A 144,179-nucleotide genomic window follows, 5' to 3' on the forward strand; every position below is an offset into this window, starting at 1 on the left:
AGATAAACAATAGGGGTATTTTGTTTGCTTGGATGGGCCATCACTGGCAGGATGGGAGGTGGAGCTGGGCAAAGCCACACTTACAAGTCAATAGGTTTTGCCCCACCTTCACACAAAGGACTTCACAGTACCTTATTGTTCATGCAGTCAGGCTGGAGCCAAGGAAGGCGGGAAACTCCAAGCACTTTAAAGGGAATTCTCTAGAAATGTCTCCTAATTCAAAAAAGGTACCAGGTATAACATAGGACCCACAGACACACTGTTTAGTTCAGTTTCTGGACCTCTGGAAGGACTATCAGCGGGGGCCTGTTGTGTACTTCAGAGCACTGCTTTGCTGCACCTGGAAGGAATGCTCTGCTGCCTGAAGCCTGCCTTGAACCCTCAGAGGTCTGACCTGCTGCTTGAGCCTTGTTCCACTTCTTGAACCCAGGACTACCAGAGTGACTCTAAGGTCTAGTTGGCTGGCCTCATGATCAGAGCCTCAGGGACAGAAAAGGCTCCAACCAACTTGAACCTGCAAACTTTGGACTTATACATTTTTGGGCTAAAACCTGCTCTCAGAACAAAGAGCAGACCAACACCAACCTCCTTGATATCCACCCAAGGTGCCTCACCAGTCAGCATTCCTTTGTGACTGCTCCCGCTACATTCTTCTCCGCAGCAGCAAATCCTATTCAGTGGTCCTTTGCAAAAGGAGTATCTGGCCTTGTGGAGCCCTCGCCGGCTACATCATGCAGTCTCTATCTTGTGGAGATTTTTGACTTCCCAAAAAAAGACTAAGGGGCCGATTATGATGCTGTCCGGAAAGGCCCAGGATGGGATTCGGATTTGGCAAATCTGATTCGGAAGCTATGATTCTGACCGAATCGGACACATTTCCGGATGACCAATTACAATGAAAGGAAACCGTTCGGGTTGTCCGAATCGGTTCCGAATGCCATTCAGACAGTCCGAGTTGCTCAAGGCTGAATCCTACAGATCAATGGACATGGTTGCTGAACGAGCGATTACAAGAAACGGCTGTAGGAATTTACCTTTGGGGGCCCATAGTAGGCCCCCTTCACCCGTAGACCTCCGGTTGTGGCCCGTGGGGGGGCCCAAGGAACCCCTCTTATCAACCATGCACAGTGTGGCAGGTACCATGGGGTGCCCATCACAGGGTGCATGGTTTTCCCAAACCATCCCTTTTTTCAATGGAAGCCTGTGTTCTCGTTCAGAACACATGCTCCCATTGAAGTCAATGCAAATCCAACCGAACAATGTACGTAAGCATTGTAATCAATTGTTCTGACTCGCAGAACCTGAGTCGGTCGAAGTGATTCCAAAACTGATTCGGTCGGAAGAGTTTCTGGACGGCATTGTAATCAACCCCTATGTCTGAACATGGAAATCTTCACTGCGACATAAACCAGCAGCTCTCTGATGATGAAACCTCCTCCTCGGTCAGCGCCTGCAGCCTTGCCTGCTGAACTTTACCTTCTGAAGACATTTTTTGCTGAAATTTCTTCTCAATTTGAAGGTAAGCGCAGATAGGGGCAAACCACTTCTTGTATCTGAACCAAGCTCCATTGAGGTCACCATTTTTTTCTAATTTGCACCTGTCCACAATACTAGATATCCCCGTTTGGCACTTTGATCTTTTAGGCACTAGCTTTGACTCTGAACTTTAAAAATTCATAACCCTGGTTTGACTTCTTGAATTTGTGTTGTTTTGGTGCCAAATAAATTAAAACAATTGACTCTTTATTTCTAAATTTGCCTGGGATTTTTCTTGTGTTGTGCTATCAATGTATTACTATTTGTGTACTGCATAAATACTTTACACATTACCTTCAAAATTAAGCCTGTACTATCAATGCATTACTATTTGTGTACTGCATAAATAATTTACACATTGCCTCCAAGGCAGTGTGGCTCAATGATTAGAGTGGCTGATCCTGATGCAGAGGTCTAGCCCGGGACCAGGGTTCAATTCCCCACCTCGCTGGGTCTTGGGCTCAAAAATTCCACGGACATGATAATTCTTGCCTTGGTCCCTATTCCAATCATGGAGTCCCACTCTGCAACTCTGGGCAATAGCTTGCTTAATCTCCACAACGGCCCTCACAACACTAAGGATGCCTGGCCTCCACCTTGGGGGTGCCCAGGAGTGGACATCTCACAGGGAAAGCCAGGATGGGTTCCACAGCAGTATTCGTACAAGCACCTTGAGACCCTTGCGGGTGAGTAGTGTGCTATACAAGTATCAATTTACATTTACAAGTTAAGTCAGACTGCATTGGTGCCAGCTACCAGAGAGTTAAGCACAAGTTAATTTACTGACTTTTTGTGGTCCACCCTTACAAGTATTGTGGTTGTTACTTGAGAAGGGCTCAGTCCCTCTCAATCAACAACCCAATTTCTCACATGTAGATAGTGATGAAAACACACAGCAGTGTATGAATAATGTTAATTTTGATCACTACTACTTTACCAAACCAGAACATGTGTCTTTATTATTTTTTGTGAGATCCTCATGCATCTCATTTAGGTGTTGGTGGATATTTACTTGTTGTGCGTCTCATATAGAATTCATTATTCTCACAACCAGAAAAGTGAATCCAAATTGTTTATTAGATATCTAACATTACAATAGAATACAACACTAATAGAATGTGATCACTTTCTATTACACACCAGGTAAGATTCAGAGTTGGTTGTATCAAATGGGGGGGGAGGCGAATATTTGTATTCTCAATCTCCTCTGTAGGCCAGATGCCTCTATTTACCACATGCCCCAAGCTGAAAATGGTTTGACAAAGTGCCTACTGAGTTGTGTCGCTCAACAAGTGGTTGTTTGCTCCAGTCCAGTCTTGACTTCCGGAGGGTAAAGTGTCTTTTTGAACAATCTATGGTAGTAGTCCAAAACACTATAATCATGTATGAGTGAAGTTCCACACCTATGTAGGATAGTGAGGAAGACTATATCTTCTTATGAATTATCCTCTCAATTCAGATAATTATTATATTCACCACTGAGGAATCAGCAATGCTTACATAGCTAATCTGTAGTAGCTATGTCAGCAACAACTCAATATACGTCAACCTGATTTCTAATACTGATACTTGTTAAAGCCTATTCCTCTTATGCACATATGGCTCCCTGGCAGATGAGAAAATGTGAAGGTGTACTGCTCAGCTCAAAGAGTGTGGACATATTCAAATAGTTTAGTAGAACATTGGGTTTTGAAGGCCCTAACTCTGAGTGGCCTCTTATTTCTGATAGGGAAGTTTTTCAATTTCATATCGAAATTTCAGCTGCTGAAGAGAGTTGAAGTCTCTGTGTGAAATTTCAGTGAACAATTAGGATATACCTGGGAGATGGAACATCAATTTCCCGTTCCTCCTGTAATTCATAATTTCTTAGTGGACCCTCAGAGTCCAACTCCAATGGAGTTGATTCTAATTCAGCCACAGGGGATTCAGGCAAAGCAGATCTTTGTGACATTTCCTTCTGTGTATTTACAGAATTATCTTTCACAACCTACGTTGATTCCTTGTCATTTTTATTGCTATTTTAAAATTATATATAGAAAGGTTGTTTTCTATGTTAAAGCAGCATAACGTGCAAAATAAATATAGACATGTTTTAGATAAATTACTTTTTGATATCCTAGATGTTTCAAAGTTGAATTGTGTCTTTCATCCATGTGGTTAGTTACATATAAGGCCACATCCTGGTTCTTCTTTCTTTCTTTCCAGTCAGAATCATCAACACACAGAGGTGGCTACTGTAGTTTCATGAAACTATGTGTGCTAGGACCCTTGTGGTTCTGGGCGTACTCAATAGAGGAAGTACGCAGCTTACTGAAAGGTGTTAAGGTGTGGTTAGTAACAGTTATGACATAATCAAAGAACAGAGTGAGATTGTATGCAGAGGAATAAAGACGTACAACCCAGAGCTCCATGTGTGGGATGCTACAGCTATCTGAGCAGTCTATCCATAAAAACTAATTTGTTGCCTAGAGTTCGGAAATTATTTTAATGTATTCAAGCTTCTGCTAATTATATAGTAATCTTTCAAAGAACTCTTCTCTATATTCTATATAAAGTTATTGGCTGAAAAATTACCAATGAAAAACCTCTCTCAATATATATGCACTAATAGGTTCAGAGACTGAAAGCAAAGCTGTACATAAGCAGAGAGGATTCTTTTTCATTGATCTCGCAGAGAGACTAATGGCCGAATTTAGAGTAGAACGATAAAGAAGAACAGCACCAAGATTCTTCATTAAGTCTGTCAGACGTGGCGGCATAAAAGCTTCTCAATTGGGGTTACTGGCCTGCCTTAATATTTGGCAGAGTTAACTGCGTGAATGACCACCATGGAAAAGGTAGCACATTTTCTCTGAAAGTTTAATATGGTGTCCTTAACATTCTGGGGAAATTAAAGGTGTGTTAGAATTGACCATATAGTGCTTTTTGGGGGATACATTTGCAGTTCCCACATTAAGGGTCCGAATCCGATTTCGGCTGGAAGGGCTCCGAACGATGGTCGGAGCCCTTCCGACCGAATCGGAATGTGTCGGGCGGATTCCTTTCCGACCGAGCCATTCCGATGGGCTTGGTCGGAAAGGAATCCGACTCGGATTTCTGGATGGCTGACGACAGGCTTGGAGAGCCCGTCCGCCTTCCGGTAATCCCTCAGTACTCCCCCGGCCGCCTCTTTACGACAGAAGGCCGGTCTTTCTGGCACGAAAAGGCAGTCGGAAATTGTCTTTGGGGACGGGTGCGAGGCTGCCGAATGGTGGCTTATGGGCACCTATGGTGCCCCTCTGTGGATCCCTGCACCCGGTGGCAGGCACCTATGGGTGCCGGCCACAGGGTGCAGGTATGAACTGCACCCTTGCTTGTCACAATGCAAGCATGCATTCTGCTCGGAATGCATGCTCCCATTGTGAAGTATTCGAGTGTGACTGAACCATGTTCGGTCGCATCGTACTTCCAGGGCCGTAACCGATAACAGCAGGTCGGTCGGTTATGGCTCCTGACTGATGTAGGACGGACCTGAGTCCAAAAGTTTGTAACAACCTCAAACTCCATATTAGGGATCCTCCTCCTGTCTTGAATTTTGCAAGAAGCTGAAGACCTGGTTTTTAGAATAAGTCCCTCTGAGGCCGGCCTCATACACCTGGCAAAGAGCCAGGAAACCCTCACGGGTGATAGTGGGCTGTAAAAAAAAATATTACATAACAACATAATTTGACAATACTGTAACAGAATTGTGATGCCTTGCCTTGAGTTGTGTATGTATATATATATATTTATATATATATATATATATATATATATTATCTACTGGCGGTCGCCAGTAGATAGTTATAGTTAGGACCGTGTTTCCATAGGAAATCTGCAACATTCTATTTGCAATAACTTTGGCGCCGGTCGACGAATCCTCGCGAAATTTTCAAAACTAATGGGGCGCTACGCTCCGCTCCTACCCTGAAAGTCTCGGGGGGATTCGTTAAGCGGGGGCTGAGAAAAAAGGGGGGTCCCAAAACGCGTTTTCCCCATGCATTTTCCCATAGGACCTTTAGTCCGAGCTACAGCCCGAACGGCTGAACAGAATTACTTGAAATTTGGCAGAGAGGTAGTCCTCAGGTCAAGGATGTGCCTTTTGTAGGTCTGGTGTAAATCTGTTCAGTAGGTCCTGAGAAAATAGCATTTAAATCAATATATATATCTGTAAGCGCGCTCCGTGCGCTTACCGTAAGCTTACCGTACGCGTACGGTGCCGTGCGCGAGCTCAATTCTGATTGGTGGTTACATGACTGTAAACATTCGAATCGGTCGAAATCAGGAAGTGTCGGCCGCCATTTTCTGTCTCTCGCACTGAGAAACAAAGGTGGGGAACTTGAAAAGGGGGCAACGAAGAGAGTTGCAGACCCCCCTAGTGTTTGTCAGGGGGTCCAAGAAGGACCCAAAAGTACGAAAAATACATTTAATAATTTTTTTTAAAAATCGCGGCGTGCGCGTACAGTAAGCTTACCGTACGCGCACGGCAAAAAAAAAAAAAAAAATAAATAAAGAAGTAACAATCACATTTATTAAATAAATTAAAGGAGCCACAAGGGCGACCGCAATCCACAATGTGTCATTTGAGATGTCATCATTGATGTGATGAGTGATGTCACTGACCATGTCATGAGTGATGTAATATGTGACGTCATCAGCAGTTTATTGTGGGCGCGCAAGTTATAGTTACCTGATCTAACTATAACGTGGAATTTCATTGGTTTTTTACGAGTGAAATGTACAGCTAACTATAACTTGTGTGAAACCTATGGTTTTTTAAGTGAATTTGCAAGGTTTTTTAAATGCTAATTCCTAACTCTAACGTGTGTGAAACCTATGGTTTTTTCAGTGAATTTGTACGGTTTTTTAAATGCTAAGTTATCTATTTATTGTTAATTTCGCGCTGTGGGCACTCAGTGCGCTTCGCGCTCCGAGCGCCCACCTTGCACATTTCGTACCGTGCACGCCACGCCATTTTTAACAAAATATCAATTGTTTTTTTCTCCCTTGGGGGTCCTTAGATTTATATATTAAACGTGATTGTTAATTTTTTGTTTTTTTTTATTTTTTTTACCGTACGCGTACGGTAAGCTTACCGTACGCGCAAGCCCCGATTTTTAAAAAAAATTATTACATTTATTTTTCATACTTTTTGGTCCTTTGTGAACCCCCTGACGAACGCTAGGGGGTCTGCAACTCTCTTCGTTGCCCCCTTTTCATGTTATCAACCTTTGTTTTTCAGTGCGAGAGACAGAAAATGGCGGCCGATACTTCCTGGTTTCGACCGATTTGAATGTTTACTTTGATCTAACAACCAATCAGAATCGCGCTCGCGCACGTCACCGTACGCGTACGGTAAGCTTACCGTAAGCGCAAGGAGCGCGCTTACAGATATATATATTGATTTAAATGCTATTTTCTCAGAAACTACTGAACAGATTTACACCAGACCTACAAAAGGCACTTCCTTGACCTGTGGACTACCTCTCTGCCAAATTACAAGTAATTCTGTTCAGCCGTTCGGGCTGTAGCTGTGTCTAAAGGTCCTATGGAAAAATGCATGGGGAAAACGCGTTTTGGGACCCCCCTTTTTTCTCAGCCCCTGCTTGACGAATCACCCCGAGACTTTCAGGGTAGGAGCGGAGCGTAGCGCCCCATTAGTTTTGAAAATTTCGCGAAGATTCGTCGACCGGCGTCAAAGTTATTCCAAATAGAATGTTGCGGATTTCCTATGGAAACAGGGTCCTAACTGTAACTATCTACTGGCGACCGCCAGTAGATAATATATATATATATATATATATATACATATATATATATATATATATATCATCATCATCAAGGTAACTTTATTCAGTTTCAGAGAAATAAACCCCATAAAAGTACATAAAATCAACTATACATTTTGTAGTTACCATAGCCCAATTACATACACATGATAATCTCTTCAGTTAATTAAATTATTAAAAGGAGTAAAAATTAAGAATACCATCCTTAAAATCAGTCTAAAACAACACTAAAAGGAAATTCATTATTAATTCTAAATAATGTGAATCAATTACAGATATCAATATCGTTTTCGGATAGCAATTACCACCTTAATACAATTGGAAGCCCCAATACATATGTCTGATGTGGCCAAAGAATACAATAGATTAAAACCTTCAATATAAGAGCTTGGCCTAGAGCTTTTTAAAATTGGGACTAAAAATCTGCTCCTAGGCTCCTTATATAGGGTGCTAAAAAGCATAAGGTGCTTTGAACTGCCAAATTGTCGCAGGGGCAGGGCACCAGGTTGTCTGTCCAATCAGCTTGTGTCGGAAAAGCTAATAAAAAATGCATGGTCAATAGCCGTAATCTTGTTAGGTAAAAGCGAGTCTGAATATTTGAGGTAAACGTTTATTTATACATTTGAAATGCAAGAAATAATTTAAATGGTGGTTTAAGTAATCCATTGATGCAACTTTGTGCAAAAATGCTTGTGAACACCTATTGTTTGGCTGTTGTTGAAAGTGGAGGTTAACAAACTGTCCCTTGACTTCAATTCTGGCAATCCTGGGTAGAATGGGAGCAGATTCTGTATACTAGCGATCTTCAGATTTAAGAGCTGCACTTCAAATGTATATTGTGAGGAGGATATTTGAAATAGCCTTTTTAGGGTGACTGCCCACTGTGGAAGCATGTAATTGCAACAAACAATTTTCATAACAACTTCCTTTGTGCTTTATGGTTAAGTATCACACAATGGCTCTCTCTCTCATTATACACTACATAGAAAAAGCTTTACGTCCATCAACAGAGATCACTGGGCTCACACACAGGTGCTGCTGTGGTAAAGAGCAAAACATACCAGATTTTACAGAAAAGATATCTGTGTGTCAAAAATCAATACTGATGGGGATTAATGCTGGAAGACCTGATTTAGATCTTGGCGGGACTACTGACGTCCCTCTTTGGCGGCGATTCCAAGTATTCTGTTGAGGAGAAGGTATTCCGCCAGCCATATTTAAATGTGTGTTGTGTGACCACCACCCCAGCGGTCTTCCCTCCACGCTAACAGTAGTCCATCGCTGTCAAGCCGGTGGTTTTGTGCTGAGCCTATTTAGATGTTCCCACTGTACTGGCCGTGCCCTAGTGGTGGTTTGATGATGGAGTGAGTCCCTGGTGGAGTGGAGACTGCTAAGTACTACTTATTAATGTGTCAATACAAATATGTGTCTTGTTTGCATCCAAAACATATGTAGACAATGTGTTAGTGCCCTGTGTTGCATATTGCATGCCACACACACAATATACATACACTATTGAATCCACGCCCACAGGCACCACAAGCACACCAACCATACTTTTTTTTAAACGCCAATACAAGTGTGTTCAATTTAGGAAAATGAACACTGCTGTATTACACCTAAGAAAAATATTGCAAGTAAGAGCAATGCAAAAGATACACAAGGCTACAGCAATTGTTAACAGGTGAATCATAGTAGGACAAATGTGCAATAAGCTAATCTTAGATCCTGGTGACAATGGAGGTGTTGGAGCAGCAAAGGAGGTACCTGGATGATGGGGTACAAGAAGAAAGAGGAAATCAGGGAAAAGAGTAAGTTTTGACCTCATCTCCATTGATTTCACCAACTCTAAATAGGAGGTTTTTGGCTACAGTAGCCTTGATGGAAAGGCACATCAAAATTAGCTTGGCATAATCCTTGGCTGGACTACTTACGCTGACTGCTTCTGCCTATCATGCCGTCGATGCCAGTGACGATTTCTGGCTGAGGTCGTAGGTGGTGTTTTTTTGCCCATGAACCCGCCAACATCTAAATGGGGCTGGTGGACCATCAAGTTGACGGATGGTGAATCTGTTGAAAAATCGAGGGCAGGACCTTTACGCCCAAGATCTAAATCAGGCCCTATATTTAGAATGGGAGAAAGGCACATATGTGAAGTGCATCTGACTGCGAAAGGGGATGACCCAGTGGACATCACAGAGGGGCTGATAAAAGGCACCTGGCCATCATGTAAAGCTAAGTAAACAACCTATCAACACACAAGCACATTTTTATTGTCCTCTGAGAAATTTACCCCTCACAGTGAAGACAACCTCATTATTCAAGTGAATATGGAATAAAGTTACCTCAAAGTCTTTCAAATGTAATTTGAGTTGAAACAAATCTCATAAAAAAAATTGTAACAAACAAAAGATGACTACAATATTATTAATTATATTACAAAAGTAGAAATAATAGGTACATATATTTATTCTTATAGGTTAAGATGATGTTATTGCCTGTTAAAGTTTGACATCAGCGACTGTTTGTAAAATCTAAACTCAAGTAAGAATGGTTGTAGTGTAAAAACATATGAGCAAATTCATTGAATACGTGGAGACACAATTATAAATGGAATGTTCATATTTCATTATTAAGACTGCAAAAAATAACTATTATTCAAATGTAACATAAAAATAACCATTATAAGGGAAGCAGTGATAACACATTGAGGATGTTTTAACCATTTTATATTTTTATTATAATGTTCCTCAATCTAGTGAATTGACATCTTACTTGTTGTACCCATTTAACACAAACATTTAGTCAAATCTATTTGGATAAGACAAACTTCTCAACCAATTGGTTTCACCTACTACAGCCTTCAGTGGGATCATAAACCATTTCTTGAAAATCACCTTCATCTGTTAACGGCACCTCTGGATCAGCTTCCCATATTAAATTTGACTAGATGGAAATGTTATGCAGCACAGCTTAGATCTCAACGGTTTTGTACACCATTGGGGGACTGTATTGCTGTCTCCCTCGTGACATGGCCAAACATCTGAATGTTGATTTCACGATCCCAAATGCCCACTTAACTACATTTCAAATTTTTGCCAAAGACGCATTGAATCTCTTTTGCCCATCAGTCTACCTTTGAAAAAAAAGGAGTAATCATCCAGGGCTGAAGAATATATTACCTTATTTAAAATAAAAATAATAATGATCACATTCTTAAAAAATTGAACATAAACCAATTCAAAGAACAAAAACTATTAAAATGTTCAGAAATAAAAACTACAATCTGAAATACATTTAGTTTATAATAATTAAATCCAATCTCAAACAACAGTTATGGTTGTCTAAAAAAAAAAACAAATATGATTCTTAATAGAGGTAATGCACATAAAAGTCAGACATTTAATGATTCATTTAAATAAAATATGTAAAATAATCATTGCAGTGTACTGAGGATTTTTCACATTAAATAAAAAACTGACCTTTGTCAATGTAAGAAAAACATGTTTAAAACATTCAGAACTAAAAACATCTAATCTATCCATCCATTATGGTTTCACATAGGATATACACAAATAGAAAAATTGTTGTGGGAGGATTGACAGTTGTTGTTAATAACTACACTAACAAAATATAATTCACATGTTTAAGTAAATGAATACACAAACACAACACATGACCCTGCCTGACATTAGGCAATAAATGGGTGGAGCATGGACATTTTTGTTCGTCCGGCTATTGATTGTGACACTAAAACTGAAATATTAACAAATAAAATTAACAAATGAAATAATGGATTAACATATTAATTTAACACATCCCAACTGTTGAATCATAAAAGTACATATTTTACTTTTTATCATTGTTTCTTCCTGCTTGCAGTAGTTTTCCATTGAAGAGCGCACGAATAAAAATGAATAACTAGGATGACTTTAATTAAGGTATTTTGTATGCAAGATATCAACCCAAACATATTTTGAGCATAATGATGGCACCCTTGAATTTTAGGAAAACGTTGCCTGGATTTTTGCTAAGTAGCCACAAGCGCACCATCCCTGAAATAAGGGCCTGATTTCATTTTTGTCAGATGGCCCACCATTCAGCCATGGGGATGGAGTAAAGTACTCTATCCCTATGGCAGAGGGTCCGTCCAACAAATTTATAAAGCATTAGCAGGATCTGCCATCCCGGCGGTTCCTATCAATAACTATTGCTGTTTGATGCAGGGCTGCACCAGGATAATGCAACTCTGCACCCCAACGGGGTTTTCATTTTGTAAATAAAAAAAGTAATGCTCTTCTGGGAGCATTATTTGGTTTATACTGTCCCTCACCACCAGCTTTTGCATAGTGGTGATGAAGAGTAAAAACATGGTTACATGCATACCCATCCTGATTAGATGGGCGGACATGTATCCATCTCTCCGATGGCCTTTACTCCAGTGGGTCGTCTGAGAGGTTTTGCTATGGCGCCTACAGAATAGTCACCGCCGTAGCCAAACCTAAGATCCGCCTGCAATTAAATCTGTGGGTGGACCATTATATTGGTGGCGTGTATCCTCCATCACCCTTGCGATGGAGTATAAATCCCACCAAAATATAAATCAGCCCCTAAATTATAAAGGATATTTTGTAATTTTGGAGCCTTACTCTCTTGCACATTGTTCAAACACTGCACAGAAACCTAACATTCAGCATTGCTTGATTTAAAAGATTTTTTATAATCAGCGGAAGTAATTGAAAAATTATAAACAATATAAAACATTTACAAATAATGTAGAGAAATGTAGTAACATTTTAAAGTGACAATATTATTGAAATAAGTAAATAAATAAGTTTTGAAAATAAACAACAACATTCTTACCTATCAGGAGGGAGTTTCCATAAAAGCCATCCTGAAAACACTGTTTAATAATACCGTGTCATAATATGTATGAATCGTGCTCACTTCCAGGATACTTGGCTATTACATTTATAAATTTCACTTTACAATCAAAAATAGCCTGCACATTAATCGAATAGGTGTGCTTGAGATTACCAAAGATGTGTGCTTTTGCTTTAGGTAGCACCAGCTGAACATAGTGCAGTCAATAACTCTCAAACCATTAGAAAAATTTGCTATTTCAAAGAAACCATGCTTGGTCTTAAATTGATCTTGCCTTGTGTGGAAATATGGATTTTTCTGGTCAGTTATGTCCCCTATCTTGGACCCCAACGGTTTCATGTATAAATCACAAGTACATGTATGTTCCCTCCAGTTCCAGTTATGAAGACGCAAACACATGTGCGTCCACCGCCAACATGTCCTCTTTCAGATCCGCCATGAATGGGCTGGATATTCCATTCCTAAGTATGAAAGGCCACCGGCTTTATATGGTTCACTTATGCCATTTTTCAGTCCAGGCAAGTAGGCCCTGATTCTGCCATCAAGCTTTTCCTGCCTTCTGCCTCTGAAAGCTCCAGTCTGAGCTCGCATCTGTATCCATGAACTTTGTCCTACTCTCTGCGCAGCTAACGGTGCCTGACATCAGCCTGTTGCCTGCCAAAAACTGTATTTCACCTTCGAAATTATCTGCTCCGCTCCCTACCCGATGCATTCCTGTCTAGTAGTTTAAGTAAACATTCTTCCAGCTACCGAGCAAAAGGCCCGGCTTCTCTGTCTTTATGCAAGTGATTCATAGCCCTGTTACTATGGAAGATTCCTGCCCTCGCATCTAGTGTAGACACTTAGACGCTTGTACACGCACTAACAGTCAGTATAGTCAGTATAGAATAAGATTCTACTCTAAGAGACCTCTCTTTTGGATAACATAGTTCTCTAAACATAGGATGTTAGATATGATTTGGGATTAGGTTGACTTGACTCTCCAGACTTCTGTCGCCACATGTAGAGCTAAATGTCAAGTCCCCTTCACCCCCTAGTTGCACGTCAATCACACGTCATGCTGCTGCGCGCGCATTTCTGCCAAGTATTTCTGCTGACATTGCGAAATTCTTTCATGGAACCACCCTATTATGACATCATACCTGATGACGTTCTTTAGTTACGCCCAGTTACACCCACTTTTGCTACGCATGTATGTTTTATCTTTACTATCAATTGTTACGCCTCCTGCATTTGCTTCACTGTAATGCCTATTGTATAAAAATGATTACTTATCAATAAAGTACGGTCTTCACTTCCTGAACCTTCGTGGTGATGGAATATGGAGCTCATCGATTTAAATTGATTATGGAATAAAGCCTGTTCCGAACCTCTAATACCACGGATTCTGCCTCTTATTTTACTGAGCTATTGTTATAGATTTTCCGCATCAAATTAAGTCCCGGTAATTAAATTATTTACCACATAAATGGCGCCCGAACAGGGACACTTTCTCATCTCACGCGCCGGCGGTGCGTTGCAGGCCCGGTCTCCTGTCACAGCTGGATGGACAACAACGCGTACCCACAGGATTTCCTGTATCTCCCTCCTGCCGAGCGGGGGTAACTGAGGCTGCGATCAACACCCAGACGAGGCGGTGAGAAGTGCGAAGTATCCCGACCAGAGCCTAGCTGAGAGAGCAAGATCCGAGGTATACAGAGGCCCACCAGTTTCCGAAGTTTCCGAAGTTCCGAGTCGAGTCCAGTCCGGTTCAAGTTCAGTTCAGTTCCGAGGCCTTCCGTTCCGAGCTACCCGGTGAGTACCATTATCGGGGAGGCGTTCTGACGTGCACATAGGTTGTGCCGGTCAAGACGGGTTTGGGTACACAAATCCGGTCTGCACTGTTTCAGCAGTGTATCTGTACTGTTTAGCAGTATATCAAGTATGTCTAGTATATAATTCAGATTTACCTAGTTAGTATCGAGTATTATGCCTAGTGACTAGTTCTCTAATTGGCCATCATTGTCTATTTTATTCATTAAATGTTAAATGTTAGAATGTTTTAAATACGTTCTGTATATTGTGGTGTGAATGACTGTTCATTATTGTGTTTTATGGTATTAAACGTGTTCAAAATTAGGTATCAGATCAGATCAGTTCTCAATATGCCGCTCTTTTCGAAATTAAGACAGATCACAACTAGAAAAGGGGTACTCGAAGAAGCTGTTCCCATTCCTCCTAGGGACACTCCAGGGTACTTTATGTATCATAAACATGGCCTAGACGCCATATTATTTCTTGATTTATGGGTAGACTACACCAAGGAATTACCAGAAAGTCAGAGGTGGCCCGCAGCTGGGACCTGGGATGCAGATTGCATTATGAAAGTAGAGGAAGAATTATGGAAAAAGAAAGCTAGACAGTCACAGAAAGACGCCATTGAATTATGGCGTAAAGAATCGTATAGACGTACAGAAAAAGCACGTAGACAGGAAGAGAAGAGTAAGGAGAATTCAAATAAAGTTCGAGAAAGTGTATTAATTGAAGAAGGTACTCGAGTAAAGTCAGAACAAACAGACAGACAAAGAAATGCCCTTGTGAATGGTATGTATCCTCTTCTGGCCGAAGGACTACCTAAGGCTACCCCGGAGATACCAAGAGACTTGTCACCCCCATTGTTTCCGATAAAAGCACATCCCAAAGGGCATCCCAGAACCGCAGAAGATGTTTTTCTTTCCTCTTATTTAGACGACGCAGCTCCCGCGTATGCTAATGCTGCGCCACATAGACCGCCTGCCGAGGGGGTTCAACGCCAAGACCCTCCTCCGTCTGTACCTCTGCAACAGCAAACCCCGACACAAGTTCCGGCAAGCACATCTGTTTCTACATCCGCATCCACACCTATGGTTGCTATATCTCGTTCAACGAATCCTTTCACATCCAGCACCCCAGGTGGTGCTACCGGAGGTACATCAAGCATTTTTTCTACGCCACCCAGAACAAATAAACTTTCCTTTCAAGAATTAGCCCACCAACGTACGCCCAAACTGGTAACTCCCAACACGCTCAAGGAACTTCTAATAGACTGTAGATATGACCCTGTGCCCGGAAAAGGGGACGAAATGATGCTGGCATCATTACGTATCCGACGAGCTGCAATATATTTAGGGAAGCTACCAGGAATGACTGCACATTTAGAAAATATATATCATTTTGTTCAGTCAGGGCGAGACCCTGAGAGTATTAACAGAGCCATGGAGTACCAAAAGGTGGAAATACAGGGGGAACTGTTACGTTTCCTCATAAACTGTGTGATCAGAAATCAAGATCAACCAGGGGTAAATCCGGAAGAAATGCAGATTCTTACCACATGGGGTAAGAATATATCAGAGGGGAGACATGATAAACGATCATGCATAGTAGCTATGAGCCGAAAGATCCGCAAAGAAATAGAACGAATACACGAGGAAAGATTAGCAGTAGACGAACCAGAACAAACCGAGGACGAGGAAGAATTAGAACTGCCCACAGGACAGTTAGAAACCATGGCCTATGTAGGTAGAGGAAGATCTTGCAATAATACTAGATGCTTTACTGATCCGATATGTCCGATACGTCCAGATAATAACAGAAAATTCCAAACTCCTATAATAAATATAAGGTCCCCCGAACATTCATTCCAAGCCGCTGACAAATTACTCCGAGAACGAAGGGGTTATCATATACTCGATTCTATGGACGAACAAGAATTAGCCAGGTCAGCCGTTCACTGGGTTGATAGTCCTGGAAAATATGGTGATGATACACTAGCACATACGTTTTTGAACCTCGCCCCAGATGAACAGCGTTTAGCTGGTATCTATATGATTCAACAACTCCTTATATTATATAAAAGCCAACACTCCGATCCTGGTCCCTTACCTGATATATTGACTGAATTACTCACAAATAAATGGAGAGGTTCCGGTACTAAGTTAATTAGAGAAATACTAGAATATAGAAGGCAGTACATTCTTTTTGTATGTCCCGAACATGTCTCACTGCCCATCAAGGAAAGAACGACGTATTACATGGATAGACAGAATCCCTTACGCGAAGTGCACCCGATAAAAGGTGATGACAATGAGTTTAAACGTGTGTTTGTATACACACCCATATCTAAAATAGAACTATTAGAAATGAAGAAAGTGGTACCCAGTCATGATAAAGACCCAGCAGGTTTCCATCGTGAAATTAAAGATATGTTACTCATGGGAGAATATACCTACCCCGACATTATGACAATATTGAAGGTATTAATGCCTGCGGGCATTTACGAAAAACTCAAGGAAAAGGATTGGGAGGTGGGAGACCAGAAGATAGATTGGACAGCATTAGAAAACGAAGAAAAAGCTCGAGGTCCAGGTTCAGGGCTCGGGGACAAGATCAAAGCACTACCAGGTTTACTAGTACAGGTACTGCCACGTTTATTAACTACGAAAAAGGAAGACTGGGGTGCAATCTCAGCCTGTAAACAAAAATCAGATGAAGATACTAGTGATTTCTATTCCCGATTTGAGAAATGTTTTGGTATAAATAGTGGAATAAAAGCAAGTAGCGAGTCGTATCCACATCTGTTTGTGACAAAGTTAGTTGAAAATGCCTTGCCCCAAGTTAAGAATAGAGTATTGAAGTTCGAGAGTACCTGGCAAGGTAACACTCCGTCACAAATGTTACAAATGCTACAGTACCATCACAATAGAATTAGAGAAGAACAAGAACATGAACATAGACGCATGAAAGACACGAAAATGAAAATGCTAGTTTCCCAGACAGTTCCAGCTGACGGTCATAAGAAGGGTATGACACAGTCCAGTGTTTCAACAGGTCCTGTTAAAGGGACGTGCAACTATTGTAAACAGCCAGGTCATTATGTACACGATTGTCTAGTTTTAAAACATAATATTGCCATAGGTAACGCAAAAGAAAGACCACGACCAATTAGACAGGATCAGAATCAACAAGGAACTCCGCAGCATGCACAGTCCATGCCAGCTCCGCAACAGTCTATGCCAGCTCCACCACCGCAGCCTATTGCTGCCACACAAACAACGACCCGACAGATGTATCAGACCGCACAGTATGACTATCCTGATTATCAACGATACTCATGAAACAGCCTAGAGAGGGAAGTTGGCTTACCCCTTATTGAGGTCCCTGTAGATCAAGAAGGACCTTATGTACACAGTGAACTGTTAGGTCAAGATAGAAAATTCTTACTTGATACAGGGGCAAGCCGAACAACAATAAAACGTAGTGAAGTTCCAGGGGCACCCCTCTCAGGCACACAGAATATTTCCCTTGGCTTTTCAGGAAAACCTATCATTAACGAAGTAACACAGCCTCTTCCACTTACGATCGGTCCCTTGACACGAACTACAGATTTATTACTTACTAAATCATGTCCAGAAAACTTGTTAGGCATAAAAACTTTGAAAGCTCTAGGAGCTATTATATGTTGTTCTCCAGAAGGAGTAAGATTATTTTTACGTGATTTCAAAGGGCACTACGTGTCCCGAGACATGGATCACCGACTACAGACTTTACCGACACATTTATGGGCACAAGGCCCTACAGATGTTGGTTGCATGAACATTACACCATATCGAGTCACACTAAAGGCAGGAGTGGTACTTCCACGAATGCGACAATACAAGTTACCCCCAGATGCTGTAGTGGCTTTACTACAAATTATTGACGAGCTTATTACCCAAGGAGTGGTTGTGGAAACTGCCTCCAATGTATGTAATTCCCCGATAATTCCGATTCTTAAACGAACCGATCCAACAGCCCCGCCAGTATATCGATTGGTTATTGATCTGCGCGAATTAAATAAATGCATAGTACCACAATACCCCGTAGTCCCAGACATTTCTTCATTACTGACAGCCATTGATTCCGAAGCAACATTCTTTACTGTAATTGATCTCAAGAATGCCTTCTTCAGCGTCCCCATAGATCCGGAAAGCCAATACTTGTTCGGATTTAGTTTAAATGGACGAAGCTTTAAATTCACACGCGCACCTCAAGGATTTACAGAAAGCCCCAGCATTTATAGCCAAGCACTGAAACGAGAACTCGACAGTATCCACATGCCAGTCAACACTGCCCTGCTTCAATATGTCGATGATCTGCTGATCACCGCTAGAAGCGAACCTGAATGTGAGAAAGCCTCACTGACGGTATTACAATTTTTGGCCGAAAAGGGGCACAAGGTGTCCCCTTCTAAGCTGCAATTCTGTGTCCAGCGAGTTGTTTACCTTGGTCACTCGCTGTCCAAGGAGGGAAGGCAGCTTACACCAGATCGCATCCAGCTAATTGCAAATATGCCGATACCCAAGACACAAAAGGAGGTGCGGGCTTTCATAGGCCTCACTTCATGTTGTAGGCAGTGGATCCCTCAGTATGCATTTCTAGCAAAACCCCTCATTCAATTGACAACACAGGAGGCAGCCACATCGACTGTTCTCCCTTGGACTCAGGAACATACACAAGCTTTTGAAAACCTAAAGAAAGCCTTATGCCAAGCACCTGTTTTAGCAACACCATGTTACAATAAACAGTTTACACTCTTCGTTACAGAACGCGAAGGTACTGCCTTGTCAGTACTCACACAGGAACAAGCAGGATCACACAAACCATGTGCTTATTTTTCTAGTACATTAGATCCCGTAGCTCAGGCTTTGCCTGCGTGCCTGAAATCAGTGGCAGCAACAGCTTTAGCAATCAGACAAAGCGATGCCATAGTATTAGGACATCCATTGACAGTACAAGTACCACATGCAGTAGAGGTTCTCTTGAACCGCACACAAACACAACACTTGACTATAGCACGACTTACTGGTTACGAATTAACATTGTTTCAGCCACATATAGAAATCAGACGTTGTAGTACATTGAATCCTGCCACACTGTTACCTGTAAATGGAACAGACCCACTAGCACATGATTGTATTGAAGTTATCACTATCACGACGAAACCCAGACAAGATTTGACAGACGTCCCATTGTCAGACCCAGACCTGACGTTGTATGTAGATGGTTCATGTATGAGAACAGGTACAGGAGAGCTAGTGGCCGCTTACGCAGTCACAACAAACACTGAAATCATTGAAACAAATTGCATAAATACCTTGTCCGCTCAAGCAGCAGAGCTCATCGCCCTGACACAAGCCTGTATTCAAGCCACAAATAAAAAAGTCAACATATACACTGATTCACGTTATGCATTCGGAGTTGTACATGATTTCGGCGTGCTGTGGCGAGAGAGAGGTTATTTAACTTCTCACGGTGCCCACATTCAGCACGGACCCCTTATTCATGCCTTATTAGATGCAATACATCTACCCACTGCAATATCAATTATGAAATGTAAAGCTCATACGAAAGTTACTGATATCATTTCTCAAGGCAATGATCTAGCTGACAGAACAGCTAAACAGACTGCTCAAACTCAAACATCCGACATGACAAAGACAATAGTCCCGACACCAACACATTGCATGATGGTTAAGGATCCCGCTCTTGACGTAATCGACATACAGACACATGCTACACCAGACGAAATAAAGAAATGGACTGAATTAGGAGGGATCCAAATGGATCAAGGATGGATGACGAAGGAAAAATCTGTGTGGTTCCTTCCTGATTCAATGGTCCAAGTCGTTATTAACACTGTACATAGTCCAGCACATCTAGGAGAAAAAGCTATGCTAGACAGCATTCAACACATTTGGTTCAACAAACATTTACGAGCAGCAGCTAAACAAAAAGTTTGTACCTGTATGATCTGTTGTCAGTTTAACCCAGGTAAAAGCATTCCCGTAGAACAGGGTGGATTTCAGCCTCCTGATCACCCTTTTGAAGTCCTCCAGATGGATTATATCCAGATGGAACGATGTCGAGGATTCAAATATGTTCTCGTAGTTGTCTGTGCTCTTTCCCGTTGGACAGAGGCATACCCGGTTTCAGATTACACTGCCCCGACTACTGCCAAACAGTTAGTTCGAGAATTCTTCCCACGGTACGGTTTACCACGTGTTGTCTACTCAGATAACGGCCAGCCGTTCTCATCCGAACTAATGAAACACGTTTCACTTTTGTTAGGCTATCAGTGGAAATTTCACTGTGTCCGACACCCCGAGGCAGCAGGTCTCGTGGAAAGACATAACCAGACCCTGAAAATTAGATTGTCCAAAATATGCAGAGAGAAAGGTGTCGACTGGGTAGTAGCCTTACCCGTTGCACTCTTTTACATGAGAATGGTAGCACACTCTCGAACAGGGCTATCCCCGTATGAGGTGATCTTCGGTAGACCACCAAATATGTGGGGGACGCCTATACCACGCAAAATAACTGATATTGACTGTAATATGCTGACAGATTACTTGGCTTCCTTGATGTCTGCACTACAATCTTGTCGTTCACAGGTAGCTGCAGCCTTTCCCGACAACACCGAGGTGAAACCCCATGACGTAATTCCAGGGGATTTAGTTCTAGTGAGGAACTTTGATCGGAAGTCTCAGCTGGATCCTAGGTGGAAGTCGCCTCAACTCGTATTGCTAACGACGAGGACAGCCGTAAAGATCGAAGGACGAAAAGGCTGGATACATTCAAGTCATATCAAGAAATTGCATGGACTACCGTCAGACGTAAACGACACACCTTGTGTGTCTTCCCCGATTGACTCTAAACTTCCTTTGGTTGAACTGAATACCCATGAACAATACAAACTAAAACTTAGGTCTAACAAGTCAGGCAATTTGATTGTTTAAGTCCTCTCCAAGGTGAAGCGGTCGAATTTGTCTCTGACATGTATCCCTTAGACCTGTATAGAGAAAGAAACAGAAGGATAAAGTTGAAACGACATGCGTACTGTAAATCACTGCGTAGTCATTGCACAGTGACGTTATTAATTTTGTTTTTCTTAAGTCTTTTAATAATTACTGCAAGTATATTGTTGCACACATATTATCCTATTTCTAGACATGTTTACAATATTACTGCTGAACATTCTTTTAGTGAATTACCTCCGCATGAATTGTCCTATAGATTTGCGCTGCGCAATAACACTTTTATTAGTATGTTACATCATTCCCATCAGGTTAGCAATGCTACAAATTGTTGGATATGTGGCCGACTCCCTCCCTATCAGAACTATAAAGGAATTCTACCTCTCTTTCCATACCCGTTCACACACAACGGCTCCTGTGGAGCATGGTTTAGTTTAATTAATTCCCTAGATTCGAATTCTGCAGTTTACCAGGATAACTGGGTATGGGGAAATCTGAACTTAGTTTTACTCAAAATCTGTCACCCCAACAAGGAGGGACTTCCCAAAAGAACAGGAACTGATCTAGAAAATGAAGTATATGGATTAGGTAATTTTACGCTCAATCTCATGATCCTGAATGTCGAATCCGAAGCTACTCCAATTTTGCCCGCCATGTCAGTATTTCCAGTTAAAGGTGAATTATGTGTAAGAAAGAATGGTTCCATACATATGGGCCATAGTAGATGCACCACTGTAATAGAATTTAGTGATCAAGGCAAGTCTACATTTAGAGCTTCCCGCCATTCCTACTTCATATGTGGTCAGACGGCATACATACGTTTGCCACTAGATTGGGATGGTACCTGCTACATCGGATTCCTTTTGCCACCTGTTTTCCTAGCTCCTCCTGATTATCCCAGAAATACTCATTTAGTACACAATAGAGAAAGGAGAGATCTCCCAATAGTCGATTACACTGAGACAGCATGGGAAAAATACACAGATTTCAATAAAGGTCTCTTTCCCTATATAGGTACAGTTACCAATAGTAAGCTGATACGTAGATTAACCAGAACCCTTGAAGCAGTAGTGAATGAAACTATTTCCGCCTTAGGCAATTTAACAGAAGAGCAGTCTGCTATGCGGATTGTTGTGCTTCAAAATCGTCTTGTCCTTGACGTCATCCTGGCCGATAGGGGCGGAGCTTGTAGGGTCATCGGATCAAGTTGTTGCATTTTCATACCAGAAAATTCGCCATCTGTATATAAAGCCATAACTCGCCTTCATAAGATTGTAAGCCAGATACACCAGAATCCAGGCACCTGGACTTGGTCCGGTTGGTTTTGGAGTGTATTATCTACCTTTGGATGGAAGGTCCTATCCTTCCTAGGTATTGGCTTCCTCATATTATTCAGTTGCTGTCTATGTCTACAATGTGGACCAGCGATCTGTGGTCTGTGTGCCACATCGTGTATTCCACCACCAAGATTTCATTCATCACGGAAGAAGAAAGAAGAACAAATGATGCTATATGAACAGATCGATGGATTAATGAAGATTGATATCTCTTGACGGGCAAGTAGGGGACAAGGAGGGAATGTGGAAATATGGATTTTTCTGGTCAGTTATGTCCCCTATCTTGGACCCCAACGGTTTCATGTATAAATCACAAGTACATGTATGTTCCCTCCAGTTCCAGTTATGAAGACGCAAACACATGTGCGTCCACCGCCAACATGTCCTCTTTCAGATCCGCCATGAATGGGCTGGATATTCCATTCCTAAGTATGAAAGGCCACCGGCTTTATATGGTTCACTTATGCCATTTTTCAGTCCAGGCAAGTAGGCCCTGATTCTGCCATCAAGCTTTTCCTGCCTTCTGCCTCTGAAAGCTCCAGTCTGAGCTCGCATCTGTATCCATGAACTTTGTCCTACTCTCTGCGCAGCTAACGGTGCCTGACATCAGCCTGTTGCCTGCCAAAAACTGTATTTCACCTTCGAAATTATCTGCTCCGCTCCCTACCCGATGCATTCCTGTCTAGTAGTTTAAGTAAACATTCTTCCAGCTACCGAGCAAAAGGCCCGGCTTCTCTGTCTTTATGCAAGTGATTCATAGCCCTGTTACTATGGAAGATTCCTGCCCTCGCATCTAGTGTAGACACTTAGACGCTTGTACACGCACTAACAGTCAGTATAGTCAGTATAGAATAAGATTCTACTCTAAGAGACCTCTCTTTTGGATAACATAGTTCTCTAAACATAGGATGTTAGATATGATTTGGGATTAGGTTGACTTGACTCTCCAGACTTCTGTCGCCACATGTAGAGCTAAATGTCAAGTCCCCTTCACCCCCTAGTTGCACGTCAATCACACGTCATGCTGCTGCGCGCGCATTTCTGCCAAGTATTTCTGCTGACATTGCGAAATTCTTTCATGGAACCACCCTATTATGACATCATACCTGATGACGTTCTTTAGTTACGCCCAGTTACACCCACTTTTGCTACGCATGTATGTTTTATCTTTACTATCAATTGTTACGCCTCCTGCATTTGCTTCACTGTAATGCCTATTGTATAAAAATGATTACTTATCAATAAAGTACGGTCTTCACTTCCTGAACCTTCGTGGTGATGGAATATGGAGCTCATCGATTTAAATTGATTATGGAATAAAGCCTGTTCCGAACCTCTAATACCACGGATTCTGCCTCTTATTTTACTGAGCTATTGTTATAGATTTTCCGCATCAAATTAAGTCCCGGTAATTAAATTATTTACCACACTTGAATTAGGAAAGTGAAGACGATGATGATTCATTGTCTTGATGGCATCAAGGACAGTTGGCAGAAAATTTGAATAAGCACCTTGTAAAATACCTGCTAACCTAGCGGAAGTACTCTGAAAGGATTCATATGCCAACACATTAAGTTCAGTCAATAATTTAAGATGTGGCAAGATGGCATTGGAATGAGCTGTTGGTGATTGCATACGTATAGCAATCTTCTGCAGTAACTCCAAGATGTTTTCCTTCTTCAAGCTATCTAACTGGATAACATCCTCCTCCCTCAGATCAATGACGGAAATTCTTTGTCAAAATATTCACTTCTTATTCCTTCTCTTTCACTGGCATTGATGTATACGATGGCTCACTCTGACAAAAATGAAGGCCTTGGCTAAATATTGCTTGCAAATGACATATAGGTCCTTTTTTCGTATATAAGGTGGTCATTGCATGTCTTCCTTGCGCCTGCGAGGGCCATCCATAGTGTGGGTGCCAAAGCTCAATATTCAAATGCACCTCAAAGTTTACCTCCGGTGATTCTACTTCAGTACCCTTGAACTTGCAAAAAGGGTCACCACCCTCCTTAATACAAGGTCCAACAAAATTGGTAGATTAATTAAATAACTGGGTTGACTCAATAACTGAGTTCAATATCAGGGGAAAAGTTAAAGGATTTTATTACAAACGTTTCAAATTAAGCATTACAGAGCAAAAGCAATATATATGACGTGAAGGCTGAGGTACAGAGTACATAGTCAGCTATCAGAATTATTGTGGCCCCAATAAGCAGATAAAATCATGAATTGCATCTTTAATGGGAAGAAAAGTCTCAAAAATATAACTGTGAGATTCCCGAAAATTACCAACAACATCTCTAGGAGAAAAGGGAAAGGCTCTAATCAAAAGAAGCACTGACAGCATTCCTAGTAGCAAAGGGAAAGTCTCTCTACCTTACCACCAAGGCGAAGGGGGTTTATGCACATTTTATGAACAGGTAATAAGTAAAAACTGCACATTCAGCATGGTATGACTAATTATAACACATATTGAGCAAATCAGAATTAAGATCATCACAAACAAACATATAATGCTAACTATTTCTAAGGAAAGGAAAACTACAGCAGCTTCTGTAACAACAGCGCAGTGCAGAGATGCACCACACAATATGACACATTTTCAAAGACCCATGCACTGGTGCATGCTAGCAGGTGCACATCGGAACTTTCAGTGGAAATGCCCTTGAGATTGATAAATTCAGTACACGAAGAAAGTTTCATTCAGAATACATACTCTGTAAGAAAAAATAATTCGTTATGTCACAGTTTCCTGTGCTTTGCGAAAACTGTGCGGAGAGAAGACACACAGGGGTACATTGATTGGGACGGTTAATGAACAGGAGCCTGAAGAACAGAACACCAAAACATCATTAATTTTAATAAAATTCTGTCCCTGCAAAAATGTGGCACAACTAAACTACATTATTGATCACATTCCTAAACACCTAATAGAAAGGCTCATATGGCAGAGAGTATTATATTTGAAAAGTAGGACGTTTCTTTCATGTTTCTAACCTGACAGTGGAAAACTTCTTACTTTTTTCTTCGCTGTCTCCTGTTGACTAACACCATGTTACCTTATTACATTTAATAAGTTCTAACTTAACATTGGAAGCAGATAGAAATACACTTTTTACACTCTAATGCCTCTTAAGGCACGGGGACGGGGCCATGTGCCTCCCTCCTATATTATTATTATTTGGCCCCAGGGGATGGAGCCCTGGAGCCCATTCAGGTTCAGGGAGGGGGCCACGTACCCTTCTTCCCTAAAACACCTATTTTTGGCCACAGGGATGGGGTCCCTGAAGTTTCTTAAGGCTTCTGTTTAGGAGCCACGTCCCCCCTCCCCCATGATTAGACTTTGGCCCTGGGGCTGGGGTTCCCGAGGCCCATTTGGGATCATGGAGGGGGGCACATGTCACCCCTCCACTATTATTACTGTATGGCTCCAGGGGATGGTGTCCCCATGGCCCATTTGAGCTTGGGGAGGGGTCATGCACCACCCTAATATAAATTCTTTTGGCCCCATGGATGGGATTCCCGGGGCAATAGTGGCTTGGGAAAGTGGGAACACGAGTGCCCCTCTCCTGTCACATGGCCCATGGGACATTGTCCTTTTCTCTAAGTTAGCATGTGCACGCTGCAGCTTGGCTGCTGCTTTGCGCACATTACTAAACATCTTTATTTTTGTAATAATTTCTATGGCTGTTTTCACATGAGAGCTCGTCCATGTGTTCACTCTCTGCAGGTTCCTGGGATTTTGACTGAACATTGTGAGCAAGGTCGAACAATAGTGCCCCTTGTTATTTTGTTCTGGCCAGGCCTTAGCGCTTAGACAAAACATAGCGATGCAGCTGTTGTTTGGACAACATACTTTGGTTTTATTAGAAAACACAAATAGGTAGCACACACTTGGGACAAGAGCGAGACAGCACTTATGAAGTAGATCTACCATCTATAGGCTATGGTATAGGGCCCGCGGACAAAGCCCAGGGATCTTCTAATATATAATAATACTGCTTCATAGCAAGGGGAGTGAGGTTAGGCGCTATTGTCTTTTCATGATGACATCTCCCTTCCTGATTTATGGACTAGCTGCTCTGCTGACTGTATTTGTACTATGCATTTTTCTACTTGTTGTGGCACGTATACTGCATGTTAGGGCACGTTAGTTGAAATAAATATTATAAACTGTTTCATGTCTCTGTCAGATCTTATTGTAGGCAAGTACAACAGTGTGAGCGAAAGGGTATGTCTTGCTACCGCAATTCCTGAGAGATTTGGGAGTGCTGTGTTCTGGGGAGTCTAATCATTTGTTTCCCTGTGAGTGAGAAGGAGAGCAAGTGAAACACTATAGCTAGTCAGTCCTGGGCTCATGAGTACTAAGGTGGTAGGATGACTAAGTCCATATACACCAAAGTCCTAATAATCCTGTGCATAGTTCTGTTATTGGGCAGAATACCTGCAACACCCCCTGTCAGGGAGCTGGCTGCCTCCTGGCTTGGGGACCTTGGAGGCCACATTCCCCATAGCGAAAAGCACATCTTTTAAGGGAGAAGGCATGTGGTCCCCCCTCCTGACCCCAAATAGGCATAGGGAACTCCATCCCTGGGCCAAAGTCTATTCATAGGGGAGGGGGGATGTTGCTCCTCCCCACAAGCCTTATATATGAATGAATGAAAAGACCATTTATTAAGCCCGATAGCTACCCTGAGGCGTCCTAGCACTACAGACAAAACGCGTGTAGCTGAACGGTTGGAGGTCATTCTGGTTTATTAAAAAGCAGGGTTTTTAAGTGTTTGCGGAAGGGGAATAATTTGGGCTCTGATCGCAGATGAAGGGGAAGGGAGTTCCAGAGCTTAGCCGAGTTATAGGAGAACGAACGGCCCCCACATAAGACTCTCTTAATCCTGGGCACCACAGCGTGGAAGGAAGATGCAGAGCTGTCTGTTTGGGTGGTAGGGGGTTATTAATGATTGATTGATGACAGCGCCCTTTTCCCAGAAAGCTCGGTGGGCAATGCACAGTGCCTTGAATTCGATTCTTTTCCTGATTGGGAGCCAATGGAGGCTCTTTAGCCCGGGTTTAACTGGGAGTCGACGGGGAATCTGAAGAAGGTATATATCCTCTGAAAATAACAAAGGTAAAAGTGGCATTATATTTAAGTTAAACTTTCAGTGACATGGTAATGTTTTGAACTAAAAAAATGTTGAAATCCACCAGTTATAGTTATCTCAAGTAACTATAACTCGTGCCCTAAGATAACTATAACTTACGCCTCCTCCATGAGCAGTTTTCTCATCAACAATTTAATTGCAAATGTTGCCGTGATTTTATCAATGATGTCATAGAAGCAGTATTGAGTGATGTAATGTCTGGGGTAATGCGCATTGTGAGAGAGTGAGTTATAGTTACCTTAGGGAACGAGTTGTCACTGAAATTAACTATAACTATAACAATACATTAACATTTGTTTTTTTCAGTAAATTTCCAGGTTGTTTTTGATATAAAATAATATTATGTTACCATACATAAAGTTAACCACCCGCTCTGACTCAGGTTGATGGGGAGGTCACCTTGCGTAAATCCAACAGCAATAATACGAATTCATTAGAACTCCTACAAATAATGTGGCAACCATTTATATCATTTTTACCGACAGCCTCAATATTTTGTTTACAGTTGTCATAGCTTACATTGATATTGTGTTTACTGATATTGACATTGTTATGCATTTCTCGATCATTGCGTACATTGACACTGTTTCTACTGTTAACGATATTGTAATGCGTGCATGGATTATGACATACATTGACATTGCATTTATGAGCACTGACATTGTTATGCAGGCATAGGTTATGGCATACACTGACTTTGCTTTTATTGGTATTGCTGTTGGTCGGCCTGCACACATCATGGTATACATCGAGATCGTATTCACCCATCCTAACATATATATATCCCTTATTTATTATGATTTTATTTTCCCTGTAGGCCCTGCCCCCTTTCACCACCACTCTGCAAATGTGCTTACTAGTGCACTGCTGGTTGTAGGTCCCTTTGGCTCCGAAGAGTCTTGGGGGCCAACAAGCACTCCACTAAGTCCCACACAGCAGGATTGCTGAGAGGTCTTCGGGGGCCATACCCGTGCATAATTATATTTAGCTCAGGTAACTATAACTGCTGAATTTCACTGGTTTTGTACAAGTGACATCTGAGCCTAACTATAAAGCTCCTGTAACGTTTGTTTTTTTCAGGGAATTTCTAAGGTTTCTTTAATTCTATTTACTAACTTAAGGATTCGTACCTGTGTTTTTTTGAGTGAATATATATACACTCCTGTGGTCATCACAAGCTGATTATTGAGCTCCTCCTGGTTATAACCAGGAAGAGCTCAGGAATCAGCTTGTGATGACTGCAGGAGTGTCAGCATGAGGACTTCGATAATCCGCTCCTGTGGTTGTTCTGTGAGTTATTGTGATCTTGCACATGAAGTGCCTGCTTGAGGAGTACCTACGAGGGGCACCTTGGAACACCTACTGATGCACTGCGAGCAGTACAGGGTATTGTGGGTTTCTATGCACTTTGTCGACGTTAACCTGCAACACTGTGAACATGACCACAGCATGCTGTCCTTTTAGTTTGGGTGCTTTTCCCATTTTGATACACCATTTGGAACTTAATGTGTAATTTTGGATTATGGCAAAGAATATAAGCATATTTAAGGTTACAAATTTCTTCAGATATTACTTATTCCTAAATATTATTGCATAGAAGTCTGACACTCCTATCCTAATGTATTTCTGGTGGCGGTTTCAGTTGGTATTTCAATCATTGTGATATTAACATTTGTAAACTATGAGGCATATGTACAAAGACGTGGTGGAGTGAGGAGTTAGCCGTCATGGCTTAATGTCTCACTCCACCACTTCAGAAATGCATGGCTGCACCATTTGTACAAGAATATGGTGCAGCCTTGCATTTCCCCCTGCGCTGGCACTACACTTAGCAGTGTAGCACCAACACAGTCACCCTTATAGTGCAAGGGTGTCTGCATGCAGGGGAAGAGTGTTTATGTGCAGGAAGGTCCCCCTTCCTGCACATAAACAATCTTGAAATGCTGTTTTGTCACTTTTATGTGTGATGCTTGATGCTGCACACATGGGAGTCACAAAATGTCTTTTTTTTAAAGATTGTTTATGTGCAGTAAGGATCATGTTCCTGTACATAAACATTCCAAGGCTTTTTACTTTTTCCATGTGTGCTGCACAAGGCAGCACAAGGCAGCACACATGGAAAAAGCAAAAACGAGGAAAAATAAAGCATTTCTCCTTGTTTCACCAAGTTGAGACCAGGTTTTTCCTGGTCTTAATTTTGGCGCTGCCTCCTATTTACGCCACCTTGTAAATAGGGGGCAGCGTCAAAATCAATAGGTGTTGTGGTGGAACACGCACCGCAACACCCACTGCCCACCCCCATGGCGTGAAAGGGGGCCTTATTTACAAGGCAGCCTTAAGTCATGTTAAGTGGCTTAATGCTGCCTTGTAAATAAGGCAAAGCTCCTATCGCCACGGGAATGTCAGAAAATGTGTAGTTCCCATAGTGATAGGGGCTTGCACATATGCCCCTATTTTTGCTTCACAGACCTTAAATACAAATAAATGGCATGAGTAGAAAGAGTATTTTTACAGCTGTATATACCTCATTGAGGATGATGGTTTGTCACAGGAAAATTATTTTGCATTCTTTGGGTTCTCAAGGGCTTAAGGTTTGTAACATTATTGAGAAAAAAACACACACAGCTTCTTAAACTAATGTGTTTTAAATGCGTTGGCTGATTTGGATGAATATTACTCTACATCTGTTTAGATTGAAGGATTTAATTTTTTAACAGAAAACAAGAAAGGTCAGGACCAATTGATGAATAATTTCAGGACTTAAGACATTTGCTATTACCTGGAACTCTGGGGCCTACATGATGAATTAATCGGGGACCAAATAATCAAGCATGATACTAATGAACATATTCAGGAAAAATAGTGGGTACAAGTAGTTACCATAGTTAAAAAGGTGGAGGTTTCTAACAAATAGTTCAAGGTCGCATTAGCAAGGTCAAGTGGCGGGTCAAAAGATATTTTTATCACAATGAAGCTGAAGAAAAAAAAGAATGTGCCTAATTACAAAGTCTTAACAGTAAATCTATGAGTCAGGAGAACAGTAAAAATAATAGGAAACATTGTTAAAAATGTGGAAGAAAGGATAACCTAGCTTCCAATATGAAATGCCCAGCCGTAAACAGAAATGTGGTATTAAGGGGCATTTTGCTAAAGTGTGCAAAAGATTTAACCATAGCAAGAAGGTTAACATTGTCGGGAGATTCAGATTTGGTTTCCGAATCAAACTGTTCTGATAAAGACAATTTGCGAAGGATAATGATTGCGTTTAAGGTGTCAACAAACTTGAAATTGGTGGAAAAGTTCATAGCCACACAAAGGAGTGAAGGAATAAATGGGTATGTGAAATAAAATCGGGAGGACTTGAAATATTAAAAATATTAATAGTAGCAGATTCAGAATCCCCTTATACCATTGTAGTTCAGAAGGTATGGGAGTATTATTTTGTGGAAATTATCGGAAGTCAATTGGTACCCTCTGATGTTTTGCCTTGCTGTTTTACTGGTGAACATTAAGTTTTGAGTTCAATGGGAAGAAAGCATTAGGAAAACTGTATGTTGCAGAGGAAGGGCCATTCATCTTAGGGTAGATTGATCAGAGAGCACTGGAGATAATTTTGGATCCAAATAGTACCTAAACAGGTGTAGGTGGTTGGAGAAAAGGAAAAAGATGGTACAGAATTTAAGAATGCTTTTCCTCAAGTTTTATTGGGGAAAATTGAGGCTCTGGTTGGGTTTTCACAAACAATTGTGCTAAGTGAAGATGAAGTACCCAACATACACAAGATAAGTGATGCAACGTGGATAGTAAGAAATTAGGTGAATCAAGTTATTGCCATTCCGACTAATGACAAAAATTGATTGTGTGTGTACCTTAGAAATTTCCATTACCACAAATTAGTAAAATGTCAGAATGCCCAGGGATATGCAATGGTTTTAATCTATTGATTTGTCAACTGCATATCACCAGATGAGGTTCCATAAAGAAAGGAAGAGTTTAACACCATTCATTAAGACCATGGGGTGTTATCATTATGTACACATGTCATATAGGCTTGCCTCAACGGCCACAGTTTCTCAGAAACAAATGTATAAACTTTTCAAGGATGTTGAGGCTATGATTTTCTCTCAAGCAGATCTTTTAAAAGCAGAATTTTCTAACTGCAAATTTGATGTCTAGTCTCTAAATTATTTGGGACATCTGGAGACTGCAGAGGGTATTATACCTAGAAAACAGTTACGAAAGGCTGTGAGTGAAGCCCTCTGCCATCTAATGAGGAGAAATTGGGATCCTTTTTGGGCTTTGTGGAGCTTTGCCTGAAACTTGGTCCCAATTATTTTTTTAAAACATGTATAATTTGCACCAACTTAAAAAAAAAAAAAATCATTTGGACTAATGCAAAAAACACAGCTGTAAATTTGAGACAAAAGGAGTTCAGGAGTAAAAAGCTGACAGTATAGTTTGCTTTCAGAGCTTTAACTCCAGCTTAAATTAAGGATGTTATTCAGTGATAGAAAAGGTTATCACAATAGTTTGCAGATTGGAACACTTCAACAACTTTGTGTGGGGGTTAGGTGTTGGAGTGAGGTGTGACCATAACACACTCACAAAAGTGTTATGAACAGAAGGGTGGTTTTTAGATACCACTTGAAAGGCTGTTTTTGTACTAATGGAAAAGAAATTTAAAATATGAAACTTACAAGGAAATAAAAATAAGGTTTCTGACTGCTTGAGCCATGTACCCTTAGCACTGGTTGAAGTACCAGTGGATAATTTGGAAGGGATAGGTGTGGTTGAAATAAGTGAGAAAGCAATTAATGCACTTTGTTAAGAGAAGTGGGGGGAGCTACTTTGAATGCAAGAGGAGATATATTTCTTGTGAATGATAATGTGCTGAGAGGGGTTACATTTATACTGTTGAAAGGAGCGAGGAGTAAAATTTAGCATTATGCCCTGAATGATACTTGAGAATTGTGAAAAGTAAGAGGAAATGTCAAGGAAAGCTATTGGTAACCAGGTATAGATATTGTGGAGAAGAGAGCAGTGCAACAATACAATGTGTGTGTAAATGCTGATAAAGCACAAGGGTTGTTAAAACCGCAGTGTTGCCAAGTATTGAGTCCTGTAATGGCTTGGGAAACAATTGAAGTAGACATTATGGGGTCCATCAGAAAGGATAGTGCTGAGGTCATGTATATTATAGCGACTATAGACTTTTTTTTTCTAAATATTGCTGAAGTTACTTTTTTAAGTTGTGCTAGTGTGCAAAATGTGGTCAAATTTCTTGTTGAAGTTTTCCAGGGAGAAGGGTTGCCTGAAAGGATTATTGTGAATAATGGTGTACAGCTTAGGGCAGAAGAGACCAAATATTTTTTGAGACACAATGGTATTGAGCATAAACTTGAGCATATATTTGCCTCAGTTTATCTATCATCCCAGTGGTAATGATGAAGGTTTAATCGTGTGATTAAAGGTGCACTGTAAATTGCAAAAGTAAGAAATCCAATTGGATTGTTGGAGTTAAAAAATGATTTGGATGTACCACACTACCCCAAGAAACACCGGCTACAGTCCCTTCACTATCATGTGGGGTAGAGTTCCTTTCATGAAAAATAGTCAAAGCTGAATGGTGGGGACAAGATTAAAGTGTTGTTCACCTGATGTGGTCAAGAGTAATTATATTACGAAAGATCAGAAACTTAATAAGGAGTACCAGGTTAAGAAATCATGTGCCCAAACAATTAATTTGGAAAATGGAGATATGTTGTGTGTATAAAAACACTAAGAAGATCAAGAAATGTAAAAGTGTGTTTTCTGAGCCCCTGCAAGTAATTGAATTATATAGCAATTCTGCTAAATTGAGTTATGGCTGTGTGGGATCACTGACAAAATATCGAAGGTCAAAAAATCGACCTACAAAAATATCGGAACAAAAATATCGATGTCAAGAATATCGACATCCTATCTACAACATGGTAAGTACAAAAATATCGAAAATAAAATATCGATGTCAAAAATATCGTTATTAACTAATATCGTTTTTTCTTTAGTTTAAAAAAATATGTAAAATAAACCAAATAATACTTATAAATAAAATAAACACAATTAAGTATATTTTATGTTTAAAATTAATAATTAATATATATATAATTTATTAAAACATTAATTAAACATATACATATAATATATATACTTACTTAATAATAAGTTTTAATAATTATTTTAGTAACTTATAAATTATTGACATTTTTTATAAATTACCAATACATCTATACACATAAAACAATAACATGAATAAAAATGTAATAATTACGTATAACAAATTTAAAAAATTACATTTAATTTGAATATTTTTAATTATTAATTATATATTACATTAGCTAAAATATTACAAAAAATATTAAATATCAGAGAGAATAAAACTACTACTCCAACTCCAACAAAAACAACAGTAAGGAAAATGTTGGATAGCGTAGGGCTAAAAATTACTATTTCCACTCCAGGGAGTGTAACAGTAGGGAAAGTGTTGGATAGCGTAGGGGTAAAAATTACTGTTCCAACTCCAGAGAGTGCAACAGTAGGGAAAGTGTTGGATAGCGTAGGGTTAAAAATTTCTATTCCAACTCCAAAGAGTGCAACAGTAGGGAAAGTGTTGGATAGCGTAGGGGTAAAAATTACTATTCCAACTCCAGAGAGTGCAACAGTAGGGAAAGTGTTGCATAGTGTAAGGGTAAAAATTACTATTCCCACTCCAGAGAGTGCAACAGTAGGGAAAGTGTTGGATAGCGTAGGGGAAAAAATTACTATTCCAACTCCAGAGAATGCAACAGTAGGGAAAGCGCTGGATAGCGTAGGGGTAAAATGACTATTCCCACTCCAGTGAGTCCAACAGTAGGGAAAGCGTTGGATAGCGTAGGGGTAAAAATTACTATTCCCACTCCAGAGAGTGCAACAGTAGGAAAAACGCGGGATCGCGTAGGTTTAAAAATTACTATTCCCACTCCAGTGAGTGCAACAGTAGGGAAAGCGCTGGATAGCCTAGGGGTACAAATTACTATTCCCACTCCAGAGAGTGCAACAGTAGGGAAAGCATTGCATAGCGTAGGGGTAAAAATTACTATTCCCACTCCAGAGAGTGCAACAGTAGGGAAAGCGCTGGATAGCGTAGGGGTAAAAATAACTATTCCCACTCCAGTAAGTGAAACAGTAGGGAAAGCGCTGGATAGCGTAGGGGTAAAAATTACTATTCCCACTCCAGAGAGTGCAACAGTAGGGAAAGCGCTGGATAGCGTAGGGGTAAAAATTACTATTCCCACTCTATGACTACATGGATGGTCCTTCCTGAAATTTCCTATGATATCGGTAAACATAACAAGACATGTAGGTAGTATATTTGTTACTTGTTGGTGTCAGTCAGTGTCTGCCGAAGTCGCTTTGTCTGTTTGGCTCATTATGTGTGTGTTTTTTGTTTTTTAATGTAAAATGGATATTGTTCCTTTACACCACTAACCATAAAAACTATTCACACTTAAATGTTGGCATGAAATGCTGTGCATGGTAAACACAACAGTACCCTGATTTTGATATAATTAATTCTATCTTTTCAGCTATGACAATACAAGGAAAAGGTCCCTCAAGTATGGTCTGTATGATAATGCGCATGTATTGAAGAAGTAGCTGATTTAGCAAATAGCTATTATTGGATATCACACAGGGAAATGAAGGTCCTGAGGAAAGCCTAAAGACCCTTTAGCGCAAAACATTGGTTGAAACATGTTGACCTAAATCGACACCTGGGAACATTATATCCTGAGAGTGTTGTAACTTTTTTAATCTAGCCACTAATCCTATACCATTAAAGTTTCACAATCAGAATTTGGAGGTTATTTTAATTGACCTATACCCCCTGCCTTCACTCGCTGCAACTACACTAAGAACTCTGCTTACAAACCCGTTGAGTCTGCCCAGACACACTCAGGGACATATTATCAAGAACATGTGATAATCATCGCAAAAGTAACTTAACGCAACCTACAACATCGCAGTCCATAGTGGGAAATTTACGCAGTGTTAACCAAGTATTCACAACACGGCGGTACCATGCGATAGTCACCAGATAACGCACCAAATGGCCGCGTTAAAAACAACGCCAATAGCGCAAAAATGCGAAACATCAATGCAAAAAAAGCTGCGATGAGGCCAAGCGCGATACAGAAAGCTGCGAAAACAAGCTACAGCCTTGCAAATCCCACATGTCTGTCGGGAAAATGCACTATAAAAGACAGGAAAAAAAACACCAAAACCAATTCAAACTGCGTAGCACCATGGATGCACCTGGACCGAGTGCAGAGGACAAGCTGAACTCCACAAGCCCCACGGAGGACCAGCATGGAACTCCGTGTTCGGGGAAGGGCAAGGAGAAGAGGAAGAGGAGGTTCAGTCCGCAGGAAGACCGGATCATCGTTACGGAGGTGATAGAACACCGTCAACAACTGTTCGGCACCTCCACTCCAGCACTGGCAACCCAAACGGAAATATGGCAGCCCATCGTCACCAACGTCAATGCAGTCGGAGTGTCGAGGAGGTCAATGGAGGAGGTCAAGAGGCGCTGGCATGATGTGAAAAGGCAGACCAAACAGAAACTCGCCGCCAACAGGAAGGCAGCAACGTCGACTGGAGGTGGGAGTCCAGCGACAGAGGAGGAGCTGGAGGAAATGGTGGCCACAGTCAGAAGTGTGGAGACGGTTGCAGGATTTGGGGACCTGGACACAGCTCGATACGACCTAACCCACCAGCAACAGGGTGAGTAATGACGAGGGACTGGGGGGACGGGGATGGGGGAGCTGGGCACAATGGCACACATGCACAATTATGTGTAGCACACTGCTCACCCACAATGATTGTGGAACATGTCCCTGATAGCCTTGCCACACTGCAGCACACATAGAAACACCAAGTAGGCCCCCGTCCACAATGTGCACAAAGGGGCCCACCTCCCTATCACCAGTATCACAACCTACACATGCATATGTGCTTAACCCAGCAAAGCAGCGGCTCTGTGAGCCACACTGACTATGCAAGTGACACTGCATGCCCGATAGCATGGCAGCAGCCAAAAAACATGAAATGGTTCACTAATCGACATGGAGGTGGCCCAGTGCGGATCACATCTGTAAAGGAGCAGGTCAAACTCTGACATATCCACGTGGACCCACAACCCATGCCATACAATACACTCAGCAGACGAACAATGCACCAGGCCACAAAATCTGTCCAAGAGCACATATGACCCAAGTCAAAACAATTCAGCCCCCTAAAAGCACACAATTCAAAGGTACCCCACCTCAAAGGGAGAAGGGTACACAAAATCAAAGCTGCAGGGGCAACTCCCTCACAATGCAGCACACACACATAGCAATCACAGAACATCAGCAATGATGGCAATGTGGTACAATGTGCAACACCACAGGACAGAGCTCACAACAGGTTCCGCTTGTGCGTTGTAACTGTCCACTCACATCTGGCATTGCCTGACACTGTGTGATGATAATGTACGGGTACTACCACACATCCGGCATGTAGTCAAAAAACACACTGACTGCCATCAAATAGCCAGCTCCACCAAAACAGTCACAATGTACATTGGCATGCAGTCTGAATGTAAACATCTGCAAATCTTCAACATACATGGGAAGCTCTGTTAACCTGCATCTCCCCTTTACATTGCAGAGGGACAAGCAACACCTCCTGCAGAGCACACCACACTTCTCATCATTGATGATGAAGAGGACAACCTGCACATATGTCAAGACACCCTCCAACGGATAATGGCCAGCCTCTGCACCCCATCCCCAGGAGTAGAGCAGGCCAGCTGCCTCGAAGTGACCCCCCCACCTGCACAGACCACACAGCAGGAAACACACACCACCACGGCTGTCTCCCAGGACCCCCACAAACAATACATGGAATTTCAACGGCGTGTGTTGGGTTGCCAGGTGGAGTTGGCTGATCAGCTGCGGGTGGGTTTCGAGCTCGTGGCAGCCAAACTCAATGCCATACGTGGGTGTCTGAGTCCCATCAGGGACCATGTACAGTCCCTATCGGACACCCCCTGTCCGCACCAAGCTCCACCACAGACCTTGGCTGACCTCGCTGGGGCCATTAATCGGATACACGAACTGTCTGGTCAGACAGGCACCAGCGATAAAAGCACAGAGTTGGTACAAATGCGAAGGTCAATTGAGACCATGGAACAGATGCAGGCTGGAAGTATGGCTGCCACGGCTGGACACCAGCGATTAGTAGCTAGGAACTTCAATGCCCTGCAGTTCATCAACTTTCCATTGCTGCCACTGAGCCTGTCCCAGATGACAGCAGCGGGAACATCGAAACACACAACTCCGACCCCTGATGTGTCAGTGGCACACAGTGAGGCAGCCCCATCACCTTCACAGTCTGATGTGTCAGTGACACACAGTGGTGTAGCCATTACCCCGCCACAACCACCGGACACACTGGACACAGAACCCGTATCAGGGGGGTAAGATGGGAATGGTAATTACTTTGTGAGGAAGGAGGCAGGTGCATCCATCACCGCCATATGGCCTGTCCCTGCCAGGTTCTCACCTATGCATCATGCCTGGGACAATACCTTCCACTGACCCCCGGAACACTCAACAACATTCACCCGGACCCCGACACGGACTGCAATATCTTCACTGCTGGACAATTACACAGCAATCCTGCTGTGGACTGCACTCCCCCTCTTCCAAATCACTTTTCAATTCCCAAAGGACTCTGGTTGGCCCACCACTGGGCTTCCATGCAATGTGGGCTTGGATGGCCATGTACAACTCCAGCTCCGTCAATCACCAGAATGTGAATAAAACATTCTAAATCACACAGATGTGTCATGACTATGTTCTCTCACGTATGGAAGTATGGATGGATGTAGGGACAATGATTGTACATGAAGTTACACCCTGGTAACTGACATCTATGTGCATGTTTATCCCTGAGACACATGGCCAATTGGATGACTGTGAAGGTGAGTACTAGCTGTGTCCCCATTGCACATCAACAATAATCTCACAACTCCCGAACATAGGCACACGTCCATTTATTGAATAGGGCTGTGTGTAGGAATGACCAAATGGGTAGCAGGCCAGAAGTGGTGTCCTACATCACATGTGACAACCGATCTTCACGTTGCATACCTACCCACTCACATCTGTGTGGACACGTCCTGTTATTATTCTTAACATTGCTCCACATGGTCTGAGTTTCGACACCATACTCACATTGCTGAAGTCACGTAAGTGCACAGGTCGGCCAGCAACTATCCCAAAACAATGTCTGGCTCACAGAGGTGGAGCTTGCAAAAGGGAGCCACCCCCATTGTACATGCGTCGGTCAGTTCCTCCCTGTGTAGGGATGATGCTCATTGTGGCACACGAGTGGACAATCTAATCAACACTCATCACAGTTAGACACCAGTGGAGTTGCATAGACTTTATTGGCATGTGCATGTCAGTATGGATGAGGCAACGGCCGCAACAGGCAGGGACATGCTTAAGACACTTACACGCAGCATGGGAACATGTCGAGGTGCAGAAAATGGTGAGACAAAAATGGACAACAATCATCACGGATGGCAACGGTCTCAGCCCACCTTGCCGTGCTGGACGAGTCGTGTTGTTTGGCATCTGCCCATTGCCCTGTGTGAGGCACGACTCACTGCCCATGGGATCTGCATAGTGCTCTGCCACCGGAGTGTGCTGACTGTCTGCTCTGCTGATAGTGATCAGGTCAAAGGGTCCGACAGGTTCATATGTTGTGCTACATTGCCATGTGTGTACTCTCCCCCCAGCAGTGTGTCCAAAATGGTATCATTGCCAGACGACGCTGTGTTGCACTGGGCATGGACCTGCATCACCTTGCACAGGAGTGTGTACACACGTGTAGTTCCACACACATGCATCCAGAGTCCTGACGAAGGCAGACATGTCCTCTGTTGTGGTGGGATATGTGAGCATTCCCCATGATGCAACAAGGTGTTGGGACCTGTGCTGTGGGTGACAATTCGAAGTGGCAGCAGGAACGTAGTTACTCTTCAATGAATGCCCGCGCAGCTTCATGTGCAATGTGTTCCAATAGTACGCTGTTGTCGTGTTCAAGGAACACCAGGGTGAGCCAATCCATTAACTGGTCCAGGCAGATGTGCTCTGTCCATGCCGCTTCCCCAATCCGCAAAACACAGCCCAATAGGGGAGCACCTCAATGTGGTCAATGCACATGAGGAATTGTGCAATCTCCCATGCACAACTGCCAACACATACGCAGTATGTCAAGGCATCCCATGCACGGCTATCTTGGTTACACTCCTGTTCATGGTCCAACAGGGGGCGCACACACAAGTCATAGTCCAATTCATCTACGGTTGTGTTGGATAGGCAGACATCCATGGGACACTCGAATGTACATGTTCGGCAGTGGAACCAGGGCTGGATGCAGGTGATGTAGGCAAGGCGGAAGCTCAGTGGGTAACTGATCCGCAGCATTGCCAGTGGCAGTGTGCCCAGTAAATGCAGCTTATGTGCACGGTACTGTTCCACTTGATGGGGGTTGTGCATTTGCCCAGGATGGCCTGCCATTGCGTTGGTGCGTCTCGTGGAACCGGCACTCTTCTGAACTGCGGCAGTTGTGTGGAGGATATGCCACAGCTCTGAGCAATGATTCGAATGTGTGTGCAACGTTGGGGAGAATGGGTTGCTCTTTCCGTGGGTGTCAAGGGCATCCCATGTGGGGGCACCTCATGCAGGGGCTTCTGTGTGTGGGATGTGGATTAGTTGGATAGTTCATTTGCGCAATGCATGGTGTGGTAGTCATCCCTATCTGCCATGGCATCTCAAGGTCAGAGGTGCAGGTGTCCTCTCGCCTTCTGCATTGGAACAAAGGAGCTTTCATCCCTAATGTTTGTCTGACTACTACTTGCGTTTTCGGAATGTGATGTGGCTTTGGTGCTGAGATTGAGACAAGGCCTTGGGCTCATGGTGTACCGATGGTGATACACACACACAAGTTGGCATGTGGAGCCAGGTGCCCGAGAGGCCTTGCGCTGCTTGTGCAATCTCACTCCGTCTCTCTTCCTCGCTCTCTCCCTCGCTCTCTCCCTCTCTTTCCTTTGTTGGGCGCATGGCACACCTTCCTCTCTTGGATTTTGTCTTCCAGGCTGTGTCCTACAGATTGTCAAGTGATGACCCGCTAGGACTCATCCGAATGGTTGTTTTGGCTTGTGTTTGAATGGTGTTTTGTGTTGGTGATTGCATTGCTGTATGACTTATTCTTCAGTTTCTGGCCACGCATGTATGTTGATTTTCCTGCTTGTGCGACATCAGGCAAATTATTTTGTTTTGGGATTCGTAGTGTTGGTGTGCAGTTTCTTTGTATGGGGTTGGGGGGGCCAGGGTGGGGTCCGGGGGGGTTGCGGGCCTGGGTGTGGTGTCATTGGGTCTTGTGGCCCTCTTGGGTGTCCGAGCTGCATGGGCAGTTGCTCGGGGGCCTCTGTAGTTCTTCATGTGTGGCTATGGGCTGTGCTTCCTTGTCTGGTGCCGGTTGTGGTCCGACTTTGCACCAGGTCAGAGCAGGTGTTAATTTCCTGGTGCTAACGCGCCTAATCGCATGTTTTGTGTTCTTATTGCAGATCTATCCATTAAAAGTAATGGGGTAACCCAGTGACCCTCAGAACCTGGGTATGTATATTGCAGATCTGGCTGGTCGTTGAGAATGTTTCGGAGTGATGTTGTCACTGCTTTTTGCTCAGGAATGCCTACTCTGCATCTCATTAGCGATAGTTGCCGGTGTCATCCGTGGCGATGTTTGTTCCGGATGCTAATGCTGGAAAAGTGGTGCTGTCAGCTGTTTGCACCGGCTTATGAATGGGGCGGTAAATTTATCACGACTATGGCTGCGCTACAGTGCCGTTAACTCGGAGATAGCTCCTTGAGAATATGGCCCTCAGTGTTTGGGCGAGGGTGCCAATGATGACGCATGCAATATATATATATATTACACAGGAACACATAATTACAAAAGGTAATTAATGACCACATGACACTGAAAATCTGAGGAAATGTAAGTAGAGCACCGATTTACCTGGGTTCCGGGACTTACCAATCTCAGATACATTGCACACATGCACTTTATGAACGCTGGGTCTCCCCTTTATTGGTGGATTTGGACACAACAGTTAGGTCAGGATCTGGCTCACATCTATTTCAAGAAGGACTGGAACTCACAATATTTCAAAGTGTTGACCCTTGGTTTCAAGTGTTAAGTAAATGCTAGGAATGGATGATCTCTTTTATACCTATATAAAGGAAAACTTGCTCAAGCCAGCTCCCACTGCCCCTTTCATCAACTGACTTTCCACCTTCTTTCCTGTCAGCAGCCTGGGTTTAACTGGTTTCCAGATCCTGATTGTCTATGTCATTGAGTTTGGGAAAGTGTAATTTTTTATTGACACAATTAATACATTTATTAGAAAATGTGACTTACAATAATAAATATTTGTGTGCACTCTAAGCATGTAATTTGTAGTAGGTAGACATATTCAGCTATCATGAGTAGCACCCGGATTGACATGCTGTATAATTTAAGTTAGCCTAATATAAATGTCACTTTGAATGTCGTGTAATACACGTTTAAGGCTAAGTAGCCTAGACATTTCCTTTCCAGTTGTTTTGCCTGTTAAGTTTTCTTCACAGTACAGATGTTGTGTTTTTCTAGATGTCTTCTACCAGTGAGTGAATAGTTGTTTGTTATGTATTAGACAACTGATATTGAGATTCCCATTAGAAGGAGAAGAAGATTCCAGAATGGGAGAGCAACCCATGGGAAGAAATGGCAGAACCTGACAGTCGTCCAATGTAACAATTCAAGGACATAGCCATGTGTGGAGTATTGTCTTGCCCTGAGAAAGAGGGAAGGTTACATGCTCCCAGAGTCTGAAGAAAAATGATTGGCTCTCAAGAGTAAGAACTTGTTAAAAATGTTGCAACTAGTGTTTTGTTTAATACCAATGAGTATTCCTTAGACTAGCATGCGGAGATGCTTGCTGACTTCCACTGAGAAGACCCTTCTCAACTCTGCTGATCTTAACTGCTTAAGTGCAAAGGCTTCATGCCTAAGTATTCCTGTTCTCTCATCAGAGACCTTCATTTGGTTTCTGAAGCTGACACCTTATTTTCCTTGCTTAATCAAATACTTGTTCCTAACCTATCCTTCCTTAATTTCGAATAAGGATTTCCTCTATTGTACACACTTTCTGCATAGTCAGTTTTCTTTATGCAATTATTGTTCCTGTTATATTCTATCTCATTGTAAATGTATTTTTTTTCTGTGAATTTAAAATTGTAACCACAGTGCCTAAAATGTAAGTACCTGTCATCAATGATTTTAACCTGACTACATTTTGTTAATAAATCCCTTTTAACTCACTACAATTGCCTTTGTCTTTTCCTGCGGAGTCGCATTGGCTTCACTGTATGTGGGCATGTAGGTAAAAGATTGCTCCTAGATCTTTCTCCTCATTGACAAAAAAAAGGTCCATACAACCCCTGGTGGGAGTTGACTGACGATTACATCTGATGTGTGAGATTTAAGAATCCCCACTCCAACAAGTGGTAGCAGAAGGACGGTGTTGTGACAGAAGAAAAGAGGCTGGAAAAGTCCATATAATGTAATCCTGATTTGACCTTGCCCCAGCCCAAATTGCCCATGTCCCTCAATAGCATGCCCACCTTTGAAGATTGATGGGTTTTAGAAGTTTTAAAGGTAGTTGAAGTGGTGAATAGGTGATTATTTATAGGGTTGTGCATTGCAATTGTTTATGTTGAGCTTACGGTGTTGTGTTGAAGTTGTGTGTTTTGAGCTGTGGTGACGCCTATTACCTAGTTGTGTAAATGTGCACATGCGCTTGATACTGAGCAGTTGAAGTTGTTATTGGAATTGTCGTAGTCCAAGATCCTGGGTTAGATAAGATAAGATAAGATTGTGGTTTAAAATTTCTGCTAGGTTTTGTGGTGGTGGTTTTTGAGGTGCAGTTGATCTCACAATTGAGATAGGGACCTGTTTTGATTGTTGTGTATTTACTAATAGTGATTGGTGCTAGTGGACCCTATTGCGCAAAGTGGAAGCTACATTAGTCAGGGTGATTTACCGCTTGTTGAGATTTCCTCTTTGTTGGTAGACTAAGAAATTGGATGAGCTCTTGAGGTATGCTAAGTACTGCAGTGATGAGCAAGAGATAAAGCAGAAGTAAAGGTTCATGTTCACACAGATGAAGTTGGCACAGACAGGGATATCAAAATCAGCTGGAAATGGTAAATGTCAGTGGAATGCAAGGTGTTAATTATCCGAGTGGGAGTCAAATAGTGTAAGGTGGAAATGGTGTTCCACAAGGTCGAGGTGTTCCAGTTGATACAAATTCTGGCATGGATCTTGCAAACTTGAAGCGATCAACTCCCTGTCATTATTATAACAACCTGGACATTGGAAGAGGCAGTGTCATCAGAATCCAAATAGAGTGGTCGGTGATGGTCATATGCAAAATGTTAATCCTGCCCAAATCAAGAATGTCTCAGTTCAGCAAATGCAAAACTCAAATCAGTCACAAGCCCTAGTGATGCAAGTTCTGCAAGCTCCGATGCTCCGATGCAGAACATGGTTAATCCCAGGTTCATTGTCAATCAAGTTTCAAAAGCAAACCCAAATCTTTTCAAGAATCAGAACCGGTTTCAACACTCCCGCAACCTTGAGAATGAGAGCTTCAACTCAGATCAGTCACAATGACTGTGCCTGAAAGGGATGGAAGATTGCGTGCTTGGTGTAGTCTTAGAAGTAGGTCAGAGAGGGCCATTCGTGGAAGGTGAAGTGAATGGCCACCAAGTCTCATTTTTGATCGAAACCAGTGCTACCTGTTCTAATGATAGACGAGTGGAACTCCCTGACCTACCCCTCTTAGAAAAGATCCATGTTGTAGACATTACAAATAGACAGAAGCTAACTCTGTGTCAAAGAAAGTCCCTGTAAAAATGGGCTCATTTGAAGAATATTGCCAATTCATTTTATGTGATTCAAGTCCTGTACACCTACTAGAGAGAGATCTTTTGTACAAGGTAAATTGCACAACTTACTGCACACTGAATGGTGTTGCGTTCCAAATGCATAATCAGGATGTTGCATTTAAAATGGCAAGATAAGGGAAAGTGATTGGGTTTTTCCCAATGAGAACACTAGAAGACTAACCTTCCAATTTAAGAGACACCTTGAAACCTGAAGTATGGTATTTTCTCAGGGAAAGGCATCAGACTTATCAAAGGTGTAGAACCTGTCTGAATAGTGATTATACCCAATGCTGAGTATGTGAGAAAACCACCATACAATCTCACACCTGAGACAGTGGCTAAAACTTGCCCAGTAATTGAGTTTATGAACAACAGGGGATGTTGAAGGACATAGTAGGAAGCCCCTGCAACTCACCAATTATGTAGGCCTGGGAGGAAGAATTGGTGGAATTTGGTCACTCCAAGTTACACTTGTAACACGGAGTTCCTGACACCATCAGAGTTTGGCAGAATTATTTTGCCATTCAAGTTGCACAATGTTCTCGGAAACAATGTGAGGCTCCATCAATGTACACTTGCTAGTGACATTTGCTACCCCCTGGCACGATTTCCAGTCATCATGGAGCCTTTCGGTGACATTTTGTAACACCCGTGGACGTGTGCAGTTGGCGCTGCTTCTCAAGTAGATTTTCTACTCGAGAAGCAGCTATATCAACTCGAAAATACCGTTTTGAGTGAACAGTCTACTCAAACAGATGGGTCAGGTAGTTTGATTTTAGAGTGAGTTGCACTTTTGTTTATTTTACTTTTTTTTTGCAGGAAGGAAGTGTAAGAGGGACTCCAACTTCAACTTCCTGTCCTGAAGGCTCCTCCCAGTGGTTTGTCCATCTCCTGGTCACCTTTGATTTCAAGGTGAAAGGATCACTCTATTTGCCTGCAATTCCTGCTGCATTTACCATTGGACTTTGTTTCAAATTGTTACATCACAACAAGTTTTTTTCCAGAAAACTTTTGCATAAGGGTGCTGTTTAATAGAGAGCATCCACCAGTATATACTTGTACCTTTCAATCATTATTTTATTTGAGTTTGGTAGGTGGCCTGGAATTGCAGTAGGGGCCTATTTGTTGCATTACATATTTTAGCTTTCATTAGGGAAAATGGATGCACAGTTTAGTATTTTTTTTCTCCATGTTTGTGAAATTTGCACTATCCATTTATTTTACCATGTGGTTTAATCTGCCTACGGGATATCCAGCTAGTACTAATTATTGGGTATAATGAAACAACTGTTTATTTGGTATATGTTGTTTTAAAACAATATCTATGATTTAGGGATGGCATTGGACTACATTGCAACATTTATGTTTTTCTATTTCACATTTTCTTTCTGCAAAAAGTGTATTTTGGAAAGGTGGTATTTTGACACCTTGGGGGGAATGTGGGGTGTTGGCAATTTTTTATCGCTGATTTCATTTTTTGGTTTTTAGCATTTTTGAATTAATGGAAGTGTTTTCTTCTTTGTTTACCATACCTCAGTTATTTTCTGCCCAGTGTGTGTGTGTGTGTGTGTGGGTGTGTCTGTGTGTGTGTTTGCCATAGGCCACCAATTATTTCTTTCTTCTCCATGCCATGTGGTCTGAGGCCATTTTGTGTAGTCAGTGTTCATAGGACTGTAGTAGTCAGAGTGCTTTTGCTATAGGCCTGCATGTATTATTTGTTGTCCATGCCTTCCTGCTGTTGTTGTTTGTTTGTTTGAGTGACCACTGTGCCTCTCGAGGCCGGGTCACCCCCTTGCTCCCTCGCCTGCTGATCCTGCTAGCCAGCCTCCTTGCCAGCCTGCCTGCCTGCCGCCACCGACCGTCGCCCCCCCAGCACCCCCGAGCGGCCCAGCCACAGCTGAGCCGCCCGCTCGCCACTTTTCCCGCCACTGGCCCCCTGCGGCCCCGCCCACCACCGGCCCATTGGCCCAGCCGCTCGCCCAGCCCAGCAGACCCGCCCTCCCGTCCCCCTTCTTAAGGGGAGAGCCCGGTTGCCGCGGGAGTGACCACTGTGCCTCTCGAGGCCGGGTCACCCCCTTGCTCCCTCGCCTGCTGATCCTGCTAGCCAGCCTCCTTGCCAGCTTCCTGCCTGCCGCCACGGACCTTGGCCCCCACCAGCACCCCCGAGTGGCCCAGCCACAGCTGAGCCGCCCGCTCGCCACTTTTCCCGCCACTGGCCCCCTGCGGCCCCGCCCACCACCGGCCCATTGGCCCAGCCGCTCGCCCAGCCCAGCAGACCCGTCCTCCCGTCCCCCTTCTTATGACGCCCCCTGAGCGACCGCGCAGCGGACGCGCGCAGCGGGAGCACCGATTGAGCGCCGAAGGTGCGCCAAAGGTAAGCCCGTCTGCACCCGTCCGCGCCTGGACCGCGCCCAGTGCCAGGACCCCTGGCCCCCGCAGACTCCAGCCTACCCGCCGGATGTACGACGCCGCCACCCTCAACGCACTCAACAACGGCCGAATCCCGGGATGCTACCGAGCCACCCCGAGACGCACCCACGGACACTTCTGCTGCAACGCCTGCAAGTTCTCCTGCATCCGGAACTGCCCCGCACCAGCACCCGCCAAGCCGAACACCAGCAGCAACCACCTCAAGTGCATCCTACTCAACACCCGCTCCGTCCACAGGCACACCATCGAACTCTGGAACCTCCTCGACACCACAGCTCCTGACGTCGCCTTCCTCACGGAAACCTGGATGAACGACTCCTCAGCTCCAGACATCGCCATCGCCATCCCAGAGGGTTACAAGATCACCCGAAGAGACCGAGGCAACCAGACTGGAAGAGGCATCGCCATCATCTACAGGGACACCATCCGCATCACGACCAACACAGACGACACCCTGACAACCGCCGAACACCTGCACTTCCAGATCCACACGGACCCCAAAACCACCCTCAGAGGCACCCTCATCTACCGACCCCCGGGACCACGCACACAATTCAGCGAAGACATCGCCGACTTCATCAGCCCGCACGCCCTCCCCTCCGCTGACTACATCCTCCTGGGGGACATCAACTTCCACCTGGAGAACAACAACGACCGCAACACCAACACCCTGCTTGACAACCTCGCCAACCTCGGACTCAAGCAGCTGGTGACCACCCCCACCCACCTCGCCGGACACACACTCGACGCTGTCTTCTCATCCAGCAAGGACATCGTCTTCAGCCATGCCACCGGACTCCACTGGACGGACCACAGCTGCGTCCACTTCACCTTCAGAAGATCCACGATCCACCACCGCCAGCAACAGGTTGCTCGAAGAAACTGGAACAAGATCACAGCAGACCAGCTCGCCGCTTCCCTGAGCCAGCACCCTCCCGCCAGCTCAGCGAACCCCAGCCAGGCCGCCGACAACCTCACGAAGTGGATCAGCAACTGCGCAGATGACCTCGCCCCACTGAGGACCCCGCCGAGCAGACCCGGCAGCAAGAAGGCCCCATGGTTCACCGACGAACTCAAGAGCTCCAAGAAGAACTGCCGAGCCCTCGAGAAAGCCTGGAGAAGGGAGCCAACACCGGACAACATGACCACCCTCAAGCTCGCCACCCGGAAGCACCATCAACTGATCCACGCCACCAAGAAAACAGCATTCAAGGACCGGCTGGACAACAACGCACACAACTGCAAGGAACTCTTCAACATCGTGAAAGAGCTCTCCAACCCCAACGCCGAAAACAACGACATCACCCCGTCGCAAGACCTCTGCAACTCCCTCGCCTCCTACTTCCACAACAAGATCGCTGACATACACAACAGCTTCAGCCCACAAACAACGCTCCCAACGACCGCACCAATGCCCCCCACCACCACCCTCAGCGCCTGGACCCAGATCAACACAGAAGACACCATCTGCACGATGAACTCTATCCACTCCGGATCTCCGACCGACCCCTGCCCCCACCACGTCTTCAACAAGGCCGACGCTGTCATCGCACCCCACCTGCGAGACATCATCAACACCTCCTTCGACACCGCCACCTTCCCTGAGAGCTGGAAGCACGCCGAACTCAGCACTCTACTAAAGAAACCAACAGCGGACCCCACCGAACTCAAGAATTACCGCCCCATCTCGCTCCTCCCGTTCCCAGCCAAAATCATCGAGAAGACCGTCAACAAGCAGCTGGCCGCCTTCCTCGAGACGAATGGATCCCTCGACCCCTCACAGTCTGGCTTCCGAGCCAACCACAGCACCGAGACCGCCCTCATCGCTGCCACCGATGACATCCGAGCCCTGCTGGACAACGGTGAGACAGCGGCCCTCATCCTCCTAGACCTCTCCGCGGCGTTCGACACTGTTTGCCACCGCACCCTAGCGCAGCGCCTCAGCAACATCAGAATCCAGGAGAAGGCACTGGAGTGGATCATCTCCTTCCTCGCTGGAAGGACACAGAGAGTCCGCCTACCTCCGTTCAGATCTGCAGCCACGGAAGTCATCTGCGGCGTTCCTCAGGGCTCCTCGCTCAGCCCCACCCTCTTCAACGTCTACATGAGCCCCCTTGCGGCCATCGCACGCCAACACAACCTCAACATCATCTCCTACGCGGACGACACCCAGCTGATCCTCTCCCTGACCAACGACCCCACCGCCGCCAGAGCCAACCTTCACGATGGGATGAAAGACGTAGCCGAGTGGATGACGACCAGCCGCCTGAAACTGAACTCCGACAAGACGGAAGTCCTCATCCTGCGCTCCTCGCCCTCCGCCTGGGACGACTCCTGGTGGCCCCCCGCCCTGGGCACCGCACCCAAACCGACAGATCACGCACGCAACCTGGGCTTCATCCTGGACACCTCCCTCTCCATGACCAGATAAGTCAACGCCGTCTCCTCGTCTTGCTTCATCATCCTGCGCATGCTACGTAAGATCTTCCGGTGGATCCCCACCGAGACCAGGAAGACGGTCACCCAGGCCCTCGTCACCAGCCGACTGGACTACGGCAACGCCCTCTACGCTGGTACCACCGCCAAGCTCCAGAAGAGACTCCAGCGGATCCAGAATGCCTCAGCCAGACTCATCCTCGACATCCCCCGACGCAGCCACATCTCCGGACACCTGAGAGACCTGCACTGGCTCCCCGTCAACAAGAGAATCACCTTCCGTCTCCTCACCCATGCACACAAAGCCCTACACAATCAAGGCCCGAGCTACCTCAACAACCGCCTCAACTTCTACGCTCCCAAACGCCATCTCCGATCAACCAGTCACGCCCTCGCCGTCGTCCCCCGCATCCGAAGAGCGACAACAGGAGGAAGGTCCTTCTCCTACCTGGCCGCCAAGACCTGGAACTCCCTCCCGACCGACCTGCGCCTGACCCAAGACCACCTCTCCTTCAGGAAGAAGCTCAAGACCTGGCTGTTCGAGCAGTAGCGGCACCCCCCCCCCCCCCCCAAGCGCCTTGAGACCCCCCCAGGTGAGTAGTGCGCTCTATAAATGTCTTTGATTGATTGATTGATTTGAACATGAGCCATACAGCCATTTTATGTAGACAGCCAGTGTACTTTTGACATAGGCCTGCATGTATTCTTTGTAGTGCTCCCCAAACTGGAGTTTTTTTTAGATCAAATGGAAGAAACTGAGAGGAATGGGCAGGCGCTTGGAGCTGGCCTAGGAATAGTCAATAGGAAGATGAAAGTTGTGTCTTTCAGCCCAGTACTGCAGGTAACCCAAGCCCGAATACTGCGCACGTTAACTTATGGAAAGAGGCTCTGAGAGGCCAGGACAGCAAGACACTAGGGGGCATATGTACAAGCCCCTATCGCCACCACAACATCACTTTTATTGACGTTGTGGTGGCGATAGCAGCTTAGTCTTATTTACAAGGCAGCGTCAAGCCACTTAATGTGGATTGGCGCTGCCTTGTAAATAAGGCCCCCTTTCACACTATGGTTAGCGTGAAAGGGGTGGGCAGTGGGTGTTGCGGTGGGCATTACACCGCAACACCCATTGATTTTAACGCTGCCCCCTATGTACAAGGATGGCGTACATAGGAGGCAGCACCAAAATTAAGACGAGGTAAAACCTGGTCTTATATTGGCGAAACAAGGAGAAATGCATTATTTCTCCTCGTGTTTGCTTTTTCCATGTGTGCTGCCTTGTGCAGCACACATGGGAAAAGCAAAATGCCATGGATTGTTTTTGTACAGGATGGTGTCCCTTCCTGTAATTGAACAATCCTTTTAAAAAAATGCCATTTTGTGACTTTCATGTGTGCTGTACGAAGAAGAAGCACACATGACAGTGACAAAAACACATTTTAGGATTGTTTATGTACAGGAAGGTTCACCTTCCACAAATAAACAATACTGCCCCGCATGCAAACAAACATGCACTGTGGTGCAAGGGTGCCTACGCTGGCGCTCAGGGCCAGACTGGCCGTAGCGGGCCCCAGGCAATCCCCCGGTGGGCCGCACGGTTGGGGGCCGGTTTTGGGCCCCTGGGGGGCGTTTTTGTTACAGGGACGTTTTTGCAGCATAGCGCAAAATCGTCCCTGTGACAAAATCGGCTGAAAACCGGCCCTGGCAAAGAGCTCGGCGGCACCACCAACCCCCCGGGGGGGCCGGCCGAGCACATTGCCAGGGCCGGTTTTGGTTCCCAGTCCGGCCCTATTGGCGCTAAATTGCTTCACTTTGCGCCATCGCAGGGGGAATGCAAGGCTGCATCACATTCTTGTAAATATGGTGCAGCCTTGCATTTCCGGGAAGGCTAATGCCTCTCTCCACCACTTCCTTGTACATATCCCCCTAGATCTCATAGTCTCAAAAATTTATAAAGCAATCTTCTATTCACCAATGTACGCATCCCCAACGCAAATCAGATTAGAGTTCGGCCTGGTCAAGTAAACCCTGGGCAGACACACAGCATTCGTGAACTGCTGTCAAAGCTTTTAACAAACGAAAGAGGTTGCCTAGGTCATCACCTCTGGCTGGAAATACAAGGGAAGAAAAGATCACCCATGAGGGCATATTTACAAAGATCACTCAAGACCTTGGATCTTATAGCCATCTGGGACCTGAATCTGAACAAAAATGTGCTGAAAAAAGTATAAAAATAAGCATCCAAGTTATAGCTCTACTAGAGGACAAGAAGGCCCTGGCAAAGAGTAGACCCGACTAAATAACACTTTATATTTACAAGAAACTATCCCCACAAGGCTATTTAACAACAACGTACACAATTCAGACAAAGGAGAAATTCCTAAAAATCTGGTGAGGGGTTATGGCACTACTGGAGCAATACCTGCCATGGCAAAGAAGGGACTATGGAGACAAATTCACGTGCTATGCCTCCGCAAATCTTCCTTATAGCAACAACGGATAATACTTTGTAAAGAGTTCATTAGGAGAAAGATGAGAACGTGCAGAGAAGCAGTGATTGCGTGCTTTAATCCAACGGACCTGAAACTTAACTGCGCCCTGGTGAGATTCCTCTGGGAAGTGGAGAAAAAGATCAAGGCAATAATAGATACTGTGAAGCAGTAGGACAGCCACTGTGAGAGCACTCTAAAAAGACTCCCAAGCTCGCAATGTTTTTTTTTTTAATCTAGTTTTTGGTGCTCCTTATTGCATCTGCACATAATATGGTTTTAAAACTTCATGATCATTTTTATATTGATAATTCTGGTCGTTTTAAGAACATTTTACATGTTGCAATGGTTTTAATTAACTATTCAAAAAAAATATACATTTTAAAATGTACATTTTGTTGTTCATGCCTTCTTCCTTGCTGTTGTTTAAACATGTGGCCAGCAGCCATTTTGTGTAGTCAGTCAGTGGGTTTTTGACATAGGCCTGCATGTGTTCTTTGTTGCCATGCCTACTTGCTTGTTGTTGCTTGAACATGCGGCCGGCGGTTATTTTGTGTAGCCAGCCAGTGTGCTAAATTTTTTTTCCAGTTTTCAAAGCCATATTCTAGGGACATTGATAGAAGAGGGCTATGTCTTTTTTTTCTTTGTAAATGTTTTCACTTTTTTCCCTGATATCCGTTTAATGTTCTTGAGGATGATTGCAGTATGTATGTACAGTGTTTAGATAATATTATATCCATTGTTTCCATTTTTCCTAGCACCTCCTGGCATCCAGTCCTTAATGAGACACCAGCAATTATTTGTTTTGCATTATTTGATTTTTGTCTGCACCCCCTGCCTGTTATGGGTCTCTTAGGCCATAGGCACACAGGAGCATTATATTTCTAAGGATTATTCCATTTTTCCCTGCACTCCCTACCTGCCATAGGCACACACCAGCATTATTTTGTTTTAAGGGTTATTCCATTATCCTCTGCACCCCATTCCTGCTATAGGTCTCTGAGCCCATATGCGCATAACAGCATTTTTAATGATTATTCCACTTTTTTCCTGCACCCCTTTGCTGACGTAGGTTTTATAGGCCATAGGGGCACAGCAGCATTCATTCTTTTAAGGATTATTCCATATTCTATTGCATCCCCCGCCTGCCAGAGGTGTGTCATTGGCTTCAGAGGCCCATATAGTAAACTTTTAATTCTGTAGGTTGTTATTGAAATAATATGTTATGGTTTGGATTGGAATGGAATGGATACACTATTATTTGGGAAAACCTCACTAAATGATACTGTCTATATGAATAATCCAAACTGCAAAAATAGTTCTTCTTGTTTGTTTACTTTTAGGTGCACAAAAGTTATCATCCACAAATGCTGCCAGACAGAAGGTTGGCACAAAGTGACACCATACCAACTGAGTCCTCCTCTGCTTCTGCTTCTGTAGCTAAATGCCAACTTATAGAGCTTGAAGATGGCTCCTAAGAAAAGTGTTTCTGCCAACAATTTGGCCAGTGCAGAAGAGAAGAAGAATCAGATTACCACCAATGGCATGCCGCCCTCTACCTTTTTCCGGAAAGGTGGTGGGCCTGCTACACCGTCCTCCAGGCAGCAATCTTGGAGCAATATTACTGTATCAATTGCACCAACCCACCCCAACCTAAGCCCAAGCCCATGTCTCTCAGCAAGGTAGCCACTGCAGTCACGGTGACGAGTAGTGAGTCTGAATTGGATTTGTCTATGCTGCAAAATACCCAATTATCACAAGAAATTAAGCAAATGGAACATCAGGAGCCGCAGCCAGCAACAGATCTTTCTGAAGTGGGAGCGAGAAAGGAGATTGAGCTTTCTGCTGAGCAAGACTTAGCTCTTGAACCATTGTCTTCACAATCTCCAGCAGGAAAAAGAAAGTTAGTCCACCATATTCTCCAAGCACCCCTTCTGATGATATGGACACGTATTAGACCCCAGCCAAGTCCAAGACCCACCACGAGAGCCAAAGGAAAAGGAAAGTTCCTGAAAAACTTAGAATTATGTAAAGTGACAATGATGAGGACAAGCCAGTGATAGTCAGAAAGAGGTGTCCGACAGGGATGCATCCTCGCCCCTTTTTTATTCATATTGTATTGATCATCTGAGTGGGGTGCTACCCAACAGCAGCTTAGATGTCCCAAAGGTAAAGGGAAGACCCATACCAGTGCTTTTATATGTGGATGATGTAGTTTTAATTGTACGCATAGTCAAAAGCTTACAACAGCTTTTAGATTTATTTGTTGCTTTTATGAATAGCTTTGGATTATCCATCATCCACTAAAAATTGCACTTTATGGTGGTCAGCCCCAAGAATACAAAAACAGTGAAACTTTTAACTCAGGGTCAGACTCTAAATAGGGTGGAAAGCTTTTCCTTTCTGGGGATTCTTTTAAACTCAATTCTCAGTTGGCAACCTTTGATTAAAAAAAGTAGGGAATCTAAAAAGGGTAATCTTGGGCCTGAACAATTTTGCTAATCGGATGGGGGCAGAACAATAAACCTAATATTAAAAGTCTACAAGGCAAACATTTGGTAGTGAGATTTAGGGTTTTGCGTCTATTAATAGTGTCCATGTAACTGAAAATAAGTTTCATAGGAGTTTGTTATCACTGGGACAAATTACCTCGGCTGAAATTATTCATGAAGAAGTAGACATACATTTTACTCTCAATTCCAGTTTACCCCTACAATGCAACTCGGGCGCACTGTTTTTTACTTGCTTCTGTCCTTTGTATTACTCTTAAATATGGTAAACAGACTCGTAAGCTTCAATATACACTTACGGTGTTTCTTGTCCCCTTTCTTTTCTCTTTTCTCTTTTCTCTTTTTGCACGCGTACTCTTGGCACGTACGCCTCTTACGCCTTCCTAGCAACCTTGAGATCCACGTCACGACTATTACGGCCCTATCTTGGTATAGGCTTGACACACAGGTTGCCGTTCTAGTCTCTTTAGAGTTTCTGTTAGCCTGTCACCCGGAACTAGTTTTCCTAGTTTCCTCATTGGAACACAACCCGGAAGCTCTGCACAGTTATTTACTTTAAATGCGTGTGTGTGGCTTACTGCCCACACAATTATCTCGACGAAGGGAAAACCGGCACTGCTATCCACACACGGATCATCTCGCTCAAGTAAGGCTCTTTGTCTCGTAACTAACTATTCTTTTAACCGACTTAGGGGCACTAGTTGGGCTTTCGCCCTGCTAGTTTTCCGTTCAATTACTTAATTTTCCACATGATTTTACGGTTAGCACTATGACCAAATAGTTACCGTATCACTCGCACCTCACTTTCGTGATGAATATCTACGTTCCTTTTTTACAGTTTTTGGAGCTGGCCTTACGGTCTTTTAGAATTAATGCGTGCTCCTCTTGATTTTTAACCGCATGTAAATACCCAGGCGCATATTTGACACCTTTCCTGGGCTCCTTAGACATTCCCTAGCATTCTGTGTTATCTTGCACACTCAAAACTTGGGGTTCTGCCACGAACCCGGCATATTTTAAAAGCGCGTACGGCGATGCTTTTACACTTTTTAGCTGGGGCTTTGCAACAAACTCAGCATAGATTTAATGCGTGTATTCATTTATTTCTCCGAATAGTTTTTCTACGCCTTTAGCTATCTCATGATACGTCACCTGGCTTTTCCACTTAAGGTTAACGCACCCATTTTACCTGGTAAAACTTAACTCTTATGCCTCTAGCCCCTCATTTTCTTAGACCTTACCTATACTACACGTTTTACTTTTTCAACAGGTATCATCCCTTAACTTTGAACAGAATCTTAGGAGACAATCTACCCTCTTTCCTCTCCGTTTACCTGGATATGTTTATGATATCGCTTTTGGGAGGTCAGTACAATTCTCCATTAGCGCTGGCAAGCCGTTTAGCTTACTTTATATTACATTCATCCGTTAATCGATGACACCTTAAACCCTTTAGGTTCTCCCAGAACTCGCCTTCATTCAAGTTACTTTACAGAACGGACTTTATGCGATTCGTCATAGATTCAACATCTCATATAGTACTTTGGTAAGCACGACTATGCTCGACTAGCTTCTCTCATCTTAGTGGGATCATACTGGCCATCACCTATTGTTTTTACCATTTCCGACACTCATTTCGTGGATCTCCTTCAATGACGCCTCCCTTTTTCAGCACTCTCTCCTTTGCTTGAGCTCTACTTTAATTACTTATCTTAGTAAACACTATCTACCTCAGACTTTACCACCCTCTCCTCTTCCTAAGCCCGTCCTTCCTTTTCAATTCTCCACTTGGAGATCCTCTCAGTATTGTGCTGCTTTCAATATCCTTATTATCACTTTTTTGTTTCTTGGTTGGTATTTGCCTCCTAACTTCATGGCCTGATTTACTCTTCTATTTTTCTATACTCTTTATCCCTCAAATAAATGTTGTAAACTAAAAGGGATTTTATTGTATAATATTACAGCCCTGAAGAAGCCCATGCTTGGGCGAAACGCGTTGGCTGTACTGAACCTCACCGACATCTTGAATAAAACATCACTCTAGAAACACAAGCAACATCGTGGACTTACTCTTTACTTTATATTCATTTTTGTTGTACATACTTTATTTTTACGCTTCACTGTTATTGCCTCTCATACCCCGTGTCAAATTTCTCTAATTCATGGTCATATAGCAGCTGGCCATTTGAGGTGGGCAATATCCTAATACACTTATGTGACATGTCTAGGCAGTGCAGTTGTATCTGACTGCACCCACTTTTATTCTGGTGCTCAATTTGATACAAGGAGGAGTTAGATTTGAATTGACTAAATCTTCAAGATTGTCTGTCTCTAGACAATGCATTTTACATGCCCTGGCTCTACTATATAAAATCCTACTTTGAGCTTCTAGGAAGGCCTTGTCTATTTTCTGATGCAGAGTACATCATAAAAAAGGAAGTCGCTTGGACATGCAGTCATTCTCGGGTGGCAGCCAAACAGGAGTCCACTGCATTAGCCAAGCAGACCATATGTACATACATCATGGTTAAATCAGTGAGAGAAATTGAACCATATCTTCTCTTGGATCTGTCTAAACACCATTGGCGTCTCTTAAGTTATTCTAGACTGAGTATTTTTCACCAGCTCTTGTTTCAAAAAGGCCGATAATAAAAGCCAGCTAACATGCCCCTACGTACTTGTGCTAATGTTTCAGTATGATACTATGCACCTAGTGCCTTACCTGTGCTCCAAGTATATTAGGCCACTTTTATGACCAATGAATTTTAGACAGATTAGACACCCTTTTTATATTTGCAACTTTTATCCACACCCGAACAGTGTTTTATATATCTATGTTTCTGGCTGGTGTTTTTAGTGCTCATTTTTTGTCACAGAGGAATGCTGTTTCATGGCACCATTGCATCTTATGAAAGGCTGTTGTGGTAGTATTGTTCTTTGATGGCTCTCATGCACTGATTTTATTATGTGACAATTTTAGGATGAACTCAAGATTTTGTTGTGTTTTAATGTATACTTATATGATTTATTTGTAAAATCGAATAAATGTACTTACTTACAGTGATTGTCAGTATGGAGAGTGGCTCAGAGGACTCTCAGATGACCACCCTATTCAAAGTACTCTGAGGGATGTGGCACTTGTTCCAACACCACCACCAGCTTCCATATTTGTAAGGCCCTGCTCAGACCTGGATCCACCCCACCTTTGAAGTACACACTGGAAAGAGGCAAACAACACACCCACCTACCTCCAGTTCTTCAGGCATTGACGGTGATACACTAAAAAGGTTCTCCTCCCCAGTTTGGGACTTCTTGTACAATTAACAAGCATGAGGATAACATTGCAATATGTTCCATTTGCCAAGCAAGCATTTGTTTGTCGAAGTAAGCTAAGTTCACACTATGGTGCTGGAGGCCAAATGTTCCATAGAAAAAATATCCTGCAATCCAGTGGAAGAAGCATCTTAAAAAGGTAGCTGCTAGTGGTGGCGGTGATGAGAGGGGTGAAGCAGCTCTGATTACAGTGATAGAAAGAGGTGATGAGGAAGTAGAGGATGACAGCTTTACACAAAGATACCCCTTTCCCTTGCAGTGTGCCAGCATCACCAGTATCAGCGACCTCCAAATGGCACAAGACTCAGACACCTCAGCATACAGTGATTCGCCCAAGATGCACATTGAATCTATCACCTCCTGGTTCTTTCAAGAAGTTGCCTAGGTCAGTGGCACCACAAAAGAAAAGAAAACAAGCTACTATTATGGACTCTACGAACACAACCACCTGATGGCACATTTGTACAATAAGGAAGCTGGTTGAAATGTTAGTGTTGGACCTATCCCTTTTTCTTTTGTGGAAGGGGTGGAATTTTTAGAATTTGTGGCAGCCATCTGCCCGTAATGGAACGTTCCCAGCCAAACCCATTTTGTCACAGTTGCTGTTCCAGCACTCCATCATGATGTGTTGCAATAGGTTATGCAACAGAGTGTTGCTCACAATGGCCACCTGATGGCAGAAATGTGAACCAGCTGTCAAGCAACTAATTACATGTGTATCAGTGCACACTGGATCTCATTTGAGGGAATTAGGTAACAGCTATCTGCAGGTCAGAGCGCTGAAGTAGTTTTAAGGATGTTCTGTGGCATGCACAGCAGCGATGTCGGCCATGGAGAAATCTCACACAGCTGCAAACATCTTGGAAGACTTTAACAGCAAGGTGTTAGAATGGCTTTGACCCAGAGGTCTCAGAATTGAATTTGTTGCCACAGACAATGGTAGTAATATAGTAAAGGCCATGGCAGATAGTGGATATTTCAGGGTGGGTCCTGTGTTTGGTGCATTGCATTAACCTGATTGTACAGGGCTATCTAAAAAAAGAAGATATAGTCAGCAACATACTGCCCATTATTGGCTGTTTTCACTGGACAAGAGTAGATACAACAGACAAATGTGGACCACCAAGCTTGTTGGAACAGATAACTAACTATTCCACATCAATGAGTGATATATTAATATATTGAGTGAGTGATGACAGGTGTTCTCTGCACGAAAGCAACATAACATTCTTGCTTAATAAAGAGGAAAAGTTCAGTCCTGCACCCAAGATGAACAGTCTGAGAAGAATGCAGATGTATATATATCTATCAATCTATATATTACCTGAAAAAAACATAGGTTTCAGGGGCATTATAGTTAGTTGGACATTTCACTCGTACAAAACCATAGAAATTCCCCCATTATAGTTAGTTTAGCTAACTATAACTTGCGCGCCCGCAATGCACTGCTGATGGTGTCACATAATACATCAATCATGACATGGTCAGTGACATCACTCATGACATCACTGATGACATCTCAAATGACATCACTGATGACATCATCCTTGTGATAGAGTGGCAGACCTCCTCTCACCCTAATATAACCTTTGATAAACACACTCAAAAATGCAAACTAACATTTTCAAAACAATGGACATACCAATACCAGTTACAACACTCTATTCAGTAATTCCAAGATCTACACACACATCCACTCATTCACCAACAGTCCCTATACAGTCACTCATACATGTACTCACTCATCATATGTACTCATACACCTATACATCCTGTTACACACTGCCACTCCATAGAGTTACTCATACACATAGTCACACATGCAAACAAAGTATCAAACATCCATTTACTTGCAGATACAGTTATACAAACACTACCACACTTACTTCTACAGAAACTTACACATACCTACTCTCTTAAACAATCACTTATAGAAACACCTACTTATTTGTACAGGAACTCTTCCAATCTCTCACTCTCACATATACTCACTTATATACACCAATACTCACATATACTAGTTGAAAACAGATGTAGTTACTCATAAAGACACCATTGAGACAGTCATTCACTCACTAACACACCCATACACACACTCATCCACCTATACAGTCCTGCACACATGCTGTCTTCAACACATACAAACAGTGAGTCACTCATTCATGCATCTATGCACTAAGTAATACCCCCACCGAACCATACAGACACTCAGACACTCATACTGATACTCATAAAACCAACTAATAACCCATATAGACACTCATGTAGCTACTCACCAACCCATGCAGCCACTCATACACAAAGTGAGAGACTGATACAGATATTTACATATTTAAACATTACTCACTAACCCATGTATTCACTAAGATACACTTAATCAGTCAGTTATACAATCAATTTTACAAAAAAAATCATCCATTTAGACACTTATATACCCATTTATTCTTCCATCGACCTTGAGATATACATATATAAAACATATTTAATTTTCAGAAAAACACACATTCACTGGATGATGTCATCAGTGATGTCATTTGAGATGTCATCAGTGATGTCATGAGTGATGTCACTGACCATGTCATGAGTGATGTAATATGTGACGTCATCAGCAGTGCATTGCAGGCGCGCGAGTTATAGTTAGCTGAACTAACTATAATGGGGGAATTTCTATGGTTTTGTACGAGTGAAATGTCCAACTAACTATAACGCCCCTGAGACCGATGGTTTTTTCAGTGAATTTCTAAGGTTTTTTAAATGCTAATTTCTAACTATAACGTGCCTGAAACCTATGGTTTTTTCAGTGAATATAAATATATATACCAGTGTACCAGTTACATTTATTTTGGAGATATACTTGGCCAATGCCATGCAGGGCTTTAAAAGCTGTGCATAAAGCCTTGAAATCTATGCACTTATGCACTGGCAGCCAATGGAATTGAACTAGAGGCTGAGCGATGGATTGGTGTTTCGGAATACCTGCTAGCAGACAGGCTGCGGCACTCTGCAAAATCTCCAGTTTATTGAGTAACCGCTCCTGCAGGCTAATATACAGAGCATTACAAAAATCAGGTTTTGAAAGGATGAGAGCAGTAATCACTAATTTCATAGGTTCCAAAGGAATACATGGAAAGATCTTTCTTTGGATCTTTAGAGTGAAAAAAAGGATGAGGATGTCACTGTTTTGGTTTGTTTGTCAAAGACAGAGTGCAGAGTACAGAGTGCAACGCTTCTGTTTTGAAGCACTGTGGATGGTTGATGGGGAGATTGCGGGAGATGTGTGGGTTCGTCTGCATTGATTTATTAGTGGGTTGGTGTTGGGAAGTGCTCTGTGGGATTAGTAGTTTTTGATTCATTTTAAATAATTAGGGACAGCTGTGGAGCGGATAGGTCACAGGGCTATAAGCGCTGAGTCTGATTGGGCATAGAGAAGTGGGTACTTGATTAAGACAGCGGGTTAATCAAGAGTGAGAATGAGTATCCTCTGGCAGACGAGGCAGTTAGGCCGCCGGTTGGGGCTTCAGCGAGGTAATTCATCATGACTTCAAAAAGGGTGGGACATGGGGAAGAGGCTTTTTTGAGTGAACATAGTTTACGGCTATATGGGGAGAGACGCTAGTTGTAAGAGTGGGTTGCACTCGGTAGTTAGATGTGTCATGTTTTTTTTGGTAGCTTGTTTAGTGTATGATTAGGAGCGGGGGTGAAAGGGGATTGAGAAAGGGGTGGGGTAGGCGCCTTGTGAAAGGTTTGTACAGGAGGGTGAGGAGGACTCTGGAGTAGTGGGGGGATGAGGGAGAGATTGGGTAATGCAAGTAAGCAAAGGCTGCCTAGTGGGCCTGCAGCACTGATTGTGCCACCCACACGAGTAGCCCTGCAAACATGTCTCAGGTTTGCCACTGCAGTGTCTGTGTGTGCAGTTTTAAACTGCCATTTCAACCTAGTCAGGCTCAACCCTTCCCTTTTACTACATGTAAGTCACCCCTAAGGCTGTCTCCTTGGCAGGGTGCAGTGTATTTAAAAGGTAGGAGATGTGCTGGTATGTTTGACATGCCCTAATAGTGAAGTACTGCTAATTGTGTTTTTCACTATTGCAAGGGCTCTCTCTCTCATAGAGTAACATGGGGATTGCCTTTAAATATATCTTTTAAGTGTAATTTCCTAATGGGAGGAGGTAGAGATTTGGAGTTGGGGGTCTCTGAACTCATAATTTAAAAATAAATCGTTTTCTGAAATTAGTTTTTAAATTACATGTTTGAAAATGCCGCTTTTAGAAAGTGTACCATAGGGCACATTTCTCGCACCCTATCTGTCGCACTGTGTTGTGGGAAAAATATCCCTCTCACTCAACCATGTAATCTTATGTAATCCATTATTGTCGTTCGATACCAGTAATTATACAGTTCTTTTTAGTCATTCTTCCAAGCTTTTTAAATCACTAAGGAGACCGCATCGTTCCACCTTCCATCTTTATTTTAACATCTTCAAATGCATACTGCGTGCCCCTCCGAGGCTTTTCACAGCAACACGTACATCAAAGGTGAAACATACACCAGAGCCGACCCAATGCATTTCGAGTCTTAAGAGACTCTTCTTCAGGGGTTTCTGTAATAAATACAAAGAACAACTCAGCTGACTCCCCACAGATAACCTTCGCTAGAACAAAACATAAATATTTCACACCAGAACATGGGCTTCTATGGGAATTCTCCAGGGCATATTATCAAGCCCATTATCGCCGCTTTAGCGTCAGTTTCCTGCCGCTAAAGCGGCGATAATGTTATCGCCATTCCTTGAAAATATGGCCCTTAATTCTTCCTTATCAGTGGAAATCGTCCTATAATAATTACCAATTGAGCTCTCCAAGGTCGATGTACACGTGGTTCTTGCCAGAGTCCCGCCTAGCTGCAACATGGGGCACTAGCCACTCTGCTGTCCAGATCGACTCAATGATACCAGCCTTGAAATAGCTCATAGTTTTCTTGATCCACTTCCACTCTCACATGCATATGCGCATTGCTCAGTTCATGCACTTTAGGAGGAACGCCCTCCTTGAACACTATTCTGTACGAAGAAACCTTCAAAGCTCCAATTTTCCCCCAAAACACCCTTGGGAATTCCTCCAGCATCTTATTTGCAGGAACTGTGCTCTCTCCTATCAATAACACCTGATTCCAATTTTTAAACTCAAAAGTTACTGTTCTCTATCCAGTCATACCTGCAAGGTATAATCTCGGGAGGATACTGTTTTGAGCCTAAAACTTCCACTAATTTATCAGCGACTCTCAATAAGTATCCCCAGTTTAATCTTACACACTAGTTTTGTCATAAAGTTCTTACTATGGCTAACAATACCCTATTTTATTCCCCAACAGTGAGGACATAATTATGTCTTCTGTTCATAATATAGTTTTCAGAACAATCGGAATCTGATTTTTCCTCAACTTTGTAATTACTTATAATTTTATCCTTTTTGCCTTATCACTCTTCAGACAAACCTAGATAAAATGCCATTTAACACCTCACTCCACACTTCTGGTTAATAGCAGGGCATGTTTTGCTAAAGGCTAAATGGTCATGCATTTGCAATGGGTGAAAACCCGCATAGCAAGCAAATTAGGGCAGGGAGAGTGGTCTCTTCTTGTGCATGTGCCTGCTGCAATAGCTCTTGTCTTATCTTATCTTATCTTATCTTATCTTATCTTATCTTATTTTATCTTATCTTATTTTATCTTATCTGCTAATACTCGAAACAGGGTGTCCTGGCACTGAGGTACTGTATTCAAGAAAAGGAAAATAGAAGAGAGATAACTAATGCAGAAATCAAACATCTAGGCTTGTTGGAACAACCAAGTTTTGAGCCTGTTCTTTAACAAGATAAAGTTGGACTACCTGTGAATCTGAGCTGGCAGAGCATTCAAGCTTTTGTGTGCCTGAAAGGAGAAAGCACTGCTGCCACAGTGGCTGCTCGTGACCTGGGAATGGATAGCAATGCAGCGATTGGTGAACGACTTTCACACTGAGGATGATAATGTGGAATTTGGCCCTGATACCGAGGACAAATCGTGTCCAGGTTTCTGTGAATAAGACATAGGTCCTAGTTCAAAGTTTGTCAGAATCCAGGTGCTTTTTATGGCACCGGATAAACAATGATACCCTAGGGTAAGTTATTTATCGGATGCGATAAATAGCACCAATCACAAGCGTCTGAGGAATAATGTGGAGTTTTGTGCTTATGGCACCAAAATCTGCAAAATATTGTAAACACAGTACACTTTTCCGCTGTTAAGTTCCGCCAGGTTAATCTGCTATAATTTAATTAAGGATGACATAGTTGGCACACCTGGTAATTATTGGATGCAGTAAATACAATTTAACTTGTAATTTTGACCCCTGTGCAAACAGAGGTTTATGCAATGAAGTGGAAAACACCTGTGCACTCATAATCAGGACAATAGTGTCTCTTAAATAAATCTCTCCTTCAAACTGGGAGCCAGTGAAGTTTCCGCGGAGCCTGGAAAAAGCATTCAAATGCCTACCGTTAGTAGTGCTCATAAACCATGAATTCAGTGAATAATGGTCCAGATTTCCTAACATTTTGCATTGGGGTTGTGTCACTTTTTTAACACAGTCCCGATTCAAAATGTATTTCTGGAGTAACTTTGCCATGTAAATCCTGTTTTGCGGGGCTTTAAGTGCATTCCATTGGTGGATCATGGGTATTCCCATGCATCCTCTCGTGGACTTTGAAACAAACCCAGATTTACTAAAGGCAGTAAACCTGGGTTTGATCCATTTCTATGTGTGCTGTATTCTGCAGCACACATACAAAGAGGAATACTACTAAGGATTATTTTTGTGCTGGAAGGTACCCCTTCCTGCATAAAAAATGTATCCTGCCCTTAACGCAGGCACCGTTGCATATCTGAGTTTGGGTTAGCCTGCCTGAAGTACAGCAGTGCTGTGAGAGAATAGAAGTGCTCCATATCTTATTAGAACATCGGAAAGTTGAGCGATCCACTGAAGACAATGGAGCAGCAGCCACCTCTATGAACTGGTATAGGTCTGATGCACTCAACATTTCAAAGTTCTAATAAACAGCCTCTGCTTTTATCTTTTCCTGCCTCTCCAAAATACATGGAGTGGGCAGGAGAAAGCGAAAGCCAGAGCCTTCCCCTCCCTCCTCTCTAACTCAGAGTCACTTGAGCATCGGAAGAAGGGAAGAGATATGCTGCTCAGATCCTGGGTCTTCCTGGCTAAGCTGATCTACAAAAAGCAATTCAGCCAAGCCAGGTAGATCCAGGAGCTGACTTCAGGCCCTTTTCACAGCTCTTGCAGTGAATGTTCAAATGCTAACAGCCATGTCCCTGTGTGCCACTGTTAGCTGTAGAAAATTCAGAGCAACAGCTGTGAACACAAGGCTTCATGGAGCCCTATGGGGTGGAATGTTCCAATAGCTTTATTGTCCACTCTAGCTGGGCTACACCAGCCAAGGTCCGCTCCCTTGTTAAAGGCCCTCGCCTTCACCTCGATAGCAGATATGGCACATTCTGCTCTCTCCCTTTCACGCAATCTGCTCCTATCTGAATATCACTGTTCAACTGGCAGGATTTGAACTTAGTGCCATGGACGTTTGATGAATATATGCTCAGAATTCAAAAATCAAACTTTCATTTCATCAAGTGTGCTTCACTCGCTTGCCACGAAAAGAATATTGTAAAAAAAATCATAGAACGCTCAGTTATCTGTGATATTTTTAATGTTTTATCCTTCAGGATAACTCAAAATTGTTTCTAAATGAGTACCCTACAAATATCTGAAAGAAGTATGTAATGGGCTTTAGTTGTTACAAGTGGTGTACAGTCTTGATGTGCAAAAGCTCTTTCCCTAATGCATATCTTTTCACAGTTGATTTGTTTTATCTTCTTGATGAATTACCTTTCAAACCTGTGTTATGTTATAATGAACTGATGGATTTGTTCGAGTCTAATTGAAACATCACTTCATTATCCCATAAACGTTATGAGCGCAGCAAGCAAAGCCTTATACTTGACTGTGATTTCTCCAGAGCTCGGCAAGTGTAAATAGCAGTAAGGGACATGGATTACAAGATGAAATGTTTTATGATACAGAAGGCATAAAGATGAGTTGGTGCTCCCAGACTGTAAACTGATGATAAGGTACATTTTTATGGTACTGCCTGATTTGATAGGATCAACCCTCATCCCATACCCTTCATTGCCAGGGACGATGACATCCGAACAGAGCACCTGGATGTTTTCATCATCTTCACTTCGATTTTTACACGGAAAATGAGTCCATCGCTGCAAAGCAAACTATGAAATGCCCGTGGTGTGTGTTCCAGGCTGGACCGTGAACAGATATACAAACAAGAAAACGCTTTTGTTTATTCAACTACTATCAAGCATTCCTACTTGCACGATTCACACTATTTGGTGATGAAGCAAATATTTCTCATCAAAACACAGCAAGACAAGGTCGAGATGAAACTTTATAGTACTTCAAAATACAGAAGACGAGAATGTCCTCATACAATGAAGGATACTGAGGTTGGTGCCGTAACCAAGTGCATTTTAAAACGTTTTATATTGGATTAATGTAAATACTCGTTTCAAAATCCTGTTATTCGCTGATGATATGCCACATCAATGAAAGAAGAGAGCAAAAGAAGTGTTGGAAGGCTGGATGGGGATCTGCCTTATTCTCTCGGTCTCTAGACACTCTAGGTGGAGGAAATGCAAATGGCCGCCTCCCGTTTCTCCAGATTCCCACCTGCTTTGCATCTAATGAAAGAGGTGAATGCATCTGACAGCCAGCCAGAGGTCTCGAGACACCTCGCTGTGCTGCAAGTCCATCTGACGGAGCCATGGCAAGTATCCAGCCTGGTCCCTTGTCTCAGATTAAGAGCGGAGAGAAAGCATGCATCTAGCAGGACGACAGTTATTATTTTATTTTTTGGACATGCGGATGGTTGGTAAAGACAGCTGACTGGATCAAATATTGTAATGAAGGTAGCAGGACTTCCAGTAATATTTTATCCAAATATGTTATTGGAAGGTTAGAAGGCCCGGCCGAGGGAAGTGAAATTGGATGGCAGGCTGAAATGTATTAGTTTATTTGTATTGTAGTGATTTCCCTTTTGGGCCCACTTTGGGTATTTTAGGATATACGCTGTACATGTTGTTTTTATTCAGGAACTCTTCTTGGGATTTCATCTACACATTTAATACAAGGTTACTTAGAATGCATAACAAAAAAGTGTACTGTTTCCTTTGATCGTTCAGCAACAGCTCCTAACATTTAGGCATACCACAGTCACACCGCTGCATCTCCAGCACAATAGTTTCATCATATAAGCGGTGTTTTGTCCTGTTGGGGCCAGAGATGAGAATTCCGACAGAGCCGACTGTTCTGGAAAGGCATGCGGCCATGCAGAAACTACGTTTGCACTCATGAAGATGACCACCTAACTACATACACTAGGTATGGGGTCTGCGGCCAATCCCAGAGAATACAAATATATCTCTGTGCTCACACATTAACCTCTTCAGTGCCCATGACGAGATAGTCTCGTCATGGAGCACGGTTGCGCTGTGCCCATGACGAGACTATTTCGTCATGAACCCCGCCCGCTAATGTAACGCCCGGCACAGGGCGGGGAAAGGGCGGGGCACTGAAGGGGATAAGGGTAGACCTAGACAGATATATCATTTGCTATAGTTGGAATGTTTGTCCTATGCAGTCTGTTAGTAATCCTAATAACTTTTTTAAGTTGCATCTGTCTATTGATCCATGCAGATCTGCTTCATAATAGACTACAATAGTTTCAATACATGTATTGTAAACTTTCTTTGTGTCTTTTTATGTTTACTATGGGCATGCATGAGTGAGTAAGTGAGAAATGAAAGGGAAGGATCTGTTTCCACGGTTCCCTTGTTCGAAGTTAATGAAACCACCTGTTACCCTGGTAAGGTTAGGAGTTCAGGTGAGGCACTGTGAGCTAGCCAGGATTGGGCCGAAAGGTACTGATGTTGTAGAGAGACTCAGTCTCTATACCCTGAAATCCTATCGTTCTAACACACAGTTCTGCTTTACCAGCAGAATCCATGCAATATGACATTACTAACTTTGGTCAGGTACTTATTTAACAGGTCTCCTGAGTAGTACTTGTGTGTGCCCTTAGTACCCTATACACCTGTGCCGGAGAAGTCCATGGTGTTATGGGATTAATCCTTCACAGTATTTTTAGGGTGTACCTACATTTGTTCTGTTGGTCCTTCAACCTTGAACCTTTAAAAGGATACCCATATTAACCCATATTAGTGTTTCTGCTCCGTTTCCTCAACTTTATTAGTAATGGAGGTGCCACAGCCTATTCCTATAGCTGATAATTGCACACCTGCAGTTCATGCACATCTGACTTTACATGAACTCGGTAATGTCATTGATGATCAACCTTCGTGGTTGAAACCCACAATACCTATCATTTGGAAGTCTATTATTCTTGGGTCAGTTTTCCACAATGGATGCTAACACACAGACATTTCATACATACATTGACGTTGTACACCGGCTCAATACAGAGCATATCAGCAGTTAGAAATACAAGTATCTGTTTGGGAGCATTAAAATTGGTTCTGAGGTGCCCTAATACGCATGCTGGACCAAGTCCACACAGGCCTTGTTGGTAAAGAAGGGGCCACAGGGCCGGCAGTAGCTGGTTATTCACCATTCCCTAACACGCGAAATCTCAATGCTAATGAGCTATTGCCATTATACAATGGTCTGGTAAGATTACATAGGCCCTTGACTCAATATGTTTCTTGTAAACTACCTTTAAATATTGCTGAGGTGTACACTGCTATAGGTCGCAATAATTGGAGAGCCAGACCAGAAAAAAACACATCTTGGCAAACCTGGTTCCAACAAGAACACTGCCAAGCAGAACCCGCAGTTTGCTAAAAAAAAACAATGGGACAAACCCAAACCTAAAGAAAAAGCTAGGTCTCAAGGAAGTTCTTGTCAACAAGAGCTCTCTGACAGAAGCTATAATTTGTGTGATCGCACGCTTGAAACCCCCTGATAGGTATCAATATTCTGATACTCATCCTTCTCGTTTTCCAGGACTCATCAGATAAACAATATGAGGGAGGAGAGCATTCTGCGTGCAGATGGGAGGAATACGTGAAATTGAAAAAGGGCTCACAACCCTCGTCCGATGTCTAATTTGAAGATAACGAAGGAAGAGGAACTTCCTCAGTTTAAACCACAATTTCAGAAAAATAAAGTTGCAACTCTGACTGCAAGATATTGCACTAAAACTGAGAAATCTCCTCCTAAACAGGAGGTGGCCGGTGACTCTCCTCGACAGTCTGACAGCGATCACTTTAGTGTGCCAGTATCTCCAGGAGTTTCTAGTGGTGAAAGCCACTGATAAATATATTATAGTCGAAACCCCAGATTGGTGCGTAAGCCCTCCAGATAGTTTATATGGAGGCCAGTGGACAAAAATGGTTGTTATGCTTGTATTCCAGACCAGGGTTTAATGCAAGCAGACTAGACCTTCGTTATTCCCAATTTTAACACTCAGGGATAGTCACCACCTATTCGGTAGGAAATTGTGCCAACACTGTTTTGAACATTCCAGACTGTCTGCAGTTAAACAATATCTCTCTCTCCTGTCGGATGATATGGATATGTCATACTTCTTGTTGGGTCCTAAGTCTCTGCATTCTAAAAGATTCATTTATGCGACTTACGATGACATTTGGAAATTGTTACAGATAGAAGCTGCTGCACGTTTAAGACAAATTGATCAAGATAATTCCAATAAACTACTTGCTGTTGTTTATAATAGCATAAATACGTTGGCATCTTGCATTTACAGCTTGAATAACATTGTGTCATCTATTATGTATATTATGCAAAATGGCATGTCTTTTTCATGCCATGGGCAAAGCCAGCTTAGATCTATTGTGCAATTTAGTTGGACACTTCAGGTATTAAAATCTGGCAGAGCGGCATGGCGTTATTTAAATTCTATGCATATAAACAGGACCCCCTGCTAACTAATCTGAATTCCAAGGGCAGGGCAATAGTACATTTGAGGGTAAATCCCTAGGCAAACAAGTGGTCAAAACAACATTTAAAGACTCATATTAAACCCAGACATGATATGAACAAACTCAGTGTAAGAACATAAGTTCACTAAAACATCCTTATTTTTATTCAAATTTTTTTTTAAAACAATATCTTTTTCTCAAAAGATAACAACAATAGACAGAAGCCATCCCAATGATTACAAATACAAATGATAATACACATTAGATATGACCCGTAATCAAATTAGTGGCCTATATCACAATTATCTAGGCATGAAGCTGAAATCCTAATTGTGAAAGGATGGCAACATTGTGGCTATGTGATGGGTCTTCAAATACAAATGATAATACACATTAGATATGACCCTAATCAAATTAGTGGCCTTTATCACAATTATTCAGGCAAGAGGCTGAATTCTTAATTGTGAAAGGATGGCAACATTGTGGCTGTATGATGGGTCTTCAACTCCCGTTTCGGAGCTCTGTGCTCCTTCATCAGGAAAGTCACACCTTTGTCCTACAAAGTAAAAATAAACATAAAACATTGTCCTAAAATACACTGATTATTTAAATTCTATTCACCTATTCTTGCCTTTCTACCTGTCACGTAAACAGAGACTCATGACTCATGCAAAAAAATAGAGATGCCACTTACACAACGTTACACATCGAGAAGTTAGAACAACTGCCTTTTACAGTTGCTGAAACACCTTCTGCAGTGTGGTTAATCCATGGTGTAATATCTTTGCCAATTTTAACATTTCAGTTTACATATTGCATGAAACAACTTCCAATAGGAAGATATGAACCCCAGGGAGGGATCTTTATTCACAAAATATGGTCACTTCCCTTTAATTGCTGATGTGAACAAGCGGACAAAGATGTATTCCTAGAAATTAATGTGATTCTTACATCAGCCAGTCACTTGCTTGCAAACATATCAGCATTCACAGAGCCTGTAACACTATCACAATAGCTCATTTGGCCTCTTTTCTAAATTCTTCCCTGCATTATCATACTTTCCAATGGAAGTTATTTGATGTTAAATGACCAAGATAGTTGTGGGATGAGAGCCGGTATTCCCTATGTCCTTTCTGTTTCACAGATAGTGACTTGCTTAATAACATGCTTTTCCCTCCAACGCACAAGGTTTCTGATATTTAGTTGTGGCCTTCAATTACAACTTTGAAGGCTGATTTCAATAAACTAAGCAGACTCCAAGCCTTATTGTTTCAAAAGGACGTGGCATTAACATCTGCCTGAGAAGCCTTTGAACTACAGATTGCAAGGACATTCAGCGGAATACCGAAGCTTTTAAATCAAATCAAATCAGGTGTTTGTTAAGCGCGACTACTCACCCGTAAGGGTCTCAAGGCGCTGGGGGGGTGTGGGGGGGGTTCGCAGGTCCATCAAGGAGGGGATTTGTCGAAGAGCCAGGTTTTGAGGTTTCTTGCAAAGATGGGGAGCAATATTATCTATGTCACCCACGCATGAGGGTGCAAATAGTCACCCGTGGAAAAAAAAGTGAAGAGATAGAAAGAAAGAGAGAAGATATCTGTTAGAAATGAGGGGGCTCTGGTTGACGCAGGTGTGAACCCACAACAAGCAGGGACCCTTTACTTCTTGTCAGGGCGAAGGATGACTCCCCAGAATAACCCCTGCTCACCCTCTAGGTGCGTGGCGCGAGCAGTCTAGGCTAAGTCTCAGGCGTACACGGTTAAGCAAATGCAATTACACATACAGTAAACCCCTTGCATGCACCACAAACGGACACCAATCCGGGAGTATATAAAAATAAGCTTTTATGTAGTTTCAGCAGAGTTAAATACAAGGCCCAGTAACGTTGAACTGATGGGGCCACAATTCTTGGAAATACGGTCAAGTTCTCTTGGTTTTACGGAAAGTTCTTTAGGCGGGCACAAGGTAACTGTAGGCCTCAGCGCACTTCGTGCTGAAGCAGCGCCCGGGGAGCACACAGCAGATGACAGGGAAATAAGAACGTTGCGGACCCTGGATCCGATGCGAGCTCGCGGTCGAGTTCGTAAGTACAGTACCTTGTTTCTTGACGCAAAGGCGGGTGCGGGATTTCAGCGGCTCTTCGACAGAAGAGCGAGGCGGCGTCCGGGGCTCCCACACTTCACGATGGGGGTCTGATCTTCAGGCTCACGACAGGAGCGGGGTGTTGCAGGTGGCGGGTGAACAAAGCGGGGCAGCCGGGCACGCCGATGCGTCCGGGCCGTCCGAGGCTTGGAGATGCTCACAAACGCCGATTCCGGCGGGAGGGTGAAGGGGCACAGCGAGCCTCCACGAGCGAGGTGACGGGGCCGCCCAGCACAGCGTAGGGGGAGCGGCTCCGATCGAGCGAGGCTCTTCCCAAGGCGGGGGCGGCTAAGCAGTCCTGGTCACGGCTCAGGGAGGGACTGGGCACGAGGGTCACAGCTCCGGCGAGGGAAAGGACACCACAGTCCAGCAGCAGGCGAGTGAAGATCAGGTAGAGCCCAATGTTCCTGGGGCTCAGTTCAGGGGGCAAGCTCAGTTCCAAGCCCTTGGAGATCGTTTTGGAAAAGCACAAGTTTTGAAAGTAAAAGTAAAGTAAAAGTATTCAGCAACAGTTTCTCTTCTCTCCTTTGGCAGCAAGGTCACCACTGCAGGCCAATCCCCCAGGATAGGGACAGTCTTCCTCCTACAGCTTTCCCGGTGCCTCCTCCTCAGGCAGAGATTCTTCTTGGTCAAAAGCGGATCTAGTTTCTTAGGAGCAGGGCTCCTCCATTTATACCACAAATCTTTTGTTCTCCCAGGCCAGGGGGGCCCTTGCCTAGTTCAGTCCGGTTTCTGAGCACTTTGTTTACGTGATGCAGGCTTCTTCTTTCAGAGTGCAGGGCAGAGTCATCAGACGCTCCACAGGGGGTGGAGCCGGCATCGAGGTAGCGGAGCACTGTCCTATTCAGAGCCTAGGAGCACTCCTCCCACCCATCTACCTGTCGATCGTCCTATTCATACCAGGCTACCTAGCCCTGCCCATCTGGGTTCCCCCAGCCCTGTCACTCACACCAGCCAGACATCAGATACACATCACGCAGAGGCGGCTGAAATAGTTAGGCAAGCAAAGGCCAACTTTCTAAAAGTGACATTTGCAAACCCGGAATATTAAAATAAACCTTGCGAAAAGATGTACCTTATCATTCCGAGTTCAGGCATACTAAACTCGATCTCCTACCATGTTCCCTGGGTCGGTTAGGATCATAGGGTGTAATAATCCAGGCCGCCCATACTGGCCTATGAGAACAGGGTAGCCTTACAGTAGTGAACAACTAAATGGCGGTCATTCACTACCAGGACATGCCACGCATCTAGGCTTGTCCTACCTCAGGCTCACAATGCACCCTGCCCGTGGGCCTACCAGAGGGGGGACTAACATGCAGCTAAGGGAAGGTTTCGGGGACCGGCAAGTGTGGGCACTTGTCGGTCGGCGCGTCAGTACCAGACTGCACGCAGGCTCTGCGACGGCAGACCTTAGACGTATTTTACCGGCCGCTTCCGTGGGTGGCACAACCCGTGCTGCAAGCCCACCAGCGGCGTTTGCCTTTACATGCCCTGGCGCTCCTGGCGCACTTTACTGGGGTCTGATAGTAAATCAAACAATCCAATCATGGAATCCAACCAACACATACAATTTATAAAGGGAGCACTCGCACCGTGACACTGGTTGGCAGTGGCACAGCGCGCTGAGCGGCCAACACCATAAAATCACCTGAGGCACAGCGACAAAAAGAGGAAGGGAGACTCACGCCAAGGTGCCAGGTCTAACACGTGTCCCCTCCAGCTGAAAGGTGGGGAGAACTACCCTACCCCAGGGAGTTCCTCACCACTAAGGCGGAAAAATCTGGACAGACCGTCAGCATTGGCGTGATCTGTACCAGGGCGATGTTCCACCGTGAAATCCATCCCCTGTAGGGAAATGGACCACCTCAACAGCTTTGGATTCTCACCCCTCATATGCATCAACCATCTGAGGGGCCTGTGGTCCGTCTGAACCCGGAAGTGAGACCCAAACAAGTAGGGTCTTAGCTTCTTCAGCGCCCAGACCACAGCAAATGCCTCACGCTCAATAGCACTCCATCTCTGTTCCCGTGGAAGTAACCTCCTGCTAATAAAGGCTACGGGTTGATCTAGGCCCTCCTCATTAATCTGTGAAAGAACAGCCCCCACACCATGCTCTGAAGCGTCTGTCTGAACGATAAACTCTTTGGAGAAGTTGGGAGCCAAGAGCACGGGCGCCGTGCACATAGCAGTTTTCAAGGCCTCAAAAGCTCTCTGACAGGTGTCAGTCCAGATCACCTTCCTGGGCTGCTTCTTCGAAGTCAGCGCTGTCAAGGGGGCAACCAGGTTGCCATACCCCTTGACAAACCTCCTGTAGTACCCGGTGAGACCTAGGAAGGCTCTCACCTCCGTCTGGGTTTTGGGCGCCTCCCAATTCAGGATGGTTTCTATCTTGGGCTGAAGGGGTGCCACCTGGCCACTCCCAACTTGGTGTCCCAAGTACACCACGGAACCCTGCCCGATCTGGCACTTACTCGCCTTGATCGTGAGGCCTGCCTTCCGCAGCGCCATCAACACTTCCCAGAGGTGTCGCAAGTGTTCCTCCCACGTGGAGCTGAACACGGCGATGTCATCCAGGTAGGCTGCACTGAACGAATCCAGCCCAGCCAACACCTGGTTGACCAATCTCTGGAAGGTGGCAGGGGCATTCTTCATCCCAAATGGCATAACCCGGAACTGGTAGTGCCCATCTGGGGTGGAAAATGCTGACCTCTCTTTGGCCCCCTCGGTCAAGGCGATCTGCCAATACCCAGACGTTAGATCAAACGTGCTGAGGTAGTTGGCAGCCCCTAGCCGATCGATGAGCTCATCAGCTCTGGGGATGGGGTGTGCGTCAGTCCTAGTGACTGAATTGAGTCCTCTGTAGTCCACACAGAACCGGAGTTCGGGTGTGGCTCCCGGCGCTGCAGCCTTTGGGACCAAGACCACGGGGCTGGCCCAAGGACTGCTAGAAGACTCAATGACCCCGAGTGCAAACATCTTGGAGACCTCCTCCTTGATGCATGTCCTCACCCTGTCAGTCACCCTGTAGGCCTTGTGCCGTACAGGAGGGCTATCCCCAGTGTCCACATCATGGACGCACCAATCAGTGACACCAGGGACCAGGGAAAACAGATCAGAAAATTGTCCCAGCAACTGGCGACAATCATCCTGTTGCTCAGGGGTCAGGGTGGAAGAGAGGATGACACCATCCACTGACCCATCTTGCTCCTTGGCTGACAGGAGGTCCGGAAGAGGTTCGGTCTCCTCTTCCATCCCCGCATCTGTTGCCAAGAGCATGCCCACTTGGGACCTCTCCAAGTGGGGCTTGAGGCGGTTGACATGTAGGACCCGTAAGGGGTTCCTGGGAGTCTTCAGGTCCACCACGTAGGTAACAGGACTCTTTCGCTCCACCACCTCAAAGGGACCGGTCCACTTATCCTGGAGCGCACACGGCTCCACGGGGGCCAAGACCCATACTTTCTGCCCAGGCTGAAGCTCTACCAGAGTGGCATTCTGGTCGTACCACCGCTTCGTCTCCTCCTGGCTGGCTTCCAGATTTGCCTCAGCAAGTTGCCTGAAACGCCTAGTCTGATTCCTGAAGGCCAGCATGTAGCTATATACATTCTGGGGAGGTTTCCTGGGAGATTGCTCCCAGCCTTCCTTGACCAGACTTAGAGGTCCTCTGACGGGGTGACCATACAGAAGCTCAAAGGGACTGAACCCCAGAGACTTCTGTGGCACCTCACGGTAAGCGAAGAGAAGGCATGGTAAGAGGACGTCCCACTTGCGCCTCATGGGTCCTTCTAGGCCCATTATCATGCCTTTGAGGGTTCGGTTGAATCTCTCAACCAACCCGTTTCCTTGGGGGTGGTAAGGTGTGGTGAACTTGTAGGTTACACCACACTCTTGCCAAAGAGATTTCATGTACTTGGACATGAAATTGGTACCTCGGTCAGACACCACCTCTAGAGGGAATCCCACTCGGGAGAAAATTCCCATCAGTGCACGTCCCACCACGGGGGCCGTCACTGTCCTCAGAGGAATGGCTTCCGGGTACCGGGTGGCATGGTCCACCAGGACCAGGATGAACCTATTGCCCATCGCTGTCTTGGGGTCCAGTGGCCCTACAATGTCGATCCCCACTCGCTGGAATGGAGTACCGACCACAGGGAATGGCTGGAGTGGAGCCTTCTGCTTCCTTCCACTCTTTCCACTTGCCTGGCAAGTCTGGCATGTCCTGCAGTGAGTATCCGAACTCCTGCGCATTTGGGGCCAATAAAAGTGGGTGACAAGCCTTTCAAAGGTCTTGTCCTGCCCCAAATGCCCTGCCAATGGCACATCGTGAGCCAGCCCCAGTAGGAAGGCTCTGAAGTCCTGGGGTACCACCAGCGCACGGGCTGACCCAGGCTCAGCAACCTTAGGCTCTGTATATAGGAGGTCGTTCTCCCAGTAAATGAAATGTGATCCTGACTGATCACCTGCGGCCTGGTCTGCAGCCTGCTGCCGCATACCCACGAGAGAAGGGCACTCCTTCTGTGCCTTGCAAAAGTCCTCCCTGGTGGGACCCCCTTCCTGCTGCCAGTGGGTCAGCTCCGGCAGGTCTCCCAGTTCAGCTATCTGCTCCCCTGTAGGCTCCAGGGCATCCCCCTCAAGGTCTGCTTCCTCCTGGACCGTGGGAACTTCAGGGGCCGGCTTCCCACGCCCCTTGCCCCTTCTCTCTGAGGCCGGTTCCTGGGCCTCCCTCTCAGGCTCCAGGACCTCTCGAGTACCTTTACTGGCTGCCATGGACCGTGTGGTCACACACGCCCAATCCGGCATACCCAACATCTCCAGGTGAGCACTCCGCTCCACCTGAGCCCAAGGTGAGCTCTCCAAATCGTTCCCTAGCAAACAGTCTACAGGCATGGCGGGCCTCACAGCTACCTGAAGAGTACCAGAGACCCCCCCCCACTCGAAGGGAACCTGAGCCACCTTGCAGTGCCTCTCTGTGTTGTCAGCGGCAACAACGGGATAGAATGCATTGGGGACCACCTGCTCCTGAGACACCAGGTGACACCTGACAGCGGTCACACTGGCTCCTGTATCTCTAAGAGCTTCCACCCTATGGCCATTTATGGTCACCCACTGCCTGTACTTCTTAGTGTTCTCAGGCAGCTGGGTTGGAGGGACCACTTCACGGTCTCCTAGCGAGACCAGGGACATCTCTGCGGGACCCCACCCACCTTGGACATCCCTCTCCTCCCCCAAGGCTACACTAGTCACCTGCCGGGGTGGGGCACCAGTGGGTGCTGGTTTACCAAACATCGGACACTTCACATCAGAGGCAAAATGCCCCAAATTGTTACACCTGTAACATCTTACGGGCCCCTTCTGAACAGGAGGACCTGTCGGGGCCCCGGTCGGTTTCTGGGGTGGGGGAGGCTGAGAACCCTTCCCTTGGTTCCCGTGGGGATTATTTTGTGGCCCTTTTTGGAACTGCTTCTGTTTACCCCTGTCCCCCCCACTCTTCTGCTGGGGACCCTGCCCACCTTTGGCGGAATCTCCCACGGTACCCTTGTGGACCCTGGTACTGACCCAGCGGTCCGCCTCCTCAGCAAGCTTCCTCGGGTTAGTCAGCTTACTATCGATCAGGTGCTGGCGCAGCTCAGGAAAACAATTACTGGACAAGTGCTCCCATGCCATTAGATCAAGAAGCCCTTGATAATCAGTCACCTTACTACCCTTCACCCAACCATCCAGCGCTCTGCAAAAGAAAGTCACATACTCCACATACGTACTATTGGGAATCTTAGTGCAACCCCTGAACCTCTGTCTATATAACTCAGGGGTCAACCCATACCTAGTCATCAATGCTTCCTTCATATGGGGGTAAGAATTACGAACATCAACAGGTAAATCTAACAGTGTGTCCCGCCCTTCACTCAGGAACCTTCCCCACAACCCCGCTCCCCAATCTTTCTCAGGGACCCGGTGGGAAGACATGGCTACCTCGTAGGCTCTGAACCACTGCCCGATGTCGTCATTCCTGAAGAACTCCTTCACTACATCCTTAGGAATATAAACTCTTGGTTCCGCCGATCCTGGCGGTGTGCTGCCACCAGAGGGATTAAGCTCCAAACTTTTGGCTTTCAGCTCCAGCTCCCTCAGCTTCATGTCATGCTCTAATTGTAGTTTCTTTTCTTCCATGGCTAATCTTTGTTTTTCCATATCCATCTGCCCATGAAGTTTCGCCATTTCCACCTCGTGTGCCCGGGTTGCTGCCCTGTCCGCCAACTCCTCTGGCGACAGGCATCTGCCGAACTCATGGACACTTTCTGGTGGAACCACTTCCACCTGATTCTCTGGTGCCTTTGACTCATACCAGGCCCTCAGCGCCTTTACGAGTTGCTCCTTCTTTTTCAATCCAGTTTGGGCAATCCTGAACTTGGAGCAAAGACCTTTCAAGTCTTCATTGGTACGATCATGAAGTGCGCCTTCCTCCCAATCTATGTCTTCAAATCCAGAGATTACGGAAGCCGCCCTTCCGGCGGAAAGTGAACCAGGCATGGCTCTAACAACGGAGATTCTTGGCAAAACAAAAACAATGCTAGCCTTGTGGCTGTGTTACTGGTCTGCTCTCCCTACGTGGTGATCAGTGATTCACTACACGCAAACCACAAATGCAAATCCGTAAATCCTCACCGCTGCCACCAATGTTAGAAATGAGGGGGCTCTGGTTGACGCAGGTGTGAACCCACAACAAGCAGGGACCCTTTACTTCTTGTCAGGGCGAAGGATGACTCCCCAGAATAACCCCTGCTCACCCTCTAGGTGCGTGGCGCGAGCAGTCTAGGCTAAGTCTCAGGCGTACACGGTTAAGCAAATGCAATTACACATACAGTAAACCCCTTGCATGCACCACAAACGGACACCAATCCGGGAGTATATAAAAATAAGCTTTTATGTAGTTTCAGCAGAGTTAAATACAAGGCCCAGTAACGTTGAACTGATGGGGCCACAATTCTTGGAAATACGGTCAAGTTCTCTTGGTTTTACGGAAAGTTCTTTAGGCGGGCACAAGGTAACTGTAGGCCTCAGCGCACTTCGTGCTGAAGCAGCGCCCGGGGAGCACACAGCAGATGACAGGGAAATAAGAACGTTGCGGACCCTGGATCCGATGCGAGCTCGCGGTCGAGTTCGTAAGTACAGTACCTTGTTTCTTGACGCAAAGGCGGGTGCGGGATTTCAGCGGCTCTTCGACAGAAGAGCGAGGCGGCGTCCGGGGCTCCCACACTTCACGATGGGGGTCTGATCTTCAGGCTCACGACAGGAGCGGGGTGTTGCAGGTGGCGGGTGAACAAAGCGGGGCAGCCGGGCACGCCGATGCGTCCGGGCCGTCCGAGGCTTGGAGATGCTCACAAACGCCGATTCCGGCGGGAGGGTGAAGGGGCACAGCGAGCCTCCACGAGCGAGGTGACGGGGCCGCCCAGCACAGCGTAGGGGGAGCGGCTCCGATCGAGCGAGGCTCTTCCCAAGGCGGGGGCGGCTAAGCAGTCCTGGTCACGGCTCAGGGAGGGACTGGGCACGAGGGTCACAGCTCCGGCGAGGGAAAGGACACCACAGTCCAGCAGCAGGCGAGTGAAGATCAGGTAGAGCCCAATGTTCCTGGGGCTCAGTTCAGGGGGCAAGCTCAGTTCCAAGCCCTTGGAGATCGTTTTGGAAAAGCACAAGTTTTGAAAGTAAAAGTAAAGTAAAAGTATTCAGCAACAGTTTCTCTTCTCTCCTTTGGCAGCAAGGTCACCACTGCAGGCCAATCCCCCAGGATAGGGACAGTCTTCCTCCTACAGCTTTCCCGGTGCCTCCTCCTCAGGCAGAGATTCTTCTTGGTCAAAAGCGGATCTAGTTTCTTAGGAGCAGGGCTCCTCCATTTATACCACAAATCTTTTGTTCTCCCAGGCCAGGGGGGCCCTTGCCTAGTTCAGTCCGGTTTCTGAGCACTTTGTTTACGTGATGCAGGCTTCTTCTTTCAGAGTGCAGGGCAGAGTCATCAGACGCTCCACAGGGGGTGGAGCCGGCATCGAGGTAGCGGAGCACTGTCCTATTCAGAGCCTAGGAGCACTCCTCCCACCCATCTACCTGTCGATCGTCCTATTCATACCAGGCTACCTAGCCCTGCCCATCTGGGTTCCCCCAGCCCTGTCACTCACACCAGCCAGACATCAGATACACATCACGCAGAGGCGGCTGAAATAGTTAGGCAAGCAAAGGCCAACTTTCTAAAAGTGACATTTGCAAACCCGGAATATTAAAATAAACCTTGCGAAAAGATGTACCTTATCATTCCGAGTTCAGGCATACTAAACTCGATCTCCTACCATGTTCCCTGGGTCGGTTAGGATCATAGGGTGTAATAATCCAGGCCGCCCATACTGGCCTATGAGAACAGGGTAGCCTTACAGTAGTGAACAACTAAATGGCGGTCATTCACTACCAGGACATGCCACGCATCTAGGCTTGTCCTACCTCAGGCTCACAATGCACCCTGCCCGTGGGCCTACCAGAGGGGTGACTAACATGCAGCTAAGGGAAGGTTTCGGGGACCGGCAAGTGTGGGCACTTGTCGGTCGGCGCGTCAGTACCAGACTGCACGCAGGCTCTGCGACGGCAGACCTTAGACGTATTTTACCGGCCGCTTCCGTGGGTGGCACAACCCGTGCTGCAAGCCCACCAGCGGCGTTTGCCTTTACATGCCCTGGCGCTCCTGGCGCACTTTACTGGGGTCTGATAGTAAATCAAACAATCCAATCATGGAATCCAACCAACACATACAATTTATAAAGGGAGCACTCGCACCGTGACACTGGTTGGCAGTGGCACAGCGCGCTGAGCGGCCAACACCATAAAATCACCTGAGGCACAGCGACAAAAAGAGGAAGGGAGACTCACGCCAAGGTGCCAGGTCTAACAATATCCTAGATAAGGGGGCCCATAAGTGAAGTAGAACAACCACTTATTGTCCTCTGTTGCCCTCACACACCCCAAGAGGTGTCATGCTTCATCATCGGGCTGTTGCTCCTCGTGGGGCCGGCGCTGCAATTCCCCACGGGTCCCCCGAAGGGTCTCTTTATCGGAGATCTTTTTAAGGCCTGCCGGATGGTGCATGTGGGTGTGTGGGGTATGGGTCCAAATGAGGGTGATGAAGGTGCGTGCAAGGTAGTGAAAAAAGGTTAATAAAGGGTAAGCATGCAGCAATTGTATGGATTGCAAACCCTTGGCAGATGAACTGCTAAATTAAAAACTTGCCCCGGAGGCACACTATGTCCGGGTGTAAAGAGGTCATAGGTCGACATGTTTCGCGCCTTCGTCGCCTTAAGGGTCGTTGGCGCTTCTTCAGGACCAGAGCAATGATATAAAAAGGTGCACGTGATAAAAATTATTACTAAACCCTCTAAATCAAAAAAGGGCGAGGCAGTAACCTGTATACCTATAGTATGGTAACAGCTGCATGATGAAAAGAGCGCTCCTGATGAAAACCTAGGAAAAAGGACAGATAAAAGCAAATAAGAGCATCAGTAACAACTTGATGCCTCATAACGTGCCACATCTGTATTCACATCAATAATAAGCGCAATAAACAAAGAACAGGCACAGGAGGCATATAAGTACATTCAATGGGGCAGTGGCCCAATGCGGGATTGCTGATACACCATGCCATATGATATATAGATATTGGTACCACTCGTAACCCTCCTAGATTATGCCCAACAGTGGCAACAGCTGAGAAGATGATACGAATGTTGCATCGCCTATTGACGGTACCGTGGGGTAATTAATTAAAAAGTGCTTACCTCATAATGTTATGAGGGTACCTCCACCGGCGAGAGCAAGGAATGCCCGCACATTACTGGGCTGTAAAAACAATGGAAATAGACACAAGGATGCAGGAGCAGAAACAAGGCACAGGATGTGCTGAGCAATCGCTCACCATGTCCGACTCTCTGCCGCAGGAATCTACTTACTATTTCTCCGGGGTGCTGCCTCCTCTACACCTACCCCTTCCAAGTATCTGCCGGGAGTAAAAAAGTGGCAGCAAATCATGGTGCTAATAAGGTAATGAGGTCAGGTGTTACTACCCCCAGACACCACTCAAACCCCCCTAGGGTCTTAATCTTATAAGACTGGGTTGGTTCATTAACCAGGAATAGACACTAGCTACACAGCCCTTCTTCTTGCTCTGTTTAATACGGGGTTGTCCCGTATCGACAATGTGGGAGCGGCGTCCATGCGGCAGGACATTTAGCGCCAGTTAGCAGGGCAATGGATTGCCGACACTTTGATTAGTGGGCATTTCTGTGAACTCTATGGCAGTATCAAATTTCACCCACTCTAGAATGCGGTTAGCCATTAAGCCTTTGCGCATGCTCTGGAGAGATTTTCTCCGTAACGCACATGCGCCGCTTACCCCTGCCTATGCGCATGCACGCTCCATGTTATTTTGCGAGGACAACCCGGAAATTGTAAACGCCCACACCTGACCTCATTACCTTATTAGCACCATGATTTGCTGCCACTTTTTTACTCCCGGCAGATACTTGGAAGGGGTAGGTGTAGAGGAGGCAGCACCCCGGAGAAATAGTAAGTAGATTCCTGCGGCAGAGAGTCGGACATGGTGAGCGATTGCTCAGCACATCCTGTGCCTTGTTTCTGCTCCTGCATCCTTGTGTCTATTTCCATTGTTTTTACAGCCCAGTAATGTGCGGGCATTCCTTGCTCTCGCCGGTGGAGGTACCCTCATAACATTATGAGGTAAGCACTTTTTAATTAATTACCCCACGGTACCGTCAATAGGCGATGCAACATTCGTATCATCTTCTCAGCTGTTGCCACTGTTGGGCATAATCTAGGAGGGTTACGAGTGGTACCAATATCTATATATCATATGGCATGGTGTATCAGCAATCCCGCATTGGGCCACTGCCCCATTGAATGTACTTATATGCCTCCTGTGCCTGTTCTTTGTTTATTGCGCTTATTATTGATGTGAATACAGATGTGGCACGTTATGAGGCATCAAGTTGTTACTGATGCTCTTATTTGCTTTTATCTGTCCTTTTTCCTAGGTTTTCATCAGGAGCGCTCTTTTCATCATGCAGCTGTTACCATACTATAGGTATACAGGTTACTGCCTCGCCCTTTTTTGATTTAGAGGGTTTAGTAATAATTTTTATCACGTGCACCTTTTTATATCATTGCTCTGGTCCTGAAGAAGCGCCAACGACCCTTAAGGCGACGAAGGCGCGAAACATGTCGACCTATGACCTCTTTACACCCGGACATAGTGTGCCTCCGGGGCAAGTTTTTAATTTAGCAGTTCATCTGCCAAGGGTTTGCAATCCATACAATTGCTGCATGCTTACCCTTTATTAACCTTTTTTCACTACCTTGCACGCACCTTCATCACCCTCATTTGGACCCATACCCCACACACCCACATGCACCATCCGGCAGGCCTTAAAAAGATCTCCGATAAAGAGACCCTTCGGGGGACCCGTGGGGAATTGCAGCGCCGGCCCCACGAGGAGCAACAGCCCGATGATGAAGCATGACACCTCTTGGGGTGTGTGAGGGCAACAGAGGACAATAAGTGGTTGTTCTACTTCACTTATGGGCCCCCTTATCTAGGATATATTCTCTCTTTCTTTCTATCTCTTCACTTTATTTTCCACGGGTGACTATTTGCACCCTCATGCGTGGGTGACTTTTTGCACCCCGTATATAGGAACAGTGCCCCCTTGTGTTAACGAATATAGTCAATTGGAGCATGGACACTGGACCTTTAATAGCTCCTTGGCCCCCCTCTTTTTTGTAATGAGCGATATTATCTGTCTGAGGTGGAGCGGAAGGTTGTTCCAGGCTCTGGCCGCATGCAAGGAGGAGGAGCAGCCGCTTGATCTGGTCTTTCTGGTGCGGGGGACCACGGCATCGGAGAGCTGGGCTGATCGTAGGGTTCTTTGGGGTGCGTGGAATTTGAGTCGGCTATTCAGGTATGCTAGTCTGGTGTCGTGGAGGGCAGTGTGAGCGTGGGTTAGCATCTTGAAAGTGACTCTAGCTTTGATGGGGAGCCAGTGGAGTGTGCGCAGGTGCTGGGAGATGTGGCAGTGTCTTAGCAGGTTGAGGACCAATCTTGCGGTGGTGTTTTGGATGTTCTGTAGCTTTCGGGTGAGGTTTTTGCTTATTCCGGCATAGAGTGCGTTGCCGTAGTCGAGCCTGCTGGTGACCAGGGTGTGAGTGACGGTCTTTCTGTGCTCGAGGGGGATCCATTTGAAGGTCTTACGTAGGAGGCGGAGGGTGTGGAAGCAGGAGGATGAGACGAAGTTGATCTGGCGGTCCATTTTGAGCTCTGAGTCCAGGATGATTCCCAGGTTGCGTGCATGGTCCGTAGGGGTGGGTGGGCTTCAGAGGGCGGGGGGCCACCAGGTGTCATTCCAGGCGTCTGGGTTTGGGCCCATGATGAGTACTTCCGTTTTGTTGGTGTTGAGTTGTAGGCAGCTGTTTTTCATTTATTTGGCGATGGCTTCCATACCTTCTCGAAAGTTGTTTCTGGCGGTGTTGGGTTCGTTGGATAGGGAGAGCATGAGTTGGGTGTCGTCTGCGTATGACACAATGTTGAGACCGTAGGTTCTGACGATGGGGGCGAGCGGAACCATGTAGACGTTGATGAGCGTAGGGCTGAGGGAGGACACCTGGGGGACTCCGCAGGTGGTAGGTGTAGGGTCCGAGAGGAAAGGGGGGAGTCTGACCCACTGCGTTCTGCCAGAGAGGAAGGGGCGGATCCAGTCGAGGTCCTTGTCTTGGATCCCTGCATTGTGGAGTCTGCGTATTAGGGTGCGGTGAGAGACTGTGTCGAACGCCACTGAGAGGTCGAGGAGGATGAGGGCTGCTGTTTCTCCTTTGTTCAGTAAGGTACGGATGTCGTCTATTGCGGCGAGTAGGGCGGTTTCCGTACTGTGTTTTTTTCTGAAGCCGGATTGGGAGGAGTCGAGGATGTTGTGCTCTTCGATGAATGTGGCGAGTTGGCTGTTGATGGCTTTCTCAGTGACTTTTGCTGGGAACGGGAGCAGGGAGATGGATCTGTAGTTTTTGAGGTCGGTGGGGTCCACCGAGGGTTTCTTCAGGAGGGGGTTGATCTCAGCGTGTTTCCAGTCGTCAGGGAACGAGGTGGTTGCCAGGGAGAAGTTGATGGTGTGGCAGAGCATGGGTGCTATGGTGTCGGCAACTCTGTTGAAAATGTGGTGAGGCAGGGGTCCGTGGGGGCCCCGGAGTGGATTGACTTCATCGTCTTCGAGGGCTGTCCAGTTGTCGATCGCTGGCTTCAGGGTGTCGGGGGTGTTTGATGAGGATTCAGTGTGTTGGTTGTCTTCATCGAAGTTGTCGTATATGCTCTTGATTTTGTGGTGGAAAAAGGTGCTGAGTTTGTCGCAGAGGTCTTGTGAGGGAGGGATGTCAGTGGACTCGCTGGTGGGTTGGGCGAACTCCGTGATGATGTTGAAGAGTTCTTTGCTGTTGTGTGCATGAGTGAAGATTCAGTCTTCAACTGCTTATTTCCTAGTTTTTCTGATGAGTTGGTGGTGGGCGTTGGTGGCGGCTCTGAAGTTGTTGTGGGCTTCTGTGGATTTGGTGTTCCTCCAGGCCTTTTCGAGGCGGTGACAAGTGCGTCCTGACTCTCGAAGTTCTGTGGTGAACCATCTAGCTTTCTTGGCGTGGATGTTGTTGTTTTTCTTGAGGGGGGCTATGGTATTGGCGCTGTCAGAGATCCATCTGTGCATAGTTCGGGCTGCGGCGTTGGAGTTTTCCGCGATGGTTGGGGTGGAGTTGCTGAGTGATGAGGTTAGCTGATCGTCGGTGATTCTGGTCTAGTTTCTTCGTGGGCGCAGGTGCTGGTGTCTGTGGATGGGGGGTGTTCTGAAGGTGAAGTGGACGCATCGATGGTCAGTCCATGGGAGTTTGGTGGTGTGGCTGAAGGTGATGGAGTTTCCTGTTGTGAAGAGGGGGTCGAGGGGGTGTCCTGCTGAGTGTGTGGGTTCGGTCACGATCTGGCGGAGTTCAATGTTGTGGAGGTTGTCCAGGAGGGATGTCGTGCTGGGGTCCAGTTGGTTGTCGAGGTGAAAGTTGAGGTCGTTGTAGTTGGTGGACGCGATGGCATGCAGTGAGATGATGTCCGTGATGGAGTTGGCGAAAAGTCTGTGGGGTCCAGGGGGTCGGTAGATGAGGGTTCCTCGGAGGGTGGAGGTATGGCTGGCCAGTATCTTGAAGTGAAGGTGTTCCATCAGGTCTGTGGGCTCATTGGAGAGTGTGCTCACGTGGAGTGTGGATTTGTGGACGTTGGCGATTCCTCCTCCCGGGTGGGTGCGGCGGTCCTTCCTGGAGATCTTGTATCCTTGGGGAATGGCAATGGCGATGTCCGGTCCCAAGGTGGTGTTGGTCCAGGTTTCGGTAAAGAATGCTACGTCCGGGGTAGTGCTGTCGAGGAGGTCCCAGATTTCAGTGGCGTGTTTGTGGAGGGATCAGACGTTGAGGAGGATGCATTGCAGGGTCTTCGGTTCGGTTGTGTTCTTGCGAGCGGATTGCGCTGGGTCAGTGGTCTTGGCGGTGCTGCAGGTGTGCCGGCAGCAGTGACAGCTGACGCGTCCCTCGGTGTCAGCTGGTGATGCTAACTTGCAGTTGCTGTTGCGGCCTGGGTTGAGAGCGTGGAGTGCCGCTGGGTCGTTGCGTTGCCGGTGCAGAGATCCAGGGTTGCTGGCGCTGGCCGCAGTCGGGTCGCGGACGGGTGCAGACGAGCTTGCCTTTGGTGCCCTGGTGGTGCGGCCGCCATTAAGTAGGGGTCGGGAGGGCTGGACAGCTGGGAGGCGGGGAGGGGAGCTGGATTGGGTCAGTCGCACTGGTCGTGCTGGGTGGCAGGGGCCGCGGGGGCAGCAGCCGCGTGGAAAAACAGGCTGAAAAAGCAAAAGGAAAAAGGCAAAAAGAGAGAGAAAAGTGCAAATAAGGCAGCAAAAGTGAAAGAAAGAGTGGAGAAAAGACACAGAGGACACAGGAGAGTGAAAGGGGGAGATTGAGATGAGGGTAAAAAACAATTGAAAAATGGAGGAAAGACACAGAAGGAGGTTGAAGGGGGGGAGCTTGAAATGAGGGGAAAACGACAGAAAAAGTGCAAGAAAGAGTGGAGGAAAGACACAGAGGACACAGGAGAGTGAAAGGGGGAGATTGAGATGAGGGTAAAAAACGAGTGAAAAATGGAGGAAAGACACAGAAGGAGAGTGAAGGGGGAGCTTGAAATGAGGGGAAAACGACAGAAAACGGAGGAAAGACCCAGAAGGAGAGCAAAGGGGGAGATAGAAGTGACGGAAAAAACGAGAGAAAAAGCGGAGCAAGAGAATGGAGACAGAGGTCCACTGGACCACCAGGGATGAGGCGCAGGTGAAACCTGAGGCTTGAGGAGGGCCTCGAACACCAACACTCGAGAGTGCAGGGGCTTGCGGGAAGGCCTCACTTAATGGTGGCGCTGCGAGGGAGGGAGAGCAATTTCACTGACAATGAGTCAGTGGTCTTGCACTAACCTTCTACAGCATTTTGGTGAGATTGTGCAACACATTTGTAATGCTTCCAATACTACCGGAATAGCGCACTTTTTAAAAGCAATCAGGATTGGCTTAGTCAGTACCTTACAGAAACTCTTAGAAGCTATACTGGTCTTTATACATTTTCTATTTTCAAGTGTTTTCGGGGGCCTACCCTTGGTGTTATTCCTCATTTGCAGGATTTTGATTCTATTTTTGCTTCTCCGCAATGGATGTTCCATTTCAAAGCCCACTAGTAATAGAGCTACCACCAGCCCAGCTGGGATGTGGGTGCATGATACAATTCTTTGAAGCCCCATTGCTCCAGAAACTAAACACTAACTGGTTGCTGTCTTTTAGACCCACCTGGTTTACCTCTCTGAAGCCCGTATTTCATTGCCTATGGTGTCCATTTAAAAGGGCACTCAATATTTGTCTTACAATGCAATTGATTGGTACTATGGACATGGATCGATTGATGAGCCTAATAACGACCAATTTTCAGAGTTCTCCCATGAACTTGCTGTTGATTAGAAATGCCTACTATGAGCCACTCCCTTCTTGGGAGTTGGATGCTTCAGCTCCTAGACTTTCAAATTCTGGCTCTAGTAACACAAATGCAGCAGAAGAAGGTACTTCTTCAGCATTGGTTGATAACGAGGATAATATCTGTTCTTTTGAGCTTTTGAATGGGGCTATTGCAGATTCATTATCTTCTGTACTGGATATAATAAACAATGACTATGTGGAAGAAATCTAGGGTGCCTCCAATTCAAGTTAATTTGTGTCCTTTTCTAGATTTCTAATTTTGTTGTTCTTGAGCTTATTTTTTGTTAATATACATAATGCATTGCATTGAATTTGCTTGGCTTGTGATTTTTATTATTTTATTAGTAGCCGAGTTGCTTTCGCAACCAAGGAGGAGGTGTAGTGATTTCCCTTTTGGGCCCACTTTTGTTCGCCCTTAGTTTTGCACTAAATACGTTTTAGGCTGCCTCTGCTTGCTCTGCATAGCCACATATACCACATTTGATTTTGTGACATTATTTTGAGAATATGCTGTACATGTTGTTGGTTATTGAGGGACTCTTCTTGGGATTTTTTTTACACATTTAGTTCAAGGTTACTTAGAATACATTACAACATAGTGCACTGTTTTCTTTGTTCGTTCAGCAACAGCTCTTAATGTTTAGATAAACATGGTCGCACAGCTGCATCTCCAGAACAATTGTTTTATCATATAAACAGTGTTCTGTCCCCTTGGGGGGTGAGAGAGAAGAATTCCATCAGAGAGGACTGTTTTGGAACAACAGCAGTGCCTGACATGCAGCCCTGTGTAAACTAAGTGTATGCCCATGATGCCGACCACCTAACTACATACATCAGGTATGGAGTCTTACACCAATCCCAGAGATCACAAATATATTCCTGTGCTCACCCGGTAAGGATAGACCTATACAGATATAAATATTTGCCATGGTTGGGATGTTTGTCCTATGCAATCTGTTCGTAATTCTAATTACTTTGTTTAGTTGCATCTGTCTAATGATCGCAGCATATTTGCTTCATAATAGACTACCATAGTTTCAATAAATGTACTGTAAACTTTCTTCATGTCTTTCTTATGTTTACTATAAAAGTGCATTAGTGAGTAACTGAGTAATGAAAGGGGAGGATCTGTTTCCATGGTTCCCTTGAGTACTATAGAGTCATGTTAAAGGTTGCCAAAATCACCTGTTACTCTGGGATGGTTAGGAGCTCAGGTGAGGCAGATTGCAGATTGTGATGCTTTTTATTGAACTTACAGAGGTACGTCCTCTTTTCAGAATGTATTGATTTAATGTGTGTCCTACATTGATTTCACTATCCTGTATGCTGCCATCATCCCTTGTGTGCTTCTGTCCACTCATAGGAGTATGTACAGTTTTATTGGAAATGTATTGAGGTATTATAAGTATATGCAAGCAACAATGTGAATTAAACTTTCATAAGATCAACATGCATTCTCATACAAGAAGTTCTCGCAAAATAAAATGACACATATATCTGTAGCCCATCACTGGATAATAAACACTTCACCAGAAACTCTAATATCGGTGCCCATTGCAAGAGGAGATTATCAAAGATGGCTGCTTCTGTCTATTGCCCAGTCTTAAATCTACAAATCATGGAATTACATAAACTACCAATTAGCTCTTGATGAACTGAAAAACCATAAAAAGCTGAGACAATGTCTTTCTACCCTTCTACCTTTTATAACAAAATCAGAAGACCTACCAAAAAATATGCTTAATCAAATTAGTGTCTCCTTCCCACAATCTTTTTTCCAGCCACCACATTCTATAAGTTGATGCTGAATAAGAATCCACACCTACTTCAGACACATAGGAAAGACTGGAAAAATACCTAAATTATCCAATTCCTCTAGCAATTTGGGAATTCCCACTTGATATCAGTACACAAGGCAAGTGCGAATATGCAAATAATATTTATACAAAGCAAACAATTTGAATAATCTCGTATTTGGGCAATAAGGAAAATGGTCACATGAGGTCTTTCAGAAACAGGAGACTTCTGAAGCTGTCCAAACACAAATCTACCTCACATATTTGAGGAATGCACAAACTCCCCAACTGCTGAGCTAAAGTTGTGTAGAGGATACATTGAACAAAATCCTATGCTATTCACTTTTTAAAGTGTGCATTCCTCTTCATTGACAACTCACTGTGGCCCACATGGTGCGAATTGTGAAGAAGGTTGATTATTTAACATTTAGGGGCCAATTCCGATTTCGGATGGAAGGGCTCGGACCAACAGTCGGAGGCCTTCCGCCCGCATCAGAACGTGCCATTTGGATTCCTTTCCGACCGAACCATTCCGATGGGCTTGGTCAGAAAGGAATCTGACTCAGATTACTGGATGGCTTACGATGGGCTCAGAGAGCCTGTCTGCTATCCGGAAACCCTTCAGTACTCCCCCGGCTGCCTCTTTCCGACCAAGGGAGAACGATGGCAGTTTCCCACTGCCTTTTGTGCCAGTCTTTCCGGCATGAAAAGGCAGTCGGAAACTGTCTTTGGGGGCCCCCAGTAGGGCCCCCATGGGTGCGAGGCCATTCGGCGGCCTGGGGCACCTATTGTGTCCCCCTGTTGATCCCTGCATCCGATGGCAGGCACCTTAGGGTGCCTGCCACAGGGTGCAGGGATGAACTGCACCCCTGCATTTCACAATGCAAGCATGCATTCGGTTCAGAATGCATGCTCCCATTGTGAAGTATACGAGTGCGACCGCACAGGGTTTAGTCGCATCGTTCTTGCAGGTCCATAACCGACGACGGTAGGTCGGTCGGTTACGGTTCCTGACCTTCCTGCAGTCTTAGTAACCCTTCACTAATGGAATAATCTTTTTTCTCCCCTGTACAATATTCACACTCTCGATTAGATCATCACCTATTCATTTATAAAATTGGATCCATTCTGATCTTAGATCATGCTCCTATGATTGCAGATTTTGACTTAATTCCTTCTCAGCAGAATTTCACTGGTTGGAGATTTGATCATTTTCTTCTCTGCATTTTAGTTTATCATTTAAACATTTTGTTACTGAATTTTGTGATATTCATGCACTTTTTTATTCCCCTCTGCATTTTTTATGGGCACCTTTAAAGCTTCAGCTTCTGGTTTTATAATGGATTTTGTTTACAAATGAAAAAAAAGTCTTGATTCTAAAACATCTTTAGGATAAATCAAAAGGTTAGAACATCAATTCTATATGAATGCCTCAAAACAAATACTGGAGGATTTGGTTAAAGCAAAACTGGATTTTAATATTTCCTCTACTGACAATACCTCTATTTGCCTTCTTAAAACCAGCGTCAGACATTATAGGGGCCAAAATAAAACAGGTGAATTATTGGTACATTACCTTAAAAGCAAAAATTACGGAATTGAAGCAGATTCTTCATAGAGTAATTATTCTTTTATTTATAAAAATAGTGAGATTTTGTGTGAATTTGCAAAATTGTATGAGCAATGTTATACTCTGGAAAATCACTCTAATGATGAACTCAATTTAAAAGCCAAACACAGACCAATTGGACCTCTCTTCCTTCAAATAAAATTTCTCAAAGAGGAAATTTACCAAAACAATTTCTGTTTTAAGAGAGGGAAATCCCTTGGTCCAGATAGTTTTTCCATTTAATTTTATTCTCCTTGTTTTGATATTTTACTCTCAAAACTGCTTGAACTGTTTAATTACTTCATCTCTAATAGATATGCTAGTGGGGATTTCCAGATGCTACTATGAGTCTTATTCCCAGGACAGGTAAAGACCCTACCTATTGTAAAGGTTTTAGAACTCTATCTCTTGCAGGGGCGGACTGGGAACAGCAACCAGCCCTGGCAGGTTGATGCTCGACCAGCCCTGGGAGCAGGGGTGGGTGGGGGAGAAGGGAGCAGGAAACTGCCGCTAAAGCGGCAATAAGGAGCTTGATAATATGCCCTTGTGAATTCCCATAGAAGCCCATGTTCACAACCAGAAAATGGGCTTCTATGGGAATTCACAAGGGCATATTATCAAGCCCCTTATCGCCGCTTTAGCAGCAGTTTCCTGCCGCTAAAGCAGCGATAATATTATCGCCGGTCTTGATAATATGGCCCTATATTTTGATGTATTTATTAAATATAATTACTCCAAAATTCCTTTACCAGCCTTCACTATTGGGGCATGAAAAGCAATGGATAGTGTTTAGTAGGACTTTATTTTTTAGTCGTTAAAAAGGTTTGGTTTTGGACCAAATTTAATTGCTATGGCCTCTTTACACTATAGCTTTCCAAGAGCATGTATTCGAGCCAATGGTTTAGTCTCTAATTATTTTTCCTCAAATAGGGAGGTATGCCTAGGTGTTCTTTTACCCCATTATTATTTATGTGGGCATTGGAACCTTTTTTATTTTGTATCAGAGAAAATCTGAATATCTAATTTAATGTATGGTGATAACCAATTACAATTAACAGCATGCACAGATGACATTCTTTTATTTATTTCTGATTCTGAATCTTCTTTACCTCATATCTTACAAGAAATCCATGCCTTCTCCAAGGCATCAGACTAAAAATAGGATTCAGATAAAACATAAGTTTTACCTTAAATACGTTTTGTACTAAATATATGTATGGCCCTCATATTTTTGTTGGTGCTCCTCTATGATCAAACACTAAGATAGATGGATTCTAAATTCTATTAGAGACACCGTTAATATACATTGTAAGGAACGTTTTCCAAAATTGGACCCTTAGATCTTTCTTGATAGGGTTTATCAGGTTTTAGTAAAATGATGCTATCTCTAATTATGTTACATCATATTTTTATGAAACCAGGGAATATGCCTTCTTATGTCTTTAAAATGACTGACCCGGGTTAATTGATGATGAATTGGGCCTGGGTGCCCACTTTCTGGAACTTTCCAACCCCTCTTTAAAAACCTTGCACAAGTGAAATATTTGCTTTGTTGTGATTTCATTTTAGTTGATTTTGTAAAGTGAGTAAAGTACACGTCAATGGGTGTCCTGGCCTTGAGAAATGTTAACACTGTGCTGAGTGCTTGAGCTGAAACTGCCTCCAGGAATGTAAGTATAGAAGACACAATCCATTAAATTGTAAGGGGGCAGGTTGTGGACAGCCTGTCCCCTTACATGATGATCAGTAACAATTGCATCTTCATTGAACCATAGGTTAAGGTGAGCTGCAGCATTTTGAATGAGCTGCAGCTTGTAAAGAAGGACGTTGGGTAGGCCTAGGAACAAAGCATTGCAATAGTCTAATTTACATATATACAATGCATAGATCAGAGTTTCCAGGAGAGGCTGGGGAGTAATGAAAGTATTTTCCTGACCATCTTTAACATGTAGGAGCCGGTAGAAGAAGGATTATTGATATGATTCTCAGAAAAAGAAGGGATGGTAGCTGCAAGGCAGGTCTGTCTGTACCAGGCATTTGGTGTTTCCATGGGAGACTGGAAGTGTGGGGGGTGCTTTTGTTTCTGGGGGCAGCTTTGTAGCAGTGAACCAGTTTTAGAAACACTGCAGACTTCCTTTTATATCCAACAGATTTCAGGCAACAATAAAACTATCAATATAACTCTGGTGCTTAATGTATCTGCTGATCGGAGCTTTGTCTAGTGGCAGCTTTGACTCAAGTAGTGTAGAGGGTTTATATGCCTGCGGCAAAGAGGGAGTGCTATGAAGATCACAGAACAGATTCTTGCTGGACACATAGATGCCTTGCAAGTAGCCAGGAGACTGTGGTCCATGGGCAGTGGAGGCAGGAGTGTAAGTATCTTTGAGGGCCACAGGATGCTGCTGAAGTAAGACCCCGGATTAAGGAGATTATCAGGAGCCAAAAAGGAAGTGCTGGACCTGGGCAATTCACAGCTCCTTTGCTGCAGGACGAGGCAGTTAGGTGCTGGAGCTGCAACAGAGTCTGTGGTCAGAGGGTGAGCAGTGGCGTAACGAAACTTGAGGGGGCCCACCAGCACGGTACATGAAGGGGGCCCCCTCTGACCACACACAGGAGCTCTGCTGACAGGGTACTGGGCTGAAGGGGCCCCCTGGAGCTCGGGGCCCCCCCGCACCACGGAGGCTGCGGGTGCCTTTGTTACAACCCCGAGGGTGAGCTCTCCTTCATTGGGGGACCAGTAAAAAGTAAGCTTCTTACAAATTACAAATATTTACATGGCTAGACAAGAGGCTTAAAGTGAACACATACAGTGTGCCATTACAGGTGAAATGAACCAAACATGACCAAAAAAGCTCTAGTGCCAGGACACCCTTGGGTAACAGTTGCGCTCTACAAGCTCCATTAACATAACAGAACATAACTGGGTCTGGAGAAAAACGCATCTTATTTGACTCCTTAATCCTGTGCCGGACTCACAGGTATCAAGAACCACCAGGTCAAGAATAGCTACTGCACTTGGTGGTTCATTTGAAATTCCTCCCGTGAGAATTAGGGGCCCAGGGAACAATGGAAGTCCCCTTCCTTTTGCTCATTGCTCTCCGTTGAGAGCCATAGAATCCCAACTTTTGACTTTTAAATTCTGCCAGGAGGTGACAGGAATAAAATTGCATATAGTCCCCTCCTAGGTAGTTTTAATATATATGTCTGCACCCTTCTGGTCCCTTCTTGAGGGAATACTTTTCCTTATTTTGTGTGTTATCACGATTTGTATTTGTTATCACCTTTCATCTTTCTGTGACCTCACCACTACTTTCTTCATCTCTGAAAAAAACATTGCCTCCGCCCTCTGTGTTGGTCTGCACGGGGGCGTTTGACGCGGCCCAATGATGAAGCATGACACTGCAAAGTGTGTGAGGGCAGTATTATAAAAATATAGCTTTTTCCTTTTCACAATCATTTTAGGTTCCGATAGTAAGGGACAACAATATGTGTCTTTTCCACTATCATTGTTACCTGTTATCAATTAGTTTAGGTAGTTCTTCTCTGCAGAGTGAGTTCTAAGCCATAGAAGCTTCCCTGTATGGAGGTGAAGCATGGCACTTCCCCGAACTTCCTTCGATAACTGCAGGTGGAGATATCACCCTTGGGTGCAAGGCTTGCTTGGAAATCCACTTACAGTAGCTCCTATGGAAGGCGAGGGTCGAAAGGCTTTCTGTGTGTCAACCCCAGTCCCGTGCCTTCGCCCTGGGGGAATGGGAAGCACAGAGTGCAACATTTGCCACCTATCCTGACATGGGTGAGAGAAATCCTAATCCCAGCTCACCTTCTGAAAAATAGAAGCATGCAAGGTGAGGGGGATTGAGATAGGTCTGCAGCCTGGGCTTGGCCATCTGGCCAGTCTCTACAAAAAAGACCTGGTTGCGCAAAACGAGGGGCAGATGCACCTGCTTCGAATTTACACACCAGAAGGCCCTTCTTAGTTCTCTGTCAGAAGCCAAAAGCAAATTCCATGACCACACCAAAGACCAAGCTGACTACTCAGTCAAAAGGAAAATCATAGGGGTCTAGATCATGTCCCAGATGCGGGTTTCAGAATTTGCCTGTTGGCTGCAAAGGTAACTGAAGGAGGGCAGTTTTACTCATTTTTGGGGCCAACCAGAAGAGCAGCAGGCCTCACATCAAGATCCGCACAAAATATCCTGGCTTTGACAACTTAGGTCTCCCAGGTGCACAGAAGAGCTGAGAGTATTAGTCTTGCAGTTCTGGGTTTCAGGGACTTTTCATGCAAGGTCTTGTGGCTGTCTCATAGCACTTCCCATTAAAATCTTTATTGAGATACATAATGATGTTAATACCTTATTGGACATCTATTATCAATGTCATTAAGAGGTAGTGCCCTCCTGAAATGTTTTAATTTTGATTGTACTTTGCTTTGACTCTAGAATTTTACCTTTAATTATTGCGCTGACACCCTAACAAAGCCAGTAGGCCTTACTTCTATTAACTGAACCCACTATGTTGTCATAGGTAAATGGGAGCCAGGGGGTTATTGTGTCTGTAGGGTTTAGGGTGTAATTGTGTGCTGAACGTTAGAGGTGCCTCAGGAGTCCAAGCCACATTTATGAGGGCACCTGATCTGAGGGAGCCTTCTTTAGTATGTCGGTCTTGTTGGTTGGGAGGCCCTTTACAAGGTGTCACGATTTCCATGGGCATTTGCCACTCTGTATATGTTTGTAAATTTGTGTGCAGTATTTAGAAGTGTAAAACAGTACTTTTACCTTTAAAAAAAATACTTACTGGACAGCAATTTATTAAGTGTTGAGACTCTAGCCAACAGCAGCTCTCCTGAGTAAGCCTTGAACTGATCTGCCACACTACTCTGAGAGGCAAGTGCTAAAAAAGGGGACTTGGTCCCTAGTTGTGGGCTGTGCAGTACGGGAGCCCCACTACTCCAAAAGACTCCAGTTGTTACAATTGGGTGCCTGCTCCCAGAGCACATAATGTGATCTGCATTTTACATATTATCCCTTTCTTTATTGCACCTATATATTATCCAATATGTGTGTAGCTGTTTGAACATGGGCCATCTTTAGGGGATGAACTGTCTCAGAAGATGCTCAATTAATCAACATTTATAAAAATGAAAAGAGTTTGTCCAATTCCAGGAAAGCATTAGCAACTTTGAAGGGAGTGGGCAATAAAACTAAAATATCCATTGAAATCATTTAAAGGAAGTCTTTAAAAAGTAACTAGAACCAAAGAAAGTCCAAAGAAAATGCAAAGCTTCAAATAAACACTGCCTCCAACCCAGGCATTGAGGCATCAGCAATGTCCTGCATTGGATACATTCCTAACCATCCTAATTTATGTCAAAAGGCATGATAAACAGCACCACATTCTCCAGCACAGGCATGTGCACCGGCAAGGCATGACCAAACAACTCCTGGGGGAGTTTAAATACAGGAGCTCAGCCAAAGATGGTGGGCTGGGAGAGGCTAAAAAAGACATCAGGTGGGGAGGGTGGCTTCGATTGGGCCCATGGGTGGACATGGTGGAAGTTCAAGAGGAGAGAAGGCAGGTCATTGCCAAATGGTGGGCAGACTGGGTATCCTGAAGGTCACTGAAGTCCTAGGAAAATGTAGAAAATCCTTTAACAAGGGCATTAAGGCCAGATTCCTGCCTACCACTTGCCTCATCAGCACTGGACTGTGCCAAGGGACACATTAAATCAAGAGAGGGAGGATTGACATAGTAGGACTCAGGGGTATCACAGGCTTCTGCTGGTCATGTAAACAGGCACTATCTGTGTGAAAGGATTAGGAGACTTGGGCTCAGGCGCAGATGGAACCGGTGCCTAGATGGATTAAAACTCTACTTGTTTTTGCTAACTGGATGGCAGACAAGGACTCAACCTAGAAGAAACTATTTGGTTATAAGATGGTCCATCTAGCAACAGAGCATATTTCTGTCTAAGACTTTCTCCAATCTGATAAACGTAGCACTGTTTTCTTCATGTTGATAATTGTGTTACAATATAAGGGACTCTGCATTGTTGTTGGACTTGGCCCTCTCTGCAGACCCATCCCCAAACAATTTTTGCCATTACTCTTCTTGTTTTCATAAATTTGTTTGTGTTGGCATTAGAACTGCTAACCAGTGCTAATGACCTTGTGCTCTCTCCCTAAAACATGGTAACATTGCCCTGCATCTGATTGGCAAATTTAATTTACTTATAAGTCCCTAGTATATGGTACTACATGAATCCAGAGCCTATAAATTAAATGACACTAGTGCGCCTGCAGCCCAAGTTGTGTCACCCACTAAGGTAGCCTTTGAAACATGTCTCATGCCTGCCATTGCAGCCTGTATTAAAGTTTTAAACTGTCATATTTCAACTTGGTAAAATAAACCTTTTGCCAGGCCTTAAGCTTGCCTTTTAGCACATAGATGTCACCCCTCTATCAATCAGTCAATCGGTAGATTTGTAGAGCGCTACTTGTCACCCATGAGGGTATCCTGGCACTGGCAAGGTCCCCAAAGGTTGGCTGTAAACAGCCCACAGGGCAGGGTGCACTTTGTTTAAAAAGTAGGACATGTGTTTTTAAGTTGTACATATCCTGCAAGTGATAAACTCCTAAATTAGTTTTTCACTACTATGAGGCCTATCTCTCCTAATCAATAAATATGGTTACCTTATTACGTTTAATAAGAGCTAAACTTCGGTTGGAAGCAGGTAGAAATGTCATGTTTGGAATCAAATGATTTGTAGTTTGAATTGGTCTTTAATAGTAAAATTACATTTTAGATAAAAATTTTGAAAAGTTGACATTTTCCTTCCTGAAAGCTTTTAAGGCCTTCAATCACTTTCCAGCTGCCTGGGCCTGTTAATTTCTCCCCCATTAAGAATGTGTATTGGGCCAGGACTGTGAACAAAAGGGACAAACTCTGGGCAAGATGGGCCATTCTGCCAGGATGGGTGGACGGACCTGTTCCGTACCCTGCTTACAGTTCAAAGGGCATGCCTCGAGCACAAAGAGACCTAACACTGGTGGTTTGTCGGGGAAGAGTAGAACTTTCCGGCACAAAATGTGTGGAAAGTCCAGAAAATTACCCCACTTCAAAGGATGGCACCAAGTATAAATATTAGACCAAAGTGCACACAATAGATCATCACAGTGTGATACATTTGTGTTGGGGAGGAGAGAAAACATTTCACAGGGAGTATAGGCTAATCAGCAAAACATTGGCATTCAATAGCCCTACTTTGAGCAGAAAGGTAAAGCATTTAAATCAAGAACCCTGATTGATTTGTGTGCAGCCAGGATTGCAGCAGTGTAAAACAGTAGGTAGATTACCAGCACGATACCCTTGAGACAACTGTGACATCAGGTACAATCCTCCTGCACTTTCCCATGCAGCAGCAACCTTAACATTTTAGGGAATTAATATGTGTTTCCTATTTTGCGGCAATCTATGTTTGTTTGTTGTTGAGTATGTTCACTTAAAATACATGTCACTGACACAAAGAGGACTTTTAGTGAAATAAAAATAACCTTATATTGGATAACACCTGTCCTGACGAAAGCCCAGAATCCTTAGAGACTGCTTAAAGTAGGGCTGAGACATGTTGACAATTAATAAGTAGGGTGTAGGGAAAAATAAGTACCCTAGCGCAACCTGCTAGTATTAGTTTCTAACCATAACTAGGACACCAATAATAAAGGGATACCAGGTGTTCCTAAGGTAGTTTTATGTAAAAAGACCCCATCAGGTAATATCCTTAAGAACTTTGTGGAAAATGGTCAAGCTTATCCTTGTTTTTAGGGCCCAGGATTAGACCCGATAATGAAGCAAGCCACCAACAGAGTGGATGAGGGTCTTACAAACAAACCAACATGGATTTCTGATATAACTGCGTATCCTTTATACTCAAGGTAGGTTATAGGATACCCATCTTTTGTGGAAAAATATTGGAAACCCGAGCCATTATTCAGCACACTTCTGGGCTTGCGGACATAACAAAAGAATAATGGCATTGTTCTCCAGAGGATTGGTCTGCTGCTTGATGCCTGGCTTGTTACCTAGAGAACTGCCCTGCTGCATGAGGCATGCCTCCTCCCCAGAACACTGCCCTGCTGCTTAAGGCCTTCCCTACTGTTGGACTTGGCCCTTTTGGCAGGTTCACTCCTAAACCTTTTGCCTTTCCTGCGACCTGGTATTGGTGGTCCAGTGTAAAGTGCGTGCGCACTCTGAGTACGTGTGTTGAGATTGGCCTGCCCTACCATAGGAATTCATGGGGATATGTGTGTCCATGGTAATTCCTGGTGTGAGAGGAGTGCAGGGTCGTGTTTAGTATGTGCGAACTCGTGAGAATAAATGCTGCGCAATGGTGTGCGCAGATTTATTGTGACTGGTGTAGAAGTGCCACTTTTAGAAGTTGGCATTTCTGTGTGCTGTGTGTCTGCCTGCCTGATGTGGAGTGCATGTCCGGCTTGTGATTGACAGGTGCTGGATGGTGTGGGGAATTCCAGGAGCCAGGGTGAGTCAGCCCAGTGGTGAATAGAGAGATCTGCATCTAGATGGGAGGGAGGAGTTGCACCTGGGACCTGAATAGGGTGTGCCTTCCCTCCACAATGCTGGCTCCACCTCCTTTGGTGCGTCTGATGTACCTGCCCTGCACTGTGAAAGGGGAAGAGGAGCTGGGTAAACAGAGTGCTCCAAATCCCCCCTAAACTAGTTGCATCTGGTTTCCCAAGCCCTGTGCTGTGACAAAGGGATTTACTAATATAAATATAGGGGTTGTGACCCCATAAAAATGTTCTCTGCTGTGCTGGTCCTGACGCTGGGGGCTGCTGCTGAGCTCCAGGAGGAACCGCCACAAGGGACTGCCTCCCTGCTGGAGGGCCCTGTGTGCTGGCCTGCCTAAACTCAGCCTTGTGCCCCCTGGACCTTGCTTTGATTCTGGGGAAACAGTGCTTTGTTTTGTCCCTGGACTTTGGACTTCACCTCTAGTGCCTTGTGAGCGTTCTGCTTTTATTTTAAAGAGCGCTTTATTTGTCAGTTGGAAAAGCGCTTTATTTCTGTCCAGAGGAGCGCTTCCGTCTTTGGGCCTGCAGCGCTGAGCTGCGATCGATTTCGAGGGAATCCCGACGTAGGAGTTCCCCCGCATTGCTGAGATCTTGCGGGAGCCCACCCCGCATTTGGAAAACTTCGGCGGGTGCCCACCTTGCAGTTTGGGAGAGAGAGGAAGCGGGTGCCCACCCACATTAGTTTTATTGCTCAGCGGGAGCCCACCCCGCATTGCTGCCTGGAAATAACCGCCGCGGCCCGAGACCCAGGAGAGGTACTGCCGCATCGGAGCGGCTAACAGGAAGTCCGGCGGGACTGCCTGTTTGTGGGCGGGGCCAGCAATGGGTGCGGGAGCCTCACGGGCTCCATTTCCGCCTTCCCCCGTAGCTCGAGAGAGGGGGAAGGCAAACCAAGAAGACGAAGCCCCAGTCCCGAGAAGGTAGACCGGGTGAAGCCGGGATTCATTGGCAGGACTCCCATGTTCGGAGAGAGCCCCGCCCGCTGAAGGAGTAGGCTGCAGACGGGATCGAGAGCGGAGCTCCCCTGCTTGAGGGAGAGCCCCTCGTCCTGCGGCATCTTTGGCAGTAGAGACGGAGGGTGGGGCCCGAGGCCCATTGTCGGTGCCTACCCCTGCCGGTGTCTACCCCCGCCGCAGGTGACAGAATCCTGAGAACTCCAGTGAGTGGGGTTGGGTGGCAGCCTGCAGTTGGTGACAGAGCCCCGTGGGGCTCAAACACACATGATTGGTGCCCGCTTCGGGGCACATTGTTGGTGCTCACAGCTGCCACGCTTGTCCGAGGGCAGCTGCAACGCTGGGCAGCAGGCAGTTAGAAGTCCCGGAGTGGGGCTCCAAAGGCACAGTGGTGCCCACGCTGATTGCTTCTGTGTAGTGCCAGTGCTTGTTTCCCCAGCTGCCCTGTGAGAAGCGCAGGCAGCTGCAACGTGGAGCCATAGATAATTTCAGAGTCCCAGAGAGAGAGCTCAGGAGGCACGCTGGTGCCTGGGATCACTCCTACAGCTGCCCAGCAATTAGTGGGCAGCTGCCAAGTTTAGGCCAGGTTGGCGCACCTTACCTTGCTGCTTTTGCAGCCACCCTGACATTCTTGACATTGGCCATTTTGAGCCCCTGTGAGAGGCAAGTTGGCCAGGGGCCAGTTTCAGTGCGTTGTGCCCCCGATTGGGGCACTGTTTTTATGCCACTTATTTCCTAAGGTGTTTATGCTTGTGATGCCTAATGTAGTTTCATGCGCAAGGTGATTTATGCCTCCTGTTTTACATTGCAGGATCTCATGCTAAGTTCCTAACTTAACCAGTAGTTACTGGTTGTGCGCTACATTTACTATTCGTGCTACATTTACAATTGGGAATTTCTGATGGTTCTGACAGTGGCCCCATTGTCCCTGTTGTGTGTAAATAGTCCCCTGTAAATACTGCCTAGTGCCAGTTGGCACAGTGTATATTGTGTGATTATGATCTAATGTGTTTATTATAATACAAAGGCTATTTTACCATGTATTATGTGAATAAATATGCACCCATGTGTGTGCTGCTATTTTTATTTTTATTTGAAGTGTTTAGTCATACATGAAAAATGGTGCAAAAGGATCAGAGCTCCTTCTCTCAATTTGTGGGAAGGGCAATCTTTCAAAAAAATTGTAAAATAGCCCTCACACACTGAAACCTGATTCAGTGTCATGCTTCATCATTGGGGTCTTCCCGCCCCTCTACGGGACGGGGCGCGCTACGACTTACGTAGACGCAGGAGCATTTAATCAGTGATTGGTGAGTATGTGTAGTGAGTGGGATCGTGAAAAGAAAATGTGAGATGCAACTGCCCAGCTGACCTGCTGAAGCTGGACCTTCCTGGACCCACAACTGAATCTGCCTGAGCCCTTCTGTCAACTGCCACAGTGAGTCCCTGGTCCTCAAGGGGTGCTTCCGTAGGTCCTGGACCCTTGACTGGCACCAGAATGCATCCCATCTTGGTCGGCCTGAACAGATGACTGCGACTGGTGCTTTGCACTCTTAGTTGCTACACCTGCCTAAAACTGTAACATTGAATATCTCTGGTTATACTGATCAGATTTTTGTCATCTTTGTCCCATTTTATTTAATAAAAAGTACTATTTTTCATGTTATTACTGTTTTGGGCTCAAATAATTTACACAATGCCTCTAAGCTATGCTTGATTGCATTTGTGCCATGCTATCAGAGGGTTAAGCGCCGGTTAATTTAGTTACGTTAGTAGTTCACCTTGACAAGGATTGTGGTTGTTGCTTGAATAGGAATTTCAGCCTCTCTCAATCAATAACCCAATGTCTTACATTAGTGACAGCAGTGGGATCCAATGCTTGTGTTTGTTCAAAGCCACTCAGTTATATTGTGTAACAGAAATCAGTGAGTGGTCACACCAAAAATTCCTAAAAATAATCTGACATCAGATTCACCTTTCTTTTATATTTTTCTTGATTGACCCTTTTTTGATCTTTCCAAATCCAATTCTATTCTACCTGACTTTGTATAACTGTGACTCTGCCTGCTGCAAGCATGGAGTTTGAGCTCAAAAATCTGTAGAGCTACAGTTTTACGGAGCTCAAGAAATTCTGCAGAGAGAGGGGGCTTCCAGTAACCAAGAGCTCCAAAAAGCTGGAGTTCCAGAAGGACCTCAAGCCCTGGGAAGAAGCTCCACAATTACAGTCTACAGTACAGGAGCACGGGGAGTAAATGAATGGGAAAGATGACAGCTCCCAATTGAAGTACCCTGTCAAATCCAGAGCAGGCAGCAGTATCTCAGTGTGCAATCTGTCCCCTGAAGAGCTGGAGGACAGGAAAGCAGAGAGAGAGTTCAGGCTGCTGATGACCCCAAAAAAATGGAAAAGGCAGCTACTCAGAGGGCCTTAAAGGCAAAGAGAATAGCTCCTGAAGTAAGTCATAAAGAGCTATACATAAGAGCTAAGCAGTGCAATGGGTCCAGATGGAATGATAGCATTGATACCCCAGTGCCCAGTGGAGACAAGATAGTCCTCATTCCCAAGGACCTAGTGCCTTCATTTTGTTATGGGTGATGATATTGACAAGTGGCCTGTGAAGCTGCCCTAGAGATGGACAGGATTCCTGAAGAGGATTGAGGAGCCAGTTTGTGTCGGCACATTTCTAATGAAGGAAGGGGTTGTTTATTGGCCCTCCAGAAGGGGGACAGCATGAGGTATCTCCTCATGGAGGACACCCTTGTCAGGAAATATGGTGTCACATTTGAAAATTATAGGCAGAAGTTTAGGGAAAGCCAGAAGCAGCCCCACCAGTCCTGGGTGAAATGTGTGGATTACCTTTGCAAGGCAAAGTATGGTTGGGGGCAGTGATGTAAATGATTACAAGGGGCTGTACAATCTGATTGCCAGAGAGAACACATTTAGTGATTCTTCTACAGAGCTGTGCCAAAACCTAGTGAATAGCAATATCACTGAACCCAGGGAGCTTGCCAAGGAGGCGAACCACTGGCTTAGAACAGGGTCTATAAGAAGGTACCAGGAAGTGACTCCAAAAAGGGTGGTTCAGGTTTCCCCCAGCAGAGTGATAGGGAGATCCAGGGAGACACAGACAGGTCCCAGAATATGGTAGGAGAAAGGGTCACTATGCCCCTTCTGAAAGTCAGGGGGGCATCTGGTGGGTGGGGGCACAGGGCACCCCATTTTTAACCCTGTTACTTTGAATGTTCTCAGTTAGGGCGTAAGCAGGGGGAATTTGTCTGTCCTAAGAAACCACCTACTAGTAGGAACTCAACAGGGGTGGCCACTCTGGCCATAAGGGGAAGTAGTCCCCATGGGTAGGTGGTAGAATATGCCCCAATCTCCCTTGGTTGGCAGATGGACTCAGAGGGTAGGCTTTTGATCCATGAGGGTGGCAGTTGTGTCTTCAAACCATGTCACTGTGAATGTGATCCCTGTCACTGTTCTGGGAGATACCCCTGCCAGGCAGACTATGGTGGTGAAAAGGCTGGTTTCTCCAGACCAGTACTTCTAGGACATTGTGCAATGTGAGCCAGGTCCTGAGACCAGACTATGTCCACTCTATGTGGCTGGTATTCCTAGAATGGGGTGGGGAAGTGACCAAGAGGAGCGTCACAGTTGGTCCCCAGATGCCTTTGACTGCACTGTAGGAAATAAGTTATCACTGGTTTTAGAAGAGCTGGGCGGAGCGGATACCCACAATGTTCTGAAATCTCAGGGTTCTGGGGTTACTACTGTCACAGGGAAAGTAAAGAGACCAGATGGAAATGAAACAACCCAGAAATAGGAGTTAAAGAAATAAGTTATCAAAAGGCTTCAGTGCCACGAAGAGATGTTAAATAAATGCTCTCTTTATTATAAAAGGCATGGTGTGCATTTTGATCGTGCATGCGCTAATAAATACTACAGCTTAAACATTTAAAAAAATGGAAAACAATGTAAAATTGTAAAATATATCATTTGTGAGCAGGTGGAGGGGAGCTCCAAAGAATATTTTAACATCTTGGAAAGGAGGCATAATTAGGGCAAATTAATGACTTCTGTTATATGGTGTAGTCAACATTGCTCTCTGGCGTGCGCATTCTTCTCCCACATAAGCAATTCCTTAACCTGACCTACCAAAGGTAATTGATTGCAAGTCAGAATTTGTGTGCTTTAATATACATCTTTCTCTATTCTTTTGTGTGGATTTTTGGCACATTGTCATGGTGGATGGTTTGCTTTCGAGCTGGCAGCATGTTTGTCATGCAGTTGGCAAACCTACTGTGCTTTTGTCAATGAAAGAAATTGTGCGCACAAAGGGTGCTGCTGCCCCGTGGGCATGCCCGACAGAGCAGATGAATGCACTACTAAGATAGCTCAGTGGGTAGGTGTACCTTTACCAGCGATTAACTGTAGTACAGTCGAGCTCGCCTGGCACCCGAAAAAAAATTCAACAGACCTGTAATGGAGATTTATGGCCAATACAAACTATGTTACTCTTTTGCCAGCCATGTTGCAGAAACCTTTATTTCTATGTAATTCAAATCCTTAGATTTACACAAAATGGTGTCTGTTTAGACCATTGACCTAATACCACAGATAAGTTTAATTTTCAGGCTGACGTCTCCACCCGACTCTTCTCCATGAGAGTAAGATAAATAAAAGACAAAACTGCAAGCAGAAACTCGTATCTAATAAACTTTTCCATAAACAAATATGGAATGTGCTCTTCATACAGTATCTCAATACACCCAGGTATTACAACATGGCTACATATGGGCTTTACTATCACCAGCAGTGTTGTAGCTTCCATTGGTGCATCAGGTGCAGTGGCCCCGGGGCATCGAAGAGTGAAGGCCCCTAATAATTGCTGTATTTCATAGTTCAAAACTGGCTTGGGGGGGCAAGTTACTTTCTTGCACTAAGGCACAGGGCACATTGGTTAGCCACTACTCACTGGAATCCCAAAATGAATCTACCACAGAGGGCAGGCAGGTACGATGGTGCATGTGGGTGAAGGAGGTGGCATAGACACACTCACAAGACCAAGAAACTGTAGGCACGCTTTTCTTTACAAAGTTGTGAAATGTAGTTATAAAGGGTACAAATACTTTCGGGCCGGTCACACATGAGGTGAAACTAAAGACGGGTTAGAAGTGCGCACTTTAAAAGGGATGCAAGAACATGAACAGAGTTCCTTTTCATGTTTTTTGCAACTGTACAAAAAACATACAAACTATTTTCCCTATTTCATAACATTCTTAATCCCTGTCAGTCCTTACATTCAGGCACACAGGTGATCCAGCGGCTCACCATCAACAGGTACTCTAATACCATATACTCACCTGGGCCCATAAACACACACACACACATACTCTCCATCCAGTAAAACCGCTGGAGTCAAAGTTTATGATTTCCTAATATTTCAAGATTAGTCACTTCTTGCTCTAAACTAATCTTTCACTAATCAAAACGTTCTTTTCTCTGGTCAATGGACCATTAATTGAACTAGTTGATGGTGAAATGACATGAACTATTTCTCTTATTGAAATGAAATAACCACAGACTCAAGGAAATTTTAAATCTTTATCTAAATTATTTTCATGTGAACCATTTCAAAGTACACTACAGTCTCCGTCACCCATGGGAACGAAGATTCAATAATCAATCATCAAACACATACTTTATATCTTGTAATGACTTATGCTCAGAAATGGAGAGGACAGAGAGAAAAGAACATCTGCACTTTAACGAAAATAATAGTTACCTAGGATGGTGTGAAAACCAACCCACTGGCCAAAGGGCTGGTAAGGGTCCCCTGGGAAAGATCAGGTGACAAAAGCTTCAGGACAGGAATCACGACAGGATAGTTGACCTCTCTAACACCAACGCTTGCGTAGCACCCCTCTCTGACACTCTGTTCCTCCTCGAGATTCTTCCGCCATCTTCTTCTAATGAATTTATTTAGGGTTGATGGTTCTGCTATCGATTCTTCATCAGTCACTCCGACAGCATCCCGAGCTCTGCAGCATTCCGTAAATCTCTGTCTGACTAACTAACTAAGACTTCTTCAATTATATCCGTCAATATTCATGTACCACCCATTAATGTTTCAATATCGTGAAACTACTAACTCTGATTGGACGGGCAAGGGGGGATGATCATCACACCATGCTTATACCTCATCTTAGTCTATCATTTCATTGTTCAAAGATCCAACCCCCAAAAATGTTATTCCCACCCGTATTCACATCTTATTAGCAACATTTGTGTATTTTCTGTTATGAACATCTATTTATCCAGAGGTCTTTAGTGCTTGTTCCCAGGGTATGTAACTTTTGTGTCCTTGGATCGCGTTCAAGAGTTATCGTCACTCTTCCAGCTCAATCTCACCAGGCATGCGCGGAAGTCACATGATTAACAGACTCTGGACTCATTCGAGAGGCCCAAATGCGCACTAATAAGAAAGTCAGAAAGACAAATGTTATTTTCAAAAATAAATAGTTTCACTGTATACCACCTATCTCTACTCTAATCCAATTTATTTATGAATGCTTACCCCGCATTAGCATTAGTAAAAATAGAGCATTAGTAAAAATAGCATGGTTTAGTTTCAGTAAAGTAGATGCTAAGCATGTGAGCTTTCAAGCTGCCATTTTAATAGTATTTGCTCATACGCAAGAATTTCCCTCCAAGCGACAGCTCGTCATACTGCGTAGATGCAGTTGACGCATGCGCAATAAAGATTTCCCGTTAGCAGCCATTTTAGAATTTCACTCGAGTTACTTATGTTTAATGTGCTGCCTATCAATTTTACACAATACGTAGTTAATATAAGGTTAGAAGTTAAATGAGAGGATTGTTTCCGAACAAGTCGCTTTTCTACGAGTCCTTGCTCCATCACGGGCAGAGAAAGATAAAACATGTGGAAATAACTTAACTCCACGTGTGACAAGCCAAACATGACTACCATAAAAGCAACAAGTGAAACATTTTGGGTGTTACTGTCCCGCCCCCTCAACTTCTGTTGTAGAGCAGGTTTCAGGCTGAGAGAAAAGGAGACGTAGAAGCAAACTGAAGGGTGTGTGCATGCGGCAGGACCCTTTCCCACCGATGTGAAGTTAGTGTAAAAACACAAAAACTTCTGAAATAAGTTAAAGTTTTATTTCATAAAGGAATAAGTGTCAAAAAGTATAAATAGATATTTAATGGGAAGCACAATTGTACAATTACAGAAAAAAATAGATACAACCCATGGGAAATTATGTATACAAAAGAAAGTACAATGCAATCACGGGCCTTCTTTTAACTGCTTGAGTCTCTCTCACATAAAAACTGGCACTTTTAGGTCGATGAAGGCTCATAGGGTGCTGTGTGGCAGACCATAATTAAAGTGAATTTTGCCTCTGTGGTGTTGGTAGTTCTGTTTCCTAGAATAGTGGGCGACCGGAGAGCATAGGCCCAGATGAAACCTTCTCATCTGCTTCTACCTCAGACTGCGTATCAGCCACGGGCTGCGTATCTGCCACGATCTTCTTTCACGCGTCTTACACCCTTCCCCTTGCACACTTGGTCAGTCCCAGGAACTGCAATTAAAGCCTAGCGAATGGAGCTCCGGGGGAAAAACCCTTCCATGTCTTCCAGAGTAGATGTGGAGTTGATCAACAACAAATAATAGCATTCATGATACTGCCTGTTCCGCTCATCCCCACATCAGGATTGTGAGAGTGTAGTTGAGGCTAGCTAAGGCAACGAGCGAAACAGTGAAGCAGACATCTTGAATGATACCATAATGACTGTAACGTAGGCTGCCGGCAAGACTGAAATGCTTTCTGTCAAAAGAAGGGCAAAAATCACAAAATAGCAAGGCTGCCATGCTCAAAGATAAAGCCCGGCAGCCGAAAAGTGGGCACTGCGCTGATCAATGAAACGAAATACAAACGCATTGTGTGAAGTACTCTCAGGGGCATATTCTCAAGGACTTATCGCCGAGTTAGTGGCTCTTTATCGGAGCCAAAGTGGCAATAGATTTATCGCCCTATTCACAAGCTGGTGCTAACTGCCAACATCGCCAGTTTTTCTGTGATAGCAGCCGCAAAAAACATCGCCAACTGATGACACCGGCAACTAACACTAATGAGAAGCAGAGTAGGCGTTTCCATGCAAAAAGCCGCAACAACACCACTTCACAAAATTCTCAACGACCACCCAGATCGGCGATAAGATCACAAAATAAGGTGCATTAGCAGCAGGGAATTAACACCTGCTCTTTCCTGGTATTAAGTCGGATGATAACCTGCACCAGAAATGGGAGCCAGTCCACAGCCACACCAGAAGAACAACAGATGCCTTGGAGCTACTGATCATGCAGCTTGAAGCCCCAAAAGGGCCACAACACCAACCGCCAAAACACCCAGAACCGCCAGCCCCCCGGACCACCCCCACCCTCCCCTCAGGACTACCACAGAGGCAGCGCAGACAAAGACAGCGGACCTTCAGAAAACGCACCAGCCTCACAGACTTAACACCAGAGGATGCCATTGCCAACTACAGGCTCAAAAGTACAACCATCCTCCACATCGTGACCATCATTGCCCACAGGCTGATGGTACCAACGCAGCTGACAACCAACATCCCTCCGCAGACAAAGCTGCTGGTTGTGCTGCACCGGTTGGCCTCTGGGACCTTCCAACCAACAACTGCCAGAGTCAGAGGAGTCTCACAGCCAGCCCTTTCCAAGTTCCTCACACCTGTCTTGGATGCCATCATCAGCTTTGTACCCCAGCACCTTTACTTCCCACACACTGTGCAGGAACAGCTGTAGACCAAGCAAGGCTTCTACGCCATAGCTGGCTTCCCGCACGTGTTGGGGGCAATTGACTGCACACATGTACTCCTTGGGACCCCTGCCGCCACTGCACACAATTACTGCAACAGGAAGCACACGCAGTCCATCAATGTGCAGGCAATAGTGGACCATCTGGGACTCTTCACCAATGTCGTCGCCAACTACCCAGGCAGTGTGCATTCTTTCATCTTCCTACAGTCCATCATCAACCAGCGCTTTGCAGCTGGCACCTATGGGAATGCATTGCTGTGGTATCCTGCTGCTCAGCCAGAATGACTGCCTGATGGAATGTTAGTGTTTGGAATGTGTGCGTGCGTGAATCATTTGGATGTAGGGCTGAGCAGCAGGGAAGCTGCTCCTGGTGGGGCTCCTACTTAGACGTTGACTTTACCTCTCTGTATCTAACTTACCACCTCAATATATCTACATGGTAAACTACCTAACTTGGAGTGTCCTTTCTTCCATACTACATTATGGTACCAGGAGTGGGGTACTACAGTCTGAAAAGAAGAGACTGAAGAAACAAGAACCCACAACCAAGCTAAAGGACTTTCTGTTAATTCAATGCAGAACTTCTCAAGTAACTGGCACCGCAGAGCCCACCAGTGACCTTCCACCGGTCGCCCATAACGTTTCTGTGCCAGTTCCTTTCTGCCTTCCTGCTTGTCCTGCTGTCTGCTTGTACTGCAACCTTGGAGGAGGAGTAATTTTAAGGTGTTTTCCTTCACTTTCTACATTTCCCTGTGACCGCCGTCAAGGGAGAAGATTTACTGTTCCTGCATGTGCCTCTACCCAAGTGTACCATCTCTGCGTGATTCCCTGTTATTCACAGTCTTGTTGCCACCCTGATGTGCTGCTGGGGTGTGAGCATTATACTTGTTTTACCAGCCCTGCTGTGCCACGATGGTTCACCGGCACCTACAGCTGTGAGGATTTGCCACCCTGGTGAGGTGATGCGTCTATCTAAAGCAGGGGTACTCACAAACTTTTTCTTGGGGGCCAAATTTACAGTGTGGTTTGTGGCCGAGGGCCACACCTTGGGGGCGGGGTCATTGGGGGAGGGGGCGGGGCTAGAGCAACAAAAAAAACTGTGACCATGAGGTGGAACACAGGTCCCTGCAGCGGACGCCTTCGTCCAATGAGCCACCAGACCCGGCATACACATATCTCTCTATCTCCCTCCCTCCCTCCCTCCTCCGTCTCCCTCCCTCCTCCGTCTCCCTCCATCCTCCGTCTCCCTCCCTCTCCCTCTGTCTCCCTCCCTCTCCCTCCGTCTCCCTCCCTCCTCCATCTCCCTCCCTCCCTCCATCCTCCGTCTCCCTCCCTCCTCCGTCTCCCTCCGTCCTCCATCTCCCTCCCTCTCCTTCTGTCTCCCTCCCTCTCCCTCCGTCTCCCTCCCTCCTCCATCTCCCTCCCTCCTCCATCTCCCTCCCTCCTCCATCTCCCTCCCTCCTCCGTCTCTTTCCCTCTCTCCTTCTATCCGTCTTACTCCCTCTCCGTCTCTCTCTGTCTCCCCCTCTCTGTCTCTCTCCCCCCTCTGTCTCCCTCCCCCTCTGTCTCCCTCCCTCCCTGTCTCCCTCCCTCTCTCTCCCCCTCTCTCTCTCCCTCTCTCCCTCCCTCTCCGTCTCCCTCTGTCTCCCCCCTCTCTGTCTCCCCCTCTCTGTCTCCCTCCCTCCCTGTCTCCCTCCCTCTCTCCATCCCTCTCTCCCCCTCTCTCTCTCTCCGTCTCCCTCCCTCTCCGTCTCCCTCCCTCCCTCCCCCTCTCCCTCTCTTCCCCTCTCTCCCTCCCTCTCTGTCTCCCTCCCTCTCCCCATCTCCCTCCCTCTCAGTCATGGTTACCTTTTTCCTTTTACACTCATTATTCTGAAATTAGTGAGTGCTTTTGCATGAAAAGGTAAGGCCATGACTACAGGGTCCGGAAGGGACCCGTTTCAGTGCCCATTGATTATATTCTTTCAAAACATAGGCAGTATGGTAAAAAAGGACAATATTCGTAAACACACAGTCGCTGTACACATTTTGTTTTCCAATTCACCCATAAAGCAGGTATTTCAGTACCTCCAGGCAAGGTGCACTTTCACACACAGGGAAAACTATGTTGTTCAAAGAGAGAGGAGAAAACAAAAGTATCACTTCACTGGCAAACACTGTAAAGTGGCACTAATATGTTTAGGTGTAAATAAATCAATCTGGACATCTTGCAACCACTCTGTCTTGCTTTAATTAGTTATTTATTTTTCACATTTGGAATGTTTTATTTCTCTCCACCCGGAGGCTGCACTTGTGTCAGAGAAAGACAACGTTTCCAGCAAAAATGTTATTCTTTTTTGGATCCATTTCATAGGGGAGCAAATAAACGAAAGGAGGAAAGAGAGGGTAATACCCATTTCTTGAAGTCTCGGTTTTCACTAACTGAGGAGCGAGACAGAATGAGAGGGAAGACTCTGAGGCTTAGATGCCGTCACCGTGGTGTGCGCACACAGTTTAATTTATGGGGACTTGGGGAGGTTGAAGAGGATTGCTTCCAGCCGCAGCCGTTTCCCTCGCTTAGAGTGAGGGGGCCCCTGGAGCGTGGGGGCCCCCGCACCGCGGGGGCTGCGTTATGCCCCTGGCAGCTGAGGCAGCTTCCCTTCCAGGGCACACACACAGCCCCACCCGAGTACTTCACAGGTCTTTAAGAGACCATTTGCATGATAAGGAGGCTTTGTTGTATTTCACCTCTTAGCGCCCCAGCAGCTCCACGTGTTTGCTGACACTGTTAAACAAACACTGGTACGATGTCTGCAAGGTCCGCGGGCCGCCAAGAAAGGCTTGCCGGGCCGCTGGCGGCCCGCGGGCCGTACTATGAGTACCCCTGATCTAAAGTCTACTGGCCGTGACTGTGAGTTTTTACTTATTTATTTTATTCGATGCGCATTGGCACTCCTTGTGTCTGCGCCACGGCAGTTCAACCGCTGCTGTTATTTGAATTTATACACAGAGCGCACACAGCTTTACCTTTGCTCCGTGCTCCTGCGATGCCGCCTCATTTTCTTCAGTGACATTCCTCCTTTCCTCCGTCTCTGTACAGCTGCGTGGCAACGTTTGGTGTATGTTTGTGCCGGGAGCCACCAGGCATTTCTCACGTTGGCGTGCTGCAATTTTGTGAGTGGCGCCTTCCATCAGTTCACATGCAGCTCCCAGCACACTACCCACTTTGCCAACCACGCACTTTGTTTGCCAATAAAGTTTATTCAACTTATCTTTGTCATCGTCGCCTGTCGTTCCACTCAAGGTTTCCCTGTCATGCTTTTCTCCTGAAGCATTGGAATTTCGTCAATGATATCGGATCACCTTAATGGATCATCGCATTTCCACGCAGGTTACTTCAGCCACAACTGTTGGGTTTACACCAGGCTCTGCTTAGTAATAATACAACAGTGCCATCTAGTGGCTATCCAGCACCACCGCACTCCTCAATTGCTCTTCGGACAAGCCTTCTCTATCAGTGAACCAGGTACTGTTGTGTTTCCTTTTCTTCTTTTCTGCCATCCAGACTTTGGACACATTTATACCAAATCACACAATTTCAACAGTTCTACAAGTACTTCATTGGAACTGCCCTCCACTCGTGTGAGAGTTTGCGAGGGGCAAAGAGTAATGTCAACACTTCACTATGTGTACTTATCTTACTCTACTGCAGTACAAGGATTCAACCTGCTGTGCTACAAGGCTTAAACCTGCTGCGCTACAAGGATTATTCATTTTTATTTAATCTTCCGATGTCATGAGCAGTTTATATTTACATGCTACATGTTTTGTTTCCTTTTAGGGAACCTTTCTTTGAGTGATTTGTATTTCTGCATAGCTATGTGCTCATGTGCTTCTTTGCTTTGCATTTTATTTTATGCCGTGTGGTCTTTCTCCATAATATTACATTTTGTTATGTGTCTTGCACCCACATCTATTATGTACACTTTTGCATTGTCCTGTCATGTGGCCTACACCCACATCTACTCTTCATAATATTACATTTTGTTATGTGGCTTGCACCAAAATCTATTATGTTCATTTTGCATTGTTCCGTGCGCTGTGTTCACACTTTCATGTGGTACTACCACATCTTATGCGCATGTTACACATTGCATTCACATTGTTTCATGTGGTACCGCCACATCTTATGCGCACTTTATATATTGCATTGACATTGTTTCATGTGGTTCATCCACATCTATTGCGCATGTTGCATTTTACATTTTTACATTCTACTTTGTGGGTTCCTTCCCACACCTTTCACAAAACATGTTCTTGGGGAGATACTATAGTGTAGCTCACCTTTCCATTTCCACCCTTTCTCACTTTTGTGAGCTTTACACCCGTTTATTTACTGTGTTTCATACCACTATTGTATTCTGCTTGTGTGATAACAGTCATAATTTCTTTTTTTTGTCTTTCACTGTTATCTGTACTTTTTTCGTCATTCCTTTTTCAACTTCTTTCTATCACCCTGTACTTTCATGTTTACCTGGCCAGTATACATGATCTTAGTACTTGGTTTCCTCTTTAGTCTGTTGTACGGGTTTGTATTTATTTTTGTGTTTCTGTGGAAAGGAATATGGTTTAATAGTCGCTTGTACATGTCTTTTCTCTCACTTCCTATCCGCTTTACTTCCTCTGCTTGCTCTTTCCATATTTCATTTATCGATTGTCGAGTCTGAAAACAGCGTTTGTGACACTTGTCCTAACACAGATAACTTTTTGGGGACGTTTCCCATACGCTCGGGACTACCAAATCACCGAAGTGTTTTTACATTGGATGATTGTTTTGTACTTATCAAGGTCTTGATTGAGGGTCGAATTGTACGCAAGAACTCTATATAAGGATTTGTATTATATGTTATGCGGGGTTTTCGCTACGAATAACAGTTGAAACCTTATTGCCCTGACGAAGTTCCCAAGGCACAAGGGAACGAAACGCGTTGGCTGTGTGCCGTTATTGTATCAAGCATCTTCAAATAAAAGGAGAAAAAAAACTTTCTGAAATACAAGTGTGGGTTGCTTACGACCATTGATAGAGTGCACCTTCCCTCTTTTTTTCTTATGAATCTTCATGTTTAAATAGCATCTTTCAACAGCAGATGCTGGAAGACGTTGCACTCGCTCCAAATAATGTATAACTAATGGAACTTAAGTGCCTGACCAAGGTCGGCTGTTGGTTGTTTTGTTGTTACATTATATTTCATTTTCACGCCTTCTTACAGTGTACCATTCACTATATTTCATTCTCTTATTTTCTTGCCTCTTTTTGGATGCCTTTTAAAAATTACTTCCTTTGCGTTGTAAAGGAGTGAGATATGTGGTATCCTGCTGCTCAGCCAGAATGAAAGTCTGATGGAATGTTAGTGTTTGGAATGTGTGCATGCGTGAATCAGTTGGATAAAGGGCTGAGCAGCAGGGAAGCTGCATCTGGTCTGGCTCCTACTTAGACTCGGACTTTACCTCTCTGTATCAAACTTACCACCTCAATAAATCTACGTGGTAAACTACCTAGCTTGGAGTGTCCTTTCTTCCATACTACAATTGCTCGTTGGTAAGTACCAAATGACCAACAGACCACACACCTCAACTCCGCAATCATGCAACTCACAACTCTGGGAATGCATACGTTACAAACTCACAGACAACAGGCCAAATAACATGCCCACCTACCAGACATGACAGCACAACTTACTGTGGTAACCTGGGCCAGCCATGTACACAAGCCATCGACGGCATGGCACCTCAGCAACACAATAGCAGAATGTGGTGAGAGGTGGGAACCAGGCATGCGCGAAGGAGGCATGTGACCCATGAATGAGAATGTACACAATGCCAAGTGTGGCGTGGATGTGCTGGACAGTATGCAGACCACAGACATTTCCATGTTGACATACACTGCTGGTGTTTGGAGTGTAGTGGACATTGGACGCAGCCTTGTTACCTCAGCCAGTGGGGGAAGATCGGGGAAATGTAGCTTGTTACATCCCCCCTTGTAAGCGTGAGCAGAGTGGGCTGGCCTGGTATATGCCAGGCTAGCGAAAGGGTGTGAATAAAAAGCAAGTTGCTCTGGCCCTGGTTCCCTTTCGGAATGGCCAACGTGTCTGCCACGGCGGCACCTCTCACCATGCCATGAGGCCGATGCCATGAGTGGTGGTGCCTGTGATCCTGTGCGCCTGCTGCACCCCAGGCCGCTGGTTCCCAGACCTATCTTGGCTGCCCCTGTGCACCCAGGCCTCACTGCACACCTGCTGACACCAGCGTGTGTCAAAGAGGGCCCACCACGTACTCCACTGCTGCCTCCGGCCTACACTGCGGTCTAGTAGGTCCCACATTTGGAACTGAGTCTTGATTTTTCAATGGCAGAGTTCACATCATTGTTCGTTAGGAGAGGAGTAAGAGGAAGACGCGGTTCAGTCGGGAGGAAAAAAGGATGATCGTTATGGAGGTGATCGAACACTATCAATAACTGCTCTGGTGCACCTAACTCTGTGCTTCGCAAGCCAACGACACGTGGCTGTGGGCCCCTGCTGACCTCTGCCTCCGGCCCACACTGCGGTCAAGTAGGTCACACATGGAACTGAGTCTTGATTTCTTTATGGCAGAGTTTATACCATTGTACAGGCCTGATCGCAGACTGCATCCCCTTTCAGCTCTGGTGCCACTAACTCTGTGCCCTGAAATTCATGGACACTCTCTGGTTGAACTTTGGTGGCATCTGAGTATATGGCCTGGGGGTTGTCTTCATCATCATGTAGCTGATACTGACTTGGTGTTAAGAATGAGTCTGTAGCATTCAGCTCCTCCATATTGCCTGTTTCTGCTTGGTTCTGCCCTCTGCATAATGCCCTGGAAGAAGAACTTCCACTGTCCCCCGAAACACTCCGCGACATTCACCTTCGACATCTACGAGGACCCGCACAGCTCTCAGTGCACCGCAAGTCACCGTCCCGTGGCGGGGTGCCTGTGCCGGCCGCAGGGCATCTGGGGCCACTAACTCTGTGCAGCTCAAATCATGGACCCTGTCTGATTGAATATTGGATGGCCTCTGAGTCGATGGCCTGGGGGTCATCAACGCCATGTGTATGTGGCCCTGCACTGACCGCTGCCTCCAACCTCAACTGCGGTCCACCAGGGCTCACACATAAAATTGAGTCCTGACCTGCCCAGACAACGCATCAACGCTGGCTGCACACACCACCACCGCCAGGACCACCTCCAACCAACAACTGCCAGAGTAGAAAGAGTCTTACAGCCAGACTATCAGAGTTCCTCACACCTGTCTTGGATGCCATCATCAGCTTGATACCCTGCTCAGCTCTTCAGGCGCCATTAACTCAGTGCACCACCACTCATGGACCCTTTCTGATTTTTGTGCTGTGTACAGCTCACGCAACAATGTTACCTCAGGCAGTGGGGAAGACCTGGGACGATGATGAGGAAGATGAGGCCGGTGTAACACACCCCACTGCAGCCGCAGCAGGAATATCCTGAAGGGACACAATCCTAGACAATTTCTTCATATGAGCATGCTCAGCTCTGGTGCCACTACCTCAGTGCACTGCAAGTCAAGGACCCTTCTGGTTGAATATTGGGTGACCTCTGTACTTGCTCCGGCTACCACCATGATGCTTCGCAGTTGTTTGTGTTATGTTGGTGTTTTCTGTTTCCGCTTTAATAGTTATCACTGTTCAAGTTGTTGCCAGCACCAACCACTTCCTGAGGGTTGGGTCACACTCACCCCACACCCATCCAGCAAAGGTGTCACTGGTCAGGTGACCCTGGTAATAAAAAATGGCCGTGCGCACGTGCTAGTAGCCAATTCAACTAACTATCAAAGTGCGTCTGTGGGCTCATTACGTATGCATGATGATGGCCCCGGGCCCTACCACATTACATTGTGCTGTGCACAGCGGACGCAACCATGTCACCTCAGGCAGTGGGTAAGACCTTGGACATGTAGCTTTGTCCCCCCCCTTTATACGTAAGAGGAGTGGACTGGGCCGGCATACGAAAGTCCAGCGTAGGGGTGTGAATGATTATCCCGGGGCTCTGGGCGTGGTTCAGTACTGGAAATGTGCAAATGCGTGTGTCTCTGTCACAATGTGGGTGTCCGTTGGGGAGTGTAAGTGTTCCCTGATGGGAATTAGACACCCACGTATGTGATCTAGTTTGGCTACCATGAGGTCGAACCCCACCCGCACCTGTTCAGCCACCTCCTTCTGGCAGTCTAACACCTGGCTTTGGAATGTGATGTGTGCTTCGGTGAGGTGCTGGGAGCCAGCCGTGGTGGTGGGTGCTTCCTGCTGTGTGGTCTGTGCAGTGTGGGCCTCCTCGATGCAGCTTGGCTGCCCTGCTGCTGGAGGTGGATTGCCTAAGATGTCCATGAGCTGTTGTAGGGCGTCGGTGTCGAAGGTGTGGAGGTCCTCTTCATCATCACTGATGAGTTGTCTGTTCTGCTCTGCAGGAGGTGTTGATTGTCCCTCTGCAATGTGAAGGGGAGATGCTTTTTAACATTGTGTTGACATGTATGTTGATGCATTGTTCAAGTTTACATACAGACTGCATGACAATGTACATTGTGACTGTTTGGGATGAGTTGACTATTTAATGCTGGACAGTGGACATTTGCACTGCATCATGAATGTGAGGTTGTACATGTACATTTTCATCTCAGAGTTTCCTGTTATGCCAGATGTGATTGGCCAGTTTCTACGCACAATCGGAACCAGTTGTGTCCTCTGTTCTGTAGTGAAAGTGTTGTGCTGTGTACCACATTGTCGTTAATGTTGATTTGCATTGCTATGTGTGTGTGCTGTATTGTGGCAGAGTCGCCCCTGCAGCTGTGATTTTGCTGCCCCTTATCCCTTTGAGGCGGTGTGCCTTTGACTTCTGTGCTTCGACAGTGCTGAGATGTTGCAGACTTAGCTAACTTTGGCTCTTGTTTGTATTTTGGACTCTTGGGCATGGTTTACCGCAGATGTGTTGTTGGCATCAGGGGTGGTTTGTGCACATGGATGTGTCAGAGTGTGACCTGCTCCTTTCCGGATGTGTTCCACACTCAGCCACCTCAGTGTCATGGCGTGCACCATGTCATGATAATTGGACTGCAGCCATGCTATTCGTCAGTGTCACTTGCATTGTCAGTGTGGCTCACAGACATGCAGCTTTGCTGGTTTTAACACGTGTGTATGGGTTGGTTGTGAGATTGGTGCTGTGTGGGCCGAGGGACCCTTTTGTGCCCATAATGGACTGGGTCCTACTTGCTGTTTGTATGTGTGCTGCAGTGTGCCAAGGGGATCAGGGACACGATCCAGAGTCATTGTGGGTGTGCAGTGTGCTCTACTCACTTGTGCATGTGTGCCATTGTGCCCATCTCCCCCATCCCCCCAATTCCTGGTCGGTACTCACCCTGCTGATGTTGAGTCAGGTCATGCTGAGCAGTGTCCGGATCCCCAACTCCTGGCACCGTATCCCGACTGATGACTGTGGCCACCATTTTCTCCATGTCATCCAGCTCCTGGTGTGCCGCTGGACCCCCACCTCCAATCTGCGTTGCTGCTTTCATGTTGGCATTGAGTTTCTTCTTGGTTTTGCCCTTCACATCATTCCAGTGCCTCTTCACCTCTTCCATTGTCCTCCTCAACACTGCAACTGAATTCCCATGGTCCAAGGTGGTCTGCCATATTTGCGTCTTTCTTGCCAATGACACGTTGGAGGCGACGAACAGTTGTTGGTAGTGTTCTGTCACCTCCATAACGATGTTCCTGTTTTCATGCAGACTGAACCGCGTCTTCCTCTTCTTCTTGGCCTTCCCATAACCCGAGGTTCCTTGCTGGTCGTCTGTGGGGCTTGTGGGGTTTGCATTATCCTCTGCACTCGGTCCGGGTACATCCATGGTGCTAAGCAGTTTATTTTTTTTTGTCTTTTTTTCTGCTTTTATAGTGCATTTTCCTGCATGACGCGTGGGAATTGCAGGCCTGTCGCTGGTTATCGCTGATTTTTGTATCGCGATTTGTGGCATCTCAACTGTTTTTGCGTTTGTGTTTCGCATTTTTTCGGCGTGCCACCGGGATGAAAATACAACGTTAACACGGTGTTATTTTCCCGCAATACACTGCGATGTGCAAAGTTGCGTTAAGCTAATTTGGCGATAATTATCACCCGTTCTTGAGAATATCCCCCTCAGAATTATCCCGCAACACCCGCCTCACTGCCCTCCCGGTGGGTGAAAGTCTTGAGAGTGTTAGGGGGAAAGAAACCTACAGCGACAGAACTGCAGCAATCCCCAAAATGCGTTTTTTACTGATTTGCACAGCAGCCAGAACAAGGGACAGCGCGGTGACCCATGTAAAAGTAATCCAGAAATGGACATAAATGGCAGCTGCGTATGCTCAGCTAGGATGCATTAGAGGAACGGCTGTAACAATGCAAAAAACACATGCACATTACTACTAAAGCCTGACAAATAAACAGGATTCCCGTTTAAATACAAACAACATTGTTATTATTCACATCACACAAACAAATTAAAAATCTGCTTCAAAGTCAAATAAAATATACAACATTAGCATGTTTTAAAAACACACACTGCGCGCACAAAAAAAAAGCTTTTACAAAATAATAATAACTATCACTTTCGCGGAACTTTCCGATACACAGAAAGTACATTATTTAACCGCATCGCTGCTCATGACGGAACCACTCCGTCATGAGCCACGGGCGCTGTGGGCTCATGACGGAGTGGTTCCGTCATGCTGCGGCCGTTGGCGGCCGCTCGCCCACGCGGCGCTGATTCCCCGCCTGTGCGGGCGAATAGTGCGAGTGGGCGGAGTCGTGACGGAACCACTCCGTCATGAGCACAGCGCGCCCATGGCTCATGACGGAGTGGTTCCGTCACGAGCATGGCGGCGCCGCGCTGCCCCCAAACCCCCCCAGCGCCGCGGCAAAATTCGTGCCGCGGCGAAGGGGTTAAAATAAAGACACTACTAAAAACGGACAAATAAACATCATTCATGTTAAAATACAAAGAACATTGTTAACATTCACAGCTCTACTGAAATCAGAAAACTAAACGGACAACCATACACAAACAAATTAAGCATGTAACCAAACGAAACAGATCAAACACAAATACTTATTCCTAACTAAAGTCGGAAAACTAAACATCCAACTATGCACAAACAAATTAAGCACGCAACCAAACGAAACAGTTCCAACACAAATACTTCTTTCGTCTAATAGCATGTTTACAGTAGTTAGGCGGTGCTGTGTAGGCATTCCCTCCCCAAAAAATGAGGAACTAACACACATAAAAACCTGTCAACACACAAGAAATTTAACTGAGAAGGGAACAAAGCAATGTAAGCACCATAGGTGGAGTTTTACTAGATATACTAATTACAGAATGTCTCGGAGAGACAGCGCATGTGTTGCCTAGGCTTGACCTAAAAAGGCGCATGTTACTCAGATAGTGTAAAGGAGCCAAATTATAGGTGCATTAGCATGAGCCATTCGTATTTGGTTCAGGTAGTAGCCGAATACACAGTTTAACTAGAGTAGGCATGGTTTAATGAAAGCAAGCAAGATACTGCACTTACTGATTGCGATTGACAGTCAAAACCTGAACACCCCATAACAAAAGAACCACTATATAAATAAAGAAAAATGATCGGTTGCACGTGAACCATCTGAGTTAGTTGGCTCGTGATCATGAAGCTGAGTTAAAAGAACCAAGAGACTATACATATGACAGTGCATACTTCCCCGATAATATGCAGGGGTAAAAAAATGGCTGCATAAGGGTGAATAAGCATGCGCTATCCTAATTTGGCTCACGTTGGTGAATTCACAGGTTGAACAAAAAGCTAATGCACCTAATTTTTAGATCTAAAGGGCGTCGAGTTAGGATCCCCAACCTCGGAGTGGCAGAGATAGGCACCTTCACGGTGTCCGGTATGCTAATCAAAACAATCATGGAGAAGCTGGCGGGAGGCCCGGGGAAGAGTTCTCTTATTTTTGTGAAGGGCAGGGTGTCATGGAATGGGCTCAACATGAGAGGGTGGCCTGAGCCTTGGAAACTGTCTTCTGGCGGTTTCAGGTGAGCTCTTGGTGGTCCTTTAAAATCCAGGTGGTGTGGTTTAATCTCGATCAAGGTCATACGCATAGCTGCAGCAGGTTTCGAAGGTTAACAGCCTCGGGCATGCTAGAATAATGTAGGTAAGGGAATTCGGCAACTCAGATCCGCAACTTCGGGATGAGGATTGGCTCTACTGGCTAGGTCTGCCAAACAATAACACATTTGTCTTAAGGCGTGTTCACAGAGGATAGAAACCTCCCTCGTAGCAGAAGGGCAAACTCTAGCTTGATCTTGATTTTCATTATGAATACAGACTGAGAAAGCAGGGCCTTATGATCCTTCTGACTTATTGGGTTTGAAACTGGAGATGTCAGACAAGTTACTACTGGGAAAACTGGCTTGTGGAGGCGAAGTGTTCATACCACCATAATTTTTGGATCCTTCAGAATCGGCTCTTAATTGTGAAGCAGAATTCACAAAGTATTGGATTCTTTACCCACTAATAGGGACGTAAGCTAGTTTTAGACCGTCGTCTGACATGTTAATTTTACCCTGCTGGTGATGTGCTGTTGCCATTGTAATCCTGCTCAGTATGAGAGGAACCGCAGGGTCAGACACTTGGTGTGTCTCCTTGGCTGAGGAGTCAATGGGATGAAGCTACCATGTGTGGGATTATGAATGAATGCTTTTAAGTCAGAATCCCCCCCAACTGTAATGATACCGCAGTACTGTGGAGCTTCGGTTGGTCTGGCAAAGCTAGCCAATGGGTCTGCGCATTGAATCACTCACTTGGGGACTCGAGTGTGGGTGGAAGAGGGTTGCCTCATTGCCCTTAGTGCATTATATGTGTGTGGGGCACTTGGTGCTAAATCATTTTTAGACAAGCAGGTTCTGGGTAAGGGTTTTATAAGTAGTATGGCAATTACCTTGCTGCGATCTATTGAAAGTCATTTCTTAGACAAGTTTTATCTCCACCTGTGGGCGCTCGTGGCTCCCTGGGGTCCCTCTGCTGCCAGACTGGTGGGAGGTACAGGGCCATGGAGACTGCCACTACCGCATCCGGTGCTGCATGGGGATCCCTATCTTCCACCCTGCGCCACCTGGTGCATGATATCTCGCAGGTCAGCAAGGTTCCCAGGCTTGAGCAGGCACCAGTGAAGCTGCCTGGAGGCAAAAAGCCAGTTGGTGGCTTGAGGATGGAATCTCCCAAGTGCTGTCCTCTTCATCATATACTTCCTTGGCACTTTGGACACCAGGTTGGTCTAAACCACCTGGACATTGTGCTGGGCGACCAGATGACCAGTTGGTGGCTGGCCAACCAGATGATCAGTCGGTGACTGGCTGACAGATGGCCAGCAGGTCAGCCAGAGCAGCTAACCCTGACGTGTGTCTTCTCCAAGGATTCTGCAAGCCCTTATTTTTAAGGGCTTAATAGATGAGGAAAAATGGCTTTCCAGGCTGACCCAAAGGGAGAAGGGGGTGTAACCATCCTTAGTCTTAGCTCCCCAGTCTCGGGCATGAGGAAGGTGGCAAAGCCAACCAGGGGCATCCTTAGCCGATGGACTGGAGTGGATGGCTGCAGACTGGGGAGGACCCTCTTGCCCTTTTCAGGTGTGGAGCAGAAATGAGAGACAACTTGAAGTCCCACACTGGTCGCGGGGCAGGGTGATGTTGGATGGGGGAGGAGTCTGGGGCTCCTGCGGGCTGAACAGCTCCCATATTCCCCCATGAGAGGCAGGCAAAGCCATGGCTTTCACCTGGGATGCCCGGTCTTTTCAGGTCAGGCTCCATGCACCACGGAAAGCAGCAGGGCCACCTTCCTTACATGGATTAGGGGGGCGTCGGACCAGGGACCACTGCCTTTCTGTTACGGAAAGGCCGGCACAGAAAGGCAGTGGGAAACTGCCATCGTACTCCCTCAGCCAGAAAGAGTAGGCCAGGGGAGTACTGAAGGGTTTCCGGATGGCAGACAGGCTCTCCAGGCCCTTCGGAAGCCACCTGGAAAACCGAGTTGGATTCCTTTCTGACCAAGCCCATCAGAATGGCTTGGTCGGTAAGGAATCCAAACGGGCAGGTCTGATGTGGTTAGGATGACTCCGACCGAGGATCGGAGCCATTGCTAACCGCATCGGAATTGGGCCCTATGTTGGAATGGAGAGCAAATGAAAAATCATCAACATACAAACAGTTTAAAGTTCAGTCAATGATGAGAGGGTTGGTAAGTTTATAAGTGTTATTTCTCATTAAGAGAGTAGTAATATGTTTTTATTTTATTCAGATGAGTCAGCTAGATCCAGGGACAGAAACATGGAGAATACATTTGGTTAGAGGCAACAAGAAAAATAACACAGTGTTCCATAAAGGAAATAGTTCCTATCCTAAATTAAAGGCCCTAACCTAACCTAGCATGAAACCCATAAAGAATTTGTTTTGGAAAAGAGCAATGATTCGGAGCATCAGCAAATAGTCACAAAAGAGAGAGAACACCTCAGTAAGAGCAGTTCGTGAAAACTCGTACGTGACAACTGCAGTGGCAACCGTAACTCCAAGTATAGGAAATGTAACCACAGCAGTAGCTATGATTTAACATAAAGGAGTAAGTCTTCACACAATGGGTAAGGAAACAATCAAAGAAAAATCACCATTAGCAGTCGCTCATAGCAATTCAGGCAAGCACAATGAAGGGCTAAGGGTCATGGCAGGGTAGGAGTGCATGGGAAGCATGCATGGATCAAACAAATATCGGATTGAACAATAAAGCATAGCATTGCCATCTCTAAATAGGAACACATATTATATAAAAGCATAAACATATGTTGCAAAAACAGGTGCTTGAATCATCTTGAACCAATGAAGGAAGATCTTGCGAGTTGACATGAGGTTATCTGAAGACTGTTTAAGCTTTACACAGTAGATACTTTTGTTGAAGGTTCTCGTGAGAACTCTCAGAAAGCCAATTGTATTCGTTGTTCATCGTCCCACTATACAATCGACTTGTCAGATTAATGGAACATGTTCTATTTGCAATGTCCTGATTAGATCATAAGAAATGTTTTCTACAACAAGCGTTAATTCTACCAATCATTTTATGTATTATTAACACATAGCAGGTGAGTCGTTTTAATATCATGAAACCACATGGTGTGAGGAAAGAAAGAAATACATTTTCTTGAAGAAGCACATTTTCTGACAATGTCACATAGTGCAGTTAAATCCTGGAATAAATCTGTATTTGTAAAAGGCATTTTTATTAAAGGGAATTGGAAAGACAAGAGAGGAAAGAAAAAAATATGAAGCTTAGTCATGTAACCCAATGAAAATAGAAGCTTTCTGAAGACTAATAAACTGCACGTTTGTTTTTACAACTTTAAGAAATGCACATTTCTACAGTTTTTTTCTTGTTAAGCTTTCTCTACGTTATTGTCATGGTACATTTTAATGTTTGTGTAAGGCTAATATCGTATAGAATGTTTCAACTTTATCAGTGGCCTCCGACAAGGGAGGACTCTGGGGCTCCTGCGGGCTTAACACCTCCTATAATCCCCTCTTTGGAAGTCAAGTGCCCACATGTCAGTGGTGGCAGCCAGCAGGCAGAGCTTCCTATCCTGCCCAGGGCAGGGAGGGGCAGTGGGGCACCACGCTCAAAATATATCCGGGTTTCAAGATATTCACCAGTTAGCTAGTCAGCTTCATGTGGCCAAAAATGTCACCAGTGAAGGTTTAGTCTCACGGTGGATCCAGCCAATGGGCGAGTATGGGTGTGCCATCTCAGTGAGCCACATCACCAGCTCATCCTCCCTAACTTGAATTACGGCCAGATTTACAGAAAACCGAAGAGTCTCCATGCCTTGGAGATTAATCCAGAGCAGATCATTGTTGCAGTATTCAATTACCTCATGCACACACGGCAAACCACAACTGAGTACGACACTGCAGGAAGTTATAAAAGTATGTACTTATTCCATTTCCATTCACTAGGTACAAAAGGCAGCAAGGTCAACAATCAGCAGGGGCATAGCTAATTATGTGGTTAAAGAATAGTGCTTCTATGAGCAGCCAGTGAAGGTTCTAAACTCGATTACATATTTGCGTTTTTTTGCAGTCTTTATTATACCAATCTGAAAGTGTAAAAAAAAGCCATATTATTTCCAGTGTTCATAATACAGGAGGCTGGGAAGCTGTTTAAACGTATATTATTACCACGGGGCCAATAGGTACTGAGAGTACCAGCCGGTGAGGATACAATGATGCTTAGTTTGTACTCTTGCACACTTTCTCTGTTTATGTTAAGTTGTTGCGCGCACCCCTTGTGGACAAAGTTTGTAGTCACTTTAACACTGCCTTTTGTGCTGCGCGCCACAAACTACTGGTCAAGCACATTATAGGCACCGCTGCAGCCATCCTATATATGGCACCTTGTACTTTGCCGAGGGTCTCTGTAGCCCTGACTAAACGTGGTTCAAGCGCTGTATATTCCTGAACAGCCTTGGCTTATGCAAACCTGCTGCTATTTTCTTAATATTGCATTTTGTACTTTGCCTGAATCAACCAGCCTTCTATATGTATTGTTAATTCAAACTCTTTTTTGGTTTAGGCGTGAACTATGTGTCTATTATACGTACTGGCATTCTGCCAGTTGTAACAAATTGTATTTATTCCTCCATGTCTTGAAACTTTTTTATCCTTGCACATGGTGTTGTTAAATGTCATGATTTTAGTTAACCACACAATAACGTTTCTACTTTTCTGTCTCTGTTTGTACACTTAAGGGCAGAAAGAAACCCGGAGACAAAGCATCTGAACCCAAAGATGCCCTTGGATGCTCTTTCACTCTTTTCTCTAACTTCTAAATCACTCCACCCTTCATCAAAGTAATGTAGCTCACTTCAAGCCTGCCCATCCTCGAGAAATGACTTCCACCACATGTAAGATAAGGGAGGATGAAAAAGACAAGGTCATATGTAATTGAAGGGTTATAAAACCCGCTCACATAAATGGCCTGCAGAACTATTTTCAAGCATCTACTACACGGGGCTGCTGTCTGTGCACATGCACCCAAAGGATTCATAAAAATGTCCAAAGACTGGAATTTTCTGTTTATTGCACTCGAACTACTGTATAACATCTCACAATTGGCTCCAAGAAAATATAGATTTATAATTCAGCTGGGTATTTTTCAAAGAATTGCCTCGTCCAGTCATAATTCAATATCTTCACATGAAGAAATTCATTTCCAGAGTAGATAGGGTGAAGTGAAATGAAAGCTGGAGTACTGCCACATAACAGGCTAATGATACGACAAATGTGGGGCTATTGTCTATATGGTTACCAGTTCTTTTCAGATAAATCTTCCTCAACTACCTCCACACAAGACATTTGAACCAACTTACAACAAGCACTTTGCAGGTCAAATGCAATAGGATTTAATAGGGCAGCTGCACGTGACAGGTACTAATGCCACCACAAAGTCCTCTGATCATCACATGTAGTAATACCGCACTGAATTACAGAGACAAATACTCCTGGCTAAACCTGGAGGAATGCGTCTCCGAAAAATGCCCAGATGTATAGATTTGACAGTGGAGATGGGTGCAATGCATAGGATGGGGAGGGGGGGACTTATAATCCCTCATTAGTACCACACCATGGTATTCGTAATACCCCCAGTAGCTGTAATAGCTGATTTGATATTACAAACAGCAGTAGTTCCAGAGGAACTTGGCCACGCAGAAGGAGGGTCACAGTTTTTACGAGCTGTGCAACATTAGTAGGAGGCGTAGTGGTTAATTCGAGCCAGTGGGTGCAGTGGGATCTGAAACTTGTTTTTTCTCAGCAGACTTTGACCCAGAGCAAGAGAGAAAAATACAAAACAGGAAAGAAGGGATAAGAGGAAAAACAGTCAGAAAGAAAGAAAGCAGGAATGAAAAAGCGAGAAAACAGTCAGGAAGTGTCTAGTGGCGGATGAAATAGTCAGGAGGTTGAATTTAGACTTCGCATCCTTGGTGTTCTGTACCCCCAAAGTTCAATTGTGCTTGCCACAGACTTCTGAGTAAAGATTTAGGCCTCGTCACTAAAGGTCGATTACAAGTGTGGCGGTCCAAGGACTGCCAGTCTTGCGGGGACGTGCTGGTGTCAGTCCAGCCACTGCCCCGCCAGTGGTCCGACCGCCCCATTACGAGATGGGCAGTGGGACAACTCTGGGGCTGCCGACGCTGCGTTCCCTGGAGGTGGTGCATTGGTCAGGGGCCACAATATGCAGTGGTATAATATGAGTTTCCTCTCCACCGGCGGAGTCATGGAGGTTACTCCTCCATGTAGACCGTGGCGGAGAGGAAACAAAGGGGACGTACAAGGCCCCCCGGTGCCGCCTCTGCATGTGGGTGCAAATAGGTGGGCATAACATGTGCATGTGCATAACATGTGCATGTACACCAGTTCCTGCACAGCATGGACTTTCGAGTCCATGCCATGCAGGAACCTAGTGTGCGATCCCATTGAGGTGCCTCTTTCAAAGTGTAGTGTAGTTCCTATATCCCTGATAGGCACTGCGCATTGGAATAATATACACTACAGTTTTGAAATAGGACTAAGGTCAGTATGTCTCTATCGAGTACACTAAACTTACTTACTTGTGTGTGCCAGCTAACTCAGAGGTCACTAGAAACTTCTCAAATATACAAGGAGGGATTAGTTTCTGACAACCGCATAAACATGGCAACTTTGTTCCCCTTAGAGTCGGAACAATCTCAGAACCGTGGAAACAATAGATAACAGTTTCACTCAGTCAATCGTGCATGCTTCGTTTCTACAGAGTTGCACTGAAATAGAGAGACGGGTTTTTCAATAAAAAAGGGGTTTATTGAACAGTCTTATTTCTCATGCAAGAGATATGAACTGCTACAATTGTAAGACAGGATGCGAAGTACAATACGTACAAGGTTAGCAGTAAGATAAAATAATACTGCAATAGCATGGTTTTTAGCTATGACATATATAAATAACAGAGGCTAAAATGTGAATACTCATCCGATGCTTCTAAATAGTTCTGCCCCAGTGTACCTAACCTAAGTTTAGTACGAGGTAAGAAGTAGGTGCTGTTTTCTAAAGTATAGCTAGCTATAGTTTTAGTTTTGCCAAGAGTTGCCAAAAGTTTCTCTAAGTTCTAGTCTGCTCCATACCTTAGAATGTGTGAGGTTGGAATCTCTTTACGGGACTCGATATCTAACACCCCGCAAGGGGAGTCAGAAACACTGGAGCTGGATTCTCTGTGAGGAAGATGACAGCATCTGGTCAGTGCATCAGGCGGGAACTCGATCTCCTTCCGAACTTGTCGTGGCGAACCGCAAGTAGGCAGTCGAACTGGACCGTACCGGAACCGTGGTTTGCCAGGGCAAGTTTAGGTATATTTATACCTTGAAGGTGTTTAGGAATGCCTGTATTGACGTAAAAGTCGGGCATCGGAACGTCATGAATGAACCCCTAAGGAATAGATGTTCATGCATAATAAATGAGTTCTTGGAGAAATCAATATCCAAGCAAGGGAAATTCTTAAAGGCTTAAGAGTCTGGTTTTCCAAGAACTTGTTGTGACATGGATTGACGGATGTAGGAGACCATGCCTGTATTTGGTTAGCATGGACAATGACTAAATAAGGGCTGGATTTTCTATGCCAAAATAAGGGCAATATGTACCTATAGAAGGGCATAAATCGGGAAACGTATATACGGAATCTAAATTCCCACCCAACAGAAGGAACCGCCACCTTTGAAAGAGGCATCACCACGGGACCGCCATGGCCCCCACCTGCCAGACCACTTTTAAGTCGGGCAGTGGCAAGTCTCAGCGGTGCAAGGGCACGTTGGTGGCGTACCGTCTGCTCTGGCACTGCCGAAACTCAGAATTGGGCACCTAACTATTTTACAAATTAAGTACTGCCTATTGAGCCCTTCAAAAAGATATGTGATGCCTTTCAGTGAGGTGTTTGGGCCACATGGGAACCTCCAAAAAACCTACACAACACTGAATATGTATTTATGAGGAATGTTGTAGCCCCTTGTGAGCCCCAAAATCTTTGCCGGCCTACTTACTCATGTTTATTTCCAAATAGATTAGAAGTTTGGGTTTGTATGCCTCAGGCTTAATTCCCTCTCAGCAATAATGGGGATAGACTGGCTATTTCAGACAGACTAGTGTATAACTTGAAATCATATTTTTTATTAAGACTGCATGTAGGCAAATGTCACTTAAAAAAGCACAGTGGAAATGTGGGATTTTTTTTCACAAGTGCCTGGACACTTAGCTATGCTGTAACATCCAGCAAAGAAAGAACAATGAGCCATCTGGCCTTGCAAATTTTATCTCTTAAAACAGTAGAAACTTCAGAATTATTTTTAGCAAGGTTAGACTTTTGAGTAGGTTCATGGGAAATAATCAGACTTGGGAAACCCACAAAATTGGATTGAGGTTGTTGACAATTTTACCAGCAAAGCAATGGCAATGCCAATAGGTCTGGCTTTAATGTGCTGCACTCTGTCCTCACACAGGCACACCGGTCACCATGCACTCACATTGGCACACTGTTCACTCTGCAGTCACACATGCATTTATCTCACCTTGCACTCACATAGACACACTTAAGCTCTTGCACTTACACAGGTAAGAATCTCACCCTGCATTCACATAGACGCACTCCTCACCTGCTCACACATGTAACCTTGCACTGGCAGGGGCACATCACCCAAGCTTATATTCATACAGGTACAAATCACATACCACTGACACAGGCACACCTCTCACCTTGCACTCGCCTCCCCCTGCACTTACACATTCTAGAATTCACCCACATCTGGCTCTGGAATTTTCTCCCTTCCCCTGCCTTGGTCCCAGGATGTCTGGATTCACAAAATGCTAAAGTGAAGTTATTTGTGTGGGTTTTGAGGCAGCTCCTTTGAAGTGCAAGTGTGATAGGTGACAGCTCCACCCCTACCATCAGGACAAGATGGTCCATCCTGCGAACATCCAGTCACCCCGTTGTGATACTGTCTGCGAGAATACACAAAGGCCAACTGCCAACTACACCTAGTCATGTGAAGTCCCTTCAAACATAAAAACAAATGTATTTCTTTAACATGGGGAAGCTTTACATTACAATATAGGCTGCAGGTACCAAATGGGTAGGAAAAAGAAAATGCCAACATTCTAAATATGGCATTTTCAGAATTGTGACTTAAAATCTGACTTTACCATTAACATTACAATTATTTCAAGACCAAACTTGATATACCTACTTGCTCTCAAACAAAAGTTATCACTTATTAAAGGTAATAAGGTAACGCTTTGTTATGCTATTGGAAAGGTAGGCCTTGAAATAGTGAAAAACAAATGTAAGAATTTTTCACTACCAGGACAACTAAAAAGTACATGTCCAACTTTTAAAATGTCTGAAATCTGAACCAAGGACTGTTTAGGGCCTCCCTTTGGTTAGCTTATATGTATTAAAATGGAAGGGTGAGGCCAGGCAAAAGGGATATTTTGCCAGGTCGTAACAGTAGATTAAACTGGGCGCAGACTGCAATGGGTGGCCTGAGACATGTTTAAAAGGATTACTTAAGTGGGTGGAACAATGAGTGCTGCAAGCCCACTAGAAGGATTTTATTTACAGGCCCTTGGTACATGTAGTACCCCTTTCCTTTTGGCTTACAAGTATATTAAATGTTCCAATTGAGTGTAAGCCAATTTTACCATGTTTAGATGAGTGAGCACAAGCACTTTAGCACTGGTTAGCAGCGTTAAGGTGCACAGAGTCCTAAAGCCCAAAAATTAAATCAGCAAAACAGGAGGGGTGTATGCAAAATGTTTGGTGGACTACCCCCAATGGGTGCCAGCCCTTTGACCATCTTAGACCTATACAATTATGGACAGTACTTAATTTGTGTGGGTGCTTTCCAGTGCTTAGTACCAGCACTTAATTATCAGGGTCGGGTCTACACGCAATGCTGCACGTCCTTAATTATAGCGCCTCTGCACAGAGTGTTACTGTTACGGTTTGGTTGCTTTTGTTTTGTCATGGAACTTGAAGTAACACTGACTACACACCAGGAAGGGTCCGACTTGGAAGGCAGTCCTATGTGGCATGACTTGGGAAAAGTCAGTGTGCTCACTGCTCCTTGAGTTGAAAGTAAAATAGAATGGACACCGGATCGTCTGGCACTGCGGGGGGGTGTACTGTGATGTGCTAGGAAGAGGGTACTGACTGTAACATCATGAACAGAATGCCTGCTTAGTGCGTATACTGCCTAGGTGCTGCTAGAGCAGTCTTCTGGTGTGCCGCCGGGCGGGCCCGGGATATATTTAAAAAACATCCGGGAAGGCGCCAGGTGGGAAGCATCACGCCGGTCAGTCTACTGTCTGTCTGCACATGCTGCGCTGGTACCTGGCAGTATGGAGGAGACAGACTGTCTGACTCTGACTGTCCGTCTCTGGCAGTGGTCTCACCAAGTCCCAACTCCCGACACAACAGTTTTCCCGAGTCAGTGAATGAGTCAGTCAGCCACAGTCAGTAGTACTAGTACTACGGTCCGGTCTCTCCCAGCGAACTGTGTTGCGGGCGGCCCGGCGCAGCTATGCCCTGGCCTGCACTGATTGAGTCAAAATGGAGATTCATGAATGAATGAATCTCAATCTTCTTCTTCTCAATCACAAATGACTCAAATTCTGCAGCGGCAGCCAGTGTCTGTCTCATATGTTGATGTGTGGAGGCTGCGCGCGGCCCTTAAAAGTGTTCCCGGCCCGGCCGGTGGGCGGAATTGGGCTGGATTTTAGTTCTGCGGGGATTGGGGCTGTGTGGCAGGAGGGAAATGCGCAGATTTCAGATTGCGCATCCATTGCCACGCCCCAGAATACCCGCACAGCCGCACCCCATTAACAAGTATTCGTGCTTCAATCAACGGGCGGCCAGCCACGGCCTTCAACTGACTGGCAGTGGCAGCAGAGCAGTAGTCGGTAGCCAGTACCGCCTGGCGGCCAACAGCACCCAGGTGAGGCAGTGTGGCACGCACCTGGCACTAGGCCGCGCCACCACAATCAGTTAATAAAGCTTACAGCGCAGCAGCATAAGGCAGTGGCAGTGCTGTGCACTGACTCTACAGTCAGCAGTTAAATGTGTGTCCCGGCCGGGCCGGCCCGGCTCACCACGAACGAACCACGGTGCCACCAAGGTTAAGCCAGTGAGTTAAGCTGAGCACAGACACAGTAGAAGTAACTTTAACAGTTTACTACTAGTAGCGTAGTAGGTAGCCACCATGCGCCCGCCCCACATTTCCATGATCATCAATCATGATGCCAAGAGTAGATTGGAGATTCATGATGCTGAATGATTTGATATATTAATAGCGTGACGGCTGCGACCCTTAGTTTAGTGTTGCCGCCCGATGGGCGAGTCGGGAGTGACACTGATTTGGGCTAGGTTTTGGTTCTGAGGGGTTGGGGTTGTGCGCAGTAGGCAGCGTGCCGTGCGCAGTTTAATTTTTTTAGATTGCGCATTTGCCCCAACATACCCTCACAGGCCAGCCGCCCCACCACACCGAATCATTTTACTGGGTCCGACCCGTTCAACTACTTTAATGCCAGCCAACCAGCGCTTCCCGATGACCTCTACACCAATGTCGTCGTCGGAAAGCGCTGGTTGGCTGGCATTAAACATGGGCCATATCAGACCAGTATCTGCCACCAAGTTTGAAGATGATGATGAAAAGGAAGTACTCCTTATACCTTTCATGAACTCCATGTCAAATAAAAGGAATCCACAGCACAAATTTGCCCCAAATCTTAACATACATGTGAACGAGGACACTTGGGTTAACCACTATCTTGGTATATTCGACATTGATTCTGAAGGGGAAAGTTATCCTCCCAATGGTGAAACTAATTTCCCTCTACCCCCAATAACATTTTCTATGGCAGAGGTGTTGTGTGGACTATTCCAATGCAGCAGCGCTAAGGCCCCTGGCCCTGATGGAACTCCTATAGATTTCTATCTTGACAAGCTGGACCTTTCGGTACCTTTACTGGCTAACGTGTTCAATGCAACTCTGGTGGGGGGGCCACTGGACTCATGGAAAAAGACGCTCATCCTTCTTGTTTACAATAAAGGTGATAAAACGTTGCCTAAAAAGTATAGGTCCATCTTCCTTTTGGATGGCACAGTTAAATTGATGGCCCGTTTATTATTAAACAAATTAGAGGACTGGGCCACTGCAAAAAATATTTTAATACCGGTACAGTACGGTTTTAAGGAAGGGACCCTGAATCAATGTTTAAATTTGCACCTGATTGCAGCTAAGTATCCCCTAAGTAAAGAAGGTAACATACTTATGGCAGTTATGGACCTATCTGCAGCTTTTGACTGTGTTTCCCATCATAAACTTTGGGGAATTATGAGAGAGATGGGTGTAGATGAGACAATCATATCCTTCATACATCAATTGTACTTCCGAACATCGGCGTGTGTACGTTATGGGAGTCAGGGGGAATGTACAAGATGGTTCCCAATTCACAGAGGAGTTAGGCAGGGCGGCGTCCTGGCTCCTTTTCTGTTTTCCATTTATACAAATGGTATTGATTCAGCTCTGGTAAACTCTACAATAGATGTACATATGGTAAATAATATGCATATCCCTATACTACTTTATTCCGATGACGCAGCATTGATAGCAAGGACTGGGCAGCGTTGCAAAAACTTATTGACGAGTATGTCTTCTTCATGGCATCATTAGATCTCTAGGTTAAAGAATCTAAAACTTATATTTTAATCACAGGGAAACAGTCTAAAAAAGTAAAACCCTTTCATATCGCAGGATGAATAGTTGAAATCACCCAAACCTTTTCATACTTGGGCGTTGTATTTAATAGCACAGCCACATGGACCAATATGCTAGCAAACAGATGTCTATGCTAGAAAAAAGTATTTTGGCTATTTTTTCTTTTATGAAAAAATTTGGTTCTAAGCCATTAGAGGCCATTCAAAAGCAAACTCTTACCTAGTGTTTATCACTAATATGCGTCATCGCTTTATATCAGCAAGATTTCGATTACTCCTTATTCAGTGCATGCTAGCCCACCCTACGGGAATCTATTTACCAAATGCATTGCCGGTTTACCCATGTTACGGAACTTCCTCACAATCTAATTTGCACCTCATCTTTTTTGTAAATTTTATACGGTGCATTGCCAAAAGTACATCCTCCCTCTTATGCTGAAATATAAATTCACACAATGTCGCCTTGCCTTATACTTCCTTCAAATGTTGTCCGATCTTTATGTGTCCTATTGCCTTGCGTCTTACCTTTGTCTTAGCTTTGTCTGTCAATAATGACTAGGAGATCACTCTTAATGATATTAATGACCAGTTTTATAGTTTATATATTTTAATGTTATAAGGCCCATTTTTAATGGAATTATGTATATGAATTATTTTTCAATTATGCAAAGAATGCAACACTGTTATATTAGTTTATGATAAGTTTATGACATTTGGGAATGCTTGCAAAATCTATGAGCTCCTGGAAGAATACAAGCACCTATTTCAATGGCCTAGATGTATTAAGAATAAACCTGTCAAACTACTTGTTGATCACACAGCCAAATACTATCCCCCCACCTAAGACCTGTTGCGGAAGCAGCTACAAAAGATGGAGGCACACAATGTAATTGAGGAGGTGTCTGGGCCAACACCATTGATATTACCCATGGTTGACACACTGAAGCCCAAGCATAGTAACACAATGTAAATCTACAGAGACATGGAGTGCTGAGCAAGGCAATCAAGTGGAACTAACACCTCACCTGTACCATTGATAATATCTCGACAGATCTCCATAGGGTAAGATGGTTCTTTAAGCTAAATCTCAACTTCTTGGTACACTTGGGTGTAAGACGATGCAACCACTTCAACTTTGGAATCTTTTTACGAGTGGTGGTCTTCCAAAACACAACTAAAGAAGCCTCATTTGGTCTGGAAGGGGCTATAAATTTCAGATATATCGACAAGAGCAATCCTACAATGTTTCTCTGAATGAAGCTTAGACCTCACCACCACAAATGTGACTTTGTGACAGAAAGCATCAACTTAAATGGCTAGGTGAGTGAGTGTAGACCTACAAAAGGCAAATAATCAAAGAAGTTATTCCCCACAAAATGTATCTGAAGTCTGCAGTTTTCTCAGCACGGCCAATTACTGTGGGTACTTTATTCTGAACATAGCCACTATGACTGAATCACAATGGCAACTGACAAAAACACAGAGCTAATATGCATGGTCAATGATTCTCACAAGTGAAAGAGGCATTGCTGTCATGAAACAGTATAACCTCCACCCTTCAAACGAAGTTTTTGGTTGACACTAGACCTTTAGATCTAAGAGAAAAAATGCTCCAAAAATAAAAGAAACACATCTGGGCACAGAGAACACTCACAAGCAGAGACAGAAACCAGTTACTCACAGCTCAATAGGGAGATCCCACAGTCAAGTGGAGTCGCATCCACTTTCACCTGTACTCGTATGACCAAGAGCTCCAAATGGTTGCAGACCACAAACCTTTATTGCACCTTTTTGAATGGTCTTCCTTGCGCCCCCCACCCCCCCCACTGAGAATCTAGAATTGGGTGCTATGATTTGAAATATAGATTTACAGTGGTCTATTGCCAAGAATGAGACACCATGGCAGTCTACCTATGATGATATCTTATGCACCAGTCGCACAAGCCTTTAAAGCCCCTTGATGAGGCAGACAAACATTTAAATCCTGTAGCTCAAACCGCATACACAAAAACTCTATTTGAAAAAAAGTTTGACACCCCAGCAAAGGATTAGTGTTTGTAACTTAAACTTGGCACATTCCTCTCTGGTGTAAAGGATAAGGACAATGTCAGCTCCGTGGATCTTCCACAACAAACTGAGGGGCAGATCTACAAGCCCCTTGCGACACTTTTACGCCGCCTTTGCGTCACTTATGTGATGCAGTGGCGGCGTAAACGATGCGTCACTATGCGACATATTTACAATGTGACGCATCCAGTGAGATGCGTCACATTGTAAAGCCCTGCGCTACATTATACCTGCGTCAGGTATAATGTATGCAGGGTGGGAGTTCCGTCGCAAGGAAGCCCCGTAAAAGTGACACAGAGAAATCTGCAAGATTTCACTAAGTCACTTTTACATCCCCGCTGCGTCAAATCCTTACGCCTGCTTCAAGCAGGCGTAAGGAGTGACGCAGCATATTAGGTATGGGGCACCCCTGAGCAGTGCTGGAGTTGCGTCGCGCTTGCGACACAACTCCAGCACTGCGTCACTCTTACGATGACAGATGTGTGATGCATCTGTCTATCCTTGCAGCACGGTGCGCCGCATTGTAAATGCGGCGCATCCATGGTGGCGCAGGGGGTTACTTGAGTCATGCAAAATAACTGGCGCATCCCTGCTAATATGCAGGGATGCGCCAGTTATTGTAAATCTGCCCCTGAGCGTAACAAATGATGGCCTGATTGTTTGAGGGAACGGAATTGCAAATCTCCAACCTCTGAGAAACAAGGTAAACTGCTGCTGAATCAGGGAGAAGTGAATATTAAAGCCAGGCTAAAAGAATCAGTGTGGCGCATAACATGGATACGCTTATAAATAATATGGTCAAAGACTGAGTTATGAAGGGAATAAGGTACACATGCATCAAGCAAAGAAATAGCGAGAGGGTATTTGCGAAAAATAAGGACTCGCAAATAAAGACTCGCTATTCCCTATGCATGATGCAAATAGAGGAAAAACACTGAATCGGTAAATATCGCTAACCGTGTTAGCGAAAAAGCACCCAAAACTCGCTATTAGCTGAAAACACTCAATTAGCGATCTCACAAATAGCGATCTCGCTATTAGCGAGATCGCTATTTGCGAGATCGCTAATTACAAGATCGCTATTTGCGAGAGTCGCATTGGGAACAGCCTGATGACATCAGAACCAGGAAGTAACTCTACCCATGGTGCATTCTGTGTGCAGAGGAAGCCAGAGCAGGAAGCTGAGTGCCAGAAAGGAGCTGTGAAGAGGACTATTGAGCATCCAGACCACTGCAAACCAGGGAAATGGCAAATACAGCAGCTGAGGAGGGTGCAGGTGCAAGAAAACGAAAACTGAAGTTCAGTGAGAGGGAACTTGAGTACCTAATTGAGGATGTGGTGAAGAGCCATAACAAGCTCTTCGGGAAGCTCTCCCTTAAAGTCCCAGAGGCAGAGAAAAGACGCCTCTGGAACAAGATAAAGTCAAGGGTCAATGCTGTGGGAATGACACACCGCAGTATTGACGATCTTAAGAAACGCTGGTACGATTTGCACAGCCGTGCCAAGGAACAAATTGCCCAGAGGCTGAGGGAGGCTAGGAGCACCGGAGGAGGTCCATCGACAGTCCCGGACAACACAGCCCTGGAGGACCTGGTGGAGGGCACAATCCTGCCTGAAGCTGCTGCGGGGGTCACGCAGTTGGATATATCCGGCGCAGCCTGCAGTACTGAAGGTAAGAGGCACTATGATATACCCATCAATGTACATTATAATAGTGCCCACACAGTAATAAGAAGTCAGGAAGCTGTATCCAACCCCAGTCCACAGTCCATATACAGTCACTGATGCATCCTGGGAGTTGTAGTCCCATGAACCAATTAGTGAGTCACATATCAGTTAGTGTGACCATTGTGCCCAATATGCATTACAGACAGGGAATACAGAGAGTGAGAACGTATGAGCAGACATAAGCACCATGTAGATAAACAGTATCGGATGAAATGTTAATCCTGCACTGTTTCACACCACAGGTGCAGAGGAAGGAGACAGTGAAGGGAGCGAATGCAGGGAGAGTGCCCAGTCCACCGCAGAGCCTGCCGTAGCAAGACCAGACACACCTCCCAGCACATCCCATGCACAGACACGACGCAGGGCTACAGTCCCTCCCATGCAGCCAAAGGAGAGCACACCTGCACCTGAAAGGGCAACTGCCGAAGAGCCGCCGCGAGTGAGGTCCACCACCACCACCGTGCAGACACCCGTCCCGACGATGCACAGACTCAGGGCAAGGGGCCACACAACTGCGCAGGAGCCATCCACTCCAAATGTCTGGGGACCCGTGGAGCTGCAGATGACAAGGGTGCAGCGCCTGCAGGCACGCCACATGGGATCCATCAGTATGCAAATGGGCAAATTGAACAGGAACCTTGCACCCATGGCAGAGTGCATGAGTGACCTCACTCAAGCAGTTGTGGAGGGCAACAGGGACACCAATGCCACATTGCTCGAGCTCGTGCGTGTGATGCAGGAGGGGCAGGATACTGACCGGAGGAGGCATCGCTAATTCATGGGGCGCCTGGCTGGATTGGCACGCTCCAACCACAAGCTGAGCAACGCCACTGCACTGCTGTCACGTCGGTCGGTGGCAATGCAGATCGACATGGGGCATTGTTGTGGGGACGTGGCCAGGGCCCTTGGCCAAGTCACAACTGCTGTAGAGTAGATCCAGGCCGGTGTAGGTGGGCTCAGCAATGCCACTGGAGAAGAGGGGAGTGAGGGGGCATCCAGCGTAAGCAGCATGTCTGCGCCAGTCAGCACTGGCAGAAGGTGTAGTGCATGCCGTTCAACACCTCCGATTCCACCAATGGGTGAGGATGGCGCTGCAGGAGATAGGTGCCTCAGTGTGCGTGGGAGGAAGCGCTGAGCAGTCACATCCTCCGGACAATTGCCCATGGTGGCGTAACCATGGTCAGCACATACAGAGGGACTGCCAATGGAGTACAATAACTCAATCTGCATAGTGCCCCGGTACATGACGTGAATGTATCCTTCGGCTACATGTATGTTTAGACTCACAAGAGTCCATGTGCAAGTGTCAATAAAACTTGCCATGTGATTGATGATCGTTTCTGTCTCATGATTACGTACATTTGAGGATATGTTGGATGATGTGGGCATGTATCAACTGCCCCTCCGCATAGCTTGCAGGTGCGGGTGTGGTGGGTGTACAGGGGGCTGATTGTCCGCAGTGCCGTGGTCATCTATGGGTATGCGTATCCTGGGAGCTATGATGGGCTACAGTGCACATGCTGCCACTATCCAACAGCAGGTCACCGGATGGTCCAGCATCGCATCACCAGGTTTGTGCAGGATGTGGAGCATACTCTTGACCTATCCAAATGTCCTTTCAATCACATTACCTGTTCTGGTGGGTGCTGCGTTGTACCGCAGCTACAGGTGGGCGCATGGGTTCACCAATGGCGTCATGAAATAGTACCTCACCGCGCATGCACTGTCACCTACAGGGTAGTGTGGAATGTGTATGTGTCAGGTTAGCATTGCCTTTACAGTATGCTTTGGTGTGCATGAGTATATTGTCTGACCAAGCAGGTGTCCCTCACCATGTCCCCCCCTGGGCAGGCATGTGTGAATGCCAATGTATCGGAAGATGTGTGGATCATTGATGCTCCAAGGAGATTGCGCTGCGATGTCCGACATGATGTCATCCACATTGCACATTGGTTGGACGTTGATGGACTGATAACAAGTCCGGTTACGGAGGCTCTCCTCATTGCCTGATGGTGGACATATGGGTCGTGTGTGCTATCCAGCCATTCATATCGCAATAGGGAACTGTGCAATCCTATATGAATGGAGTCTGGGTGGATTCCAATCCATTTGGGTTTTGGGGAGGCTGCTGTGGTCGTGGGTCAGAGTCATCATGGCAGCCAAGGAGGTCATCTGAACACGTGAGTGGGAGCCTAGTGATACCCCTCCCACTGCTGCCACTACCCCCTGGACACCTTTGGATGCAAGTAGGTGCAAGCAACATTGCACCTGGCCACGGGGACGGTGTTCATGGGTCCTCTGTGTTTGGCGCAGCATTGTTGTTTCCAATTAGGCTATGTGGTTGAGTTGTATCGCAGCGTTGCTCAAGTACTACTCATATGTGTCCTCTTGGGTGTGTCAAATCTGACTGATGCGCAGGCAGGAGGCCATCTCCTGGACTCTCCTCCTGCCCTGCTGCATGGGTCCTCATCCTCCTATCACACAAGTTGAGTGTCGCCTTTGTGAGCGTCCTGTATGGACTAATTGGTTAGTTGCAATGACGCTCTCCAGCTCCATGTATTGTATTCATAAAATTTTTTCTAAAAATTATTTACCACCTGCTTATGTTTCTCCTTATTCTGCTCTTGCTAAATAGCGATTTTTGAGAAAATCGCTATTAGCGATTTTTGATGCATCCATTTGCGGGTGGATTCAGCGCGCTATTCTGGGTGCCGCTGATTCCGAATCGCTATACCTGGGATCCCGGTATTTGCGATTCGGTAATTTAGCGATTTTGATTGTTTTTGCTTGATGCATGGGGATTCGCTTGCATGCGCTCGCAAATAGCTAATCGCTATTTTTGCGAGCTGCTTTTGCCTTGATGCATGTGCCAGATAGGGTGCCACTTGACACCTACGTTGAGGTACACGCACCCCCATGCCGGGCATGGATCAGGGGATGAATAAAATTAACATGTAGATCTCAAACTCAGTCCCAAGTATAAACGCAGTGAGCAGTGCATTTGTCCCTGGAGGGCTTTTGCATCATTAAATCCACAGCTCTGCACATTACGCTGGGCATAACACCTACCAGGAAGAGCCTTGGGGTCATCACTTACAGATCAGTTCTACACAGGTGCATTCATAATTCGCATCTCGTTACTGCTTGGACGCACTACTGTATAGATGTAATGCTTTAACGGATGGCATTTATACTGAATGTTAGTCTATCTGCTAAAAAACAAATGTTAATTCCGAGAGTTGAGATGTTTCAAGAGAAGCAGAATGGAACGGAGGTCTCCTGTGCATTGTTCCGAGGAAGGGACAGACAGCTAAACAAGAAACAAGCCTTATTGCCAGGGTGCTAGCTGCCTGAAAGAAATGTAAATGTGTGCAACTGGTTACTCTGCAAATGTAAAAGCTGTTTAGGAGTCGATGTAGGCATTAAGGCATTAATTGATGACGTTACTTTAAGCTTCCTGGAGACAAAGAATGAGGGTTTTTGAGAGGTATTATGAGGGTGCTCAAAGCTGAGCTGTGAAGTGCATACTTTCAATGGACTGTTATAAAATAGTTTGTCCTAGGTACAATCTGCATATCATTAAAATCTACATTTTGGACACACTTTTCTGTCATTAACCTAAATGTATTTCATTATTTTGTGGTAGGCTATCCGATACTGTGTATAATAGATGTGATGAGCCATCAAATTAACAGGGAGAGCCGAGCCCGGCTGAGCCAAGGGTCTGACTCGGATCTTAGAGCCCGTGCACGGGTCGAGCCCAGAAAATGTTTGGTATGTAAAATCTACAACATGTAAAATGTGATAAAGTCTCTTAAAACATTTTACAAAATAATTTCTTTGACATTATTACATCACAATATAGCACTCCACAGAGCAGTACTTTTTAAAAGTGATAGTTTTTAAACATGAACCACTAGTGCATTATGAGGCAAGATGGTTCATGTAAGCCTGCATCTGGCACAGATTATGATAGAGCAACACTCTGGTCTATAAAATCAAACACAAGAAGTTTTTCCATAGCTAGTATTTCGAACTCCAGTGTTTGAATGTGCTTTCATACATGATAATAAAGAAAAAGAGCTTTGGTGAAAGAAAACATTTGTCAAGTCACGATTTATCCAGGCTTTCGGGTTTTATATTGTACAAATCAGCCACTAAATGGGTATAGATTTATCTTTTATGTTAAGGTTGTGTTTTTACCACTTTGTGCATCTTTCTTCAGTATTTATATAGCACAAACTTGACCAGCTGGTATTGGAGCGCTTTACCCTTTACATGAGCACCAGTTACATTACAAAAAGTCACTATTTATTGTTTCTAGGCATGGGGAAATTAATGGTTGCCCTAAACCACAGGAGCCGACACTGAGCCTCAAATCTGGTTCCTTAGTACCGGAGTCGACGGCAGAAGTCACATGAAAGCTTGGCTTGTTATGGGCTCAAGGTTCAAACAGGACCTCGAACTTAGCCAGAGCCAGAGTCAGGATCCAGGCTTAAGACTGGCTTGAACTTTCAGTGGCTCACGCACCTCTAGTATGTAATGCAAACTTAAAATAATGACTTACATATTCACAGTGCTTTCTGTGATAGGAAGGCACATCCTAGCACCAAAAATATACAACCTACTATTTCCTGCTGTAACAAACAGGATTCAGTTCTACGGGCCTTTGGATGCACACACATACTTCTGCAGTGAACACATTAACCAGCAGAGGTTTCCTAACATAAAATAGTGCTTTTCCCACTGATTAATTTAACTTGGATTTATTTTTCATTTATGGTGAACGGTATTATAGATTATAGATGCAGTTACCTGATGGCAAAATATCAGCAACAGTCACTGTAAGAAATTGAGTTGTTGGTTTACTGTGGTGTGAGGCCTTGTCATGCTGCGACCACAATCCATGACAGGGTAAAGCACAATAAAGCACTAAATAAAATTGTGCTCACCCTCTTGGTAGCTAGGCACAGAGTGGTCAGGCTTATCTCAGAGGCAAAGTTTAAAGTATTTGTGCAACACTTCAAACAGTAAAACAGTGTAAACACACTACTAAAGGAGCCCACAACAAAGTTAAAACAATAGAGTAGTTTTTAATAAATAAAACAAGAACAAAACAACAAATATCCAATTAATAGAACTGGAGATATTGAACTTTAAAGTTATTAGTGAAAATAGTGCCAAAAAGCACAAAGCCTTAACTTGGGCTATCAGGTCGCAACGTACTGGGTCAAAGACACAAGTTCAGGCTGATCGCCATGGAGCACATGCCAGCTGCAGGGTCCCAGCTAGGCCCACTGAACAGCGTACCTTTAATCCTGGTTGCAGACTATTGCATTGATCTGTGTTAAAGATGCACCACGCAGCTAAAGCGATGTGCCAGTTCCGAAAAGAGGCAAGGTTGCAGTGTGAGGTCCTGTTGCATCATCATCATCATCGAGGATCCCAGCAACTTGGCTTGCGATATAA

Source organism: Triturus cristatus, chromosome 6, assembly GCF_964204655.1.
Source record: "Triturus cristatus chromosome 6, aTriCri1.1, whole genome shotgun sequence".
Taxonomy (NCBI): Eukaryota; Metazoa; Chordata; class Amphibia; order Caudata; family Salamandridae; genus Triturus; species Triturus cristatus.